We start from the raw sequence: 144,179 nt of genomic DNA, 5'->3' as shown, positions 1-144,179 counted from the left end.
CTACTCGAAGCTCTGGAATAATTCAGTTTTTAACTCCTCTAAATGGGTCGTCTCTACAGTGGTAATGAGACACCACAAAAGCTTCAGCATTTCAATTGCGAATAGGCACAATGGCAGTCTGGATTTTTATTCAAAACAATTTGAACCTCTTTGCGGATTTGCAAACCAGGCATTTTGTGGGATCCCAACAACGTGCGGCTCTCATTGGGGCTGATAATACAGCTAAAGCAGCAGCCTCTCTCATGGTTGTGTCCAGAACTAGGAGCACAAAAATTAAATACTTTTAAAACACCAGCTGGAGTTTTGGGCACTGGATTGTCTCAAGTACTGTTCTAAGGATATCTATTCATCCACCCCTACTAATCATCAATCTTTGGCAACAGTGAGGTTTATGAAGGGTGACCATGGATTCTAGGAAGATCCCATGAGCACCCTTACGTACTCAGTTGTTGTTTGATATATAGATGGAGAAGATTCCTCTATCCCTCCAAAAATAAAGGAAAGATACTTGGCATAGGATTTGTCAGACTTCCTTCCCAGCTCCATAGTCTGAGTCCAACCAACAGCCAAACAAATAACAAAACCTAAAGTACCAAGGGATACCCAAGGTTGTACCTCAGTGGCATAGTCTCCCTGACTTATCTTTGAATGAGATGAGGGTTTTTCCCCATGCCCTGGGATTGCAAATTAAATGCTCTCCTGTTTGCCCAGTTAGACTCTGATCCTTCTCCATGTGAGTGAATTTCTGTACCCATAGAGTACTCTACTGAAGTCAGTGGGGCTCTACACAGGGGCAAGGTCCTCCTGCGTGGAGCTACTTGCAAGACTGACTTCATAATGGACACAAACCGCCCCTATTCATAATGCCCTAGTTGTGTCTTGATTGCTGTCTCTCCAAGAGACGTTCTGAAAGATTACATCCTTATGTTGGGCACCACCAAAGACGACAAGAGAATTACAGCAGTGACACTATTATGCAAGGTCAGAATCATACAGCAGTGGCAACAGAAAACAGAGTATTTACAACTAAGGTGCCTTAGACCTAATCCCAGCCTAAAAAACACAAACTGTCATTCCCAGACTCCAGTTAAATGCACACTCTCTTACGGGGAAGTTAGTTTGACTCAGTCAAGTTGTCAAATACTAATGCAAAAACAAAGAAACAGGACAGCAGTCTCCCTCCCCCATTGTTCTGAGACCCTCCCACCTACAATGCCCTTACGCTCAGAAACACCCCTCCAGCCAACCACCTCCACCAAATTCCCCACCAACTCAGAAACCCGCCCTATCTGTTGCTGGGTCTAGAGAAGCAGGAAAGGTCTGCAGCTGCAGGCAGCTTGTGCTAGAGGCCTCGTATCTTGCCTCTGGGGGTGGGTTGATTGGAACCGGCCACACAGTAGTCCATATTCCAGCACCTGTGCCTTCTCCCTGTGACACAGGGAGCCCAGATGGGATTTCAACACCAGGTGTCACTGGCAGCCAGATGGACCGCACCCACCCACAAAGCTCCAACCCCACCGTGTGGCAGCAGGTGGTATTGCAGCCTGCACCACATAATAATGTGGCCACTACCTACATTATTTGTGGGGCTGAGCAACACCAGCCCTGCCATGACCAGCTGCCTCTGCTGTCTCTTTTCTCTCTCCCTCTTCTCCTCACTGGCCCAGTCTCTCTTTCCTCTTTTCACCCACCTGCTCCTCCAGACTTGACACCTTCTCTGCCCCCCACCCTCCATCCTAACATCTCCCTTCCCCTTTCGCCTCAGGGTGAGGGAGCCAGTGGGTTTTAGAGGGAGCCAGGGCCACCCACATAGGGGAGGGCAAGCCTGATGCAGCCAGGGTTAGGGATGGCTGGGGGCAGAACCTGCAGCCTTGAGAGGGCTGATGGGGGTTGGGCTCCTCACCCATTCTGCCCCTACTTCCCTTTTCTCCCCTTGAGCCTGCACATCACATCCTGTTCCCCACTGTGCCCCTGTATGGCTAGTCTGACACCTCTGCTTAAACCCTTGTCTCTCAAGTCTGCACCCCGCCCAACCGGCTGGGCCCTAAGGCGCCTGGCCACAGCTCCATCCTTGCTGGGCACCAGCATGGGCAGCACAGAGATCAGATGAGGTGAGACCATGTCCCTGCTTTCTGGGCTGGCAGCAGGGCAGCCTCCCAGTAGCTTGGAGGAGGCAGTCACCCCAGGGGGTGCCCTGCTCCATGCCAGTGGGGCTTTAGAGTGCATGACAGAGACTGCCATTGCAGCTAGGGAGGCCACGGCCACATCCCCAGAATATCCAACGTTCCTGTACTTCTGGGAATGGCCGCGCAGGGGCAAAGCGGCATGCTCTTCAAAATGGCATCCCCCATCCATGATACCTGACATAATCGTATCTGGTTTTGTCTGAGTACCGGTCAAGGGGACAAAACCACAGAAAAAGAGGACTGGCCTGCTTAAAACCAAAGGAATGGCCTGCCTCACTTGGCCACCAGAGAGAGAGTCACAGGCAGCTGTTGGCATTTTCGTATTGATAAAATTGCCATTCTAACATTAAGAGGAGGCTTGAGGCCCTAGGCAGACCCTGTGCATGCCCCACAGTCTGGGGAAGCCTAGTGGAGAGGCAGCAGTAGAAGGCAGCACCAAGCCATCAAGGTTTGGTTAGATTTCCTTGCTGCTTAGTACTGACAACCTGCTCCAGCCAGCCCAGGGAGGCTGTGTGAAGTGACTGGGAGGCAGCTCCCACTACTGCCTCTCCACAGAGAGGCCTGAGACTAGCCTTGTACTGTCAAAACATTAGGGGATTGCAACCTTGACCATACCGTGACCCCCTTGTCCATACCAGGCCTCCCCTCCCAGCTAGTCAGCACCTCCTTCCCACTTAGGTGAGGTGGTTATGATCTCTGACACCTTTCATGACTCAGAGGTGTCACAGCACAGAGGTTGAAAACCCCTGCTACACCAGATCCCCTAAACCTTGATGACCCAGGGCTCCAGGCCAGAGGTGAGCTAACCAATTTGGATTAAATAAGAACCATCCAAAGCTTTATCCAAAATCCAATCTAAAGCCAAACCTTTTATGAAGTTAAAAAAAAATGGGACCGGTTTTCCTCATTGTTTTTCAATTTCATGCCACCTCTGTACTAACTGGCTCTGCCCAGGGCTTTGAATGCCAAAATGTGACAAAGAGGAGACATGCAAAAATCTTATTGATGCTTCCCTGAATTAATCTCCAATCCTTTCGAGGTTCCCTTACTCCTGCTCCATTCTCCCTGTATGCAGGGAAAGTGATCTTGTCAAGAACTGCAGTATAGTGTAACACACCCTCACGGGCATACGAGGTTGTGTGTATAGCTATGTAAGGAGAGTTAACAGCTGCATAGTTTCTGACCATGTCAGCACAACAACTGTATATCAATATGCAAAGAGGAATTCAGAGACCTCTACGGTGCCTCTCGACACTCATCTGTTTTCTAGAGTCAATTTTCCTAAACTCTTCTGCAAACTATTAGCATGCTGTATGTCCAGTTGAGGAGTGTGTTTAAGTAATCCCAAAGTAAATGGTTTCGCCTCAAGAAACATGCAAAACAATAAACTAATCTGAGTTGAGTTTATTTTAATCTTTTTGGGCTTCTCGTTGTTTTGATCTGGTCCCAGACGTGGAAGTCTGGTTTAGGTACTATGTTTTTGTTTTGGTATTTTTGTTCTTTCTGGGATTTGCTCAGTACAAGCCAGATTCTTGGATTTGACAAGTTCTGTTTTATGCTATTTGTGTAGCCACCTGCATAGCCAGAGTGTGATTTAAAAGGCTGACTTCCAGGTTCATAAAAGCAACGTGCACGGAGAGGGGCTGCATTCAGCTTTGATTGATAGGAGATTTGTTTTCTTTGCTAGTTTCAATTTACTGCAGCAACCTGACTTACTACCCCGGGCCCTTCCCCACACTGCCGGCCAATGGGCTTCCTCTTTACAACCCATTTATATAATACCCACCTCCACCATAGGCACTCCTGTCTCATTTGTTTTGTTTAATTAAATCGGCTCCTATACCTACCCACTCAGTGAATGACGTAGTGGTGATATGTAGCATTCTTCCCTTTATCAGACGACTGAGTGATGAGGTTGTTACCCAGAGACACAACAGCTCCAGTTTCTGCCTCGTGGGATTGAAAGGGTAACTTTCAAGTGAGAGAGTTTAGCAAAGCTCTTACCAGCTCAGCGAATGGGAGGGAGGGTTTCCTGCTGGAAGCTTATGAACCACAAGGGTCCTGTTTAGAGCCATGGCTAGGTAATGTTCTTGAATCACAAACAAAGTGAATTCAGACCCTGCATGGATGGACTCCACTAACTGGCTAAGTGACTTGCTCCATGTCTCTTACAAAGTCTGTGGCAGGGCCAAAAATAGAACCCAGGAGTCCTGGCTAAGTCTCCTGCCCCAGTCATTAGACTACAACTGAAAGAGAAAGGGAGGAAAATGGAAGACAATTGTATTAAAACATAGGAGAATAAGATTTACTTTATGCCAAGACCAGCAGCATTAGTGCTTGAAGTTTAGCAGATAACTCAGAGAGATACTTTAGTTAGCAAGCGTAAGTTTGGGGAACGAAGAGATTGGAAGCTTTGCATGGTTCTTAATAAGACCTGCCAGCATTGTAACAGCACAGTTGTCTGTGGACATGAGGGGCACAGAAGAAAAAATACCCATTATCCCTTGTGGAAAAATAAGCAAATAATACACTGACTATACAAATGTTTGGAAGAGTGAGGTCTGACATTAGACCGCAAATACTCCTGTGTGGTCTAACACCCAGAAACCAGAGACTCACAAAAACTATAGTGTTTTTCTGGACTTTTTATTCCTTGACAATTTTATCACGGTTTAGTGAGCAAATAAAAGGAAGATGGTTACATGTTATTAAAGGTGAGTGGGATCTTTTTTTCTGTGTTCCTCCATGTTGACTGATAAGCAAATCAAAGGGAGTAAGTGTCCTGAGATACAATTCACAGAAAGAGAGGACTCAGACCTCTTAGTAATATAGCTGTACTGTAGCTAGACAAACCTTTTTAACATTCAAAAAAAGGCATTTGGTGACTCAGAGCTATGAAGACCTTCCCCAAACACTGGTTACAACAAAAACACCACTTAAGAATATTTTCAGATGGCCTAATTATGTTTAAATAAAGTTGTTTGTTTTCTTTGCCATGAAACAACCATACAACTCAGTTTTCCTTTGGCAAGCGAGACACTGACTAAGAATCATCCAGGATTCCCTGTCTTATGTGGAAATCCATTTGTGTCAGAATCACTGCTGTTCACGCACTGTAGGTATACAGAAAGTCCTGTGTTTCAAGGGATTGTAAAGAAGATTACTTTTAAAATAGTTTGATTTCCTCAATCAATAGTACTGCCTTTTAATTTCAAATGTGCTGAATATGTTCGGTTTATAAGTAATGAGGAATTTATATGCTACTTAGCAAGCATATGCTTATATGCTCGTATACGCTACGGCCTCCGAGTTGGCTAACACACTGAGGGCGGAACCGGGGATCCTCCAGAGCTAGACACAGGAGCTGCTACAACTTCATCTAAAGAACCAAAGCTCCCTACCTAAGGCTGTAACAGACTCACATCCTTTGTGGATCAAGCACAGAATGGGATCATGCACTCCCCAGTGGGTTACACAAGAAGCAACAAATGGTATCACATTCCCAGTCTACTGGAGTCTGATGTAAGTTCACTCCTGGTGTAACTACATTGACTTCACTCTCCCAGATATTTTCAGTTAGACCTGTCTCAGCAGACACATCTTCATGGCACAGTTGAAAGGCTAAGCACGCTCATCAACATGAGTCGGGATTGCACAGTTGGGTCCTAAAACGCCTAGAAAGTGGGTAGTTTAACCGAATATTTAGCCACGGGAGAGAACGCTCTATCAGGTTGCTTTTGGAATCCCAAGAATTTGAAGTAGTTTTCTTTAGGACTATATCTGATTAGGTACCTAGAGCAAGAATTAGGTCCTCTTATTGATATTCTAAAATAAAAAACAAACAACAACAAAAAAGAGTTGCCCAGGTAAGGGGAGAGTGAAAACTGAGCAAGGAACACAGGATTTGACTCAGTAATAATAATTTTCCTCAGAAAAAAAACGAAACAAAACACAAAAACACAACGGCTTTTTGTCTGTGAAGATTTCCTTCTGTCTTGGAGGAGGACAGCAACAACAAGTCAAAGTAAGACTATGAAATATTCAACTTGTAGCACATAAGCAGCATGTGGGATTTTTGTGCAGATTGTACAAAACATAGGGTTAGGTTGCATGTGGTTGACACCCTATTATGATGGCTTCTCCCTGTCCTTCTGTTCACTCGAGGCTAAATTGTGTGACTTACTCATGGGGGAGGAATTACGAACACAAGTCATCCCACTGGTGTCAATGGAACTACTCATGGGAGGTACTGCTCGCAATGGTGAGTAAGGGCTCATAATCTGGCCCTCTACGTTTAATGAGTCAGGCAATGGGGCTTTACCACACTCTTTTGGGAAGCTGTTTTCATACAATCAAAGCTGGAGATATAAAAGGCCTACTAGATCATCCAATCCATCTTCCTGCTCATTCAGGGTGGTCTCCTACAGGAGTTTCTTGTATTTCATCCAGCCTGATTTAAAAAACCTAAGTGGTGGTCACTCACCATTATCTGTAGGAGTCTATTCCACAGCCAGATACCTCTTACTGACAGGCATTTGCTAATTATCAGGAATTTTTCCCTGTCTTAGTTTAATCCCTGTATGCCTACTTTACTTGTATCCCAGACAGCCCTCTCCCATGGAAAAAGCTTATGGGATAAAAACCTCAGTAAGGTTCACCTTATAGGGTCTTCTCCTCTTTGTTCTGGGGTGTGGTGAGGTAGGAAGGAAGGGTTTACCCCTCCATAGAACAAGCAGCACAGGGTTTTGCTTCAAGAACCCAGAAAATCCCCTAGCACCATACAGATCTTAGGGAACATGCTGGAAGGTTGGGTCATCGGTACAGAAGGTCTGGAGAAAGAGCCTACAAACTTTCCTCTGGTTTTCATTCCTTTGTATGCTTACCCTGCAATGTGAGCTCCTCCTTGTGTTTTGCCTTCGAGCAGATGGGATTAAACTAGCTTTGTCATTATGTCTCTTAAGGCCACTGGAATTGAAGACTCAAAAATCATTCAAAATTCTGCCTTATTGTCCTGCTATCTAAGCATATTAAAACCACATTTTTACAAAGTGTAAGGAAGGAAATGCCCTGATCTTGAATGGCAAGGGTCAGAAGCGACATGAATTATTAAGTGCCTTGTTTTGTATTCTGATACCCCTTTGCTTAACATTGGGCTCCCTGGAAATTTTTGAAGAATTCTGCAGCAGGCAATGTAAGGCATGAGGTTAGTGACTCACAGGAACTTTACCTGATGGATGGCATTAAGCTTTCCATGCCCTCATGATCTCTGAAGTTATTTCTTTCTTCTCCCTGAAATCAGATACAAGGTATTTTGTAATGGACACATTTCATGTTCAGAGACATAGGAAAACCATGCCTCTCATTGGCAAAAAGGGACCGAGGGGTTGATTTATGAGAAGATTAAGAGAACTAAACATGTATATCTGGTTTAAAAATGTCATCATGGGGATTGATACCCATCTTCACAGACATAAACACTAGGAAACAAAAGAGGATGTCTAGGGCAAGCCAGTGGAGGTACGCCTAGGGGTAGTGGTAGGATAACAAGTAAAATTTAGGCTGAGTAGAAGGAAAAAAAATTCCTAGCAGTGGGACTTCCCCAAAGGTCTCATGATGTAACAAGGATTTAATGTTCATAATGATTTAACATTGTTCCAAAGTTATAAGTCTCCTAAAGAAAGCTGGGCATTTCACATTGATTAAAGCCCATGAAGGAACAAATGACCCAAGAAAAGCATGATTTGATACAATCATGCAAGGATCTGGATAGAGATTTTAGGATAGGAGCACTCAGGTGAACCTTCCAGTTCCAGGTGTCAACAAAGAAAGAAGACAACTAATAGGCATGAGCAAATAAAAGATGAATGTGTACAGCTTCTCTTTGGGCAAAACCGTTGGGTTTGAACCATGAACTTATGGTATCAAAAATAGGAGCCTCTACTGCATCTGCTAAATAAGTAACTCCATTTGCTAGAGAAGGCTCTTATTTTCTTATGGAGATCAGTCACTAGAAGGAGACAAGGACCCACATTTTGCTAGTGTGCATTACGTACAGGGGGAGGGTTTGGGATTTACAGAGCACTATGACAAAAGCCACTCTGTCGGGGACCAGGTCATAGGCACCCATGCCTAGTGGTTGGAGCAGGAGTCAGGCTTAGAGCTCAGAGTCCCAATAGCAGAACCAAGGGTTGGGACAGGGTCAGAACCAGGGCCAAAGGTCAGAACCAAAGTCAGGGTCCAAATGCCAGTGGCATAAGTCAAGGCAGAATCAGAGTCAAGGGTTGAAGCCAAATTACCAGGAGTTAGGGAAGGCAGGAGCTGGGGTGGTTCTGAGGTGGGAGCAAGGCTGAAACAAGACTGGGCACAGGGCAGGATCTGGCCAAGAGCCATGGAGGAGCAAAGGAGGAAAAGGGCTCAGAGAGAGACAAACTCAGAGGCAGAATGTCCACAGGCATGTGCATTAAGCAGCCAGCAATGTTACTGCCACTGGGCTTAAGAACCAGCCTGCTAGCTTCCTCAGCTAATCGGGCAGGACGGTCCATCAGGGAGCCTGGCTGACTTGTTAGGGTGTCAGGAGTACTGAGCAGGTGCAGCTGCAGGGCCTCACTCCTGACAGCTTGCTCAAATTAGGTAGTTCCATTATGCAGAAGATCTGATTTCCCAGGTTTAAAACTAGCATGTCTTGTTAGGCAAGCTGCAAACTAGGTAGGAACTGGGGAGAAGGGGAGTGTGACAGGGCACACTCACCTCTTGTGAGCACCTCCTGTTGGCTGGGTGCAAACCTGCCCCTCCCCCCTCCCCCCATTCCTGGGGCCCTCTGTCAGCTTGCCCTCATCAGATGGGTTTTCAGTGGTTCAACCCTCTGGTTAAGTCATGTAGTCTAAAACAGATGAACCACTTCCATGGTAAACAGTCCAATAAGGATTATCACTGTGCCCTGGTTGGTATCTGCAGCCCTGCCTGGGCTCAGTTCTCAGCCCCTTGTAGGCCAGCTTAAATCTGTCCCTGCCCTGTTATACAGTAGCACCCCCAGGGCTTTCTCCTTGGAGATGCTTTACCTTTAGTGGTCCTGAGGTAGCCCAACTCTCCAGCCAGGTCACTTAACTTCAGTCCCCTTCCAGGGTAAGGAAGTCCAACTAAGTCCAGCTGGCCCTCTCCCAGGGTCTTCAGCCCCAGCTCTCCAGGCCTCTTTAAATTCCAGCCCTTTGCTTGGGCTCCAAAACAAAGCTTGTCCTCTTCTCAGGGCTTTGGACACTTTGCCAGTCGGGGCACCCAGGACCACCCACTATTCTGGGTCCCAACCCAGGGACCCTACAAATAGCAGGCACGTGCTGTTCCCTTTAATAGCTGCTAGTGCACCATTCTCTGCTATGCTTTCCATTCTGTCCCATCACCTTTATCCATTAGCTTAGGGTTCTGGTCCTTAGACTCCCTGCATCTGTTCCCCACTTGCACAGGTTTTGCCCCTAGACTGACTGCCTGCCTGCCTGCCTGCCTGCCTGCCTGCCTGCCTGCCTGCCTGCCTGCCTGCCTGCCTGCCTGCCTGGACAATCCCTGTGTCTTACCCCCTTCTGGTCCCAGCCAGGAACTCACCTGTTCTGGACCTGCTGTTCCTTTTAACTGAGCCTGCTGTGTTCTGATTGGCTGCTTCCCTGCAGCCTTTCTAGGCAGGCCTGGAAGACCCACCTTCACTACTCCTTTCATGGGGTATGGTGTGGTAGGACCACCAGGCAGTACACCCCATGGCAGGGAGCTTTCACTTCAATGGTCCAGTGTGTACTTCCCGCAGACAAAGTAAGGTTGGAGACAGAAAGGTTCTGAAACCCAAGATAAAGGATAAGGATAGTAACGTGCATATGCAACTGAAGGATCAAGGGGAACAAGCAAGAAGAACGGGAACTCATCTTAAATTAAGGAGGTTATGATTTAGAGGACCCAGTGGAAATTTGGTGAGATGGTTCTTACAACTGGAATGTCAATGCAGATGGGTAAAATCTGTAAATAAGAGAATGGCAGGGAAGAAGATGAGGTACTATCTGTTTGTCAGAAGTATTTCCAAATCTAGCGAGCAAGGTGGTGGTGGAGAAATTACTGGGTTGAGTGCTGTGTGAAGGCTCAGTGTTTATTTTACTTGCTAGCTTATCGGTCCCTAGTAATAATAACCATGCTTCCATTATTTACATGTTATAAGGTTATTCACTGGGAGAGGTACAGAGCTGCACAAAGCCAGTGTGCAGGGGGAACATACCCATTGATACACCCCTTCAACGGGCTACAGTATTTTCCCCCAGATACATGGGGCTTGCTCCAGAGGACAGGGCACAGGGGTGGTGGGCTCATGGCCCTTCCTGCCACCTTTGGGGCTATGTGCACCCCCTGGAAGCAGGCAGTAAGACCAGTCCCTTTGCAGGGTCAGGGGAGCACACACACACACACCTCTTCCACCTCCCAGCCATGAGCAGAGCTAAACTGATCAAGAGGTCTGACTATCAGATCTGATCAGGCCCATCTCCTGGTGGTCCTGGAACTAGTCAGAATTAAAGAACCTTTATAGCTTCACAGGTGTGGACCACAAATCTAAAGACACAGCGCTACCCCTCAGATAAGTGCAAAAAGTTAATCTACCGTATATTTCACTAAGGACCAGAAAAAAAGCTACTGTTTCTTAGACTTCAGTATATAATTGGCCAAATATTGCACTGGAACCCTTGGAAGAGAAGTTCTTTTTAAAATTCTATTTTTTTCACGATCCGTTTGTTTATACCATTCAGTCACTCCCATCAAGCCAAACCTGGCATGACTGACTCTATGCTGCTATGTTTATATATCCAGGGGGACTTTTCAGAAGGGGGGGAAAACACCTCCAGTGCATGAATGCCAAAGGACTCAACAATTAACGAACTAATCTTATTCCACGTGCTAAGGGCCAAATCCTGGTAGATGAAACCTGAGCTAATGAATTAAAAACCCAGAGACTACTTTGGCTGCATAAGCATGCTTTTTATTTCAGCTAACCTTTCAATAATAATTCGGCAGGATTTTTTTTTTCCATGATGCTTACGCTTTCTGAGATATGTGACTCCTTTTGGACACAAGCTCCTTTGATATTTTATTTCTTGGAAATATTTAGCTATGTCCCAATAACTTACTTGTTAAAAGTATATTTGCTTTTCCTGTCCTGAAGGTTGTAGTTGAGTTTTCCCCTCTGTGAAAAGGCCCTGGCTTTTTACTGCATTTTTACTGCTGGGAGAAAACAAGGCTAAGGGAAATGTTTGCCATATGTTGACATAATGCTTATGTCATGGGGTGGGGGGTGGGGGGGTTGCCCCTCTGACATCATGACAGGAGTGTCTGCATGCTACAGCTAGAGATGGGTAAATTGATCACAAGAAAATAACAATAATTCGGAATTTCATCAGAAACTCCGAAGGAACCAAAATGGCAGGTTTATTACAGAGGTTCAAAAAAGGTCAATTAATGTTCTAAAAATATATATATTTAGAGGTCATTGGGGGATGGGGGGAACATATAAAAGAAAAGCCCCCTATAGCATGGAAAGGAGAAGATTCTACTACAGGGCTTCTTCATAAAAATTGAATTAACCTGGGAAGAGCTTAGATATTATGGTGGTGGGTGCTGTAGAAAACTCGGGTGGGGGGGATCCTCTTTCTCTAATTTATTCTCAAACCTGGACCTTGAGTTGGATTCACTACTTTTAGTGGTCTCTTTCACTGTTTGTATATGTATTTTGGACAGCTGTCATGCTAGCTGTGAAAATATTTGCAAACCCCAAACATTTTGTGACTTTTAGCATAAATGATTAAACTTACGAAAATCTGTTTGATCTACTGGAATTTTGTCGTTTCTTATTTGCTATTCTCCTGTCTGAAAAGTTCCAGTAACTCAGTCCAGGCGCAAGACACAATATCAATGAGATTTAGGTGACCGACCAACAAAACAAAAAGTGAATGACTAGTCAAAGTGAACAGCTCATGAACCACTCATAGTCTCAAAATTATTCACCCTTAGGATTGGTAAAGGGTGTGTTTGACTTCACTACAATAAAAGGAGTGGTTTTACATCAGCAACATAAATCATACTGATCAGTATTGTTTCACTGTTTCCTTGGATTCCCTGGTTGGTCTGTCTGTATCCGTCTGTCGTCTCTTCTCTTATACTTAGATTGTAAATTCTTTGGGGTGGGGACTGTCTTTTTGTTTTGTGTTTGTATGGCTCCTAGCACCTAGAACATGACTGGGGCTCTTACATGTGACAATAATGTAAATAATCAATAATAATAATTAATGAAGTCCTAGTGGAGACAAGGCACTGTAGTTTTTACATTCATGTAGCTAGCTAAGTATAGAGTTAATCTGAACTAGCTACATCAAGGTAAAAACTTACCTTTGCCTTCTCTCTACTAGGATTTTACTTTGAGATGGCTTTTTTTTAACATTGAGATAGCTTTTTTATTTTTATTTTTTGCAGTGAAGACAAAGCCGACAAGGAATTCAGAATACATTCACAGCTAATTGAACTGGTTTGCAAAGGATGCACAAATCCTCTCCCCAAAATCTAAGTCTTCATTACATTTTTGGGGTCTGATGAATACTTTTGGACCACTTTTAATGAACTTTTCATTTCCAGGCACCTCTAACTTTCTTCGACTCAGCTTTTCAAGCCCCCCCTTCAGTTATGTATCCCTCTGTTTCAACTGAGGCCAACAATTGTCAAAGGGGAATCAAACCAAACCAAAGGCTAAACATTGAAGTCGAGACAGTCATGGAAGCAAAGTGGGGAGAAACAGAGATGTGGATGATTAAAAAAAGGGGGCAGTTCATTTGCAAAATCCAGGTCCAGAGGCAGCGTGTTTGAGTTGTAGGGCACTGGATTGAGAATCAGGAGATGAGGGCTCTATTCCTGCTCTCCTGACCTGCTGTGTGACTTTGGCAAGTCACTTCACCTCCCTGTGCCTCTATTTGTCCTCGTATTCTTTGTCTTCCTTGTCTATTTAGATTTTAATATCTTCAGGTCAGCTACTATCCCTTACTTTCTGTTTGTACAGCACCTAGCACGATGGGTCCTTGATCTCCATCGGACCCTCTAGGTGCTACTAGAATAGCTATATTAATAATAATAAGGAATAAATATCTTGCTTTGGATTTCAAATACCAACCGCCCTGACAAGTTTGAGATCAGGGAGAAGGGAGGGGTGTTTATGTAGGGCCTCTTTCTCTCTCTCTCTCTCCCTAAAATGAAAGTCTTAAGCGAAGTATTAGAACCACGTTAAAAGTTTTAGAGAGAGAGGGAATGAAAGGGGGGCAGGAATGTATATGGTAAGGGATTCCTCTGACACATAACGAGAAACCAAAAGATAAAACCGCAGGCGAGAGAGCAAACTGACACGCTGCACGCGCTGGCAGGGGGCGGGGAGGAAGATGTTAAAAGGGCTGTGTGACCACTGTAAACTGAAGAAACACCTTGCTTCATTTGATATTTTCCCCACAACCTCTTTTTCCAGGCCTGCAGTAAGAAAACCTTGCATCTAATAATATTTCTCAGCCGGCACAGTTTACAAATAATCCTTTCAGGCCATATAGGTGGACAAGCGCTCCTGTTATGAACTGTTCCTATAGGCTTTCCATGGAGAAACAGTAGTTATTGTTGGCAAACCTTAGGTTTGAGCCCCCTGTGTCAGGGAATCTATGGAGGGAGGGCTATGGAGCAATGTAATAGAAAGTATAAGCCTTGGCAGGCTTGGAATAGGCAATCTTTCACTTGAGACACACATACAGAAAGAGAGAGGTTTATTTCACACACTGCTGTTGGCTATTTAGACTTTTTTTTCCCCAGACTGCCCCACTGTCAGCTCCATAAAATAATCCATAACGATGTTGTACTTCAGAAATTGGATAGCGTGGTCCAGAGCGAAAACCACTGTTTTAAATTCCTTGGAAAAATGGGTTATAGATTCTATATTTAAATAAAGGTTAGAACAATAAAGCGGCCGGATTTTTCCACAGTGACTCTCACCTTCTCAGACAGTAAATGCTGAGTAACTCCTCATCTCTCCTCGCCCTCTGTCCCCCACCCCACTTCCCACACCTCAGCGAAAGGCCTCCGTGTTTCCTCTTGTTTACTGAACGTCTGGAATGATGTCAAAGAAGCCACAAGGCCGCTCTTTTAGAGAGACCATTTCACTTGTCATGGAGGGAAAAAACGGGGACAGACACAGCAACAGTCACCCAGAATGGTCAGCGTGGGCCGGATTATGGGGACTGGCAGAAGTTCCACTGAATTTAGGCCAGCCGGGGGCTATGGAGTTGCTGACAGCCAGAAGCAACACAGTGTGTGTGGTGCATGGTGGTGGGTGGGGGAGGGGGATGCTGACATTTTTAGGCAGCTGGAGTCACCGCAAGGGTTCCCAAATCTCTCGTTTCATTAGGGGCGTTTGTGCTTTTTTAAAAAAAACAGGTCATTTGAAAATGTGGTCGTGCCACTAGGTCTTTGCTTCTTTTTCCCCTCCAGCATGAGAGGTGTGATATAAATAACAAACCTGTTACAGAACTGTGCAAACCTGTCAAATAACCCAACGATGCACCGTCCGAAAGATTGGAGCCCTGGCGATATGCTGAGCGAAACGAAGGAAACAGTGGCTGTATAACCTACTGAGAGGGCAAAACAGAGAGGTACCAGTAATGATTGGCAGGTGGCATGCCAGCACCCTCTCCTGACAGTGGCTGACTGGCAAAGTGATGGATCTCTACCCATTTCGTGTTGGTTTTCTGAGGTACACTGACATTGGACCAACTGGACACTGACCAATTAAAACTGTTCATGATCCAAACCTGTCTGTTTTTCCACACGCATACAAATTCCATACACTTTGGAATAAGCAACATATATTACAGTCAATTTCATGCTCCAAGTATGGTGACATCCTTGTTGGGATCTTCCAGCTTTAAGCCTTGCATGGAACTTACAACTGTCCAGTGATTTGGCTGGTCAGAACACTGGCATCCAGTCATTTGCACACATCAACCTCCTGACCTCCAAATGGCAATCCACACCCCTCCCAAGGAATGACATTTTTGTTTTTTGTTTTGTTTTTTTGCCTGACAAGGCAAAACTGTCTACTTACCGTTCTACATACCACTGCAGCAGCTGGAAGCATCTGGCATTGGACATATGGAATTTAATTTCCCAATATTTACATAGATTGAAACAATTCTGATTCCAGACTTCAGAAGGCCTATTCCACCAGACCTCAAGGCAAAAGCTTTCAGTTCATTTCATTTTTCTCCTTTTCTCTTCTTTCGGCAAATGAGCTGGGAATTACAGTTTAAAGTCTGCACAGGTTTTACGATGTTGAAAGACTCTCCAGTCCTTGATCTAAAAGGCTTACTGCATAAATGCTGCATTTCACTTCTGGGAAATCCAAAAGGACTTTTAAGAGCCCTAACCATTTTAAAAATCTCTCTTCTCAATGACCTTGACTAGATTTGAAACAGGCCATCTGAGAGTTCTGCACGTCAGCTGTGGATAAAGTCTCTTTGTAAAAATAGAATAGTTAAAAAAAAATCACTCATACAGAGGAGAATGAAGACAGGCATGTCTAATGCTGACTGTGGGCCATCATTGCTAGACTACTTGCTAGTGTAGATTTAAACCATTTAAACACTCTTTTTCCTGAACCTAAGTAAGGTGGGATGTCATAAGACAACACATAAGTCAACGGAGCCGAAGTTATGTGCTCTGCAGCTTGATCGCTCTAAATTTCCCAATCAGTGGCTATCCATGGAAAAGACACTTCTCATTATTATAGAAACACAGGGATCAAGAGATGGTGTAGACCTTGAACGCCATTGTTTACAAAGAATTCCCAGTGATGACTGGAGTTCATTCTAATACTGCAAAATCCCTTTTGCAGCAATGATTTCACAAAGAGGGAAAAGACTGTAGGACCATGGGCTGAAAATCAATGAGGTTCAGAAGAGCTTAATATTATAAAGTTTTCTGCAAAAGACTCATTGACTGAAGATGGGGGCATGTGCTTGTCTTTGTTATGTCTCAGGAGGCTTCTCCTCATGGTTCTTCTATAAAAACATTCCATGAGATCTTCAGCTGGTGTAAATTGACATGGTACTACTGCCCCTAAAGAGACTACACTAATTTATGCCCGCTGAGGATCTCACCTATCAATGTGCAATTCACCAGTAATGTTTGTACTAGTGGGGTGGTTGCCTATTAACATGCTAAAAGAAACAAAAATGTAAAGTCCATCATCCTGATAGTACAGTAAAAATCTCTCCTGTAACTACAGTTATTACTGTTCATGATTTATAGTATGGTAATCTAAGATCAGGGCCCCTTTGTGCCAGGTGCTGTACCCACATAGGGTGACCAGATGTCCCGATTTTATAGGGACAGTCCCGATTTTTGGGTCTTTTTCTTTTATAGGCTCCTATTACCCCCCGCCCCCGTCCCGATTTTCACACTTGCTGTCTGGTCACCCTATATGCACACCTAGTAACAGACAGACCCTGTCCTGAAGAATCTGCAATTCAAATAAACAAGACAAAGGACAAGATGATAAACAGAGGCACAGATAAGTGAAGTGATTTGCCCAAAGTTGAAGAGCAGGTCAGTGGCTGAGCTGGAAATAAACCCGTTATCCTACATGCCAACCCAGTGCTCTATCCACTAGACAATGCTGCCTCTCACATTTTCTTCATGAGAAGAAGGGTAATATTTTCAAAAATGCCTAAGTGACTTAGGAGTCTAATTCCAATTTTCAATTGGAATGTACTCCTAAGTACATAAGTCACTTTTGAAAATTGGACTTAGGGCTTGTGAACATGGCAATTTACTGAGCAGGAAGTCCAAGTCTGAATCTGGATTTGGGTCCAAATCAGCTTTTCACACAGTAATGTCCTGTGTGGACGCTGCTTAAGCTGCACTCCGGGACTTTCAGTGCAATATAGCAGAATCTGTGTGTGATGTTACTGCATGGCAAGCTGGTGCACTGTAGAGTCACACCTTGACTTGCCAAACAGTAACTCACCATGTAGACAAGCATTTAGACTCTGAGTCACTTAGGAGCTTTTGAAAATTTTACCCCAAGTGTAGTATGAGTTTGATACCATTTTCTATTGCAGGGATTGGCAACCTTTGGCATGCAGCCCGCCAGGGAAAGCCTCTGGCAGGCTGGGCTGGTTTGTTTAACTGCAGCCTCGGCAGGTTCAGCTGATCGCAGCTCCCACTGCCCACTGTTCGCCGTCCCAGGCCAATGCGGGCAGTGGAAAGGACAGCCAGCACATCCCTTGGCCCATGCTGCTTCCCGCATTGGCCTGGAATGGCGAACCACGGCCAGTGGGAGCTGCGATCAGCCGAACATGCGGATGCTGCAGGTAAACAAAAACCAGCCCAGCCTGCCAGTGGCTTTCCCTGGCGGGCCGCAGGCCAAACATTGCCAATCCCTGCTCTATTGAGAAGTGATGGGAGACTATATGCTGACTTTGCAAAGGGAAATGAATCCAGTAGTCTATGGTGTCTTTTCCATTTCTAGCAACTACGCTCTTCTGATATCACTGTGACACAGAGGCCTGTTGATGGTTTAGTACTCTGTGTCAGCAACTCCTATCAGGCCTGACAAACTCATTGCTCCTAACACATTACTGTCATAGTATTTATCTATAACGAGTGTCTTGTATCAGATGAAAGCAGGTAACACACTGGTCGTTAATATCAATGTGAAACGTGTACTAGCACTATGTGAGAATTATGGATACTTACTGATATTATGCTCTAAAATCTGTAACCAAACAAAGGGAGAAATAGGTTTGCTCCCAGACAAGAGGGAAGGTAATTATTTCCCTGCCACTAATGTAAATTAAGGATTGTGAAATCAACACAAAGGAAGCCCCACTGGCATGTAAGTCAACAGGAAAACCCAGGTTGACAGAGTGATGTGAAATCAGCATGAGAGGCCAAGGCTACTGGGAATTATTTTGTCTCTGGGGGTCAAATCAATGAGTTTGGGGGAAATATAAGGGGAAGCAAAAAGAAATTTTGTTATCCATTTCACTGAGGAACATTCCTGGTAGAGGGGAATGATTCATGAAAAATCTGGATCATGGTTTAACTGAAAACTCCAAAAGGACTCTGTGGGTGAGAAACAGTTTTAGTCAAAGGATTGTAGCTTGTTAAGTTAAGCTTTAGTCACTAGCACGCATGTTATCCTTTTGTTTTATTTATAAGCATTTTCTGTTTCTATTATCTTTCCTTAGTATCACTTAAATCTCTGGTCTTTGTTAATAAACTTATTCTTGATGTTACTGTGAATTCTTCTCAGTGCTGTAATATTAAAGTGTGACTCCTCAGCAGAGCTGGTGTGTATGCTGCCTCATTAGGGAAAGCAGACTTGGTAATTTCTGTTACTGTCCAGTGCCAGGGGCTGGACACTGCAGTGGAAATCCCTATCAGTGGGTTTGGGGGTCTACGGTGCATCAAATGTTAACTGCAAGGCAAAGTAAAGACTGACAGAGCTTTGGATGAGATTGTTTGGATGGCTAACAGACCCAGGCTGACAAAGAGCTGACACCTAGTAAGCTACAGCAAGTCTCTTTTTTGCTAAGACAGAGGGGGTAACAAGGTCACCCACAGTCCTGTGTGACCCAAGAAAGCATCACGGTCACTTCATAGACAGCTAGAGAAACACTGGATACGAATTTCCAAAGTGTTTAAGGCTCTTAAAAGCCTAAGTCCCATTTTCAAAAGTGCATGAGTCAGTTAAGCCATGATTACACTAGGAAAAAGGAGTGTTTTTAGCCTCAGGACCCCAAGTTCTACTGATTTTCTGTGGGACTTTGGCTCCTAATCAGTCAGGTGCTTTTGAAAATTTTACCCGCTCTCAAGGATAAGGTCCTAGCTGAGGATCTGGTCTTAAGTTTTACTCTGCAGGATGAATGTCTCTGCGGTAATCTCAGAATTCAGAAGCAGGCAATGTCAAAACTGGGATTTAGGGAGGATTTATAGTACAGAAAGTAGATCTGGACTTGTGCTACATTAGAGCAAGTGTGATTGTTATAGAGTTACTTAAAGTCTCTGTTCTTAACTCCTTATTTAATTCAGCTGTTAAACCTGATGCTACACTAGTGTGCGAAAGGATCTCCTTTTATGGCTTTTTTTCCTTAAACATAGATAGTGTTTTAATATTGGGTTCATTTCATTTTTGTTATTGTATTTAGAGAAGCTTATTGCAATGTTATTGCTATTATATAACCTTATTCTCCTTGTGATTATTTTACAGGGCACTAGAGAGTTGGTCGTAGATGCTATGTTATTATAGGTACCAGGTGGTAGAATTAGGTTGGACAGAAATGGCGCTCTCTTGTCAATTATCCTCTGAAATATCTGTGAGTTAGCCTGTATGGTGGGGCTGACCTCAGGATCTCTGCTGCCCAGGGAGAGATTGCATTATACCACTACGTAAGGGGACAGAGATTAAAAAGCTTTCAGTAGTGCATTTTCACTGGCTAGATGAGCTACATCCCCAAATAAGACCCCCAATATCACTAGACACTTTCTTAAAATCTTGGCCTAACTAACTTGCCCAAACTCACCCAGGCAATCTGTGATGGAGCAAGGCATTGAAACCCCTCTCCCAAATGGTAGGCCCCCGCAACTGCATCTTCCCTGTCGTGGCTCCCAATAAGATTCTACAGCAGCCCCGGGGTTTACAGTCAGTGGAATTACACCAGTATAAAAAACAGTAATTAAGAGCAGAATCAGATAAGAACATAAGAACGGCCATCTAGCCCAGTGTCCTGTCTTCCGACAGTGGCCAATGCCAGGTGCCCCAGAGGGAATGAACAGAACAGGGAATCATCAAGTGATCCAGCCCCTGTCGCCTATTCCCAGCTTCTGGCAAACAGAGGCTAGGGACACCATCCCTGCCCATCCTGGCGAATAGCCATTGTTGGACCTATCCTCCATGAATTTATCTAGTTCTTTTTTGAATCCATAGTGTCCCCTGAAAGTTTACTGTTTGCTCAAGTACAGGAACAGATGTGACAGCAGATTTCTGAAAGAGCTCAGCTACTCTTTGGACATCTAAATATGGACTGGATTTTCAGAAGTGTTCAGGACCTAATGTGTTGAGCTCTTTTGAAAATCTTTCCTTTTACAAAAATGTTCACCCCAGTCCCTTCTTTGGCACCTAAATAAGTGGCATTGACTTCATTGGGAGTGAAGGGGCTCTGAAAGCAAGCAGTTTATGATTCCAGCCTGCATATTGATTTGAAGCAAATTGAACTTTTTATTTGAACAAAGGTTCATGGAAAAGGTTTGCCTAATTCTAGTGTGGACTAGTTAAAAGTTAAATCTGAGTATTGGTCTTTTGGCAGGAAAAATCCATATAAACAAAATCCCAATTGCATTAGTTCACTTCAGAAGTGTGTTAGCTAACTCATTCCTGTGTCAGTGGGAAATTTGGAAGTTACCTTGGATTTCTACCTCCCTTTTAATAAATATATTAAAATACCAATATAATAGCTTTTTATATCATAATAAAAATATATGGAGGATTAAATCCTGCTTAACACTTACTGATTTGGAAGCTGGTTTGCATGGTTTTCTCACATCCAGATTGGCTCACGCTCAGTGTGCCACTTGGCCGGAAATTTTTATTACAAGGAATTGAACTTGGTCCAGAATGTGGCAGGAGGAAAGACCTTTGGCATCAATTGTCACAAACCTTTTTGACCAATCCTGAAATATCTATAGGGTCTCTCTCCACTTTCAGTCAGAATTGGTTTGGAAATTGGCTTTTGGACCAACAAGAACTAGGACATGGTATTAGTTAATGCTGAACTGGAAGTCTTGTACACAAACTTTTGGCCAACAGGTTTTTGCAGTTATACTCCTCAGCCATGAATTGCTCTGCCTCTTCTTATTATCAGCATTATGAGGTACTTTTCCCATAAATCCCCCAAAATAATTTAAAAAAAAACCTTTTCTTTCCCAAAAGTGTTTGACTGTGTTTGGAACTGTATTGTCTAGGCCAAATTGTTTTCAAGACTTCGAATATTGACTGTTGTAAAGGGCTTTGAAATCACAGCTGTGAAAGTTACTGTATGGATACAGTAATTGATTGATTGACTCACAGTGTCATTTCTTTAGTTGGCTTATAGTTCTACTTTATCCCTTCAACCAATCAAATGTATATTTCCAAAGTGCTTTTACATTCAAGCACCCGAGGCATTCTTCAAAACTAATATAACATCCAGTGCAAGAACCAATAATGTTCTTGAAAGGTAAATCCCATGATTATTACACTCATTGTTCCTTCAAGGCATATGTTCTAAACAACAAAGAGCTAAAATAATTCCCATTGCTTTGGTGGGAGCCAGTGAAACTCAGCAGGGACTGTATTTTCATACATCTTTGCACAATGAAGATTGGAGCCTCTGGGTGGGACCATAATACTAAACAATAATAACGGGACTACAGAGCTGGGAGATGGAGTTAATACAATGCAAGATTCAGACCTGAGTAAATCCTGTAGTTGTTGACTTGCTGAATTCTGTACCAACTGCAGACACTGAAGAGGACAAGCTGCAAAATCTGCAAGTAACTACAGTAGTCAGGTTAGGAATTGAGATTAATATGAGGGACAGACTGAGATTTCTGAAACCAGCTTAGAAAAGAGAGATCTCTCTCTGGCTAGATTCCTGAGGTGTTTGGAAGATACCTTAATTACATGATAATACGGGTGCAAAGAAAGCTTAGAAGCCACAATGATTCTGAGGTCACAAACATTATTTGAAGGATAAAAAGAAATCCCACTGCCGGAAAACCTGAGACCTCCGCAACAGGGGAGCCAATCCATAGCAGCTCAGTTTTTGTCTCTGTTAAGTTTAAGAGCATTTGAAGATATCTGAAACTGAGGAATATAAAGACAATTATGCAAAACACTCAGCTTCTTCCTAGAACCTTCAGAGACCGCTGGGTAAAGCAGAGTATCACATGCAATGAATACATATAGCCCAGGCAAAAGAGGAGACTGAACAGTGTTACGCACTGCAAAATGATGAGATGCCCGTATTGCAGAACAAGGCTCAGAAATGGCCTTATAATTCTCTCTTCCTTCCCAGGTTTCTTGTACCTGGGAATGTCATCCTTAAAAAGAAACTCTTCAACTCAAGAGTCAGACAACAACCCTGAAGCAAATATTCCAAGAGAGAGACTATGCTCAGACACTACAGTGATGAGCACAGGATAAACTGATGAAAAGAAACATTCCATAATCATTGCATATACCGGTGAGGGAATCATACATCAAAGACAGTAAACAATTGAAGGACATATGGGAAAAGTCCAGATTGCCCCATTAAACAATGTCAAAGTTATTTAAGTAGTTTGAAGGGGTGGAATCAAAGAAGTGGCAGCTCTGCACAGTAAGAGCAAGCATAAGCCTTGCTTTGAGAGAGAATAATAATTCCTAGCTCTTTTCCTCAGTAGATCTCAAAGCACTTTCCAAAGAAGGTCAGCATCATTATCCCTGTTTTTAATAGAGGATGTCATTGAGGCACAGGAAGGTGAACTGACTTCCCCAAGGTTTTCAGCCAAGCTAAGAATAGAACCCAGGTCTCCTGACTCCCACTTGACTGGTTTACCCACTAGGTTACACAGCTAGTCTGGTGTAGCAGATAGTGCGCTAGGCTGCGGATCAGCAGAGCTGGATTTTAGTCCCAGCTTTTCCACTGACCTGCTGTGTGACCTGGGGCAAAGCACGTCACTTCTCTGGGCCTGGATTTCTCTCCCCAGCCTTTTGCTGTCTTGCTCCCTTGAATAGTAAATTCTTTATGGCAGGGATGGTCTCATGCTGTGTGTCTTTACAGTGACTAGCACAATAAGGCCTCCAATACCGGTTAATGCCACGAGGCACCAGTGTAATACAGGACATGGCAAAGGATAATTTTTGTAACAACTTTACAATGACATCCTGACACAAACTGCAACATAACACTCAAAAAGACTGTGGGTGGGATTCTGAAAAGAGCAGAACTTCCATTGAAATTCAAGTGGATTTGGGTGCCTAACTCCCTTAGGCTCCCTTGATAATCCCCAGGTGTACAATACAGAACTGAGTAGCCTAGAAAGGTTTCAGAGCATTTTCTCTCCCCGATTAATTTTTTTAACCCACAGCTACCCAAAGGGAAATGTAAGGACAAGATATAAACAAGAGAATCATAAAATGTGTCCATTCCAAGATGCCCCTCTCCCCTGTAACTACAGGGTGAAGACACTGCAGGTTTTTATTTGCTAGTGAACTCCAACAACAAGCAATTTTCTCCCTTCTTATAAGAAAGGTGGAGATGCACACAGCGAGTATGAATGTGTGTCTCGGGCATTTAAAATGATGTATATGCAAACTAGGAACAACCTTTGGGCTCCTGTCAGGTTTCCAGCGCATCCCACAGTGGCATAAAGTTTGGACACAGTCACTGTTTTAACTTGAGGCCCTACATGCAGGACATAGATCCTGCAAGATGCTGACTGCAGTGCTGAGCAACCTGAGATCTCTTTGACTTCAATAGGCAATGAGGGCTCTCAGCAGCTCACAGAAGGCGTTCAGCGCCTCGCTGGATCAGGCTAGCCATACATCAAAGTTCACCGGGCACGTAGGAGCTTCTGAGGCAAATTGCAGGATATGTGTGTAAAGAGAGAGAGAGAGAGAGAAAGCAGCGCCCTCCCTCACGGGGTCTGCAATCATTTAGTGGATTATTTAACGTTGTGGAATGCAGTGAGGCTAGAGAGCATGGCTTACACCTTTCTGTGCAATTAAAGCACAGGACAGAAATCTCTGACAGGCCTCAAAGCCATTCACACCAGTGAACACAGCAAATTTTGGGGTTCACTTCAGAAGCTTGAAGAACAGACCTGTTGAGGGAATGAATGTGATGTGCTTAGGTGGAGCTCATCCGAATGCGCCGCATAGCGAGCTGTGATGAACTTAAAGGAGAAAGCCCCCCGCCTCCCCCACCAACCGCTGAAATAGGATTAGCTGGCCTCCTAAAGGAATAAATCTGTTGCTTTCATTCCTCTCCAGCAGTGCACACAATGAAAGTCTTGATAAATGAATGTGTTATAAACTTCCTACAAGAACCGCTGACTATACATCAAAGTTATGCACTTCAACCACCCCAGTCTCCGTGGGGGAAATGTCTTTGGGACGGAACATGATCCTTTGCTGCCTGGAGCCAGCAGGGGCTGGGAGCGCTTCCGATGCAGAGTTCTCAGCCCTGGGGGGTGACGGTGGTGGGGCGAGAACACCTGACTTGGGCTGACTCTAGAGTAGCACTGAGGCAAGAAGCTGGGTCCAGCCCTCCTTGCTCACATGCCTTCCACCAGAGGTAGGGATAGACCCAATGTAGAGATCCTATAGGTTGGTTCTGAGGGTGGGGCAACTGGAAAATCCAATTGCTGCAAAGGCTGCGAGTTTACAGAATCGAGCGCCATAAACTCAGAAGTGAGATTCTGCCGAGGCTCACACATGGCAACGTGCCCATGAAGTCACCAGCAACAGTCCCATGAGTGAGGCTGGCAGGATGGGGCCCTGTCATGATTCCCAGAGATCTGTATGACTGGGTTGGGGAAGGACACACCAGTTTGTTTACTATGGAACAGGAGCTTTTGCCCACCTCTCTCTCCTGGAGAGAGGCTGAAATCCAAACACCGTACTACGACCAGCAAAAGTCTCTAAAAAATCCTCAATGCACAGAAATGAATGGGGAGGAGCTGTTGGTGAGAGCACTCACTAAGTCTCTCCTCCTTGGCAACCCCTGAATGAGGTCTTCTGAACAGCAGGCGCCGATGGACCATCCCCAGAATGAAGACTCTGCTAAGGGTCACGAACAAGGTCAGCTCCCAGACTACTGCATTGGGCAACACAGCATGGGGAGGAGGTGACCAGCCCTCTGTGGAGAAAGAAGTGGTTCGGGACTATTTAAAAAAGCTGGGCGAGCACAAGTCCATGGGGCCAGATGCGCTGCATCCGAGAGTGCTAAAGGAGTTGGAAAATGTGATTGCAGAGCCATTAGCCATTATCTTTGAAAACTCATGGCGGAAGTCCCGGACGACTGGAAAAAGGCTAATGTAGTGCCCATCTTTAAAAAAGGGAAGGAGGAGGATCCGGGGAACTACAGGCCAGTCAGCCTCACCTCAGTCCCTGGAAAAATCATGGAGCAGGTCCTCAAGGAATCAATTCTGAAGCACCTAGAGAAGAGGAAAGTGATCAGGAACAGTCAGCATGGATTCACCAAGGGCAAGTCATGCCTGACTAACCTAATTGCCTTCTATGACGAGATAACTGGCTCTGTGGATGAGGGGAAAGCGGTGGACGTGTTGTTCCTTGACTTTAGCAAAGCTTTTGACGCGGTCTCCCACAGTATTCTTGCCAGCAAGTTAAAGAAGTATGGGCTGGATGAATGGACTATAAGATGGATAGAAAGCTGGCTAGATTGTCGGGCTCAACGGGTAGTGATCAATAGCTCCATGTCTAGTTGGCAACCGGTATCAAGTGGAGTGCCCCAAGGGTCGGTCCTGGGGCCGGTTTTGTTCAATATCTCCATAAATGATCTGGAGGATGGTGTGGATTGCACCCTCAGCAAGTTTGCAGATGAGACTAAACTGGGAGGAGAGGTAGATATGCTGGAGGGTAGGGATAAGATACAGAGGGCCCTAGACAAATTAGAGGATGGGCCAAAAGAAGTCTGATGAGGTTCAACAAGGACAAGTGCAGAGTCCTGCACGTAGAATGAAAGAATCCCATGCACCGCTATAGACAAGGGACCCAATGGCTCGGCAGCAGTTCTGCAGAAAAGGACCTAAGGGTTACAGTGGACAAGAAGCTTGATATGAGTCAACAGTGTGCCCTTGTTGCCAAGAAGGCCAATGGCATTTTGGGATGTATACGTAGGGGCATTGGCAGCAGATCGAGGGACGTGATTGTTCCCCTCTATTCAACACTGGTGAGGCCTCATCTGGAGTACTGTGTCCAGTTTTGGGCCCCACACTACAAGAAGGATGTGGAAAAATTGGAAAGAGTCCAGCGGAGGGCAACAAAAATGATTAGGGGACTGGAATACATGACTTATGAGGAGAGGCTGAGGGAACTGGGATTGTTCAGTCTGCGGAAGAGAAGAATGAGGGGGGATTTGATAGCTGCTTTCAACTACCTGAAAGGGGGTTCCAAAGAGGATGGATCTAGACTGTTCTCAGTGGTAGCTGATGACAGAACAAGGAGTAATGGTCTCAAGTTGCAGTGGGGGCGGTTTAGGTTGGATATGAGGAAAAACTTTTTCACTAGGAGAGTGGTGAAACACTGGAATGCGTTACCTAAGGAGGTGGTGGAATCTCCTTCCTTAGATATTTTTAAGGTCAGGCTTGACAAAGCCCTGGCTGGGATGATTTAGTTGGGGATTGGTCCTGCTTTGAGCCGGGGGTTGGACTAGATGACCTCCTGAAGTCCCTTCCAACCCTGATATTCTATGATTCTATGAAGGGGATGCAGGGAGGGGAAATCAAGACTCAAAACAAGGGTAAGGGTTAAAAAATAGGCTTTAAAAATGAACCGAGCAAACATTTGGCAGGATATTTTGCCTTTCTTTGGTGACTCTGGGACTGCAAGTGTGGGTGGAGGGGGAGTTCAAGGCTTGAGAGATCTTTTCCCAGCCAAGTGTCTGAGAGGCAGCGTCAGTGAATGCAGTTTTCTTTGGTGCTCGTGACAGCGAGGGATTTACAATGCTGGCTAGGACCAGCAAGTGTTGTGCAAGCATCTTCCGGTCAGCTCTGCCAATGCACCTCAAGCCGGACAAGTGATGGACTGGCTCCCAAATACTCTGGGGTTGGTGGCACATCCAAATATATTTTTAATAGGATCTGAATCCTTGAGGCCCCTGAGTCCACATCATCCTCTTTCCCACAAATACCCTTGGCTGCCCAGTTTTTGTGTTTCCCTCATGGATGGAAAGACAGCCTGGCTTTCTGCCACCCCTCCCTTCTTATTTCTGAATTCTCTTTGGAAGCCTCCTCTTCCCCTTCTGGCACCAGGAATCTGAACCAAGAGGCTATCTCCTCCTGTCAGCTCACTGATCATATCCTAGTGGGATCAGACATCCCCACTCTCTTGAGCTGGTGCAATAGGGTCGGGTAGCCCCTTTTCTGAATCATACTGATGATTCTCTTTCTGAAACTCTCTGTGGCCAGGGCTGTGAAATTCCCAACACTCCTCTAATCCTCTCTTCTCCTTTCCTTTAGAAGCATCATCATCATCATTTCTATTGTGGTACCATCCAGAGGCCTCCTTCAAGATCAGGACCTTGTTGTGCTAGACACTGTCCAAAACCACAAATTCACTGCCCCAGCCCCACAGAGCTTACTGTCTAAAACCCCCTGCGAGGGAGTTGTGCTCCTTTTAGTCAAACCTCAAAATATGTATTCTGCGCATTTGTTGTTATTTTAGGTGCCCATGGATCCAGTTCAACTACCCTTCACCTGGTTCATCCCCCGCAATTTTCCTACTGTGATCTCTGTAGCTAGCGTAGAATTTTCCTATTTAACTAGAAGACAGGACAGGCTGCATCTCAGGCCTCCTGCCTTTGGTCAAGTGGGAGATAATCAAGAGGGAAGATTATCAAAGGCACACAAAGTGGTTAGGCACCCAGCTCCCATGTAAAGTCTCCCAATAGCCCCACACCTGCCTTTTATGTGGCTGTTTCATTACATTTTTCTTTCTCAGAAAGTTCTTCTTGGGTTCTTTCACTGCTCTCTCTCCTTTTTTCTTCAATTTATGTTCACACCCTTGATACCACTCAGCTCAGACTTGTTACTTGGCTTCCTATTCATACGCTTTCCCTATTTCTCATCTCCCCGCCCCGTGCTTCTCAAATGTCCTTCAGTTCAAGGAACGGCTCTATTTTAGAGCCAAATTCACCTACCTTCCACACAAGTCGGGTGTCAGATCAATTTTACTGAAGAAAATTATGTTCCTCAGAAACAGAAGAATCATGGGTCCCAGGACAGAGAGACATTTACACTAAAGGAAGGTCTGCCACCCAATGGGAAATCTTCTGCATAGATAACCTTTCATATATTCCTCGTTTTGGCTTTAGAAAATTTAGGAGCATGCTGCCTGCAGAAAAGCTCCAAGATGATAAATTCATGTAATCTAGGCAATTTATAATGCACTGGATCAAATGTCTTGCACTGAACTGGCGGAGTGCAGATACTTTACATTGGGGGTAGAGAAAGAGGGAAAGGGAAAAGGGCAAATGAATAAGCCCTCGCCTTCCCAAAGGGGTAACATAAAGGGTACGTCTACACTGCAGTCAACCTGCGCTAGCTTTAACCTAGCTAGCACAGCTAAAAATGGCAGTGAAGATGAAGGAACACAGGTTTCAGCAGAGGCTGTACAAGTCCGCCTGGAACCCCGACTACATGACTTACATTGCTAGCCTGTGTCAGGCTCCAGGCCATCATGGCTTCACTGCTACATTCAGCCATGCTAGCTAGGTTAAACTTTGCCTACCCGAGCAGCAATCACACCTCCAACTGCAGTGCAGTCATACCCAAATGCTGTAGTGACTCACTGGATTAGTCAAGGTGATATCACATCCAGATTAATTTGCAGAAAGAGCTTTAAAGGTACATCATGTGCCTGCCAAGATTTTCCTTATAGCAAAATGTCGTTACCAGAGCTGGAGACATTGTGAATGTGCTGAAGCATGCCAGAAACTGAACCCTGAATCAGTGATGCACGTGAACACACTTCAAAAGTAAGCCCCTTCGATCACTGACGATCAACGTGTGTCATAGCCTGCAATTCAGGAGGAGCTAGTTTTGACTGCTGATATACTGTGTTGAGTCTAAGCTTCAAAAATGCAATAGCACCATTCAAGGCATGAATAGAATTATTCATTGTCAGAAAAATATGGCACGCTCACCGTGTACTCAGAAGCCCCATGTCTATCCAACTTCTTATTTAGCCCTTCTCCTGTTGAAAACTGACTTAAGAGCCAGACCAACTTTCCAAGTGCTCAACAAACTACAATCAGAGCCAGATTTTCAAAAGAACTCAGCACTAGAGTGGTTCAGAAAATAGGATTTCTGTCCCGTGGGAAATCCTGATATTTCAACATTGGGTTTTGCCCCATAATGGGATGAAACACAAATACTGAAAATTTCAGAAAAGTTCCCCAAAATGTTGATCGGGAAATGCCTATATGAAAAAACAAAGCCAAACAAGACATTTCTGATCAAAACAAATGTTTTATTTATAATTGTCCTATTTAAAAAAATCAGAGCATTTTGTAAAAAATGATCATTTTTTTCCCCCTTCCAAAAATTTTGATTTCAATTAAATCTCATATTTTGGCAGGAAACATTTTGTGCTCAATCAGCTCTGCTCATCTCCATCTAAATAATGGCCACATTTTCAAAAGTGTTCAGGTCCTACCAGTTCCTAGGATTGCATTTTCAAAAGAGCTCTAGAAAATCTGATTCAAGATACCAATATTTGGTGACAATCTGTTCCTCCATGTTTTCCAGCTCTTTCACAACTTGCTTTCAAGAATGGAAAAGAATGTATCCAGGAGGTTGAGCGACTGCAGGTACCGGTTCCTCCATATGCACGTACAACCCAGTAATCTTCTATTCAGCCCAGACCTTGAAATAAGAAAGCAGAGTTCTGGACAAGCATATTGATCAGGATTCCTGTAACTATCCCTTTGAAACACAAATCAACTTTTTATTTTTTTTTATTTTTTAAGATCTCAGTATGTGCTGTGGTTCCTTTGCAATGTGTACTATCTAAATCCAATCCAACATCTTGGCAGTAGAACAGCTAAGCAGACATCTTCCTGAGCCAGCTATAATGTAAAGGATCACCAAGTATGTTTCCCCTTTGAATTTACAGTAATAATTGTTTTCAGCTTTCCCCACTGTTGGGAGAGCTGTTCTGGATCCATGGGCAGAGATATTCCTACCCACAGGTACTGTGACAACTCCACTTTGGGCGCGAGTGTTTTGTAAAGGGTGTTGTCCAGGACATTCGCAAATATGTCTGATTCCACAGTGAATGATGCTGTGACACTCTTGCTGGCATATAGCTAAGGTTAAGGCCTGTCTTCATCCCTGCTGCTGCTATGGTTGGACTCCCAGCCTTTAGACCCCAAGCCTGATTCTCACTGACACTGGTTTGCGTTACCAACAAGATGCTCTGGTCTGTCCATGCTCAGATCAAGATTAGGAGGGGTGGAGACAAAGGTGGCTTTATGCCACCTCTGAAGTGCCTGTGGGTCCTGAGGCCTGTCACTGGATTGCTCCCTGGCATAGATTATTAGTGCTCTGATCTTTCCCAGCTTCTAACAGTCCCTGCCCAGGTTTTTTCTAGCAACCAGGAATCAATGGTGGGGCAGAGGGAGCGTATCCTGACCATGCCTCCATCACTGGGGAACAGGGGAAGGAAGCTACAGTAGCTCTCCACCATCTAAGGGTCCCCCTTCCAAGAGGGGGATACAGTGGGAGCTGGATTCAGTGGAGGTACTTGTGCAAAGTGACCCTAACTGACCTGGGAATCAGGGTTGAGGGGTAACTCCAAGGAAGTCAAGGTATGATTGGTAGAGAGCAGAATCAGGCCAATGACTGTTATTGGATGTTTGTGACCTTTGGTCAACGGAAATTTTTCCTGTGAACAAGTACTTGTGAATTTAACTACACTAATAATAGCCGCTGGAGAGTGTATCTCCATTGCCTTGCACCTGGGGCTGGAACCAAAACAGCTCCACCAAGACTGCTGAGCAATGCACCAATGGTGTTAAGCAGTTTAAAGGGCCAGAAGAGATTTTCTTGGGCATGGCAGAATCTGCAGATGGCACAGGGCTAGAGTAGTAGGGGCTCCCAGGCCATTCTGTCATCCCCCAGGTGCAGGGTTTCTGGCTGGGGGAAAAGGGAACGGCCAGGGCATCTATGTCCTAGTGCTGCTTGGCTGCCACATTGCAGTTTAGGGAGATGTCACAACATAGATCAGCCTTCTGCTCTGGACCTACTTGGTTCTGTGGCAAAAAGCCACCTTTGCACACATCCCTCACGAGCTGTGAAGGGTGGAAGAAAGGCTGGACTCCAGGATCTGGCCTCGTGTCATTTACACCTGTGTGAATGGAATGTAATGCACTATCACCAGCATCAAGTGAAAAAACTCTGATGTAGCATTTTTACACTTGCTTTGAGCAGGGCTAGGTGACAATTTGAGGCAGTAGAGAACCAGGCCTTGTAGGTTTTCTTTTTCCTTCTTTCTACCTGTGCAATATAGTAACTCTCATCCCGGCTAGCAGGCGAGTCCCATGAGGTACCTCGGGGGGGAGGAGGGGACACAGGGGAAGAATACAATGCACAAACAATACAGACTGGACCCATTCCATTTTCCTTTTGCTTCCTCGAAAGCCTCAGTTCCTTCTTCTGTCCACACTCATTTCACATCCTCTCATAACAATGCAGACACTGAATAAAGTCAGAAAGATTCTCCCATAATAGTGTCATGTTGCCAAAAATGATCTCAGCTTTGAAACAGTTTGGGGTACATCCACTTTCTAAGTGGTCTTCTCAGTTAAAATGGGACTATCCTCTCCTACATCCGTCCTATGCTCTGATTGTGGAAGAAAGCATAAGTTTCCTTATTAAGCCTAAATCCATATTTTTGGCATTTTTCCTCCAGGATTCCCAGAGTTTCTTCAGTGTTCCTCCTCATCTCTCTCACTACGTCTGCCAAATAACAAACACCACCATTTAACTCTGTTGCACTTGGAATATTATACCATGCCTATTGTTTATATTACAGTAAGACCTACTGGCCTCAACTGAGATTAGGACCCCATTGCGCTTGGTGCTGTACAACCATCTAGTAAGAGACAGGCCCTGCCCCAAACAGCTTCGGCCCAGATCCTCAAAGATAGTTAGGAACCTAAATATCTTTGAGGATCTGGCCCTTACACCACACGAAAGGTAGGAGAAATGAAATATTATCTTCCAGGCCCTGTGGAATTTGCCACTGAGTTCGAACTGTGCTTCCAGACTCTCAGCTTTCATTGAAAAAAAAAAAAAAAGAAAGAAAGAAAAAATTTGCTAGCACCTGTGGTTGCAAAGACACCCTTGAAAATGTAGTAAATTGATGCAGTCCCATCCGCCTGAACCTGCAGACAGCTTAAAACAACAGCCGTGAGCTGTCCCATTCATCTCACCCAGGCCTCAGGTCACGCGTGGTTCTGCAGCGGCTGAGCTCTCCATTTTGCTGCAGCCAGGTGGATCCATATTTGGTTTTTTGTCTCCCTGCCCTGCTGAGACCTACCTGCAGCTGCTTCTTTCTCTCCTGATGTCCCCGCACCATAGAGGAATTAACTGTGCACCATGCACGGTTCTATGAGCCAGGCAGCAGAGGGAACCAGAAGCACAGGGAGTTTAGGAGATGAACAGCTGAAGCTGTCTACAAACTCCCTCCTTCCCAGATGCACATGGGGAAAAGAGACCCTGACCAACATCAATTGGACAACATTGTGGGAACCCAGGCCTGGGGAGTGTGAGGGAGCTGAGTCAGCTGGAGAGCCCGGAGGAAAACTCCTCCATAGATAATGACATTGCTGAAGTGTAGGTCAACGCGCACCTTCATCTACGAGCTAAAGCAACGTGTTTGTGGGGAAGATGGGAATGTAGGACATTTTCTGGAGAGAGACTGAAGTAATCTTGCTATAGAGTTTAGGGTTTGTGCCACAGAATATATGGAACGCTGATGAATATCTCCACGCTACAAAAGGGAAACTGAGGCACAGAGCAATCATGTGACTTGCCCAAGGTCACACAGGAAGTCAGTGACAGAGCCAAATACAGAATCCCCCTTTTTCCTGTCCCAGACCTAGTGCCTTAACCACAAGATCATCCTTCCTCTCCAACATGTACTGTGTTGTGGGTTTAACCTTTCACTCCCCGAATGGTCTTTCATGTATGTTCAAAGCCGAGACAGGCTCATAACTCAGACTTGTGTTCAGTTCTGGATTTGAAACACCCTTAGAGGTCAAGGTTGTTTGGAGCTGGGGTTCCAGTTCAGGCTCAAATCTATTTCTCAGTGATGAAGGCCCAGATCCTCAAAAGGTATGTAGGCACCTAACTACCTTTGAAGTCAGTGGGAGTTAGTCACCAAAATACTTGGAGGCTGTGAGCTGCAGTATTTCAAACTCTGACGCTAACGCCACCTGCTGGCATGCTTGAGACAGATCTAGTTTGGGGAACTTCACCTCTTCTGGGAGCAGCACAATAAAGCTTGTGGCTTTGGAATTGGATAGTGATCCATATTCAGCTGGGAATTTATGGTAACTTTATGGTTCCCACAAGCGCTTCACTGCCATCGTATTTTGGAAGGCATACAATTACTGCAGCTCATTTGCTGAGTTCAGTTGACTCTATTTTTTGCAGTTCTTCTAAATGCTTTTTTATAGATTTCTGGGTCTCTGCAGAATATAACATGGCTCAGACCTTAGGACATGTTGCTCTTGCATTTTCGGCCACATGCAACTTTTCTACATTTCACTTTTCATTTTCCTAATAGAGCCATCCCAAAGGGTCAGACCCATCCATGGTGTAACCCTAATGGCATCACACCAAGGGGGAATATGACCTGATATTCACAGTGCTCCAGTGCAAACAGTTTCTTTAGCCAATATCTGCCAACTAATGAAGGCCCCTTTCCCTTCAGTGGCAATGAACTGTACGGTACAAAGCAAAAACCTTTGCAATTTACAAGTGACTCACAAGTACATTAATTCTGTTAACTCCCCAACTCTCTCTGTCTTTATTTTTTACATTATATCAGATTCTCTCACTTTACACTGGAAAAAGGTCTACATTTCTGCAGAAATCACAAGCTCTACACTTCCTGTATCATGTCCCTTCCTTTGCATTGGCCTATGGGATATCTTTACATGAGCCCAGAGGTCCTCAAACGTTAGTAACCCGAGGACCCCTATTTTGATTTAAAATTTTGCCACGGACCCTCAAGGCCCCCGCTCAGCCCTGGGCCCCGCCCCCACTCCACCCCTTCCTCCGAGACCCCACCTCCGCACCAATGTTGAATAGAGGGGAATGATCACGTCCCTCGATCTGCTGGCAATGCCCCTATGTATACATCCCAAAATGCCACTGGCCTTCTTGGCAACAAGGGCACACTGTTGACTCATATCCAGCTTCTCGTCCACTGTAACCCCTAGGTCCTTTTCTGCAGAACTGCTGCCGAGCCATTCGGTCCCTAGTCTGTAGCAGTGCATGGGATTCTTCCGTCCTAAGTGCAGGACTCTGCACTTGTCCTTGTTGAACCTCATCAGATTTCTTTTGGCCCAATCCTCTAATTTGTCTAGGGCCCTCTGTATCTTATCCCTACCCTCCAGCATATCTACCTCTCCTCCCAGTTTAGTCTCATGGGCAAACTTGCTGAGGGTGCAATCCACACCATCCTCCAGATCATTAGTGAAGATATTGAACAAAACCGGCCCCAGGACCGACCCTTGGGGCACTCCACTTGATACCGGCTGCCAACTAGACATGGAGCCATTGATCACTACGCGTTGAGCCCGACAATCTAGCCAACTTTCTATCCACCTTATAGTCCATTCATCCAGCCCAGACTTCTTTAACTTGCTGGCAAGAATACTGTGGGAGACCGTGTCAAAAGCTTTGCTAAAGTCAAGGAACAACACGTCCACCGCTTTCCCCTCATCCACAGAGCCAGTTATCTCATCATAGAAGGCAATTAGATTAGTCAGGCATGACTTGCCCTTGGTGAATCCATGCTGACTGTTCCTGATCACTTTCCTCTCCTCTAGGTGCTTCAGAATTGATTCCTTGAGGACCTGCTCCATGATTTTTCCAGGGACTGAGGTGAGGCTGACTGGCCTGTAGTTCCCAGGATCCTCCTTCTTCCCTTTTTTAAAGATGGGCACTACATTAGCTTTTTTCCAGTCGTCGGGGACTTCCCCCGATCGCCATGAGTTTTCAAAGAGAAATTGAGGGGTAACACGTTACAAGGACGTATGCACAAAACAGACTTTGAATGTTACCAACGGGAGCCAGAAAATCTTTCTGGAGGTGCCTTTCCTCTCAAAGGAAGGAGCTGCAGCTGTGTGGAGGCAGGAGACAGAGCAGATTGTGATGCAGAGGGAGTGGCCAGCGATTGAGAGACCCAGGAAACTGGGAATGGGAGAGTGTCAAGGCTGCTCATGTGTGTGTGTGAGAGAGAGACAGGAAGAGGGAGATGTTTGGGGGCCAGTGGAACCAGTGAAAAGAAATCACAGACATTTAAAGGCAACAGAGGGACATAATGGGGGGAAAGGGATAGACATCATCTTCTGGTTAGAGGCCCTCATTTCAGCAGTCTGATGCCACATCAGTCTGTCTAAGGTAGTGGTTCTCAGCCAGCGGTCCAAGGCGCCCGGGGGGTGGGGCCTGCGAACAAGTTTCAAGGGCTCCTCCAAGCGTGGCTGGCATTAGACTCACTAGGGCCCAGGGCAGAAAGCTGAAGCCCCGCCGTGCAGGACTGCACCCCGGGGCCCTGAGTTCCAGCACCCAGGACTGAAGCTGAAGCCTGAGTAACTTAGCTTCACAGCGCCCCTTGTGGCATGGGGCCCTGGGCAATGGCCCTGCTTCCCACCCCTTAACACTGACCTTAGCTTTTATATGGAGAAAAGCAGTTGTGGTAGCACAGGTGGGCCGTGGAGTTTTTATAGCCTGTTGTGGGGTGCGGGGGCCTCAGAAAGAAAAAGGTTGAGAGCCCCTGGTCTCCGGTACTTTATATGTTCCCCATCAATACAGAATCTGAGTGCCTCAGAGAGATGAATGCATTAATTCTAACAGCACCCCTGTGAGATAGGCTATTCCTCTGATCCCCATTGTATTGATGGGAATCTGAGTCACAGAGAGACTATGGCCCAGATCCTCAGAGGTATTTGACTTCCTATTGATGTCAATGGAAGTTAGGAGCCTAAATATCTTTGAGACTCTCAGCCTAAGTGACTTATCTAGGGTCACACAGGATATCTGTGGCAGAGAAGAGACTTTAATGAAGGTCTCCAGCATCCCAGTCCACAACCTTAAACACAAAACCAATCCTTCCTCTCATTAGGGCACTGACAGGTTGAGAGGTATTGTACTCTACATTAACCCTGGTTCACTGTCAAGTGTATCAGGATCAATCCACTACAGGATACAACCTAGATCTGGACCTCATCATTTGCGAGACAGGTACAGAATTTGGTCCTAGACCCATGGAAATCTCCTATTACAAAACCCAAAACCTCATGAAACACAACTGGGTTTAGGGTTTGGTTAAAACTTGAACTTCAGTCCAGATCCACTGAAAAGGTAGCTGATGGTCACAAAGCTTTTGGGTGGCGATAGGATGGTCTTGTGGGTAAAGCACCGAACTGCTACGCAGGAAACTTAGGTTGTTTCCAGCTCTGCCATCAATGTCCTGCTTGACCTTGGGTAAAACCTGTAATTACTCTGTGTCTCTGTGCCCTGTCTGCAAGATGAGAGTAATGATAGTCTTGTCTATTCAGTTCATAAACTCTCCGGGAGAAAAGTTTTCTCTTATGTGCATATACAATGCCTAGAACAATGAGGCTCCAATCTCTGGTAAGGTTTCAAGATACTACACCACTAACAATGATGCATGTGATCCTAGACCCACTCTGGGGCCATTTTGAAACCAGGTGACACTCTGTGGTATCCAGTCAACATCACTTTGGGTTTTCTGTGCTGATTCTAACCTGAAATCCAGAGCAAAACCCAAGGCCTGGGAATACATGGACTACAACCAAAATGGGCAGTTGGGGTGAATCAAAACCAATCAGACAATGTTGCATGCACAAATCCTCACGAACCAAACCTGCTGAGTCTTGCCCAGCTCCATCTGGCTTTACCCGATTCACCCTGTTATGTATTTGTAGTAAGGGATAGCACGTTCACGGAGGACAAAAACGAAATAGGAAGACTGAATCTAAAAGAGGCTGCTCACGACCCACCCTGCATTAAAACAGCCAGTGTGAATATGCTAACGATAATATACAGTCTGCCAAAATCAATTATTTTAAATATATTTCTTGTGCACTGTTATTTATGAGAAGGAAAAATTGCCCCTCGTCTTTAGGCTACAGAGAGTCCATACCTTCCTCTCCAGCCTCCACGGCTTATTATTGGCAGGCAGGGGTTTGGAAAGCCACACTTCCCTATGTATTCTGAGCCCCTCCACCCCCATTTTCCACTCTGGATGGGTGTGTGGCATGGGGAGACGCACAGCAGTCAAATGCTGGCAGCTCCCTGTGGCTTTTGCAGTACACTCCTACACTTGGGATAATCTAATTACACAGAGCAAAAAAACTCACCCAACCATACATTTTTCCTCAGGATTCTGCTGCCACCAGCTACTTTTACTCCTCATTGAAATAGAGTCCCCCTCTTTTTTTTTTTTCCACGTCGTTAAAAATTTATTATTTAGACTGATGATGACATCATCTGGAGAGGGACCAGGGCTGTGGTCATTGGGGCCTCTTTCTGCATTACAGAGAGACAGTTTCTTCTCTCTCCCTTTGCAGTTCATTAATTTTTAAACGGGGCTTTGCTTTAAATATATACATCTCAATGCTTTCAGCTGATGAGTCAGAGGAGGTGTCTTTCTGCCAGGCCTCATGCCAGCATTCCAGGCTTCTTGACAAAATGGGCATGCACCGTCTGCTCTGCAGTCCTTTCTGAAAACCTCCTTCAGCAATGGAGGGTGATTTGTTAGGATAATCTCGGTACATCTCACTAAATCAACTCCCTGCCATTGCAGGGGCCTCAGTCATTGGTGCACCTTAGTTCCTTCTGTTCTCTGCCTGCAGCATACAATAATGTAGTTTCCTGAAGTCTGGAATACTTTGGTCTAATTCTGGTTATTGGGCCCAGCCTGGGGGTAGCTGGGTGGTGTTTAGTGGCCTTTGGTCGGACTAGAGGATGTGGTGATCGCTTCCGGCCTTAAACTCTATGACTCTGTGAACAGCATCAAGTGGAAAAAAAACAAACAAAAAAACCCAACAACTTCCGCAGCATATACAGCTTTGCACACTGAAGGGTCCCAAAACACTTTGGAAACCAACGGCCAAATCCTGCTTAGAGCTGAGAGCTCATTGATTTCAAGGGATGATTTGCCTAAGTAAAGTGACCAGGATTTGGTCCATACCTGAGGAAGGTGAGTCGAATTAGACCCTATAGACGTATGATTAAGGTTGGGAGCCTAAGGGAGTTAGGCACCCACTGTCCAATAAATTCCACTGGGATTTGGGGGCCTCCCTCCCTTAGTCCCCTTTGACAGTCCAAACCTTAAACTTCAGTTGCTAAGAATGAAGGGAGGTCACTGGTAAAATGCAGATCATAGGGCTTGGAAATTAATTGTACTCTCTCTCCCTGACGGCTGCCAGAGAAAAACGGACCATGCCATAGAGGAAATCATAAACCACATTGTGTTTTTAAGGTTATCGCCCCTTGAAGTCTGCGTGTACCCTCGTGAGGGCTGCCATTTCCCCACTAAGTATCCACCGGCACCAGGCCTCTGCCTTCTCTGTACAGATCCTAGGTAGTAATAAAACAAATGTTGATCACTATTATTTACTAGTGGTATTACAGAGTACCCAATGTGGACCAGGCTCCCATTGTTCTGGGCACCAAGTCCAAGGGCAGGGGGAATAAAATGTATCTTCCCAGGAGGAGAAAAACAAATAACTTCCTCAGTTGTGTTTATTTCTTCATCCTTTAGCATTGGACAATACACAGCATCTCAGGAACGGTTTCTTTTATTTAAGTCAATATCTGACTGTCTGCTATTGCCCTCTGATGCAATCAATATTTGCTGTTCTTTAGTACACCTACACATGTGCCTGCATGCACACACATGAGCTGGCAGATACAGCACAGAAATGCAGCCACCTCTGGAGTGAAACACAGCAGCTGTTTAACTCTCTACACCAGAGTTAATTAGGCTTTGAAATTAGGCTTTGGCCAGAGCTTGCTCGCATCATCTGGGCTTATCTCACAAAGCAATTCCAGCCACTGCAGCGACCTTGGTCACTGCTGCACCTTGGTCCTTCCTATTCTGTGCCTGTAGCACAGAACAATTTAGTCTCCTGAGGGTTGTGATACAGTCTAATCCAGGTTATTGGGCTCAATACAGGAGTAACTGGGTAGGGTTTAGTAGCCTGTGATGTGCAGGTCAGTCTTGATGATCTGGTGGTCTCTTCTGGCCAGTGGTCCCTTCTGGCTTTAATCTCTATGACTCTAAAAGGCATTCTTCACCTACTCTTGTGAGAAGTGCCATGGATTCTTTAACGATCAGAAGCAGCCATGGCCTCAGTTTTAGATTTCATCCCAGCACCACATCTGCCCTCAGGACCTTGCTGGGCCGCTGGTTCAGTCCTGACAGAGCACGAAGAGTGCTGCCTATTACATCATCTCCATCGACTTCTTCCTGAAGTGCCTGGGTTGTCACTGAATCCTCTACGTCCAAATACCCATGAGACCAAAATCTTCCTACCTTAGGAGACCTCACAGGATCACAGCTCCCAGGAGTCCACAGCAGGGGTGGCCAAACCACGGCTCGTGAGCCACATGTGGCTCTTTCACAGTTAAAGTGCAGCTTGTGGAGCACCTCATGTCCCCCCCTCCCATCCTCTGCTTGCCAGACTGGGTGGGGGGAGCTCAGGACTTCTGCCCTGTGGTGGGGCTAAGGGATTCTGCCCAGCAGGGACGGGGGGTCTAGCAGTTTCAGCCCGGTGGGACATATATGCCGGTGCTGGGGGCTTCAGCAGTAAGTTTGGCCACCTTGATATATAGATTCAGACTTAGGAACAGGAATGCAATAGTGTCTTTTTTTTTCTTTGTCAGAACGCTAGTGGAAAACAAAGGCTGTTGGAGTTTATACACATAAACCACAGTCTAGCTTATAGATAACATAAGAGAAGACTCTGAAGGGGTCAGATGTATAAACTGATTAAAACACTGGTTCATGCTGTCTTTCTGTTGTTGTTGTACTCAGTGGTCCAGTAATATATTTCAACAAAATCCCATATCAGATGATGCAATGCCCTGCTCACTATCAAAACCACTATTTTCGTATCCAGCTTCTTAACCTGTTGCTTACAGGTGGCAACCTCCCATCCCTAACCTTTAAGGCAGAGGTTCCCCAGGGGTGACCTATAGAGAGCTGGACCGTCACATGGTGCTAGTTCTTCTTCCTTTCTAGCTGAAAGAGGCAGAACAGACGGGAGAGGGACATGAAACAAAGAGCAAAAGCAGACAGTGTGATTAACTATTTGATTGCTCTTAAGGAGACTTAAAAATACGTTAAATGCTTTCCTATCATGGTTTCTCCATGTAGTTGCCAAGGGGATGTTATGCAATCCTAAGTGGGAAGAGAAATGGCCCACATGATCCCAAGTGGTGGGGAAGGTGTCCATAAGTCAATCTTTCTCTTAAGGTGGGTTCCATGTTATGAAAAGTATTGAGAACTCCTGCTCTATTGCAAACTACACATGCTTACTGCGAGAGCCAGTCAAACTCACTCTCCAGTCACCTCCCAACCTACTTCTTCCACTCCCCCTTCCAAACTCCAATGGCTCTCTTGTGGAGTTCCCATAAGACTGGTGCCATCCCTGCCCTTGCAAAGACAGCCTTCCTCTGCCCTGAGATATGGGCTTCCTATCTAAGAGCCTGATCCAAAGCCCATGGAAGTCAATGAGAAACTTTCCATTTCTTCCATGGGCCGTGACTCAGGCCCTAAATGAATTGCAGGAGGAAAAGCTGGAGCAAAGAGGAGCGTAAATCACCTGAATTAAAATGAATTGGGACACAGACATATTAACTTAGGGCACTCAGTCAACCCTTGCATTAGCTTGATTCTTCAGCTACTGTAGTAATTTAGATCAATCGTACAAGTTTTGTGCTATGCTTAGTAGAAGGCATATAGTATTAGCAGCCATGCATGTTTTGTAGTATGTATGTACCTACCTTGCAAGACCTTTATGTCCCAGGGTACCCAGGCCTGTTCTATATGGGCTAGATTTTCACAAGAGTGCAGGGGCAGATATTGGAGTGCTCTGCACCCATCAGCTCCTGTTGTGACACCTAGAGCCAGATTTCCTAAAGAGCTCAGCCAATGTGCAAAGCCAACATGCAGCCAGTGTGCAAAGCTCTTTGGGAAACTGGACCCACTTGTGGGGTGCTGAGCCCTCTTGAAAATTCCAGGCTGTGTAGAGCCAGCACTTGTTATGGTCATGACATGGATGATGATGAGGTCCCGGTCTCTGCATTGAGCAGTGATTGCCTCATCCTTACCCGTGCCCCAGGATCCAGACAACCATGTGTGTGGCTAACCAAACATTTATATAAACTCCTGAACTTTTCATTTCTTTTGGACAGGGAATAAGATGGGCTGAGTCATATGGTGCTTTTGTAAGGGGTCTTTGAAGATGAGGCATTACACAGGTCAGCACAGATGATGCTTTACGTGGGTGGGTGGATTCTTTTTCTCTTAGTCCAGAATTCCACACTCAAGTTTAAAATATATATGAATGAGGGCAGCAGCCCTCGTGTGGCTATGAAATCACTTCTCCCAAACCACTGTTGATGAGACTCAGCAGCAGGAGACTGTGGCAGGTCTTGACCTAATACATTTTCCAGTAATAATTTTTTCAGATATCTCCAGGAATGGATCTGAGCTCAGTTTACTGGAGCTGTTTGTTTTGCTTTGTTTTGGTATTTGTTTTTTCCAGCACAGCTTTATAGAAGAACAGCTCCTTTATAGGCAGTAGTCTGAATTTATACAGCTGCCTCTCAACCAGTCACTGACCATTAAATTCCATATTTACAGTGTCAGCCAAACGGGTAAACAAGTACATAGTGCAATCTTAACCCAAATCTCCATTAACGTTAATGTGCCTTAAGAGACGAGGAAAGAACACAGTTACCAATGCATGGCTATACATTGGCTCAGCAGCTTTGTTAGCTTCTGCCTTGTGCACAGGGAAAGGACAGATGCACATGAATATTGATCACTCTCAGTCCCTCTCTGTCTTTAAACAAAGGGGTATATTTTTAATTTGGTTGCTCTCTCTCGCTCTCCATCTGTGGTAGCTGAATGTGACCATTTGTCCAGACAACTGTAAGTTTTCAAAAACAGTTTTGGAATAGGATACATTTTGTTACCAAAACACACAACAGCATTTTGGAGGGAAAAAAAAACAGAAGTACTTGCTCACAGTAATAGCTATTTTCCTTTCCTCTTAAAGCCACACAATGAAGCAATTACTGTACACTATACTTCCATGGGGTATTTCGGCTCAGGAGATTGGTTGGGAGGTTTAGAGGGCGTTGGAGGTGTGGCAAAAGGAAAAGCAATAACTCCTACCATATATGATTCACTAACAACAAAAACATCCCACCTGGTACCTCTTACTTTTCATAGGCTTAGGAAAGGTTTTCCACCAGCAGGGTTTTATGATTAGAGGAATCTTTCTATAATGGGATTGAGGACATAGGTGTTGGCAGGAAAATAGGAAGGACCTGAAAGGTTAGTGCTAAGCTGAGAATCTCACCGTATCTGAATCTTTAGAGATTCTGAGAAAACTCCTTGCAGTTTCGGGAGGATGTGCTGTTTGGGAAACCCTCTAATTTAGCTGAGAAAGGAGGACTCGTGCATGGATAATTATCTCTATGGAATTAAACTGAATGGAGAAATACATGAATAAACATAGAACACTCGTCGTTTGATGAGCCACTGGATGTCTCCTACCTCTCTCTCTCTCTCCCTCATGCACAATGCATAATCCATTACTGGAGTTACTGAATGCAGAACAAATGTATTAGATTGAGGAACTGCATATAAATTAGAACTAGATTAAGGAACAGGATACAAATTAGGACTAGGTTAAGGACCATAATGTAAAGGAGTGCTGCACCAGGTATCAAATGCTATGAATGAATCATTGGATCTTATATATAATTTTAAAGACATTTTATTTCTGAAAGACTTTGGCAGGCAGTGTTGGTTTAAATTCATCTGTAAATTTTGATCTGGTTTTAAGGGATTACAGGGAGTCAGCAGCTACCCCTATATTTAGGTTACCTAAAAAAAGAAACATAATATGAGATTATTGCAATTATTTTTTTTAGCAGCTTTAAGGCACCTGCTGTTGAATGGCTTTGATGGACAGGCATCAGGATATTAAAAGGATCATGTCTTATTTTCTTGTGTGAGCAATAGTTAATCATCTTAATATAATTCACTGTAAGACATGAGATACTGTAGCAGGCTTATCAAAATGGAAGTCTGATGAGATGTAAATCTGAGGTCATGAGCATTTGTTGTTTTTAACGACTCCGGGGCACTTTTCATAATAAGTGAGTTGTTATGCCTCAGTATAGGGCCTGATTCTATGACACCACTGAATTCAGTGAGAACTTCGGTGTGGACTTCAACTGGAACAGGATCAAGTCCATGGTAATTACCTTCCCCACGTAATTCTGACACGGGATCACAGCTTGCGGCAGGTTTGCCTTAGAGGTGCTGCCTTTAGCTCCCATTGCTTTCTGTAATGGTTGCAGATGCTCGGCACCCCTTCTTACTGCTAACTATCGTACAGCATCGCTGTCTGCTGTTAAGCAGATGATGTGTTCCACCCCAGCACTGAACTTCAGGGGCAGACGAAATGATCACTTTATATCCAAAATGCACTTTGTGAGCCCATGAAATGAAAAAAAGACAAATGAACATAAAATGCTACACGTTATTCTTTATCATTGTTGGTTGCTTTTGGGGGGGGGAGGGGTAAAGAAAGCAACATCAGAAAAGTATACAACAAACATCTGTTATGTGCTCTTCCAAATGTAAATAACTTTATGAATTAATCTGGCATGAGATATGGTGAATACTAAACTCCGTACTAGGATGAGAATGGTGTGGAGGAAAATATTACATAAAACAGGGAACCTGAAGTAAAGAACAATGTACAGAAGGTGGGCAAGAGCCAGAAATGCGGTGGAAGGTTTTATATATGTATATAAAATAATATAAGTGGGAATTAAGTGATTTATCAACCTTGACTGTCCTAAACTCTTTTTGCTATGTACTGGTATGACATACTGGGGCTCCTCCGTGCTACCACACTACAAATCAATAATAATTTCATCCTTAGATTTCCCCCCGCCCCCTTACAATACCATGCACTGATACAGTCATTGTGCAATGGCATGTACTGACACAATAGCTGTACAAAAGCATGTACTCTATGAGAGCGTGCACCGACAATAGTTGTGCAGTAGAGGTTAAGTTGCTGTGAGGTTCTTGTTTCCCTGGAATTTTTGACTCCTTGATCCAAATTCAGAAGTAACGCTGATGTCACTGTAAATTACATGTCAGTAAATCTGTGTAAATTAGTGTAAACTGGTGTATTTTAAAGGCCAAGGGACCAAAAAGAGCTGATTTGTAGTGGGAGAAAACCAACTGACAAGGGGATATAAAAGATGTAGATAAAATAGGGAGAGTCATATTTATTTTACCTCCTTGTATACTCTGGAGATTGCTTTGACTGCTAAAACCCCATTCCTTTCTCAGCTTCTTTAGGGCCTTCTTTTTTGGACTTGTGTTCATTACATTCCTCCTTTGCCCTTTTCCTTTTTTTGTGCCTCATTTGTTTTTATGTGCTTTGGATTTGTACAGGGACATTTTTATTATGTTTCTACTGCATATCACTTTGTTGTCATTAATAATAATACCCAGCTCTATATAATGTTTTTATCCATATCCCTCAAAGCACATTACAAAGGAAGCCAGTATGATTATCCCCCTTTACAAATGGGAAAGCTAAGGCACAAAGAAATATGTGACTTACCCAACAGGGACTAGAGCCTACATCTCCCAAAGTCCCAGTCCAGTATTTTAGCCACTAAGCCACATAGGAACCTGAATTCTTCTTATGGCATTAAAGATAGCTGATAAAGAAGATTTTTTTTTTAAACTCATCATTCTTTGGTAGTAGAGTTTGTAAAAAAAAAAAAAAAAAGGGGGAAAGTTCACAAAATAAACTCCCATCCCCTTTCAATTTTGAAATTCCAAAATTCAAAATTTCATTGCAATCTCTAAATTAAATTTTATCAGCTCTCTTATTGTTTGATAAGTGTGGGGATGGGGAGAGGGAGGGTGGAAACATGAAAAAAATAGCAACATGCTTCCTGGGTGTGGTTCTTCTTTGTTTTAATTCCAGCTTTTTGAAATTTCAGTCAAACTTTGAACTTGAAAGCATTTCCACCAGCTATAGTTAATACTAGCACTAGCCAACTTCAGCCGTAAGCCCCATACCTACGTTTTGCGGATCTTCCATACCAGCACCAGACCTAGAACATTTGAAAGATTCCCACTCAAATGTACCTCGTTGTTGCTACAAATAGTGCCACAGGATTGTTAGTGACCACAGTGAGCAAGAACCTCAGCTTGATTCTCATGAACCTAACACCATCTGTAACCGTACTCACTCGAAAGATTTTCTTACTCACCCAATGCCTCTTCCTTAATTTCCATAGCAAATATTTGGGTCTACTTTGTTTTGTCTACTTCTTTTTTCCACCAAAGAGAAAGGCATTTTAGGAAAAGTTGTTATAGGAGGGTCAAGGAGAATCACAATTAATCTGCTTAAAAAAAAGTCAATGATAAATCGTATCATTGTCATGAATGATTGTAAAGCACTGTAAATCTCCATGACAGTAATAATGATGCTCTGTATATACAATTTTGGCATTCTGCATATACAAGCACTTGGACTTGAACTCTTCCTAGATCATTAGGAAATTAGAGGTCATCACATCAATCACCTGAAAAGTAATTTCCACTAGATTTTCAGTAAGGCCTTACCAACCTAGGAACACCCAGGAAAGTTAATCCTGGTTAACTAAAGGTGTTAATTTGAAGTGGGTTAGTTAAACTTGCTTTAAACAACTGGGTGAACACCATAATTCAGAATTAAAATGGCCTTAATTTGATTTAGTTTAATTCACTTCCAAACTGAATTAAATGAAACCAAATTAAAGCCACTTGTGGCACCTTAGAGACTAACAAATTTATTTGAGCATAAGCTTTCGTGAGCTACAGCTCACTTCTAAATTGGTTAGTCTCTAAGGTGCCACAAGTCCTCCTTTTCTTTTTGCGAATACAGACTAACACGGCTGCTACTCTGAAACCTGTCTTATGAAAGGAGACTCAAGGAGCTTGGCTTGTTCAGCCTAATTAAAAGAAGGTTGAGGGGCGATATGATTGCTCTCTATAAATACATCAGAGGGATAAATACCGGCGAGGGAGAGGAATTATTTAAGCTCAGTAACAATGTGACACAAGAACAAATGGATATAAACTGGTCATTGGGAAGTTTAGACTCAAAATTAGATGAAGGTTTCTAACCATCACAGGAGTGAAGTTTTGGAATAGCCTTCCAAGGGAAGCAGTGGGGGCAAAAGACCTATCTGGCTTTAAGATTAAACTCAATACGTTTGTGGAGGAGATGGTATGATGGGATAACACGATTTTGGTAATTAATTGATCTTTAAATATTCATGGTAAATAGGCCCAATGGCCTGTGATGGGGTAGGATCTGAGTTACTACAGAAAATTCTTTCTTGGGTACCTGGCTGGTGAATCTTGCCCATATGCTCAGGGTTTAGCTGATCGCCATATTTGGGGTTGGGAAGGAATTTTCCTCCAGGGCAGATTGGAAGAGGCCCTGGAGGTTTTTCGCCTTCCTCTGTAGCATGGGGCATGGGTCACTTGCTGCAGGATTCTCTGCTCCTTGAAGTCTTTAAACCACGATTTGAGGACTTCAATAGCTCAGACACAGGTGAGAGGTTTTTCGCAGGAGCGGGTGGGTGAGATTCTGTGGCCTGCGTTGTGCAGGAGGTCGGACTAGATGATCATAATGGTCCCTTCTGACCTTACTATCTATGAATCTCTGCTTAGTTCCCCCATCCCTAATTTGGAAACTCAATGTGTCAGTGCCCAATATGTAATTACAGGTAAAAGACACCCACAGAACATAACTTGCTAATAAAACAAAGATGGGCAGCTGCCTGTCTACCCTTGTATAGAAATGACAGCCTAGTTACTGGCATTAGTTCAGATGTCTCTGGTGTTCTGCCTTCCCTGTCAATAGATTCCTTTTCTGGTGACAAGCAAAAAAGACACCAAGCTGCAAGTCACTTGTATTCAAGATTGAGCTCAATTTTCCTCTATTTCGTCAAATGAGGGGTTTCTGTGTTAAACTGCAGGTTCCTGATGGAAGGCACTAGCCAGAATACATAAAGCAACTGACTTCAGTTGAAACAAGGCTAATCTACCTCTGCTACTGCCTCTGACTTGCCTCTCGGCTGAGTGAATTGCTCCTTGCATGGGTACACAAACTGCTTCTGATTTGAACTGCGCTCATGGTTCTATGCAGGATACAAATATGCAGCAAAATCCAGCTACCATGTGGGAGCCTCTGCTCCTTGTTAAGTTGGCCGTAGTGTCTGTGGTGCAAGATGCAACATCATTATGTCAGGTATCAGGGGGTAGCCCTGTTAATCTGTATCCACAAAAACAACAAGGAGTCTGGTGGCACCTTAAAGACTAACAGATTTATTTGGGTGAAGAAGTGGTATTTTACCCACGAAAGCTGATGCCCAAATAGATCTGTTAGTCTTTAAGGTGCCACCAGACTCCTTGTAACATCATTATGGGCATACTGTTGGACTGGTCTATGCTGGTTAAGCAGGGAGGATGCAGGGGGAGCAGGGCTATGCCCTGAAATTATTCTGTTACTAAAAAAAAAAAGGTTTGATTTCTTTTATTTACTGTATAACAACCGACTCCAATAGTCCTGGAATTCCTTACACTAGAGTGATGGCTTTATGAGAACATCAAAGGCAGTGAGCCTGTCTGAACCCTCATAGTCACTAGCACGCTTCTCCTAAGAGTGGCGAAGCGGCTGCAGCCAGTGTCCACTGGGAGCTTCCAAAAGGAGAACCCTTCCTGAATTATGAGCAGGCCCACACACACACACTCAACTTCACAGTCCATTGCTTTATAGGAGCAGAGTCTTTGCTGTCTGCACCAAGGCAATATATCTCTTTAAGGCCTGCCAGTGACTCCACCGAGAGATAAACAAAGCCTTTAAATCAAAAGGAGATGGAGCAGAGGGAAATATTTGGCACCCCCAGTACACAGAGCTATTTATTTTTTAAACCCATTGTGACAGAGGATGGCACAGAGCTTCTCTGAACATAAAATGTGTCATCCTGCTACCAAGGAAGAAACTGGCAACATGACAAAAGGAATCAAATGGAGTCCTCCGAACTGGACCACACATGGGAAACAACAAGCAATATGTCTGTGGAAGGGATTGCATTAATCTGAGGCAGTTTGGTGTAGCGGCTAGCGCACTGGACTGGGTGTTAGGACACCTGGTTTCTAATCGTGGCTTTGCCAGTAACCTGGTGCGTGACCTTGGGCAATTCACTTTGCCTCTGTTCCTTCTCCCACCCTTTGTCTTGTTTATATATAGCGTGTAAGGCCTAGATCCTCAAAGGTACTTTGGCTCCTAACGCCCATTAAAATCAGTAGAAGTTAAGAGCCTTAATACCTTTAAGGATCTGTGCCCAAGCTCTTTGGGGAAAGGATTATTTTTTACAATTTGTGTATGACACCTAAGACAATGAGACCCTGATATTTGCTGGGGTTTCAAGGAGTCACTGATATACAGTGAATAACGAATAAAGAACAATATACCACCTAGTGCTTCTTTCAGAGCATGGCATCTTTCACACAGGTGAGGGCAAGTAACAACTCAGCTCCATGTACAACTAGACTGAATTGCTTTAAAAGGGAGTTGAGTCAGGAAGGTGGATCGCTCAATGGAATATCATCATCCTGACTGGAGGAATGCCAGCGTACTTCAGAGCCATCTTTCTCAAAGTGCCCAAAGCCCTTCATCTATAAAGAGGTCACATCTCTCCCCATTGCACAGCTGAGCCACATTTTATATATTTGGTGCTGGGAAAAGGCCAGATCCATCACATGACACCCATTTCTTCCAACCATTTTGAGAACTCTTGTACCTTTCCAATGCCCACCGATAAGTGTCTCTCTTCTCACTCCTTGAAATCTACTCCCAGTTACAAGGAGAGCACATCTGGCCAGGTCATTCCAGAAGTACCAGGCGAAAGTGCTACTAGAGAGAATTAAAAACAAAATCTAGTTTGGTCTGATAAGTTTCATAGGACGGTCATCAAATTTCTAGCTAAAAAGTGTTTAAGAGGAGTTTGAAGCCTATTGGGGCATCATCACAAACATAAAGCTACTCCAATTTGGTTTTATGCAGGGAAATCATTTCAGAAACAGACACCTAAGTTTTGCCTACAAAAGTATTCCTGCACCAATAGCTAACTGTGTGTGCAAAACCACACATTAGCACATGCAAAATGGGAAATGGTGCAAACGTGTGCATATCGGTATTTTGTGTGTGCAGTTTCCTGTTTGTGCCTGAGAGGGCATATTTTGCTCTGTTTTGAAAAGTTGGCTCTTAAAATCCAATGCAATAACCAAAAAAAGACTGTAATAAAAGTAAATAAATTCCACTGAAAATCTGCCACTGTTCTGGCTTTTTTTTTTTTTTAAACATCATAGATGGTCCCCAACAAATAGTTTAGACCCATATCTCCTCAAACAATCCAATGTTTAGGCTAATTTGGATACAGCATTTGAGTCCGGGCCATCGCTCAGACAGATTTGCAGAATTCAGGGTAAGATTTCAAATCCCTCCCAAACTCCCTGGGTGTTCAGAGCTAGGATTCAGAGCTACCTATATTTTATACCGTGGGCCTGATCCTTCCCTCACATCACTTTTACCGCAGCTGAACTTTTCACTGACTTCCATGGAATTACTCCTGATTTACAGTGGAGTAAGTGAGAGGGAAGTTTGACCCCTGAATGCCAAGCGGTGTACAGTAACATAAACCCTCCCTCCTGGCTGCAATTTTGATTCTACCCTGAGCAGTTCCAGAATCCCATCACAAAAAGCTGCTTCTCACTCTCTGTTCACCTTCAGAATGCTATTCACCCATGAGTCAGAGTGCACGAGAGAAAGACAGGGAACTGCATACTCTGCCTATTTTTAAATTATTATTTTTAGCTCTTTTTTTTCCCTGTGATCACAGCTGAACTTTCTACTGGCCTCCAGGGGACAGAGAGCAATAACTTTAAATGGCCTAGTAGATACATCAGTGGCCTCTAGCCAGCTGCAATTTCCAACCTTGCTATGCTATAAGAAAGGTGGGGGGGGGCAATGGAGGGGGGAGAATGGAAACCAGAAAAAGCAGAAATATCCCTTAATGTTAGAGAGAATTGGAAAGTCCTGTTCATGGTTTCAGTGACAGGTTTAAGTTTACTTTTTTTTTTTTTAAAAGGAATTTGGAATATCTGTTTCAAATGAGAGTAAATATTTTCCCTCAGACACTGAATATTCTTATGATATTCAGGCCTCTGCCATATTGCAGGCAGGGGGTAATTGCACAGACCAAATAAATCAGCGTGCTCTCTCCACTGGAGTACAACAAACATTTGTAAAGACATTCTTTAAAATGGCATAAATTGACCTAATTTGGGACCCCATAAACACACATGCGAACGTGTTTTTCTCATGTTTCCCTGGCAAACAGGGGCCCAAAGTCCATCTCTGAACCTTCTAAGATATTTCAAATGACATCAATCAAATGAGAGCACTTTGAAAAGGAATATTTTTTATGGCACCTGTCTTCCCAAAGCTCTTTAAAGTCCCCAAAGCACCGCACTCACCAAGCAGGGGGTAGAAATTCAGCTGCCTCTGAGGCACAGTGCGGTATGTGATGTAGAGTGCACAACAATGCTACTCTATACAACAGTCCAAGTCCAGAAGTGGCAGAAGAATGCCCAGATGGAAATGAAACTTCGGGAGGAAGGAATTCAGGGAGGAAGAATGTCATTACCCATACTGAGATATGGCCAGGAAACTGGGGATATGCTTGTAAAGAGGGTTATGTGATCTTTAAAGATCACAAACGATCAGGGCCTAAGCCATGTTCCTGCCCATTTGTGATTAGCTTTAAAATGACTAGTCTCATTGAAGTCAATATGTTTCTGGGGGAGTGGTGTAGTAGGGACCCAGCCCTGTAAAAGCACACCTAACCTCCCTGAGAATGGCAGGTGGTCAGGCTTTGGCCCAAGGGACTTACTGTGCAAAAGGGGCTACCATCCCAAAATATTTGTGGAAATGCAAAGCATGAAGAATGAGGGCACATTGTATGATGTCAAATGGACATGGAAAGCGGATTTCGGGTCCAAGCACTTTGCATTTGGCTTCATAGAATATCAGGGTTGGAAAGGACTTCAGGAGGTCATCTAGTCCAACCCCCTGCTCAAAGCAGGACCAATCACCAACTGGTGATTCACTTTCTTCTGCCATGGCACTCTGGCTTTTCAAACCCATACAAAGATACATTCCTAAGAATTAGGATTGTTTATTTTCAGGTTACATGACTTCCTTCTATTGCAAAAGGCTTCAGGCTGCACAGAGGCTCTTCTTTCTAATGGTATCAACAATGTATCCTCAATGCGACTTGGTGTTTTAATTCCTGAGGATTCTAGGAGCTGAATAGAGTTTCCTTAATCTGGGACACAGGATCAAAATGTAGTTTTAAATCAAACGACATAAATGGACCAAAATTTCAAAGCTAGGACCCTGACAATATGACCACTGAAGTCAATGGGACAGATGCCATTGATCTCAATGTAGACTCTTTCCATTGACTTCAGGGAGCACTGGATGAGCTCCCTAAGGCCCAAATCCTGCAGAGCACTTAAGTACATGCTTAGCATGAAGTATATGAGTAGTTCCCTTTAAAGTCAACTTCTGGGACTAATAGGACAGCTGATAGGACTACTCATGCTTAAAAGCTAAACACATGTTTAAGTGCCTTCTGGGTTAGGGCCGAAGTGCCTAAACGTGCTCCCATAAAATTTAGCACAAGCGTGTTTTCACACATGGTTACCCAATTTCCACCAGCGAAATGATCATTTTCATGGAAAACAGCAGTATTTATATTTTGTGGAGGCAGTTTAAAGACCAAAGTTTGAAAATCTGACCCTAGCATCCTCAGTTGTGCATATGCTCCCACACACTTCAAAAGGCAGGTGCACCTGTCTCTGAGGCCAGAGAACTGCCCCCTGGACTAAACTTAGCTTCCATTTGCACTGTTGTCAATAAGGAATAGCTCCAATTATATTCTTATGGACCTGGATGTAACTGTAAGCAGAATCTGGCCTAGTGTGTCTAAATAACCAAACCCTTTGTTTTAAACTAAGTTGTCATTTCCCAGCATTCTTATACCCTATAAAAATGAAGGCAATTTGGTTAATAAACAGGATGTTAAGTGAGGAGGCATGGGACTGAGGCTCTTTGGAAGGAGGTAATGAACTAGTTTACTAGGCTTTGGTAAAAATAGGATCCATCTAATGTGCCTTTTGAAACAGAAAGGGGACACGGCCAGGCTCATCTTGCCATTCAGTGTTTGTACAATGCCTACCGCTATGGGGTCTGGGTTCTTGACGGGGGACCCTAGGCACTAGCCCAGTACAAATAATGAAGAAAGAAGGATGGCCTTGTGGTTAAAGCTCATGCCTGGGTATCTAGCCATCAGGGTCTAATCCCAGTTCTGCCATGGGCCATTGGGCAAATCACTTAGCTTCTTTGTGACTCAGCTTCCCCAATTGTGAAATGGGAGCTAATATTACTGCTCTGCCTCACAGAAGGGCTTGCAAGGGTACCATTGCTAAAGTGTCTTGGGATCTTTGAATGAAAAGATCCTATAAGGGAAGTATCATTATTAACCAATTGCTTTGCTAACGACAAACTTGTTTGTCCCACAGTGTCTTCAGCAGAAAGCTATTTCATAAAAATGGCAACTAAGGGTGAGGTTCATTTAGAAAGAAGCAGAATAGAGTGAGGATCTCCTGGATTTTAGTTTTTTTTTTAAATCTCCAAAATGGATGAGAGATGCTGGCCTTTCATAAGTGCAAAGAAAGGAGCCGACTAACAAGAATAATATTTGCGAGGGGAATGTACCTATTTGTAAGTCTTGTTCAATGGAGCACTTCCTACTCGCTGATTGCTCCTGTTGGGGACTTTTAGGAAAATCAGGTAGGCTGCTCCCCTATGTGGGCTTGTGTTCTGCCATGCTGCCTGGAATTTTGGGGGCAAAACAGTAATTGTTTCTTTTACTTTTTGTCTCTTTCCCTACCATCCCCTTCCTAACAAGTTGAGCTGCAGCCACATTCCATTTTTCCCCCCCCACTACAATTGTTTCATTAGATTCTGTGTGTGTGTATGTGTGTTGGTTTTTTCCCCCGCTGAAGCCTGAAATATGCTCTGAATTAAGACAAAAGCTCCATGTCACTTGGGATTGGACTGCTGTTGAACTGTTCCTTTTGTGTGCTTGTGTAACTTTCTGGCCAAAAATGCCTCCAGGGACGCTTCTTAATTGTGGGGGTCCCAAAAAGGGTCTGTTCTGCCTGACTGACTGCCCTCTGCAGAGTTCTGGGGAGAGGAGGGGAGCACTTCCCTCCACCCTCACTAACACCACCCTCCCTCTAAAGCACATCTGTCCAAGCTTGCTCACTGCTGGCCCTTTCCTTCTCCATATGCTACAGGCATTTTTGGCCTGACTGAATCCTTAGTGCATTAAGCAGGAGGCCCCTGGTTCTAAAGTTCTTCCCCATTTACAATATGTAGCCCAGAAGAAAGGAGGGGGAAGTCCCACAGATGAGCAAAAAATAAAGGCCAGCTTGTTTACTCTTATCTCAAGACGACGAACATTAACAGAGCAAAAACAACACACAGCTTTGGCTTTTAACTTTTGCTGTTCCGTGGATAATCCATGAAGATGGGATTTTTCAAAGACTCACTGATATAAACAGAGATTCAGCAATGCTGAGACCTCTTCTATCTATAGTGTTCCTGTCCCTACTTAGAGTAGTTTGTTTTGGGCTGAAGGCAGCTGTGTTAATAAAACAACAACAATGACAAAACCTTCTGCATATTGCTTTGTTTGGTCCCAGGTTTAAGGCTGGAATTTGGGAAAGAGTCAGTGCAGCTGGAAATCGTCCGGTCTGGATCATGCTGGTTTAGCTCTAGTGAGGGTCGAGGTGCTGAGGCAGCCAGCCCCAATCTAGGGAGATTTTATACACTTTGAGACCGAAGTTAGGCTACCTGATTCCACATTTGGCTACTCCTGGGACATGCCAAATGGGAATCTGAGTGTTGAAATGGGGCAAGCAGCATCCTTTTGCAAGTGCCCCCCTTTGAAAACTGGGCCTTTGGTTATTGCTTATCATTGAGCAGAGTACAAAACCACAGAGCAGTTTAGAGAAAGGTAGTGTATGAAGTGGTTAGAGCAGGAGACCCAGGAGTCTTGGGCTCTATTCTGATCTGCCCATTAGCTCACTGTGTGGCCTCTGGCCAGTTAATTAGGGTATGTCCACACTTCAAGATGGAAATATACTTTGCGGCTCAAGGAGACATACCCGCACTAGCTTTTATCAAGTTAGCACACTAAAAATAGAACAGAACCATAGGAACACAAGTGGTGGCAGGGACTAGCCTCTCCACATCTGTACCTACCGTCCTGGACCCTCGGATCTTTCAAGTGTCCACTGCTTTCTGGTGTCTCAAGTTGGACACCCAAAAACTGCAGTACCAGAACTGAGTGGACATTTTTGAATATTTAGACGTTAACCTTGCTGTTGCCTCACCTGTAACACAGATAATATTTACCTTTGCAAAGTGTTTTGAGGTTCTCAGATGAAAGGTATTTTTTCAGGGCCATATCCAAGTATAACAACATGGGGCCAGATTGTGAACCTCCTATTCACACTTAAAAGGACCCTTACTCCAAGAATAGTCCCACTGCAGTCTGTGGGGTCCCACAGTGTTGGAACATTACCTAGTCTAAGTAGGGGGTCAGTGTGGCCTGGCAGTTTAGGTTCAGCTTAGGTAGGGATCCCAGAATGCCAGTCATCCTCCCAAGCTATACAAACCTTCTGGAAAAAGATGGGGGAGGGTGGTGTAGCAAGGCAAGACTCACTGGTGCAGCACCTCCTGCTGGTCATCTTGGGAATTAGGTCTTTCCAGCCTTGGAGCACCCTCTGCAGACCAGTATCTCACCTGCTGCTGGCTCCGTGTCCCTCCAGGACCCCAGTGCTCCTTACCCTTGGGTTTCTGCCCCCTGCAGTACCCCACAATCTGGGTCTCCCCTCCCAGGGGAACCCCCAACCCTCTAAACCCACCTTGCCTCAGTGGCTACTGCCAGTCATCATCTAGTCCCCATTTACTGGGGGGCAGACTGCAGTCTGTAATGGCCACTCATCACTGGCAAGGGGGTAGGACCTGCTGCCTTTGCCTATCCTCAGGCTGTCCCTGTACAGCACCAGTACCTTCTGTAGGCCTTTAACAAGGCCTGCAGTCTGGAGGCCTACCAAGTTGGAGCTCCCCAGCTCCCTTTGCCCTTCCCCAGCTCTGCTCCACTTCAGGTACCTTCTCTCAGACAGTGAGCCCTTCTCCCTCCAGGGCTAGAGCAAGACTCCTCTCAGCTCCTGGTCCCCAGCCCTTTTATAGGGCCAGCTGTGGTCTGATTGGGGCATGGCCCCAGCTGTGGCTGCTTCCCCAATCAGCCTAACCTTTCACAGCTGCAGCCTTCTCAGGGCTGCTTTTAACCCTTGTTTTCCAGGAGTGGGGCAGCTGCCTCACTACAGGTGGTGTTTCAGAACAGCAAACTCCTGAGATTTCAAGATCTTCTCCTTTCAGGGCTTTAGCTACTTCGGGTATGTTTGTGCTGCAATTAGACATGCATGGCAATGCATTAATGGTCTTCATCATGCCAAGTTCATAGCAGCCTGATTTAACTTTGCCGAGATATAGCACAGTTGTGACTTTTCCCTACTATGTGTCAAAGTATCAGAGAAACAGGAGATGGAAACACCTGTTATCAGTGAGGAAGGATGCTTTATTGGCTAAGGTACTGCCTGGGACTCCGAATCTCAGGCTTCCTGTGTAACCTTGTCCAAATCACTTTATCTACCCTGTGCCTCAGTACCCCATCTGTAAAAAGGGGATCATACTTCCCTATCTTTCAGGAGCGTAATGAGGATAAAACCTACAAGTGATTATGAGGGACTCAGATACCGATATAGCCCTCATCCCCGCAGTATCTAGACAGTGCCCTCAGCCCACTTACCTGCCAGTTCTTGATTGTTTTCTATTACATATATCATTTCTAATACTTCGTTCTGTCTAGTTTTAAATGCAATGGCCTAAAATTAGGGCCGTGTATCAGGTACTGCAGAAATACAAACATCCCCAAATATCTCAGCATTTATTGTTTGCATTCATGTTTTTCAGGGTATTGACTCAGGGACTGATTTATGAGCATAAAATAATGCAAAAGCCAGTCTTTTCACAGGATCTCCGCCACCTAGAAACTCAAATACCACGGGAAAATGAGTTGCATAATTGTTGGCTCCAGACACAGCTCAGAGGCCATTAAAAAACTGAGAAAACCAATTGTCCACTTACAAATGAGCAGAAGCGTAAATACAAATGCAAGAACCCGTATGCACACGTGCGCACACACACACACATGCACACACACTTACAAATGATCAACAAGGCAATGCCATTAATGGGTGCACGCATGCAAAAACCCATTGAGACAAGCAACTTCAGACCTTAACATGCTCAGTATATATTTTTCACATGTAGCTATCCAAGCAGTCTCCAAGTATTTTATTCCCTAGAGGTACCAAAGAAGTGCACAGTACACTCTGAAAGCAAAATGGCTGCAATTAGTCAAAGTTAAATAGTTTTATGTTGTTGTTGGTTTTTTTCAGCATAGCCCTTGGCAAGAAACCACTGGACACCCTGGGAGTTTTATGGGTTTTGATGAGCTTTAAATCTGAAATGACTTGAAACAATGATTTCAAAAAGCTGCATCTCAGCTGACATGGGAGGCAAGTTTCTGCCTGATTTGCAATGTGAAATAGAGATGCCATCCAATTTAGGCAAAACTGATTTAGAACGGGAATGTCAAAGTGGACTGGAAAGAAAATAAAGCATTAACTAAGTAGACTTTCTCCCCAAACTCGGACCTAAATATATTTTGAGCATAGTTAGTGGTACGTGGATAAGAGGCAGGTAGAAGGAGTAAGGGAGTATGAGAAGGATGAGACTGGGCTGAGGAGAGGCAAGGAAAAGAATAAAATCTGAGACAGGGAAGGAGGGAGGAGACATAAACATCAGGACTAAGTTCTCTGCTGGTTTAATGAATGCAACTCAACTGATGGCAATGGAGACTCTGCTGATGTAAATGGTTATAAATGGATGAGCTGCGTCCATTCGTACCAGCAGTTTTCAACCCCTTAGTTGCCTATAAGGAACATCCTCTGCTCTTTATCAACTCTTAGGCCCCAGAAATGCAAAGTAAACCACATGGGTGGACCTCCAGCACTCCAGTGAAATCCATGTAACTCCGAGTGGGTGCCTAGGATCTGCCAACACTGTTGCCTTTGCAGAATAGGGCAAATGAGAAACACTTTCATCCCTCTTAATTCCTCATTCAAGTTTTAGGTTTTTTTGATTGCATATGTTTAGCCCTGTGAAGTATTTTGGGATGCAGTGAGTGTGGAAGAAAATATGCAGAGTTGAACTGACTACAATGTGGTGAATGAACCAGAGAACTAGGGTTGTGTGAATTACATCTGAAAACCAAAACAACTGGTGTATCTTGCCTTTCATTCTGATTTAATTTCACTAAAAAGCAAAGTATGATTTTTTTTTAAAAGTGAAAAATTAGCCCAAGGGCAATATAGTTAGTTAAAGATGGTCCCCTTTCAGAGCAAAACCCTCACCATTTTTGGTCAAAAACGTAACATTTTTGAAAAGTTGACCTTCAAAATGTTTTTGATTAAAGTCATTTTTTCCCCTTGCTGAACAAGCAAAATGGAGAAATGTTACATATTTCAAGGTTTAAAAATAATCATTGGGTGAAAATGTTACAAAAAGCAACATTCTGGATCCCAGAACAAACTTATGAATATTTCTGTTTCAAATATCATGAACATATTTTTGCTAAGTTCACATTACTTAAAATCTTTTGAAGTCACCCAGCCCTAGTATCTTCAAGTTCTCTCTGTGTTTTATGAACTCCTTTATTGCTCCTACGAATCATCTATACCTCCCTGTTGAGTACGGATGACAATATCTTCCCCCTCCATAGAAAGTGAGATGCTAAGGAAAAAGACTTCAGATCTGTATACAAAAGCTTGTGTGCATCAAAAATATTCCAGAAGGAGGGTTTAGTCTGTTCACACATGGACAGCAAGCACACCTTTCTGGAATGCTTTGCTTCTTTATGATACTATCACTGCAGGATGAGTGAACTGCAGGATGAGGTTCTGGAAGATCCCATGATTGTGAACACCCTAATGTGAAGCAAGCTGGGAAGATCGCATGACAAAAGCAGAACCACTCAGAAACATCTTTATTTGTTCATCTCTGTGTCCCGAAGCTTTTGATTGTAACCTCTTACTTTAGAAATCTGAAGATAAGTATCAGCAGCTGGTCACTGAGTAAATCTTAATCACAGAACTCTGTGTAAATACTGAGGTTTCAAAAGAATGAACTTATGTCAAACAGCTTTGTACACAGGATGGGAGTGGGGGGAGTGGTGTATTTGCTTGAGAAATTCAAACCTCTTGAAATGTTCGTGGACATGTCTGAACATGCCTGAAGTTAAAGCCAAACAGAAATTTCTGCTGCTTTTTACTCAAGGCAAGAAACGGCCCCTCTGTTTAAATTGAGTGATGATATCAGAGGAAATGAAGGATTAGGGAGTAAAAGAGAGAGAGTCTTAAGAGGCTGAAACCTGCGAACTCCAGAGTGCTATGGCTCAGCCGGCTTTCAAAGATCAAATAACTTGCCTTTAACTTATGCATGAGCTGGATCCTTCTGCAAAGGTGAATGAGGAATTGAGTCCCCATGTTCAATTCATGGAATGAACAGGAGAACGATTTGATTAATGCATGTGGATGTGGATGTGAGGGGAGCGGAGGGAAACAGATGAGAAAGGGCACTCTGGAGGATCTGTATTAATTAAAGAAAGCTCTCTAATGAAATCACAATCTACAAAACCATATTCCAGTTACAAGGCTCCCCTAACAATTTTAGCATCTACTGCATACGCTCCTGGAGTTTTTCACATTAACTCAGCCAAGCTTTTCACTTCTTCTGGCATTATTCATTCAGGCTCCTGGCTCTCCCATACTGCCTTTCAAAGATCACTTTGTACCAGGTTCGTATAACATGGGAAGTCTTACATTCATTTAGGGGGAGGTTTTCAAGGACATAAATGGGGGTTAGTCTCTTATTGAAAGTCAGTGGGAGTTGGATGCCTATCATAACTGCCATTTGTAAATCTCTCCCTTAGTTCTTAGGGAATTTTTCCAGAAAAGGCTCATGCATTACAGGTAATCTCAGATTTTAGGAACTATAATTTTATTAATCTCTCTTTATTCTGAAAAGCCTCAGGGCCTGATCCTGTAACTTGATGCATATGAGTAAACCTTACATCTGCACAGAGCCCACACTGAAATCACCGTAGGGGACTGCCCAAATGGATCCAATTGCAGAGTGGGAGCTTTAGTGTTCCCGTCCTAACAGTGAAGAAGACTATTACATTGCTCCAGTTTTAAGAAATCCTGGTTTTACTAGAGTTCCTACGGTCCCCTGAGACATTGGTAGCATTGAGCTATACCTAGGTTCTGAAACTTATGTCGAAGACGGTGTGCTGAGTATTTTAACAGGATAGAACTAAGCCAGTTCTATTTTGCTTGTCGATCAGAAGAGGACAGATTCAAACCAGAGGAGGGGTCAAAAGGAAAAAAACCCACGGTCATGTATTTTATAAACAAACTGTAGAAAGGGTGGAAATTGCATTAATTTGAGAAAACTCAAGACATCATGAACTTTGATCTAGTTAAAAAGGTTGCCTGTTTTATAACGTGATTCCACACAGGAGCTTTGTACCAATGGCTCCGCCCAGCTGAAATGATTTCTGCCTTTTTCCCATTCTATGGGTACTGTGCAAAGTAAACGGCATAAAATGGATTTTGACAAATCCACCAAACCATTGCAACAGAAAACTTGTTGCGTGACTGACTAACTTACTTGTTAAATGTAATTTTTTGATGTTTGTCCATCTGATGTCTGAAACCTAAAACACTGATTTTCAAAAGGATCCCAAAGGGATTTAGGGTCCCAATTCAATAGGATTTGGGTGTTTAACAACCTTAGGGACCTTTGAAAATAACACTCTAAAAGACAACGCAGCCTACTGAGCTGTGACCACCTCCAGCTTAGGATGCCTAAAAAAGAAAAAAAGAAAAAAGGATAATACAGTGGCCTCTTCATGAGCCAGACAGGTCTCATTGAAGTCAAGTAGAATTGTGGGTGCTAAACATCCCTGAAATTTAGGCCCTAGGTTCTTAGAAGAACTTTTGTATGAGAGAGGATGAGTTGACATATGGTGGCAATTTGGTCTCATTGTAGACTCTCAAAACACTGAAGATGGGAGACAGACTAACAGGAGATTTTAAAGCAAATGATGATCAGTTGAGTTGAGAAGTTTTGAGATTATGTTCTTTTAGCATGGGGAGTGAAAAATAAGACTGCCAGGGGCAGACTGAAAAAATTACAAATACAGGAACTCTCAAAACAGAAGTAACTTTGAAGCATTCATGGGGCAAAGAACAATCTACAGCGTGGCCAATTCTGTTATGGTACTACTCAACATGAGTAAGGTAAGTAGAACTAGGCAAATTTTCGGACACTTTTTTTGGGTGAAAAAATGCAGATTCAGTGACACTAAAACATTTCCTAAATACATGTCAATTTTGCTGAATTTTTTGTTTAAAAAAACTTCTAAAAATCAGAATGACTAGTTTTGACATTTTCAAAATGAAACACTGACATTTGGTTTCAAATAAAATAAAAAACAAGTTATTTTTTAGTTTCAATTTTTTCTTTAAATTCATGAAATTGAAAAAAGTTTCAATTTAAAAAACCCATCATTTTGTTCTATTCAAAACATTTTTTTTAAAAAAATTTAAATTGCCAACAAATTGCAAAATCAATTTTTTGTCCAGATCTAACCATAATCCATAAATAGTCTCAGTGAAACCAATTTGCCTCCTTGTTCAGGAAGATACCATTCAATATGAATAAAATGGAGGGACAGAATCAGCCTCATAAAAATTACTACCAAATGTGTACCCCAGTCCCATCATGTTATGTGAGAAAAGCGTGGCATGAGATGGCCGGAAGTTTCCATAACGCTAAGACTTTTTCTCTCAACTATGGGAGTGGAAAATATTTAGTCAAATATACCTGCACAAGCAAATTCGTTCCAACTTCTGCAAACTGTAATCCTCAAACTCAGCTCTGCAGTGACCAGAAGTTTTGCACTTGCTCATTAAACCACATAGCCTCTTATTAATCAACTACCCCCCGTCTAGTTACTCATTAGCTGCAGTAGGTGATACATTTGTTGGGTTTTTTTGCAGAAGACCTCAGGAAAAGCAATATTATTGGCAATGGACAAACGTCAAGAGGTTGGTTTCTCACAGACTGCCAAAAGTTCAAATAGTTATCCAAAATGTATCCACACCAGGAGCCCGAGCCAAGGGCTGTTGGAGTCCACAGAATCTTTCCATAGACTTCAATGGGTTTTGGATCATCATCTCTATTATTAGTAGCAATACTATAATAGTGCCTTTTAAATATACAATTTATATGTAAGATGAACTCTGTTTTTGACAGGGACCAAAGAAAACCAACATCCCAGTTGCTCTATTTTTATCACTTTAAATCTGCTGAGACCGTGGTTCCATTGTTCTCGTCACTGTACTAGCACAAAGTAAGAAACAGACCCGGCTGCAAAGAGCTTACAATCAAAACAGAAGAGACAGACGAAGGACAGGAGAAAAGAGGTATCAGTATCTTCATTTTATGAATGGGGAATTGAAGCACAGAGAGATTAAGGCCCTGATTCAAGAAAACATCCTTGTTCAGGAAAGAACTTATGAACTATCCTGAATACAGATGGATTTAAGCACATGGTGAAGTGTTTACCTGAAGTGGGGTCTACATGATAGGGGCTCAAGGTAACAAAAAGTCCATGACAGAGCTTGGAATAGAACAGAGATCTTCTGAGTAGCACCCCAATACCTTCTTAACCACAAGGCCATCCAACCTTGGTGCAAGGACATCTCTAGTCACGTCATCATTTATTTATGCCAACAGAATGTTTGTCTTCTAGTTCTTCCATCAGAGGAAAATAAGAAGGTACCATTCTCTGTGTTCCTTCAGCATATCTCCTCTGAATGCAGCCTCTTTTGTTTGTTTGAAGTTCTTTACTCAGAAGAGCACAGTCTTCAGCCTCACACTTTCACAAGAGATAAGGGCAATACCAGAAGTGTCTCCATACTCTCTTGGACAAGTAGAGAGCTCTTGAAACCTGAGCCAATGCATCCAGTGCCACTTCTGTTCTACTCAGAACCTTCAAGAAGTCAAGATGAGAAATGAATGCTATTCTATCTTTTAGCTGGTGTGACGGGGCAAGACCAGATGGCTATAGAAAAGTAGTGGGAGATAGATCTATTAGCTCCAGGCTAAACAAATCCCTGGTACCAGGTTAAGTGAAATGGAAGCTGCTCCAGGACAGTTAAGACACCTGGGGCCAATTAAGAACTTTCCAGAAGGCAGGGAGAAGGCTAGGTTGATTGGGACACCTGAAGCCAATCAGGGGCTGGCTGAAACTAGTTAAAAGCCTCCCAGCCAGTTAGGTGGGGGTGCATGTCAGGAGCTGTGGAAGGAAGTTGTGCTGTTGGAGAGGCTGAATAGTACACACCATATCAGGCACAAGGAAGGAGGCCCTGAAGTAAGGGTGAAGTGGAGCTTGAGGAAGTGAGGGCTGCTGTGGGGGAAGTAGCCCAGGGAATTGTATATGTCATGTTTCTAAAAGGTCAGCTTCCATAGCTGATACCATTAGGGTCCCTGGGCTGGAGCCCGGAGTAGAGGGTGGGCCTGGGTTCCCCCCCCATCTTTGCCCCCTGATTAATCACTGAGACGGGGAGACAACAGAGACTGTGCAAGGAAGGATAACTTCTCCTCACCTCCCTTGCTGGCTTATGATGAAAATGGCTCAGTAGACTGTGATCCTTGTCTCTAGAGAGAGAAGGGTTACGTGCAGGGTCACAGTGAGCCTCTGAGGCTAGTGAAATCTGCCAGGAAATGTGGGACCCATGGAGGCAAGGACAGAGCTTTGTCACACTGGTTATATCAGACCTTGTCTGTGTCTAATTATGGAAAACAATATGTCTACACTGAGTTAATGGAAGAGCTCTAAACACATGTTGATTAAAGTGTCTCTCAACAAAATGACCTCTCAAAAGGTACATTATTGAGTTTAGATTGAGATTGATGAGCGGGAGGCATTTGGCATTCAACTGCATCTTTGAAGTGAGTGACTGGATCAAATTTGTGTACGGGGAGCAGGGGGAGGGATAGAGTGATATTTGGGGAGGAAAGGGAGAGTTCTCAAACGAATCATCCTGCAAACCCATATTCCCATGAGTAAGTAGTTATACTCAAGTGAGTAGTCTCATTTACATCAAAGGCATTCGGGTGAGTAAAGGTTGTGTGACTGAGCCCTAGAACATAATGTTAGCAATAGCTCTCGGCTGGAGATGGGGAATGAAACAGCTTCAGCGGGAAATGTTTAAAAGTATGAGCCTTCCTTTGACTTAGATTCATAAAGTTTATGACCAAAAGGGATGATTAGATCATCTCCTGTATATCACAGGCCCTTATACTTCACGCAGTTGCCCCAGTATCAAGCCCACTAACTTATGTTTTAAAGTCTCAAAAACGTAATTTCTCCTTTATTTTTTGCGCAATGATTGTACTTGATGCCTTACACCTTAATCATACATTGAATATGCTCCATAAAAATAACCAAACATCCCTTCCCAGAAGATACTATGAAATGTCAACTGGTTTGGTACGGTGACCAAAGAGCAACTTTTTACCTATGCGAAAGTAATCAAAAACTGAAAACCATGCATGGTCTTCACCCCAAACAATTTCAGATGATGGGTCAGATCCTCAGCTGGTGCAAATGAGTACAGCTCTGCTGAACTGAATGCTGATTTCTACCAGCTGAGGTTTGGCCTCATCTATTTGGAAGCTGTGCATGAAACAGAACAAAGCAAATGGCTCCAGCTCCGTTTTTCTCAAATGATGTGACTTTTTTGGCACTCTTCTAACAAACTCACTGGATTTATTATGTCTGAAGATATCCTGTGCCCCATACCTCCGTCTGGAATACCCACCGTTTACTGGTAGCCAGACATCATTAGGTGGATATGGTCCTTTCCCTTCATCCCGTTCTGACAAATAAAAATCCAATGTACCACGTCTGCAGGAAAGAACAGCTGCCGATAGGAACTCAACTGAGTGTCTGACTGTAAATGAAGCCTTCAGTAGCTTATTGCTTGGAAGTGAGGAAAGAGGTTGGAAAGTAAATGCACTTTGTCCAGGGCAGAGCATTGCTAAAATGATTTCCGAAGGCCTGTGCCAAAGTACTGCAGCAAACGGACTTGGCTTATCCGCACCCTGATAAACGCAACGGTTCTAATAATTTTTTTTTCCCAAAAGCAGTTGGGAGCTGGCCAATTTGAGCAACCACAAGAAAACCGTACTCTGCTCCCCCAGCCCCCCAAAATAGTTACCAAGAAAAATTACCTTTCCAGTGACATTTCTAACTGCCATGGATGACCCCTCCTTGTCCTTCATCGTGTCACTTCACTTCTGGCTAGCCTATTTCCTGCTTGAAATGACTGGATGTGGGTACCAGTTGTACGACTGTGGCTTGTCTCCATGGTATTCTTTATCCAAACAACCAGCCACCCCCCCGCAAAAAAGCCCTGGCATTAAAACCCCTATCTGGAACTTCTGCTCTCTCCTTTTGGATTTTTCCATTCCTGAATGGGACAGGACAAGGACTATGCTAAACCCACTGCATCAATATGGGGAGTAATTAACAGTTTCTAAGAATTTACTGTTGCTGTTTTGCTATTCACTATTCCTTCTCTGCTGGTAGACTACACTGAGCCCTATAATCCGCACACGTTAAAACAATTTAAATTTGTGTTGAAAGCTTACTGCAGTCAGTATAGAGTGAGGATAGAAGCTAGGATAGTAAAAGGACTATTCCATAGTTCAAGAGTAAGGAAGTAATTTGAGAAAGTAAGCATAGGGTTGGCAGTCATGAAATCTGGGTTCTCCTCTTCTCTCTTTTACAGACTTCGTAGGGTACGTCACTTATCCTCGCTGGACTTCGTTTTCCCTATCAGCAAAATGGGGATGATCATACTTTATACTTCACAGGGGCTACTTGAGGCTTAGTTCAAAAAATGTTTGTCAATTGTTTTGCAATCATCAGCTAGAAGGCATTACAGAAATACAGGGTAATAGCTCCAAACATAGGGCATTTCTCTGCTGGCTATGTGCATTATGCCTATTTCAAGCACCACCCTTTTCTGAAGCAGTCGGTTCTGGCTCTCACGGTGACATGATACTGGAGTAATGATCTGATCTAGTAAGACAGATTCTATGTAACTATACCTTAGGTTCCAAGCACGATGAAGCCAATAGCCTGCACAACTGTCACGATTTTTAAAAAGTGTTCTTCCCTGTATATTGATGGGAATAACAGAATTAACACTCAGTGTGAGCAAATAGTAGACCTTGCGTCTGTATTGGCTTTAAAGTTGTGCTGCAGTGGTATTTATAAAGAGGAGTGACAATGCGTATGCCGTATCTACATTGAGAATGGCCCTTTCCTCTCGATCCAAAACTCATTTTGGAAGGAACATTCTGTTCCATTTAGTATTTTTATGTATTTGGTGTTGGTCGCCTCGCAGAAACCAGGAGGGCATTCCTAGAAACCTCTTAAAGAAGCTATGCAATAGCGATGCAAAGAAATAACGGAGTTTTCCATATCGTTCCATCCAATGGCTTCTGGGCTATGATCTATCCTGGAGTATGTCTATATGGCATACTCCTTTCATCAGCAGGTACAGCACATAGACTACATACCTCCTAGCGTGGGTATAAATAGCAGTGTAGATGGTGAGGCACTGCTTAAGCAAGTAGAGTAAAGACACTCCTGAACCTTGTGGGTATGTGCCCTACATGGCGCTCTCCACGCCCAAGCCATGCCGCCCCCATCAGTTCTGCTATTTTTAGCAGTGTAGTGTCATACTGCCTCCCTGCTGCTGGAGTCTTTCCCCATTGCAGGGAAAAGCTCCTGAAACAGGAAGGCCACAAGGGAAGGACTCTGATAGCAGACAAGCAGCGGGGAAAGACTCCATGTTAGTGTCTTTCCCCCGCACAGGGAGTTGCCGGAGCCTCTCCCCACAGCAGAGAAAGACTCCAGCAGTGGGGAAAGGCTCTGGTAGGAGGAAGGAAGTGAGGAAAAGAATGAATAAATGAGGCAAGTAAGTATTGTCATTCTTGTTTTACAGCCGAGCAAACTGCAGCACAAACTCAGGTACAAACTGCATGATAAGTCAAGGTCCATAGAGACCTGCGGGTCCTGACTCCCATTCTGCTGCCCTAACCATGACACAAAATTCCTTCCCAATCACCTCTGGACTTTGGCAGACAAAACAACTCTGCCAAGAGGGCTCTTGCTACATCAGCATAACAGGGATAACTCTGGCCATGCTGAAAAATAATTGAAGCAAGAGGGATTGAATATACACTTCAAAGCAATGGTCCCAAAACAGCCCAGCAGGACCAAAAGACAAATCTGCACCGAGGAGTGGAATACATAACAAAGGAATTGGCAGTGTTCTGTAAGATATGATCTGAACCAAGACAGAACAGTTCCAGACAGATTCTCCATCTGCTTCAAGCACTCCAAAAGGATACTGTCGTCCACTGTGCTGAAAGCAGTAGTGGTGAAGAGATTAAGGAGCACTAATACAGAACATATCCTTAAACGAGCTTCCCACAAAAGATGAGTTGCACAAACTGTCCAAAGGGCAGTCTCAGGGCTGCTATGTCCCTTGCCTGAAGCCAGCCTAGAATTTATGGATGAGATCATGTGTAGGGAGGTGCTGCTGATGCTGTAATGCAGTGACCTTCTCCAGAACCTTGGGAATAAAATGGAAAACACAATAGGAGACCAGATCAAAATGTGACACATTAGCTGGTGAAAGAACAGGCTGTTGCAGAGCTTGAGAAGGCACACTGTATGGCAGTGAGTAATAGGTGCCATCCATTAAGAACCGTCTCTTTTGGACGCAGACAGGGGATAAGCTTTCAGCATGACATTGAGTTCCTGAGACATTGTACTTGGTTTAGCTTCTCTACAGGAAATTTGCCCAGATTAATAGAGTCCCATTTCCACCCACAAACAAAGTACAGCATAACACCGATGCTGGTCTTGATTCAGGAAAGCACTTAAGCACGTGCTTAAATTCATCCCTGTTTGGGAAAGCACATAAGCACCACTCTTGAAAAGGGATGCTTTCCTGTTTTGGGGGCTTGGAGAGAAAAAGTTAACTGTGATCTGGTTGATTAAATTGCCTGAATCAGGCTTAAACCAACCCCTAACCAACAGTGTTAGGAGTAAACATTTCTGGTGGGTTGATTATTCCATAATTGCCTGTTGCAGGGTTTCTTCCATTTTCCCCTGAAGCATCTGCTACTGGCCACAGAGAATCATAGAATATCAGGGTTGGGAAAGACCTCAGGAGGTCATCTAGTCCAACCCACTGCTCAAAGCAGGACCAATCCCCAATTTTTGCCCCAGATCCCTAAATGGCCCCCTCAAGGATTGAACTCCCAACCCTGGGTTTAGCAGGCCATTGCTCAAACCACTGAGCTATCCCTCCCACTTAAAACTTTAGAGCCTACAAGTCATAGAATCATAGAATAAGGTTACTGGGCTAGAACGGGAAAGGTAATTGCTGTCTGACAATATTCAACAAGATTGCTGCCACTTTGTACCCTGAACGTGGAGTTCATGCTGCTGCTTTTCATCTGTGACAATTTTGCACAGGGTCCAGAAACTGGCACATGGATCATAGGCTCTGAGTCATCAAGAGAATGTTGCTTACATGGACAAGTACAGGAGAACCTTGCTAATTGCACTAACAGCTGAGAGATCCACTTGGGATTATTGAAGTGTGCCCAGTTCAGACACTGCTCCCTCATCACCTGTCACCAAGGGCTGATCTTCCTCTGACCCACCTCAAAGCCATGTCTTCAGTCCTGCAAGGGCTGCTTTCAGCCCTGACCGAAGCATAAGGGTGGTATGGTGAGACTTGCCTATTCCCTATTTTTAAATGAATAGGGAAAGCTATAGCCACACAGTTCAAGATGATGCACTGCACTGTTAAGAGGGAGACGCATTTACATGAGACAAAAACACTCCTGCTGAGGATTTACCTGCCGACAAGGAGTGTAATCTTATCAATTGTTTCAAAGTCATAAACTTTGACTTTATCACAAAAGTCCTAAACAGAGAGACAATCTGCTCTACTTGTGTTGATCTTAGGCTTTCCAACTGCACTGAGGCCTAGTCTCCATTTAAAATTTAGGCTGACCTAGCTACGTTGCTTAGGGCTGTGAAAAATATTGCATCCTGAGTGCAGGAGTTAGATTGACCTACTTCTCCCCACCACCAGTGTAGATGCAGCTAGGTTGACAGAAGAATTTTTCTATCAATCTAGGCACCACTGTTCGGAGTGGTGGATTAACTACATCAATGGAAAACCCCCTTCCGTTGAGGCAGGTAGCATCTACACCAGGGGTGGGCAAACTTTTTGGCCCGAGGGCCACATCTGCATATGGAAATTGTATGGTGGGCCATGAATGCTCACAAAATTGGGGGTTGGGATATGGATGGGGTGAGGGCTCTGGCTGGGGATTCTGGGGTGGGGTCAGAAATGAGGAGTTCAGGGTGTGGAAGGGGGCTCCAGGCTGGGGCAGGGGTGCGGGTCGGGGGGAGAGGGCTCCAGCTGGGGGCACGGGCTCTGGGGTGCAGGAGGGTGGGACGAGGGATTTGGGGGGTGGGAGGAGGATCAGGGCTGGGGAAGGGCTTGGGGTCCGGGAGGGGGTCGGGGTGCAGGCTCTGGGCCACACTTACCTCAAGCAGCTCTTGGAAGTAGCAGCATGTCTCCCCTCTGGCTCCTACAAAGAGGTGCGGCCAGGCGGCTCTGCACACTGCCCCGTCTGCAGGCACTGTCCCTGCAGCTCCATTGGCCCTGTTTGCTGGCCAATGCGAGCTGTGGGTGGCGGTACTTGGGGCAGGGGCAGGTGCGGAGCCCCCTGGCTGCCCCTACGCGTAGGAGACAGAGGGGGGATGTGCCACTGCTTCTGGGAGCCACGCGGAGCGGGGCAAGCCCCTGACCCTGCTCCCCATCAGGAGCTTGAGGGCTGGATTAAAACGTCTGAAGGGAGGGATGTGGCCCCCGGGCCGTAGTTTGCCCACCCCTGATCTACACTATTGTACTAAAGCCAGAAAGCTGCAGTGCTGTGGCTGTGCTGCTATACTGTAGAGATTAATGAAAACGTTCGCAGCTACCAACGTTGCAAGGCCCAGTTCTGTCAAACCTTTTCTTGCACATGTAGCCTCATACAGTTGAAGGCCAGAAGGGGCCACTAGATCATCTCGTCCGACACTCCGTGTATCACAGGCCACCAACATCACCCAGCACCCACACACTAAATCCAACAACCAAAATTAAACCAGAGTTTTCCAACCCTCAGGAGAGTAAGCCATTAGTGGCTTGTGCCACAGGCCTCATTAGATAGCCTTATGGACTTCAGTGGAGTATTCCTTCTTGAGATCACTGGACACAGACAAAGCCTTGGTCTATACTACGACTTTAGGTTGAATTTAGCAGCGTTAGGTCGATTTAACCCTGCACCCGTCCACATGACGAAGCTATTTTTGTTGACTTAAAGGGCTCTTAAAATCGATTTTGGTACTCCTCCCTAACAAGGGGATTAGCGCAAAAATCGACATCACTGGGTCGAATTTGGGGTAGTGTGGATACAGTTCAATGGTATTGGCCTCCGGGAGCTATCCCAGAGTGCTCCATTGTGACCACTCTGGACAGCACTTTCAACTCAGATGCACTAGTCAGATACACAGGAAAAGCCCCGGGAGCTTTTGAAGTTCATTTCCTGTTTGGTCAGCATGGCGAGCTCATCAGCACAGGTGACCATGCAGTCCCCCGAAAGCAGGGGGAACTGGATCTGATTGCTGTATGGGGAGACGAATCTGTGCTATCAGAACTCCGTTCCAAAAGACGTAATGCCAATATATATGCCAAAATCTCCAAGGGCAAATGTGAGGTGTTTACAATGCTCACAACTGCAGCGATGAGCGGACCGGGCTCCCGCTTGCAGTGCTATGGTGTATGTGCGGGCAATCCAGGAAAAAGGGTGAGAAATGATTGTCTGCCATTGCTTTCATGGAGGGAGGGAGCGAGGGAATGGTCACTGACGACACGTACCCAAAACCACTGGCGGTTTCCTTGTCCGTTATCTCAATTTTTTTTAATTAATAAAGAATGCATAGTTTCAAAACAATAGTTACTTGATTTTTAAGAGGGGAGGGTGGTTGGCTTACAGGGAATTAAAATCAACAAAGGGGGCGGGTTTGCATCAATGAGAAACATGCACAACGGTCACACCGTAGCCTGGCCAGTCATGAAACTAGTTTTCGAAGTCTCTTGTGATACGCAGTGTGCCTTGCTGTGCTCTTCTAATCAGCGTCTGGCTGCTCAAAATCGGATGCCAGGCAATTTGCCTCAACCTCCCACCCTGCCATGAACGTCCCCCCCTTACTCTCACAGATGTTATGGAGCACACAGCAAGCAGCAATAACAATGGGAATGTTGGTTGCGCTGGGGTCTGACCAACAACGCCAGCGAGCTTTTAAACATCCAAAGGCACATTCTACCACCATTCTGCACTTGCTCAGCCTATAGTTGAACTTCTCCTTACTACTGTCCAGGCTTCATGAGCCATGGTAGTAAGGAGTAGACTGGGGTAGGTGAAACTGCACGGTGCTGCCGGCTGGGAGAGCAGCCTGAGGCAGAAGCCTCCAGCTTGCAGGAGATCAGGATAGCAGAGTTGCAGCGGAAGCGGTGGAGCGAGCAAAACACCATTGAGGAGGACAGCTCGCAGCCCTACTGCACCGTCTGCTGCAGAGTTGCAGCGGAAGCAGTGGAGCCGTTCACCATTGATGCGAAGGCACTCCGGAGCTGCTGCTGCTGCTGCATGGCCAAGGCAAAAGAGCAGGAGCCCTGGAGCTGTTTCATGTGGAATGTGCGCCTGCAAGACTTCTTCACCAGTGACAAAGGACAGGAATATGATGCACCTAAAATCTAAAAAGGCCTGCACATTTCCCAGAGTCACTACCCTTGATAACAGAATGTCAGTGATTGCATTGGCTACGTGGATCACAGCAGCCCTCACAGCAGACTTGCCCACAACAGCAGTGGTGACGGTGAGCTGAGTGGGCTCCCGCTTGCAGTGCTATGGTGTCTGTGCGGTTAACCCAGGAAAAAAGCCGCGAAACGATTGCCTGCCGTTGCTTTCATGGAGGGAGGGAGAGAGGGAGGGGCGACTGACAACATGTACCCAAAACCACCCGCGGCAATGTTTTTGCCCCATCAGGCATTGGGAGCTCAATCCAGAATTCCAATGGGCAATGGAGACTGAGGGAACTGTAGGATAGCTATCCACAGTGCACCGCTCCAAAAGTCTACGCTAGCCACGGTACTGTGGACACACTCCGCCGACTTAATGCACTTAGTGGGGACGCACGCAATTGACTGTATAAAACTGCTTCCGAAAAATCGACTTCTATAAAATCGATCTAATTTCATAGTGTAGACATACCCAAACTCTCTGCTTCTTTCTGGCTCTCTAGGTCCCAGGCTAACTGAATACAGTTTGTTCTGCCTAGTGTTAGTATCCAGGGTCTCACTGAATCTTAACCTGGATTGGGGAGATGAAAGGGTAAATTTAGAAAAGATACCTTTCTGAAGCTCCTGAGAACAGGGTCATGGTGCCAGGCGTGACCTGCCAATGCTTATGTGTGGATGTTTTGTGGGAGAAGGGTATTGCCACTTGATTTTCTGCCAAGAGTTGTCATGCTCGGGTCCAGGTGGTCAGGCCTGGTGGTTGGAGCAGTGGTTGAGAACAGGCACCAGCAGTTGAAGCCAGATGGAGAGTTGGGACAAACGATAAAACGAGGGCAGGAGTGAGGTCATAGGGTCAAAATCAGGGAACCAGAGGAGGATGCTGGGCAGAGAACCCCGGACAGCGCCCACTGCTCCTTGACGGTGTCCAGGAAGCCAGTGGATGCGGCTAGAGGAACTCTGCCTGGAGTCGTGACTTAAGGGAAGATTGGAAATAGGCCCCACAGTCGCAGAGTCCCCTCATCCCCCGTCCAACAACTTTCTCCTGGTATAATGGACAGCCACGTTGGCCAGCACAAGGATGGGGTTGACGAAGAGGTCTCATGACTTTGTGGGGCCATGGACGGGGTGTTTGGGTGTGGGCTCTGGGCTGGGGCAGGGGTGCGGGAGGGGGTGAGGCACTTATCTCAGGCGGCTCCTGAAAACGACCCACACACCCCTCTGGCAGTGGCTTCTAGGCGGGGTGTCGGGGGTCTCCACACACTGCTGCCCGCAGGCCTCACCCCCCGCAGCTCCCACTGGCTGCAGTTCCAATGGCAGAGTCGGTGCTCGGGGTGGAGGCAGCATGCAGAGACACCCCCCACCCCAGGGGCCGCAGGGGTGTGGTCTCCGCTTCTGGGAGTGGTGCGCCACGCTGAGTGAGGGCAAGCAGGAAGCCGCTTTAGCCCCGCTGCGCTGCCGGTGGTGGCAGCAGGGGTCCCCGGGCCCTTTTAAGTCGCCCAGGGGCAGCAGGCGGGGCTGGAAGACACTTCAGGGGCGGTGCACGGCGGTGGCAGGCGGGGCCGGGAGAGAGACCCAGCCCCAAGGATTGGTGGAGCTGGGCTTCCATGCTCTGAATATTCCTGGAGCACGGGCACCACAGGCCCATACAACTCGCCGCCCCTGCCACTGGGGGGTCATGATCTGTGGCTTGGGAAATGCTGGCTCAGAGTCTAAATATCCTAGAAAACAGAGTGGGAGGAGGAATTATCTTCATCCACATTTTACAGATGAGGGGAGTGAGTCTCAGAAAGATTGAGGGTGACGATATTCAAAGGAGCCTGGATGCAGTCGAGCACATCCATTCTAATGTGTGAGGCACCTAACCCCCTTAGTTTCCTATGAAGATCCCAGCCTAAGTGACTTGCTTTCAGAGGGACAGGATGCCTGTAGCAGAGCTGAGAATTGAACCTTGGTCTGCTAAGTCCCAGGCCACTGGCTTAACCACACAGCTAGACTCTCCCACAGTATTTAATGTTTCAATGGAAAGTTTCACTTTCATCCTTTCAGAAACCGGAGGGAGCCCCTCCAGGCTACATGTGGTAAGGAACAGCAGCACTTCATCTGAGGTGGTCCTGGGTACTTGGCTTTACCTCATATGGCCTGGATGGGTACACCCAAGCCGGGACACTGCTCATAATGCCGTGCTCTATTTGCTAATTCTGACACCCTGTTTTTACTTCATTTTCTAGAGCTTTGGAGAATAAAAAGATTTTTTTTTCATGTGATGTGTCAAAGTCACACATCAAGAAACTGACATCCACAATTTTCACATATCAGGGCGACTGGAACTGAAACTGACAAAATAAATTTCTCTGGTTCCTGGTCACGTAGCATAGTGGCTCCATACTATCACTTCTCTTTCAGCTCTCAGAGTAGAGGCTGTGGCCAAGTGAAAGGGGGCATGGCCAGAATCTCTCTAAACTATGACCATATACAGCTGCTGAAATGGTTCCTTAAGGCTGTGGAAAATGGGGTGGAAGTCAGAGCAAGAACGAGACACATGGGTCTAACACCCTTGGTGCTATGCCAAGTGCACCTTGGCTGGACCCAGGAATTGGGCCCTAAATCTTATTCTTTGTTCTATAAAGTACCTGGTCCATTTGTTTTGCAGGGAGGCAAACCGTACCCCTCTGGTGGAAGGATCTGGGGGGAACTCCACAAAGGGAGCCCTCAGGCCCTTTTCCTATGGAAAAAGAGATGCTTCCCTGTGTTGTTCCTGAAGGATGGGGTGATTCGATTAATTGACTTTAACATTTTTCAGATGGTTAAACTCCAGTGCAATTCTCTGAAAACTTCCTCCCTGAGGGTCTATAGCTAGATCAGGTCATTGACATGTGTTAGCAGGATCCAGTTTTGATATGAAGGTAAAACAAAGTCTAAAATCAAACTGCAGCCAGCTGGAAATTGACTCCTCTGTATTCAGGAACAAGTGAGGGAAGGAATATGCTTTCCACAAGCGTGGAATTCAATAGAAATTTATTAAGACTCCAGGTGCACCAGAATGCTTGTCAGTTTGCATCAGTTTGTGTAAGAGACCCAGCCACTAACAGAGGTGTAGGAGTCATATTTACTCAGCCGGGTCTTGTGCGTCTGTACTGTTCTCCAGGATAAAGAAGCTGCAGGTTTCACTTCAAAGCTTCCTTATTTAAGTTACATAAATACAATGGATGAAACCATATTCAGCATTTTACCCAGAGAACCCCTAGGCTCTATCCAAATCTCTCTCTAGCCTACTTCCTATTGGACACTAGCAGAATCCATCACTACACTATATGTCATCAGTTCTGGATCTTTGTAGTTGCTTCCTACTGGAAGATGCTTTTCTCTCCGATGATGTTTCTGACTCAGTCGTCATCCATCCAAAACTGAACTGGCTGGTGAATATGTTTGTGTGAATAAAAGCATCACGTTCAGCTGGTGGTGAGCCGTGAGGGTCGTGTTCTTAACTAGTATGGACACACTCGTGGAAGTGTCTGTGAATTCCCAAAGTTTCACCTATTTTAGCGCAAATGTTGATTTGGCCAAATGTTCACTCTGAAATGTGCATTATGCAGGATACTTGATTTGTTACTTTTCTCTTAGAGAGAATGGCACAGTGCTCCCGTTGAGAAGAACATAAGAATGGCCATACTGGGTCAGACCAAAGGTCCATCCAGCCCAGTATCCTGTCTACCAACAGTGGCCAATGCCAGGTGCCCCAGAGGGAGTGAACCTAACAGGTAATGATCTAGTGATCTCTCTCCTGCCATCCATCTCCACCCTCTGACAAACAGAGGCTAGGGACACCATTCCTTACCCATCCTGGCTAATAGCCAATAATGGACTTAACCTCCATGAATTTACCCAGTTCTCTTTTAAACCCTGTTATAGTCCTAGCCTTCACAACTTCCTCAGGCAAGGAGTTCCACAGGTTGACTGTGCGCTGAGTGAAGAAGAACTTCCTTTTATTTGTTTTAAAACTGCTACCCATTAATTTCATTTGGTGGCCCCTAGTTCTTATATTATGGGAACAAGTAAATAACTTTTCCTAATTCACTTTCTCCACACCACTCATGATTTTATCTACCTCTATCATATCACCCCATAGTCTCCTCTTTTCCAAGCTGAAAAGTCTTAGCCTCTTTAATCTCTCCTCATATGGGACCCATTCCAAAACCCTAAAAATTTTAGTTGCCCTTTTCTGAACCTTTTCTAATGCCAGTATATCTTTTTTGAGATGAGGTGACCACATGTGTATGCAGTATTCAAGATGTGGGCGTATCATGGATTTATATAAGGGCAATAAGATATTCTCTGTCTTATTCTTTAATGATTCCTAACATCCCGTTTGTTTTTTTGACTGCCACTGCACTCTGTGTGGACGTCTTCAGAGGACTATCCACTATGAAGCCAAGATCTTTCTCCTGATTAGTTGTAGTTGGGGTTATTTTTTCCAACGTGCATTACTTAAATTTATCCACATTAAATTTCATTTGCCATTTTGTTGCCCAATCACTTAGTTTTGTGAGATCTTTTTGAAGTTCTTCACAGTCTGCTTTGGTCTTAACTATCTTGAGCAGTTTAATATCGTCTGCAAGCTTTGCCACCTCACTGTTCACCCCTTTCTCCAGATCGTTTATGAATAAGTTGAATAGGATTGGTCCTAGGACTGACCCTTGGGGAACACCACTAGTTACCCCTCTCCATTCTGAAAATTTACCATTTATTCCTACCCTTTGTTCCCTGTCTTTTGACCAGTTCTCAATCCATGAAAGGATCTTCCCTCTTATCCCATGACAACTTAATTTATGTAAGAGCCTTTGGTGAAGGACCTTGTCAAAGGCTTTTTGGAAATCTAAGTACACTATGTCCACTGGATCCCCCTTGTCCACATGTTTGTTGACCTCCTCAAAGAACTCTAATAGATTAGTAAGACATGATCTCCCTTTACAGAAACCATGTTGACTTTTGCTCAACAATTTATGTTCTTCTATGTGTCTGACAACGTTATTCTTTCCTATTGTTTCAACTAATTTGCCCGGTACAGACGTTAGACTTACCGGTCTGTAATTGCCAGGATCCCCTCTAGAGCCCTTTTAAAATATTGGCGTTACATGAGCCATCTTCCAGTCATTGGGTACAGTAGTTGATTTAGAGGACAGGTTACAAACAAGAGTTAATAGTTCCACAATTTCATATTTGAGTTCTTTCAGGACTCTTGGGTGAATGCCGTCTGGTCCCGGTGCTTTGTTACTGTTAAGTTTCTCAATTAATTCCAAAACCTCCTCTAGTGACACTTCAATCTGTGACAATTCCTCAGATTTGTCACCTGCAAAAGACGGCTCAGGTTTGGGAATCTCCCTAACATCCTCAGCTGTGAAGACTGATGAAAAGAATTCATTTAGTTTCTACGCAATGGCCTTATCATCCTTGAGTGCTCCTTTAGCATCTCAATCATCCAGTGGCCCCACTGGTTGTTTAGCAGGCTTCCTGCTTCTGACGTACTTAAAAAACATTTTGTTATTACCTTTTGAGTTTTTGGCTAGCTGTTGTTCAAACTCCTTTTTGGCTTTTCTTATTACATTTTTACATTTAATTTGGTAGTGTTTATGCTCCTTTCTATTCACCTCACTAGGATCTGACTTCCACTTTTTAAAAGATGCCTTTTTATCTCTCACTGCTTCTTTTACATGGTTGTTAAGCCATGGTGGCTCTTTTTTTTAGTTCTTTTACTGTGTTTTTTAATTTGGGGTATACATTTGAGTTGAGCCTCTATTATGGTGTCTTTGAAAAATGTCCATGCAGCTTGCAGGGATTTCACTCTAGTCACTGTACCTTCTAATTTCTGTTTAACTAACCTCCTCATTTTTGCATAGTTTCCCTTTCTGAAATTAAATGCCACAGTATTGGGCTGTTGAGGTGTTCTTCCCACCACAGGAATGTTAAATATTATATTATGGTCACTATTTCCAAGCGGTCCTGTTATAGTTACCTCTTGGACCAGATCCTGCGCTCCACTCAGTACTAGATCGAGTGTTGCCTCTCCCGTTGTGGGTTCCTGTACCAGCTGCTCCAAGAAGTAGTCATTTAAAGTATCGAGAAATTTAGTCTCTGCATTTCGTCCTGAGGTGACATGTACCCAGTCAATATGGCGATAATTGAAATCCCCCACTATTATTGAGTTCTTTATTTTGATAGCCTCTCTAATCTCCCTTAGCATTTCATTGTCACTATCACTGTCCTGGTCAGGTGGTCGATAATAGATCCCTACTGTTATATTCTTATTAGAGCATGGAATTACTATCCATAGAGATTCTATGGAACATTTGGATTCATTTAAGATTTTTATTTCATTTGATTCTACATTTTCTTTCTCATATAGTGCCACCTCCCCACCCCTCACCCCCCGCATGACCTGTTCTGTCCTTCCGATATATTTTGTACCCCAGAATGATTGTGTCCCATTGATTGTCCTCACTCCCCCAGGTTTCTGTGATGCCTATTATATCAATATCCTCCTTTAACATGAGGCACACTAGTTCACCCATCTTATTATTTAGACTTCTGGCATTTGTGTACAAGCACTTTAAAAACTTGTCACTGTTTATTTGTCTGCCATTTTCTGATGTGTCAGATTCTTTATGTGAATGTTTCTTGTCTGATCTGGCCCATACTTTATCCTCTTCCATCCCCTCCTCCTGACTAAAACCTATAGAATCTCTATCAATAGACTCTCCTCTAAGAGAAGTCTCCGTCTGATCCACATGCTCCTCTGCAGCAATCGGCTTCCCCCACCGCCCCCCACATCTCTTAGTCTAAAAACTGCTCTGCAACCTTTTTAATGTTAAGTGCCGGCAGTCTGGATCCACTTTGATTTAGGTGGAGCCCATCCTTCCTGTATAGGCTCCCCCTATCCCAAAAGTTTCCCCAGTTCCTAATAAATTGAAACCCCTCCTCTCTACACCATCGTCTCATCCACGCACTGAGACTCTGAAGCTCTGCCTGCCTACCTGGCCCTGCACGTGGGACTGGAAGCATTTCTGAGAATGCCACCATAGAGGTCCTGGATTTCCGTCTCTTTCCTAGAAGCCTAAATTTGGCCTCCAGGACATCTCTCCTACCCTTCCCTACGTCATTGATACCTACATGTACCACGACCACCGGCTCCTCCCCAGCACTACACATGAGTCTATCTAGATGCCTCGAGAGATCTGAAACCTTCGCACCAGGCAGGCAAGTTACCATACTGTTCTCCAGGGCATCACAAACCCAGCTATCTATGTTTCTAATGATCGAATCTCCCATTACTAACACCTGCCTTTTCCTAATGACTGGAGTTCCCTCCCCCGGAGAGGTAACCTCAGTGTGAGATGATATCCCAACATCATCTGGAAGGAGAATCCCAACTATGGGAAGGTTTCCCTCTGTTCCCATAGACTGCTCTCCTTCTCGGGCCTTTCATCCTCCTTAACAGTGCAGGGGCTGTCTGACCAGAGGTGGGACAAATCTACAGTGTCCCAGAAAGCCTCATCAACATACCTCTCTGCCTCCCTTAGCTCCTCCAGTTCCGCCACCCTGGCCTCCAAAACCCATACACGGTCTCTGAGGGCCAGGAGCTCCTTGCACAGAATGCACACATACGCCACCCGCCCACAGGGCAGGTAATCATACATGCTACACCAAGTGCAATAAACAGGATAGCCGTCACTCTGCTGCTGGGCTTCTGCCTGCATTTTCTCCTACAGCTACCTAGGTTAATGATAGGATTTTTGTTTAAATCAATAAGTTTTTATTATAGTTTAATTTAAAGATTTTTAAGAATGGCAAGTGTACCTCGCTCCCTTCCCACTCCCCTTCCAAACTCCCTTGTCGCAAAGCTCCCTGGTCGCTTGCTCACTGCTTTATAAAGCCCTGGCCTTCTTGATAGCCCTGCCCCCTGACTAAGGCTCAGCCAATGAACAGAGGCTTCTAGATTTCAAACCTTGTTTAGAAGCTCACAGCTTCCAACTGCCGGCCACAGTACACGGTCCTTCAAACAAACAAACCAAACAAACAAACACAAGCTCAGCACACAGCAAGTAACCCCCAAATGCAAACACACACTACAGACAGCCACTTACCCCAAGGGTCCCATATTTGCTCCTCCTTCACCTGGAGAACTCCCTCTCGAAACTCCCTGTTAGCGGTTCCTGGTTGCTTGCTCACATACCACAAAGCAAAAACATACCACAGCAATCTCGGCATTATGATACCAGCTCAGTCCAGTGGTCCATCTATTTCATTATCCACTCTGACAGAAGTGCATAGCCAGCCCCAGCTGCTTCAGAGGAAGGTGCAAGAAACCCAGCAGTAGCTAGTTATGGAATAATCTTCCTCGTGGGGAATGGTCTTCCTGACCCCCTAAAAGTTAGTGGTTGGCTTATTCCCAGAAGCATGAAGGTTGATATCCTCCCCTTTTAAATGATCTGCATGTAATGGATTTTACATAGCCATATATGTTTATGCCATGGCTAAGGTGACCAATCACATACCATGAATAGTGAGAGCCAACAGCTCATTTACAACCTATAGGATGAATGTTATTTGTTGCATTTGACAAATACTTGATATTCCAGCCTCAAGGTCCCAGCATGATAGCCCTTTAAATACACATAGTATGAGGCAGTCCCTGCCACCGAGTGCTTACAAGAGGAATGGGCAAGATAGGCATATCATCATCTCTGTTTGTTAAATGGGGAACTGAGGCACAGACAGGCTAAGTGACTTGTCCAAGGTCACAGAGGAAGCTTGTAGCAGAATTGATTTAAGTCATGAGGGTCTTAGTCCAATGCCTCACTCAGAGGGTCTCCCACGCTGAGGAACAGCAGACATGTTGGGTAGGATCAGCATCAGTTTGTGAAAAATTTGCTCACCAAATACACGGCTAAGTGCACAATGAATATCTTCAACGAATCCATCCTGTGCTATTCCAGAGAGGGAATCAAATGCCTTCAGTATAAGACACAGATTTCTGCTAAATGCTAGATTTCTGTTAAATGGCCTGTACAAAAGTAGGCTCAACAGAAACCATAAGAAGTTATTCACTACTACCTTGCACGTGTGTAAGATTTTTCATTAGTGTTTGTGCACGTGCACCAGTCCTTCTCCCCTAGCACATAGATACGGGGGAAATTGTCAATTCCCCTGCATTTGACTTAGGCAGAAGTTCGATAATTCCATAGAGAAAAATCTCAGCAATCTTTGGAACAGAAACTATCCTTCTGCAGTTTGCCCCAAACTGTAGGTGAACATAAAAAAACTATTTCACTTTCTCACCCCGCACCCAAACAAAACAAACATGCAACCCCAAGACACCCTGATTCTCCAGCTTTGCTGATACTTGGGCTTCCTCCCCACATACACACACACAGGGTTCTATATAGCAGTCATTTTCATCCATAAGAGACTCATTTTCACACAGCTACTTTTGCATGATGCACGTGCAAACAGGTTATCAGCTTTGTGGTTGTGAGTCACCAACGAATGCCAGTGAAAAAGACAGAACTAGAAGCTGAGAAAGGAGCCATTAGTAACTGCAGAAATTGTATTACAGAGACACTAGGGGTCTGTCAGTGATCCATGCCCTATTGTGCTAGATGCTGTACACACACACACACACACACACACACACACACACACACACAGTGTATCAAGAAACTCCCTGCCCCAAAGAGCTTATAATGCAGGTAACTGTGGAAATAAAATTGTGAAATGAACCATGAGATTCAGCAATCTGTATTTCCTGAATAGGGATTTGCTGTCAGTGTTTAGCCAGATATTCCAAAGTGCACAGCACCCAATATGCACCCATCATGCCAGAATCGTCTGCCCACTTAATTTGGGATTCAGACAGGAGCTGAGCACCTTTGAATATTCCGAACAAAGCCTTCACACCCTTTAACGCAAAGGACTGAACAAGACAGTAGCCTAAAAATTGAAAGAACCAGGGGAAACTTTTGTAGTGAAACCCCAGGTGCTGCTTGCAAAGTTTAGATGTCTATTTTATTTATTTACTTTTAACTAATCCAAAGCCTGTGCCCCCTTTTCCAAAATTCACCAACTTTACAGTAAGCCTGAATTTTGGTCAAGTTTGGGCCAATTCATGGCTTTGGGTGGAAGTCAGGGAAAGTATAGTGGCGTAGGCCAAGTTTTTCTTCGGGTGTGAACACACGTGACCTGAAAGTAGAGAGCCTGTGATCCGAAGCCACCACCTTTCACACAGTTCTAAAAATAGATAACACACCAAAGCTGGATGTGTAGCAGGTCAGTAGATCTGAATGGCCAAATGTTTCCAGATCCTGAAGCAATCAGAATTCTTCACAGCGATGATATAACAAGGCTTTCCTGCACACTCTTTCAAACCAGGTTCCCATGAGTGAAAACCAGAGGTCTCTTTTATCTCAAGGGACTCAGAAGATTTTCAAGGTGGTCCTGTTGCTTATTTATTTAGTCCCCAGACCTCTGTTAGTCTACAGAATACCAGAGGAGATGTTTTCCCTTTAATCTGCAATGCCACCTTGTGGCAACCAAGAATGAAAACATTCAAAGATCAGACAAGTGTTAGGTCTGCTTGACTGGGGATAAAAATGTCCAATAATGTATGCAAGATATGCTTTGCTCATTCTGGATAAACCATCTTAAGGTGGTTTTCATGCTTTGAGACTGCTGTCTGATTGATATGGATAGGTAGTTCCAGGATGAAGACACTGCTGCATCTTTGTGGGACACTTGTTATAAACTCCTGGGCTAACTGACCTCTTGTCCTGTATGCTCCCTGTCACCACACTTATGCTCTACACCTCCTCGGGAAGGAGATGGTCCTATTAATGGAGAGAACAAGAATAAGCCTAGCCCAAAGCCAGACTGGGATGCATGAGGAATATTTCATTCCTATGAATTCACCTCATTCAGTCGGTGAAGTTCACAGTTTTCTTTTCAAGCCAGAAGGAGAGGCTGCAGTGATTCACTGGACCTGCCGGCCACATGCGGTTATATTCTTCCAAATTGTGTGTGTGCGCGTGTGTTACTCCTTTGAGTAGCAGCTCCCGGATTGGCTCCTCACTACAGATGTAACAAATCCATGTGAGAAATCCTTCGGATTCTCAGAGGAAAGGTGAGACATGCCCATGGAGAAGCCACTCCCCTGCCAAAGGGCGGGGCTCAGAGTGGAATGAAGCACAGCCACTGAGCACCTTTTTAGATTCTCTTTTAAAAAGCAATAATTGCAGATTTCTTCTCTACCCCCTCAGTCCTACTTGCCCACTTCCATGGGAACACCACCACTAGCCTCTTTATTCCCCTCCCACACACCCTCCTCCTACACACACATTGCACCCTTCAGGCCAGATAGAGGGACGTGCAACACGGTTCACCATTAGTTCCTTCAGCGGAAAGGGGAGCAAAGCTGCTGGCATCTTCCCTCTGTACTGAGACCAGGCATGGGCCCATGTTTCTGGGATGTTCATTAGAAGCCCTCCGGCTTGGGGGACTCTCATGAAGGATGTCTGCTACTCACCTGTCGCAAGGCTCAGGTTTTACTAGTTATTTTCATCCAAAGACCTCAAAGCACTGAAAAACTATTTACGAAGACTCAGCCCCTCATCCCACAAAGTTGGCAAACATCCCCATTTTGCAGATAGGGAGACTGAAGCACAGAAAGCTTAAGAGTATGCGGAGTAATCGTTACTGTTCTATACAGAACACATGTTGTTTTATTTGAACAAGTGCTTATGTTTTTAATTGTAGAAATAGGACTCTTTCAGGAAAACTATGAGCAACTGGCCCTTTATGCAACAGCAGAGAACATGCTGGGGACAGATCTGGTTGTCACAGCCTCATGGCATTTTCAGTGCACCACCCTTGCACTGCTCTTGGGTCTCCAACATCTTGCACCCTGAGTTACCATTTCCACTTGTGAGAAGCAGGCACAAAGTGGCTCCACACTCTTTCTCCATCCCTCACTTGGGACCTGCCCTCTCCTCACCCATTCCCACGGGGACTGCAAACTGGGGTCTGAACACCCTCTCCACACGGATCAGGTAGTGGAATTCACCACAGGGATCTTTTCTGCTCCTGCCGGCCCAGGAGGAAAGATGCTGGGATTGTAGCTAAAATGGGATTACATTTTCCAGATAGTTTGTTCCAAATAATTTGCAGTTTGGGGTCTGCTGAAACGATTTGTGAATTTGACCCCATTTGCTGAATAGTGCGTTGGCCACCAAACTATGGAATATTATGGGATGGGTCTCTGAGTCTCTCCTGTTGAAGCTCTTCCATGTTGTAGCAGATACTTGCATAGTCATTGGGCCAAAGAGACAAAATGACCCTGTAGTAGGTTGCTTGCGTAGGAGACCCAACCTCAGTGCCCTGCGCAATCTGAATTATTTTGGTTAGAGGAGTTCTCCAATCAGGGAAGGGAAATGACATTGCACGACAAATAGCCAATGCAGTACAAAGTTGACCCTCAATATTCACAACAAACTTCAAACTCAAAGGGAAAAAGTAAATGAGAAACCATTGAAATAAGGCATAGATTTATGAATATCACAGTCAGCTCTCAGACAACTCACAAACAGAAATAAAGAGGAATGTTGATAAACTATTTGCTCAGCTCCAATGTACATAAAGGCATAGATGTCACAGTGGTGAGAGAAACACACAGAGAACCAGTGGTTACACTGTGGTAATCGAGACACTGCTGTGTATCCTTATACTTGGAATAGGGAATAATTGCGGTATTTCTCAAGCACTGCAATTTGCTAAGTTGGCTAATGTTGGCTTTTTCATGGCAATTAAAAAATGAAACAAAAATGAACGTTATGAGAGCAGTCTTCGCGTTTGGAATGTACTGACTCTTGCATTCACAGTCTCCTGACTTTAAAATTGCATATTTTTATTTAATTGAATTAATTTATTTGAGGGGTTTTTTTTCTTTTTAAAAGGAAACAAAAAATAAGGGCCTGACTCCCCATTTCCCTTCACCGTCTACACTGGTGTAAAGTGAGTGTGAAGTCAGTGTAAGACACTGCCATTCTGATCTGATGGTATTTTGTACCCCCCCTTTCACTGGTGTAAATGTAAATGACTCCACAAGGTGCAAGGCAATGGAGAACCAGACCTGAAATCATTAGGTAGCCTACTGGTGCCATAAGGTTGTGGGGAAGCATTTAGGAAAACCATAGCAAACAATTTAGGGACCTGTAGAAGGTACTCACCTCAAGTGGAATTGGGTCTGTCTGCTGCCTCAATTTCTCTGAGGATGGAACCTGAGTTATCCCTCTTAGCTTTCATCCAAAGGTTGGTAGGATGCTATGGTGAATGAGCGTCAGTTCACTGTGGCATGGAAGTGACTCAGCCATCCAGTGAAACCATAGAGTTCAACCCCCCTGGAGTTAAACCAAAGGAAACACAAAAACAGTTTCCTGCCAGGCATGGCCCTTCTCCTCAGGGTCTTGCCCCTACCACTACAGTCTTTAGCCCATCTCTTGGGCCCAGTTTCCAACCCTACCAGGTTCCACTCAGTCCTCCTCGCCTTGTACACAGCAATGGCTCCATCTTTTAGAAAACCTTCCAATCTTGATTTAAAAATGGTCAGTGATGGAGAATTCACCACAACCCTGGGTAAATTGTTCCAATGGAACCTCATAGCATGGCACCTGCTGCCACCGTTTTCTGGCCCTGGGACTTTAGACAACTATGCTGACTACCAGCGGTGCTGGAACCGTTTTTATAGTGGGGGTGCTGAGAGCCACTGAACCAAACTGTAAACCCTGTATGTAATAGAAACCACTTCAAGCCAGGGGCTGCTGCTGCACCCCCAGTTCCAGCATCCCTGTTGACTACCCCATAACCCTCCTACCAAGGGCTTCTCCCTATGCACTCAGCATAGGCCCGTTCGTGATGGATCTCCTGCTCTTAAATGGAGCATTCCCACACCTGGTCCCCCTGTAGCATGACCACTGGACTCATGTCTTTCACCTGGGGAGTTGGGCTACCAGGTATCTGGCACAGGTGAGGCTGAGTTCCAATCCACTTAAAGAGCCAGCTCACCCTGTGACAGGACCTAACACCCACAACTCAGGTTTTGTTCTAGTCTCTGGGCCTGCTTAAAGATGAAGATTTCGCCTCTTCCTGAAATATGGCTCAAAGGCTTAAGAGTTAAAAAACAAAATAAAACCCACACAGAAGCAGCAGGAACCAACTGCCTCTTTTCGCTTATTCTGTGATTAACTGAGGGTGCCAAATCCTGGACAAATTAATCCTTTGGATACAAAATCCAGGGCCATGCTCCTTGGCAGAAAAGTGGTTGCTGTCAATGAAGCATCAGAAAAGTTCAGCTGGGGATACACAACTGTCTCTGAATTGAGCTGCTGCTGAATGTCTTTTAGCCCCCTCACAAGAGGTCAAGAGAGAGCAACAAATGAAATGTAATCCTAGCAGATGAGTGTTTGTGTTTTTCCCCCATTGTGCTTTAAAAGTGTTGGATCAAACTCAGAAACTCTCGAGTGCCAAATGCTCTTATTTATGTAAAGTTTGATTGGCCTCAGCCTCCCAGAGACACCTGAAGGATGCTGAGATAAGACAGCCCTGCCTGCCCCTATATCCCTTCCCGGAAATGAGGAGCAGAATGAAACATTAATTTTGAGCCTCCAAGAGAAATAGATTTGCTTGCCAGTAATTTCTGTACTGATTAATATAAATGTACGTGGTAGCTGATATCAGAGAGCATGGTGAGGATTTATTTACATAATTATTTGAGGATTCACTCTCCTCCTTGACTTTGCTGCTTGGTACATGCTTATTTACACAATACTGTTGTGAGCCAAGCTGAATGTTTTCCAGACATGGACACAGACAAGAGTGATTGTGGGGGTGACATTTTCCCATTTTGTACAAGATGCAGAGACACCACAGCCCAGGTGGTTCCATCAAGCATACCTTTACTGCAGCCTGCTCAGAGGTCATGCTGCACGCTACCACCCTGGATCCAGCCACTGGCACTTAAAGGCACCATCCACTGTAAGAGGCCTGGCTCTCAGGAGGTGCAGAGCGGGCACAGCTTGACTTGAAGTCAATGTTTATTGCAGGTTCTCATAAGCCCTGGACATCAGGCCCCAAAGCATTATCTGTTGAGAAGAGGATGTGCTTGTAAAGGTGAGCACATCTCCGGAGGTTTCCAGGTCAGTTTAAGCTCAGATATGCACCCACAGGTTAGGATGTTTGCTCAAACTGGAGACAAGCCTCAGACACAGAAATGCAGATCTGGAGTGACACCGTTTCAAAGTTTGAGGGGTGCTGAGGTTCAGAGACTTGTTGCAGCAACTCCCTGAACCTTAGCACCTCTCAGACTTACCTGAGTCTCCTCTTGGACCTGCCAAATTGGGTTGTCAGTTGCCTAGTAGGCTTTCTAGTAAGATGTCTGACACTTCCTCCTTTCAGGCAGGCTGGAAATGCCATGAATACAGAATTTACTTACAAGCCTGGCCTCAATATGGATGTAGAGAGGGCCCTGCAGAAATTAGAGTGGATTGGTGACAGTATAGTCAAGTGGAGAGGGCACTGACTTGGGAATTAGGAGACTAGGGTTCTGTTCCTGCTGATTTCATGACTCATTTTACTCCCGGGTGTCTGTCTTAGACTGTAAGCTCTTTGGAGCAGGAACTGTCTCTCATGATCCATTTGTACAGCACGTGGCCCAATGGAGCCCTAGTCTGAGCTGGAAACTTCAAGTACCCATAATAATTATAAAATAAATGAGGCAGAAATGAAAGGGATGCTTATGTTACCTGACCCGGTTTATCCAAGACTGAACTCTTGGGCCAACAAAACGGGATTGGAAATCTGGAGGAAAAAAGTCCCTTATTTGGTTTCCAGTTTTTAGACAGCTACCAGAACAGCTCTCTCCTGGCATTTCTGCCCTTTTATAGCACTTCTCATTTCAGCCAGGCTGCAGAAGCATAGCATGCCTACAGAAATGAAAAATAATGAAGAAAAAAAAAAGCTGATGCAACTTTTAAGGAACCTCAAAACAGGCTCAGTTGGAGTTTTGGCAGGGAAGGGTTTGGTTTCATTTTAATCTGGACACTACATGTTTGCTCCCTGCATCCTAATTGCTTGCTGGAGTGACTGAACAAAGAATGCGGATTTCCCAACCTGCACTACATGGCTGTACAACCAGTCGCTGCAATATACAGACACCTAAGTTAACAAAGGCAATTCTTTGCACTTTTAGAGAGCTATGCAAGGATCTCAAAGCACTATGCAAAAATCAAACCTCACAAGCCTCCTGAGAGATTGAGAAGCATTATCATTCCTATGTTATGGATGGATAAACTGAGGCCCAGTGAGATGACAGGGCCCAGAGAGGTGACAGGGCTTGCCCATGCTTGCACTGTATGTGTGTGGTAGAAGCCATTTCTCCTGATTACCAGTAAAGAGCTCTATCCACCAGACTGGGAAGCACTTAAGGGTTTGTGTAGCACAAGACTTTTGACCACTGTTACAGCACAGGCCTGCTTGCTGATAACTGCCAAAGGCTGACCCTCCATTCAACTTCCCTACCTGTCTGGTTGGTGGCAGCCATATTCACAGAATAATGTAAGGGGCAAACACCATCTGCCAACAAGCTCCTCATTATGCTTCCCCATGTCCATGAGCATCATCCATGTCTGGGCTGACTTTCAAAAAGCTTTCAAAAACAAATGCTGGCTAGACAGTCATACAGGGGAGAGACCATCCATAATGAGACAGGTGAAATGGAGACAGAATTGAGCATCCTCTGCATAGTGCATCATCTCCCAGTTGCCTCACATACCTGCTGAAGTGCAAGGGCAACACAATGAAACTCTGAGACATGGGGCTGGCCTTATGGGTGGGCGATGTAGGCAACCCCCCAGGGCACCGTGGTTGGTGGGGGATGCTGTCTGAGTGTCGCAAGCTGGCAGGCCTAGGCTGCTGGACCAGAGGGGAGTGTGGGCAAGCCCGGGGCTAGAGGCCCTGGCCAGCCGGGTCGGGGGCAGGCGATGCTGCCTGGGGCTACCAGCCTGGTGGGGAGGTGCAGGCAGCAGGGTTTGCCCCTGAAGAGCCAGAAGGCCAGCCCCTGGGTCCCCCATTCCTGCGGGCATGGGTGGTGGCCATATACCTGCTCTCCTCCTGCTAGGTGGTCAAGGGGAGTATGGCCAGGGAAGCCCCCAGGCTCAGAAACTCCTCCCTGTGCAGCCTGGCTGGGCTCTGGGGCCAGGAGCTGGTCCTTGCACCCTGTGCCCCTTGCTGCTGTTCTCAAACGAAAAGAGAGGGCGCCAAAATACAAGTTCGCCCAGGGTGCTCGGCCCTGGTGGGGAGACTCCCCCTGTAGATGAAACACGTAGCCATAACATGGAGTCTCCTGGCATACCATTTGAATTGCTTACTCCTGGTGATCTGTGGTGGATATTTACTCCCAGGCAGGCAGCATTCATTGTCACGGAAGATGTCGTCACCATGACTATTCATACCCCATTGCAACACACTAGTTATCAGAAGGAAATGTATAGTGCCTCAGGAATGTGCTTTCCAAACTGGGTCCCTGTAGAAGAGACAGCAGCTATCTGTACTCATCAGAGAAATATGTCATTTACGTGAGAGGCAGAGTGGTGAACGGGGCACTGGAGGGGGCATTTTGCAGCTGAATTGCTGTGTGACTTTAGGCAAATCGCTTCACCTCCTCTTCCATCCATCTTTTGTCGGTTTCAAATGTGAAGACGTGGAGATTGTCTCTGACTATGTGCATGTACAGCATGTACCACAATGGGACCCGGATCTTGATTGAAGCATCAAGGTGCTCCAATTATAATTTATAATAAATGAGTGATGTTCTAACACAGAAGCTCAGGGCTGTCGATGTTTCTTTTCCCTGTCTTCTGAAGGACTAAGGCTTACAGGTAAGAGAAACATTGAAACTCCACCCTCTGAACGTCATGCTGCCACATTAAATAAGAATGCACAGTCTCATTAGAGAAAAGTAATGTATTTTAAATCTGTGTGCACAGGGGGAAAAAGCTCAAATCTGCAAAATCCACTGGGAAGGGAAATATGTTCCACTCCCCCACACGCCATCTCATAGTGGGAATAAATTGCCTTGATACAAAGTCAAATTAAATTTTGAAACAATACATCACATTTCTTCGGGCAGTATTGAGCTGAAGAAAATAATTATAATAAGCAAGGAGGGGATGGAAAAAAATGCTTCCATCAGATAAGACTTGTCTCCACTTCAGTTGAATGACCTCATCATTAGTCAAAAAAGTGAGTCATCCCTCCATTTAATGAGCTTCTGCCGCATTTCAATCTCCAGATGCAGCTACAGATGAGTTCATCAGACTCTCTTCTTGGGGAGATCCCAGGGTTTGAATTTGGGCCTGCACATGCAGGGAGGTTGCAGGTGCAGACTGCTCCACCACCGGGCAAAGCAATCCCCAACGAAAGTCCGCACAGATTTTTCCCCTATGGCAGCAACTTGACACAACCAGTTTAACATGTGACCAGTAATTTCCAACTCTACAAATACATATTAACAGAGCAGGTAAACCATCTGTTTACTTTTAAGGGAGGAAATACAAATACTACTTAAAGTTTGGAAATAACATGGCTATTCTGTCTCCAATTTCAAAACTTGTACCTAAGGACTACAATCAACAGGCAACTTCTGTCTAAAGTGACCTCTTTGAAGTATCTTCCTTGTAGTTTCTGGTATCATTTTGTTCAACTTTAATTTAAGGACCATACTAGGTGATCAGTTTGGGATGGGTCCTTGGTGGTTCACTTATGGACCAGATTCATCCCTGTGCAGAGGGCTAACAGTAAGATGTATGCTCCACTTAAGTCCAATTTAAGACACTTTAGTGCTACTGAAGTGGTGCATATGTGGCCCACTAGTCAATGTGTGTTACACATCCCCATTTGTGTCTGTTTCACAGAGGATGTGACTCTGCTACAGCTCTCTCTTTGTGTTTGGAGACTCATGCCGTTAGCTCTGGAGGTTGTAGGTTCAATTCCTAGTGTTGACTGAGATGGCAGCCATTACATGGGCGGGGGGGACGGGCTTGTCCAGAAATAGAACTACTGGGGACCTTCATAACCTGGGATGAGCTTCTTCTGTCCAGGGGAAGTATGCAATTCACTGCTCAGTATGTTATGTGGACCCCATCTACAGAAGATGTGAGATACAACCATGTAGCTACATAGGTTGCCTCTTTAGCTCAAGCTATAGCGGCTCACTCTTTCAGTTCTGGAGATTTTCAGTGTCATCATATAAGTGACAGCTCTACTGTTTGGGCTCAAAGATTGTGAGCAGGGGTGCTGGTTCAATTTTATAGGGGGGTGCTGAGAGCTATTGAACCAAACTGTAAACCCTGTATGTAATGAAAACCACTTCAAGTCAGGGGGTGCTTCCGCACCTCTAGCACCCCCAGTTCCAGCACCTATGATCCTGAGTCTCAAGTTGTGAGTTCCAGTGGTCTCACATCGCCTGTCGAATAGGCACAGAGGTGGATGTTTAAAGCACACTCACCACTAGGTTACAGAGAGATACTGTCCTAGCCCTTCACAGCTGGGTGAATTTCACCCTTTAGACTAACAGTATTTTAAGAGAATACTGAACGACTGTGCTTAGACCCTGATAGCATGAACCTGTGTTGCAAGTAACTATGGAAAATAGCAGACTCAACACCACAGCTAGCCAACAATATTTTTCAAAAGGAAAATTTTCTAGTGGGAAAAATGGCCTTTTTTCCAAACAATTTTTTTTTTCAAAATATTTTCAACACTGTAGAAATTTTTCATGGGAGGAAAACCCAAAGCAACTAGCCCCCCAAAACAACCAACTAATCCAGCCAAACCAAACCAAACAAAAACAAACCAAGTTCCATACTGAACACTTTGAAATGACAGAAGTTCAACATTTTGAAACATTTTCACTGAACTAATTTGGGATTTTTTTAAACCAGGTCTATGCAACTCTTAAAATATTTCTGATCGCATTTGTCAAAGTGCCACACACACACACACAGAGCCTGATTCTGATCTCACTTTAATCAGTGTAAACTACACGTAACTCTGCTGAAGTCACTGGATCTATCAAGAGAAAAACTAGTATAAGAAAAAAATCTGACCTATAGGAAAAGTAATATAGGAGTGGGTATTTACATAATTCCGCTCCTTATTTGCAGGGGTGTGTGTAAGAGGAAATAAGGGATGTTTCCCCAGCTTGAGCAGATATATCTGTACACAGTGAAGCAATTTAATGGTCATAGGACATAGGGAAATGTGGCTGTTGTGCACACCTGCAGTTATCACGGACGAAATGGAGTCCCATACATAACCAATGCATTTATTAATAAGTGGCAGACTAGGAACTGGATGGCTCAGTCAATTTGTAATGGAATAGTGCTGTGGTTCTCAACCTTTCCATCCCCTCCATCACCCTGTTCCCCGCTACTGAGGGTCTAGCTTTGACTCCTACCCTTTAAGCAATATGGAAATGGCAAGGTAGTCATGACTAGATCTGGATAAAAAAATTTGGACAAACAGTTTATTCAATGAAAAATGTTGTTTTGGTCAATTTATAGCTTTTAGCAAATTTGACACCAGTAGTTTCGTCCATTCTCCCAAATGGCCCGAAGAAGCAACAAGAGCCCCCCACCGCAGCCCTCATTATAACCTTTATCCTAATGATAAAGGTACTCGCCAGAGATGTGGGAGAACCAAAGTTTGAATCAAATCCCCACTCTGGGACAGACCCAAAGCTGACAGTTTTGATTCACTGAAAACTGCGAAAAATTTCAGATTCAGTTTGATCTGAGCAGATTCTTTTTATTCTGGGAGGAGAGAGGGGTTGGAACTGCCACTGAACCAACAAAAGTCAGTTATTTATCCAGCTCTCATCATGACCGCTGAGCTAAGAACTCCCATGAACTTAAAGAATGGCCACAGAGGATCAGACCAATGGTCTATCTAGCCCAGTATCCTGTCTTCCGACAGTGGCTGATACCAGATGCTTCCGAGGGAATGAATAGATCAGGGCAATTTCAAGTGATTCATCCCCTGTCATCCAGTCACAGCTTCTAGCAATCAGAGGCTCAAGGATACCCAGGGATAGAGTTGTGTTCCTGACCATCTTGCCTATTAGCCAGTGGTGGACCTATCCTCCATGAACTTATTAATTCTTTTTTGAACCCATATACCCTTTGGTCTTCACAGCATCCCCAGGCAACAAGTTCCACAGGTTGACTGTGTGTAGTGTGAAGCACTTCCTTATATTTGTTTTAAACCTGCTGCCTATTAATTTCCTTGGGTAACCCCTGGCTCTTGTATTATGTGAAGGGGTAAATACCACTTCCTTATTCACTTTGTCCACACCAGTCATGATTTTATAGACTTCTATCGTATCCCTCCCCCTTGCTCATCTATTCTAACCTGAACAATCCCAGTCTTTTGAATCTCTCCTCAGATGGAAGTTGTTCCTTACTCCCTAATCATTTTTATTTCCCTTCTCTGTATCTTTTCCAATTCTAATATATATATTTTTGAGACGGGGTGACCAGAACTGCACACAGTACTCAAGGTGTGGACATACCACGGATTTATATAGTGACATTATGATATCCAGGACAGGGGGCTGGTTTTGATGACCTCTCGAATCCCTTCCAGCCCCACATTTCTATGATTCTATGAAACAAAACACACCAGCCCCTTGGGTACTCAGTCTGGTACCTTCCGCCAGCACTAAATTCACTTTCCAAAAACCATAATTCATCAAAATCAAACAGATCAGCACATTTTAAAAGCAAAGAGAAAATGTACAACTAGCAAGGGAAATATGAACATTCAACTGATAACACCATCCAGGGCCAACGCGGTAAAATGACCTGTGCTTAACCAAACAATTTGATGCTGTATTGCAACAAAACAATGCTCCGAGTCTGCCGCACATTTCCCTAGGATCCACTTCACAGCACCAACAGTTATTCATGTCAGAGCAAGATGCAGCAGTTCAGACAACAGCAAAAACACCCAACAACATACATTTGACAACATGTGAAATGTGTCTCTGCCTCTTTCCAGGAAAGAAGGAAACTGCTCATTAAATCCTTACCCTCCCCCAAACAATATATAGCTTTTGGCATTAACAGTAATACTCAATATGGAGGGATAGAGGATAGCAATATTCAGATAGCAATGCATACTTCACTCAACTCTTTCCTTTTGGCTAGAGTCTGGTGGAGAAGGTCCAGAATAAACAAACCTTTCAGAAGTTCAGAGTCAGGTGGCTTTTCTCACCCTTGCTTCTTTTCCTCCTTCCTTGCCTCCTTGTAAAAAGTGAGGATTATTTTCTTTAATAATAGCCTAGAGCCACATTTTCAAAAGACCTCAGTACTCAACTGCTCCTATTGTTCTCAGTGGGTAGAGCTACAGCTTATTTAGGAATGATAATAAATAAATAAATAAATAATAATAGAGGAAGCCAAGTTCTTTTGAAAAATGTGACACCCTAGGTAATGACACCAAAGGAGTCAAACAAATTTTACACAGACTATAAAGAGCCAGATTATGTTTTGGGATGAACACTGGTCTACACTCTACACCTAGTGAGGGAGAACTGCTGTGTGCAAATGACCCACCTCTGGTTCTGACGAGCCTCTAAACATTTTAATTCAACTCTTTGCTGGCCCAACAGGACAAGAGCAATGGCAAGGGCTCTGTGGGATTATTTAAGCATTGAGGCTGAGCTCTTTGAATTTACATGGGCATGCGTTGTCGTAAACCCTATTGGATCCTCTCCTGCTGAGAGGACACCTGCTTCTAGCAGAAGTAATTTTCCTGGAGGGATGTGCAGGAAGCCATAGCTGATGAAAACATGGGGCAAACATATGTTGTTTTCATGTATTGCTCTAGGGAGGAGATTATATCGATGTCTGACCTGAACCTGAATCTGGCCCAGGGTCCGTACATATACACAATTAGCCACACAAAAGAAAATGAAAGCAGTATTTTATTTGTTGGCATTTCTATAACACCCTGCCACATAGTACGGAAACTCTTCACAAACACAGGGCCTGATTCCAAAAGTCCAAAGAGGACAATGGGAATCTTTCCATTGACTTCAGTGGACTTTGGACCAGTTCCCTAATGAATGAATCTCACCTTATCATTGTTGCAATTTATCCTTGCCACTGCAGCTTCATTTCATTAAGCTCTGCTTGTTAGCACCCTGATAAGCTTCCACCACCATTGGTGGTGCTTTCTCTCACGTACGCTTGCATATAAATGCGTGCTCAGTTTGGGAAAAAAAAGATGTCTTTTGTCTTTTGCCTGGAACAAGTGTAAAATTAAAATAAAAGCAGAGTTGTGACCGGCTAAGCTTACAGTGGCCAGCCAATCACAAAAGGTCGCGCATACAATAGGCCCCCAGCCAGGAACCTGCTTGAAGATGTCTACAAGCCTTTTACTGGTTGCTAACATATTTAGGGCCTGATGCGGAATCCGGCACTCAGGTTGCAGAAATGTAAGAAGTGACATTAGATGCTGCCTTCTAACCTTGCCTTGCCTGAATACAATGAAAGTCAATGCTTATTGCCCATAAACCCTATATAATAGTGCATCTTTAATAAAAATCCTCAGGAAAGGGCTTTGTTTTGTTTTTTTTCCATAGAAAAATTCAACGAAAACCAAAATATTGTTGTCCCAATTTTTCTTCAACATTTTCTGGGTTTCCAATCAAATAAACCACTCCCCCAATTTTTGACAACTGGAAATTTTGGCAGCATACTGATTTTTCAATTTTCATTGAAAAAAAAAATCAATATGCAGTGCCCAAAACAAAATTTTTTCAGGTTTTTGACATTTTTTTCCTGAGGAAAACTGATGTTTCCCATGAAAAATGCAGTTTTAGCAAAAACAGCTTTCGACAGAAAACTTTCAATCAGCTAAATAGGTAGTAACTAAGTAGTTAAATAGGTTTGGTTGAAGATTTCTCTTAAAGCTTCTTCGCATTCTGCAATGTGTCTCAAATTATGGACAATTGCCTGCTGTTTGTATAGCCAGAGAGCACCAGAGAGCCAGATTAAAGCATCTGCTTAATATACCATTAATTTTGAACAGAATGAGAGAAATAAATCAATCAATTAGTCAAATTGCTAGGGATGATTCTTTTAAACAAGTTGAAAACTCATTGTTTGTTTCTCTGAACCACAATCTACTTGACTGCTAAAGCAAAATCAACAACATTTGTTTCCATCTTTGTTAAAATAAAAATTCTTTTTTCTTTAAGGGGAAAAAACAGATGAGGACCATGAAAAATGAAACCCTAAAACCTGGCAAGGCAGGAGGTTGGGGGTGGGGGGAATGGGAGGCAAGAACTCATTTAATTCTATGCAGACAAAAAAGATGTCTCAAGTAACCTGACCACTGGAACATTTTCTGCTTAGATCCTCAGCTGATGTAAACCAGCACAGTTTCATTGAAATAAAGGGAGCTCTGGCAATTAACACCAGCTGAGGATCCTACCTACTGACAAGACTCTCAAACAAGCTGTATTCTGGGTCTTATAAAAGTTCCCAATGACCAAGGAAAGTATGCACAGCTGTGACATAAGTAACCGCTACTCTGTTTTTAAGTGTATACATATACAGAATGAAGAAGACGAAAAACAACATTAAAGTAATGTTAAGGATTTAGCTTGGGACCAACAAAGCTAAACTGATATCCTTAACCTTAACTCACCCCATTCTGCTCGGGTAGTGCAGCTGCTGAAAAGGGTAATTCAGAGCATTTACGGTCTGGTGTGTGAATGGGTGTTGAGGGACTATTAATTCTGTGAGTATTTGGCTGCCACATACTGAATCCATGTGCTAGAAGTACTTATGCAATTTTTTGGGGGGCGGGGGGGGGCAGAAATCCCTCAGGCTGCACATTCGCAGTGGGGGGGCTTCTGGAGAAGATAAAAGAGATGCTTTTGTTTTATTAATTCAACATCTAACATGTTCTTTCAGAGACATGGGGGGAGAATCTGAAGCCTCAGGAATTAATTCTCACCTCAGGTGACCCAGGAAGAGGCAGAACCAGGAAAAGAACACAGGTGTCAGTCTCGTGAATCCTAGTCTAGTGCTCTAATGACTCGGCAACACTGCCTCATTGCTCACTCATCTGTGGCTAGAACCATCACAGAAAATAGTCGCTAACCCAGACAGAAGTCCCATAAAATGTGGAACATCGAAAATTTAGGATGTATTGCTGTTTTTTCCCCAGCAGTGGTCCTTTTCAATAAGAATGGAATCAAATGTCACATCCCATCTTAGAGTCTTTTTAAAATGCTTTAGAACAGCGCTTCTTTGACATTTTCATAGTGCAGACTGCATCTAAGCAGCAAGATTGTTATATGGACACCACCCTGGACAGTCCTCTTTATAACAGCCCTTACCATATTTGGTAACAGTCTTCAAATTAGGAAAAACTTTAAGGGGAGTTAAGCTCTGGAATAGGTTTCCATGGGATGTTGTGGAATCACCGTCACTGGAGGTTTTTAAGAACAAGTTGGACAAACACCTGTAACAAATGGTCTAGGTTTACTTGGTCCTCCCTCAGTACAGAGGAGGTGGACTAGATGGCTTCTCAGGGTCCCTTCCAGCCCTACATTTCTATGATTTGCAACTCCACAGAATAATTCCCCTCCTGTTCACAGTCATGTAACTTCCTTATTGCAATTGCATAGGAAAAAATGAGAGTAGGGGTAAAAATTAATACATTTTTAGCTTCTTTTTCCAGGAAATTTATCAGTTGGAAACAAAGACGAGGAGCCAGGAGTAGCCAGATTCCCACAAACCACCAGTAGTCCACGGATAGTGGTTATTATTATTTCTATTACAGTACAACAGTGCAAGGTCTTGAACAAACACAAAGAGAAAGACAGTTCCTGCTCCAAAGCTTACAACCTAAATAGACCAGAGAGACAGAGGATGGGATGGAAGACAAAGACACAGAGAGGAAAAGTGACTTGCCTCATGTTGTATAGGAAGTCGAGGTCACAGCTGAAAATAGACACCAGTTCTCTTGGTGCCTAATCCAGTGCTCCATCCACTGGTTCACACTGTACTCCAGACCACACATATCAGCTATTTTCAACTCCCTTGCAGGGCAATGACCTTGCCAACCCATCTTTCCGTCCCCACATACCTGCCATTCTTAACCTGCTGTTGGGTTAAGAGCTTTCCAGGATGGATCTTTCCATACACAATGTTGTGCACTGCAATCACAACAAAGCAATCCATACCACTTCACATTTTCTTTGGGCTAGGAAATTCTAACCAAACAAGGACTGTAGTCCAAACAGTCACAACGAACAGTAATACTGTTTCCGACTAGTAAGAAGGTGCAAATGTTTAACGGAATGAGTAAAACAACGTACTAAAGGTTGTGGTGGATTCTCCATCACTGCCACCTGTAAATCAAGATGGGACGCTTTTCTAAAACATCTACTTCGAAGAGGAATTAAAACCAGTGATAATCAAGGTGGGCCATTTCCAAAATCTCCCCACTGTATTTTCCACTGCATGCATCCGATGAAGTGAGCTGTAGCTCACGAAAGCTTATGCTCAAATAAATTTGTTAGTCTCTAAGGTGCCACAAGGACTCCTTTTCTCGTTACAGCTCACTGATTCCTGTGGCAAATTTGTGCCATCCCTATCCTTTGGGCTCCTCTGACTTACCCTGGCAGGCAGCATTCCCCCAAGGGACTGTACTCCAGCAAGACGTAGTTGGAGAGCAAAGCAAAGCAAAGGAAGTCCTGTGGCCTGTGTTAAACAGGAGCTGAGACTAGATGATCACAGTGCTCCCTTCTGGCTTTATAACCTATGAACACATTGTTATGAATGTTCACACTGGACACAACCGGTCCAACTTTTAGATACACACACACACACACACAGAGACACACACACAGACACACACGCCCTGTGGACCCTGCACTGATATAATATTTAAAGGCACTTGAGGTATTGATTGAGATCATGAGCTGAAAGTTGCTATATAAGTGCAAAGTATTACGGTGACAACCTACAGGGTTTTGTCTGTCTTTGCTGAGGTTTACCAGTGTTTTGAAGTGATGGAGGAAGCTCTTGTCCCTGAGTGTCATGGCGCCTCTTTAGGCTGGACTAACAGTTGGCCCCTGTTATAGCACCTCGTTCAAAGAGATACAAGAGAGACTGACCCCTTGGGGCCATATTTTCAAACTCAGCCTCTGTTTTATTGGCTCCTGCAAAATTAATGTCTGAGCTGGATTCTCTGTGTTCTGGCCCCTTTGCTCCACTCAGGGATGAAATGAAAGCAGCCAGATTTGAGCAGCTGAGAATCTCCCGGGTGTGAGGGAGCTCTCAGTTTGCACAGAGCTAGCGCACCACTCCCCACATCAACTGAGCTCTAATCTAAGAGGCAAGAGGAGATGAGGTGGAGTGGGAAACAGCCATGAGGCTGAACACTTTGCTCTCCAACCACCTCTTGCTGGAATACAGTCCCTTGGGGGAATGCTGCCTGCCAGGGTAAGTCAGAGGAGCCCATAGGATAGGGATGGCACAAATTTGCCACAGGAATCAGTGAGCTGTAACGAGAAAAGGAGTCCTTGTGGCACCTTAGAGACTAACAAATTTATTTGAGCATAAGCTTTCGTGAGCTACAGCTCACTTCATCGGATGCATGTAGTGGAAAATACAGCGGGGATATTTTGGAAATGGCCTACCTTGATTATCACTACAAAAGGTTCCCCCCGCCCCCTCCCCCTGCTGGTAATCGCTCACCTTATCTGATCACTCTCCTTACAGTGTGTATGGTAACACCCACTGTTTCATGTTCTCTGTGTATACAAAATCTCCCCACTGTATTTTCCACTGAATGCATCCGACGAAGTGAGCTGTAGAGCACGAAAGCTTATGCTCAAATAAATTTGTTAGTCTCTAAGGTGCCACAAGTCCTCCTTTTCTTTTTGCGGATACAGACTAACACGGCCGCTACTCTGAGCTGTAACAGACTCCCTGGATATCTCCAACCACCCCTTCTGCACTGAGAGGATCTGGACCTTCATGCTAAAATACCCACACAAGTGACAGTGGGCAAACAGTTAGAGGCCAGTTCTGATAAGAAGAAACCTGCTGGGAAACAGAAACGTGACGGTCCCAGTCAAGAAGGGACATGTTCAGATTGCTTGATTGAGCTAGGCATTGTAGTCAGGGCTAGTTAATTCACTGGAAATAGCTTAATTAGAAGAAATCTTTTGTGAGGGGACAACTTCCACTCCCACTTTCCTCACCTTATATACAGTGTTCCTCATTTTAGTGTCTTTCCACAGCTGCTGCTTATAGTCCTAGACTCAGATTTTAAGACCAGAAGGGACCATCACGATCCTCTAGTCCAGTGGTTCTCAATCTATTTACCATTGGGACCACATATGCAGCCCTGTATGTGTTATGTGGGCTGCATCCACACAATAGAGATACACTGGCTGTACAGCTACAAAAAACGTAAGGTTTAGTATTTGCTATATGACGGCAATAGGATTCAAATCGGTATAGCACCTTGCATTTCAACACTGGCAAACGTCTACCGAGAGCATTTTAAATCAGTAAAATAAGTCAAAACATTTACTGTTCAAATTAATTAATTTACTGTGAGGGTGGCATGGTGTATTGAGCATGGCTGTGGAGCTTGCCTAAAAAGATAGGGAACCCTGCCCGGTACGAGGGCCCCCCCCCCCGACCCCAGCCAGGGACTGCCCCCCATGAACCCAGCTCCTCAACTAGGGACTGTCCACCATGCACCCGCCCCCCACCCCCATGGACTACCCCTCTCAGCCCTTCCCCAGACTGTCCCCCTAGCCAGGGAAGGCCCTTCCTCACACACACATCCCGCCCCCGGTACTGTCCTCTCAGCATCCAGGTGCCCCCCAACACTGAGCTGGCACACATGCCTTCCCTGAAGAGACAGGGTGCCCTGCCCAGAGCAGAACAGCTCCCCCAGAGACTGCCCCCTCCAGCATCCAGCCCCTGCCCCCAGGGCTGCCCCTAGTCCTCCACCTAGATTCTGTCTCCCATCCACTGGCTGCACCTCCATCCCTGCACCCACTGGTCTCCTACCTCAGCTGCTGGTAGCTCAGCCATTCAGCCTGCTCTGCCTGCCTGCCTGCCTGCCACTGCAGCCCTAGTGCCAGGGAGCCTGCTCAAGCCGGGGTCACTGGACCCGCAATCCTGTGGGATGGGGTGGGGTGCCGAGAACCCTGGCCTCCTGCCGATATTGCTGGGCCAGTTCTTACTCTAGTTCAAACCAGCAAGTGACCCGTACCCCACACTACAAAGGAAGGTTAAAAAAACCAAACAAACCCCAGGTCTCTGGCAATCTACCTCAGTGCAAGTGGGGGCAGTGGTGGGGAAGAGACAGGAGGGAATGCAAAATGGCAATAGTAATGTAATCACAAAAAACAAGCCTTGTCAGAAAGGACTGATGGGTGGTCATATTGTTCTGTCTGGCTATTATGTCTGAATAGAACACAGTGCAAAGTATTAATTCATTGGGGTGGTTACTTGGACATTTTTATGTCCTGCAGCAATTCATGTAACAACAAATTGATTTTTAGCTAAGTGGGACGTTGCAAATTGAAAAAATGAGGAACAATTGGAAATATGGGCTGAATGCTGAATGCATTCTTAGTCTAGAGAGAAGTTATGATGTGTGTGTCTGGCATAAAGATTCCAGAGATGAACAAAGTTAATTCTTTCAGTCAGAGTTTGGGACCTAATTACCCGCAGCCCCTTTGAACATCGAAACTCTGAGTTCACATTCACGGCCTGCCATTCTAAAACTTTATGTTCTAGCGAATCCAGCATAACAATTTGTTAAAATACCATTTGTATGGAAGTGAAAAGGGCTGATGGTTGCATTGCAGATCCCAATAGGCAAGTGTCCTTCTTAGACGGCAAGCTCTTTGGGTCCAGAGCTGTCTTCTTGTTTTATTTTTGTACTGCACCTAGTGCAACAGGCTCCAGGTCCGTAACTAGGGCTATCAGGCACTACAATAATAAATAATGCGTTAACACCACAAGTCACTCCCAGCAACAACCAAATGGCAACCAAATGGCAACCTTAACCAGCAAAGCTTCAGCGAGGTTTTTTTGTTGTTTTTTTAAAAATCAATCTGCCTTTCGAAAGGCCTGATCCACAGCCTTTTGAACTCAATGGGAATTCTTCTGTTGTCTTTGGTGGACTTTGGGTCAGGCCTTAGGTGAAGTTTGAGTCACATTGGTCAGGCAGAAAGGCTGGCCACCACTGAGAGTTGGTCTAATGGGATTACAATGCGTTAGGAGGACTTTGTGATGTATATGCCCTGATTCAGTGCAGATTAAACTGAAGTTAACTCCAAGCACGTGAGCAGTCCCATTTAAGCCAGTGAGACGGCTCACATATTTAAAGTTAATCACATGCTTCGGTACTTGGCTGGACTGGGGCCTTCTATCACCATGGCAAGACTTTGCGTTGGCACGTCCCAGCCGAACAATGGACTAGATGACCTCCTGAGGTCCCTTCCAACCCTGATATTCTATGATTCTATAATGCAAGACAGTATCCAGCACACAGCTGTGACCTCCTCCCATTGCAACACGACATTGCATGCAAAGTCAGAGAGCAATGAAGCTTCATAGTTCCCAAACTTGGGCTTGCAAACTGTGGGAAATAAGAAAAATCAGCAGCCACAAAACCGGACACCATCAGATTAGGCCTGAATAAAGACTGGGAGTGGTGGGGTCATTACAAAACCTAAACCTAATTTTCCCCCATACTAATTCCCCCCTACAGTTATTCACACCTTCTTGTCAACTGTCTGAAATGGGCCACTCTCATTACCACTTCAGAAGTTATTTTTCCTCCCTTGGTATCCTCCTGTTATTTGATTTACCTCATTAGACTGATCTCACACTTGGTAAGGCAACTCCCATCTTTTCATGTATTTATACCTGCTCCTGTATTTTCCACTCCGTGCATCCGATGAAGTGGGTTCTAGCCCACAAAAGCTTATGCCCAAATAAATTTGTTCATCTCTAAGTTGCCACAAGGACTCCTCATTGTTTTTAGTGTAGGGGAAGTTTCCTCAACCTCTACTCAAACTGCTCCCGTTATGTGGATTGCAATTCTGAGGACTTCAATCTTGCAATGTCAATCTGCTGTCCTTCATCAACCTTGAATACACCTTAAATAAAAGAGAGCATCACTGATTTATGCCATGACTAGAATGAAACTGACAGCTCCATCTTCTCTGCTCCCACTGGAGTAGCTTTATTACAAGTGCAACCACACACGAATGTCAAGAAGTGGGAAGGGATCTAGGAAGACATAGGAGTCCTGCGATCATATTAGGGATATTTAATAAATGTGTGCATATGTTTGGTGACCAAGATATGATCCTGCCCTTACCCTTTTCCCCACTTAATTGCATCAATGAACATTGATGAAAAGAGATTTGAGCTGATGTGGTGAACAGATAGATCCTTGATTTTGGGGTAAAAAGGTATATTGGCCCAAAGGGAGACATAAGGGGTTCAAAGGAAAGAAACAGTCCACGTTACAGATGAATAGAACTGGTCAGAAAATGGAAAACAACATTTTTCATGAACATTAGCATGAGTTTTTGTCTTTAAGCTTTTTCAGCCAGCTCCGACGACGACGACGATGATGATGATGATGATACGTGTCTTGTAAAATCATTCAGTCCATGAGAAATAGGAAGATCTTCTGTATACTATACAATAGATTAACTCTGGTCAAGTTATATGATATATTTGTGGCACTGCTATATATGGGAATCCAAGAAGCAAAGTGGGATATTATATATGTTCAGCTGCATGCTAGCACCCAGAATATTTTTGAAAGCTCAGGCCTATTTCATAATGGTACTCGTATTGAGCTCTGGGAACAAACCACAGGGTTGCAGCATGCTTATCTGCATACCAAATTCTTTCTCTATTTTAACTCCCACCCATGCTCTTATCATTGACTGCTGAACTGCAGACCTCTCCAGAAGAAGATGAGAGAGTTGACAGCAATGTGAATAGTACGGAGAACAAAAACTAATTAAATCATGTCCCCTGGTTCCCTCAATGCCCACGTGGAGGTTGAAGGTCCTAGGTCTACCTCTCTCTCTTTATAAATCACATGCTAATGTCCAAAGACTGGATTGGGTGCTGGCTTGTGTCAAATGAAGCTGGAGTAACCCAAAGTGCCGGTCCCAGCTCTGGCAACGCCAGCCTCCATGGGCTTGTGGTAGATCAGCAACCCTCGGGGTCCATTTAAATGGGTGGTGCTGAATGTGAATGGAACAAGCAATAACCAAAAAGCATTTGGTGCTGACTGGGAAGTTCTTTCATTAGCAATAAAGGAGGCAGCAAGCTGACTGAGTTGTGAGAAAGGGAACTTTACTAAACATACTCCGCTGTCTAACCCCTTTCAGGAGCAACCGCTACGTTTTCGTCTCTATGGTTCTAGTCTCACCCCAATACAAGCCTCTCCAGAAAACTGACCTGCTTTCTCCAGATCTATTCATTGTTCTACAGAATGGGATGCTGCCAGCATGACTAGTCAATATATTAATTCATTGCAGTCCCTGCCAATGGGGCCCCACAGCCTAAAGCTCGTCTCCTTTGGTAGAACTCAGAAAGGATAACAGCTCTGAAAACACTGCCTGCCTTCCAGTGGACGGGCAGTGGTCCTCTCTCACTCGAATGTGGTGTGTAGTTTGTACTCCCTGTGTTAGCAGGAGTGACTTGGAGCCCCAAGATTGTTGGGGACAGATTTCTGTGTGCATTGTACTGCTCTGCCCCCAGTCCACTGCATCCTTAGGTAGCTCATAATATTAAAAGTGCTTGCGGGAGAGTTTGGGCACAAAGAGCCCAATATAAAATAAAGCTGTATTCCTGCTGAACTGAAGAATTTTCATAGCAAATTCAGATCACTTCTATCATGTATCCGGATCTAAAAAAAAACCCTCCACCAGCCCGCTTCACTTGGAAAATATCACATCACATTACAGTCTGCTATCCCCAGCTATAAATCATCTTTTGAGACTACCTGACTGAAATTTGGATAACATCCATCTGTCAAACTCCATGTCTCCGGCCAAACACCCTCAAGTGTCCTTCTCCAATACTCACATTAACAGCTCAATTAATTATGAGTTAGCCAGATCAAACAGTTCAGTCTCAACCTTGGCAGCTGTCTGATTTTAGATATCCTACCCATGTAAACTTTACAAAGTCAAGCAAGTTCAAATCCCAGAGGGCTCAGATCAATACCACATTAAGATGCTGAGCCTATCTAGGCTCGAGAGAAGAAACAGAGAGCCTGCTATTTGTCAAGCCATTGACAGTAAAATAAAAATAAAATAAATAATGGTTCCCCAGATATTATCTGCTTCAGCCAATACTAGAGGACTGCAAGCAGTGAGTTTGTCAGTACTGTGAAATGGTATGATTGCAAAATTATTGGGAGACAAGAGAAGATAGCTGATGATGCATGATGGATGTGTGAATTTTGAATGGCTACTCTCCGGGCCCTTACTGATTTCATTACAATGGTCACACTGGGTCAGACCAAAGGTCCATCCAGCCCGGTGTCCTGTCTTCCAACAGCGACCAATGCCAGGTGCCCCAGAGGGAATGAACAGAACAGGTAATTATCAAGTGATCCATCCCGTCGCCCATTCCCAGCTTCTGGAAGCTGAGGGCATGAAGCACATTGCTGAGGTGCTCAGCACCTCATAATATAGGGCCTTTTATAATAGGCATGAGATTTGCAAAGGAGCCTAGAGGAGTTAGGCACCCAACTCTGTTCAGCTCCTTTTAAATCCCAGCCTCGCTGTAGAGAGGTTCCACCAGGATGTAATGGGGTCTTCAAACCCTATATTGAGCAGACGCAGAAGGGGAAGGGGAGCCTCTCCTGCCTGCAGGCAATCAGTCTGACCATACCCCCATGCAGCTGCCACCACTGCTAGTCCTGGAGGCAGACACCTTCCGCTGCAACCAATAAGGGAAACAAGGCCTGCTATAAGAGGAGAGAGCTCCGAGAAAGAGGGGAGGTAGAAAGGCTGAGACAGTGAAGGGGCAACACCATTGCACCAGGCTGCCTCCAGAAACAAGGTCCAAAAGGATCAAAGCAGACCCCTGGGCCAAATTAGAGGCCAGGGGCCAAGAATTGCCTTGATTTGGGACTAACCAAAGGAAACCAGACAGGGAGCAGTAGAGAACCCCTGCAAGACCACATCAGGGACTGCTGACCCAGGAGTTACCTGATATGGTGATTTCTACAGCCTATACCCCCTAAGCAACATTTTCAGTGCCATTAATCTTTGACAGCTGGTACTCACAAAAGCTTCACTGAGCAAACAAACATACCATCTAGCTCCTCACCGCCTTCCCATATCCTTCCCAGGCTGAAGGTGGCGGACAGAGGCACAAGGTTCTGTTGTTCCAAGTACATATTCAATAGCGAAGATCACATGGCAGAGAACTTCAGTAACTTATCTTATCACAGGCCTACCCAGATTCTTATTTCTCCTTCTGGCTCTAGACAGTGCCTTCAGAATCATGATAATCCTCGCACTGTTGGCATGTGGAAAATCTGCATGCTAGAGAATGAAGCCTTTGCGGCCTGCCCTTTATCATGCGTAGAGATAGGCCCAATTAGACTTGGGGGTGGGGTGGGAGGTGGTTGACAGAATGTGCAGGGCCAGCCTTAGTGAAAATGTCGCCCTTTAAGGACTGCCCCTCGAGCAGCGGGCAGCCACTTGGCAGTCAGAAAGCAGCAGGTGGAGTGATAGCAGTGCTGTAGGTGTCATGGTGCTGGGAGGGCAGAGAGGGGACACTTGTGAGCTCCTGACTCCCTCCCCGCAGCCCGTTTTATCCTCCCTCCCTGCCTCCTGGGTGGGCACAGCCCTTCCACAACCTCTTGACCATGGCACTGCCCTCACATCTGACCACGGCGCCCATGTCATGGCACTCACCCTAAGGCCAGCCCTGCACAGGAGAATGCTAAGCCAGATCAGGAGCAGAGGAGTGGAGCCTGTGATGGACCCAGCCAAACCAGGGCTTCCCAACAGCCCTCAAATTCACAGTGTGCAAAATCTAAGTTTGAAACTTGGGCTTTCCTTCCTGTTCATGATTTTTAAGTGATTTTCATCAATGCAAATGGTAAGCACCAGTGCCGGGGGTATTTTTCAGTTTTTGTGACAAGGACTTTTATATAAAAAATGTGTGCAGGACTGGTTAACAGATGCCTTAGTAAGAACAGTACTTACCATTTATGGCAAATAACACTTCCCATCACTTTACAGACAAAATCATCTATCTTCCCGACACTCTTATGAGATGAGGAAGTATTAGCTCCATTACACATTACTGGCCAGATTTTACAGCCTTATGAATACTGCCTAATACTCATTCGTGCTCATAGTTCTATTAAATATCATGGAATAACTCTCAGGCAAAAGCACAACTCAGTGTTTATAAGCCTGCAAGATCTGACCCTATATTATCATCATTTTACATGTGAGCAAACTAAAGCTGGGACTGTCATAGGACCCTAAGGGAGACAGGCACTCAGTTCCCATTGAATTTGGGCATCAGACTCAGCCTAAAACAGTCAAAATTTCCAAACATGTGCCAAAAGACAGGTGCCTACGTCCATATTCAGCAGAGCTGGTTAGAAAATTGGAGCGGTGGGAGGAGTCTGCAGACATTTTCCAACTTTTTTATTTCATTTTCTATTGGAATTAAAAAATGAAGAAATAAGTATCTGTTTTTATAGATTTCAGAGTAACAGCCGTGTTAGTCTGTATTCACAAAAAGAAAAAAGAAAAGGAGTACTTGTGGCACCTTAGAGACTAACCAGTTTATTTGAGCATGAGCTTTCGTGAGCTACAGCTCACTTCATCGGATGCATAGCATATTGTGGAAACTGCAGAAGACATTATATACACACAGAGACCATGAAACAAAACTTCCTCCCACCCCACTGTCCTGCTCCAGTGAGATAAGCTGTTACGAGCAGGACAGTGGGGTGGGAGGAAGTTTTGTTTCATGGTCTCTGTGTGTATATAATGTCTTCTGCAGTTTCCACAATATGCTATGCATCCGATGAAGTGAGCTGTAGCTCACGAAAGCTCATGCTCAAATAAACTGGTTAGTCTCTAAGGTGCCACAAGTACTCCTTTTCTTTTTTCTTTTTGTTTTTATAGAGTGTTTTTCCTCTATAAATGTCAAAGGCCCAGATATTCCAATTGTTCTTTGCAGCATTGTAGTGGTGTTGGTCCTGGGAGATGAAAGAGACAAAGTGGGTGAGGTAATATATTTTATTGGACCAGCTTCTGTTGGTGAAATAGACAAGTGTTTGAGCTTCTCTCTTTCTAATCTCTCACCCATCTCATCTCTCGCAGATCCTCAAAAGGTATTTAAGCTCTTGACTTCCACTGAAATGAAATCAATGGCAGTTCAGATCCTAAAGACTTTTGAGGATCTGGTCCATAATGCTTTACAAAGGAGGTCAGCATACTTATCCCCATTTTACAGATGGGAAACTGAGGCACAGAGACTGGAAAGGATTTGTTCTAGGTTGCCCAGCAAGCCAGTGACAGGGCTGAAACAGAATCCAGGTCTCGAGTCACAGTCCAGTGATCTATCCATTAAGTCACAATGCCTCCAAATATTTCTGGTAAAAAACAAAACAAAACCCAACATGTTGTAATATCTAAGCACTTAAATACTTGATTAGGGTTAGATATCCCAGCAAATAGGAAAACATTACTAACCCAATGTTACAGAGATGCTCAAAGAAGTTAAGTGATTTTTCTAAGGTTACATAGGGAGTCTGTCAGAATTATGAACTGAAGCCAGACTATCTGAATTCCAATCCAGTGCTTTAACCACAAGGCCTGCCTTCCTTACAGTTCCATTGACTTTAATGGGGCTGCTTAACTTTAAGCATGTACATAGGTGCTTTGCTGAATAAGAGGCTGAAAATTTACCACCACTGTCATTGGTTGTAAATTGTTGTTGTTTTTTTTTAAATCAGAAGTTAAACAGAGCAGGGGGAGCAAGGACACACACAATGAGGATGAGATTTTCAAAAAAAAGTCTAAGGGAATTTGATGTTCACATCCCATTGAAATTCAGAGAGAAATTGGCTGCCCAATTCCCTTAGGCTCATCTGAAAATCCCAGATCATTTGATTTCTCTGTATGTGAAATAAATTATCTGACAGATCACTTTTTCCCCTATTTGTCCAGCTATAGAATGGTGCAAAAATGTTTGATAACTAATTTGCCAAAATACAAATACAATAATACAATATTTGGGGCAAATTATGAACTGTGTTCACAAAAATACATGGCTAATTTTTATGTATTTGCATGCTTAATTTGTATGCACAATTGACATGATTGCATGCACAATTATGGTAATTGTGTATACCTGAGCTGTTCTGGCACAGCTGTTCAGCTCCTTATTTTATTGCAAATGTGTACCAGGAGTGAAAATGTGAGTTGATTCTTATTTACTCTAACAGGTTTACCTGTCCCTAAATTTCAGTCTGCTCTTATATCTGTTAGTAAATCTACATTTCTGATACAAACGCAGTAATCCCATTGGGAAAGTCAATTTCCGCTCCCATTTGAAATTAAGTCAAGCAAAATGCAAACAAAAGAAAATAAATTTTCTATTGAAATTCGTTTTCCCTGCTTTACTTGTTTGCTTCATAATGTATTATCTGGTATGTTCTTTCACTAAAAACCTCTGTCTCATGCACAAGGGCTTTCCGTATGGCTGAAAGCACTATGGTAATTGTTTTCCTCTTCCATTATTATTTATCTTTTATAAACAGGTGTTAAGTCTGATACCTTTGAAGGGCAGTTTTTTCTTATTGAGGGCTCAGTTTCAGAACAAGGGAAAGTTTAAGAGGCCTTTAATTTATATAATTTCTTTAAAACACATGATAGTTAAATATATTTCACATAGAATGAGTGGGTTGACTAAGTATTTAAACCAAGTACAACACATATGTTACCTACTGGATGCTTCAGAGTTCCCTGAATGTAGTTTGCGCAGAAGATCCTAACTCTTTATCTCTCTATTCCAAAGCACATAACTCTGGAGGCCATGTAGGGCTTTCTATAAGGTTTTGGAGCACAGAAGTCAAATTATATAGGGATGAAGATGAATTACTAATAATTCAGACAAATCAAAGGACGCTTGGCACTTTTTGAACAAGTAAGTGTAGAGCCAGTCAGGAAATGAGTCCCCATGAAATTGTCAAAATTTTATTCCTTTTTGGGGGTGATTTAGACAAAATAGTCTCAAAATCTGAAAAACAAATTTAAATTTTTTTTTTCCATTTTGAAGGGTTTTTTTTAATATAAATCTGAAAATTTTGGTAGCAAATGGATTTTTTCCCCTTTCACTAACTCTCACTTTCTGTTAAAAGAGATGCTTAAATGGTGTGTGGTTTCTCCACGCGCTCCTGGCTGATGTAGCTATGTCAACCTAACTTTTAAGTGTAGACCAATCCATAGTCTCGGTCTTCATGATTAATGTCTTACTAAAGAAAAAAAAATGCTTGGTCTACACTTAAAATATATTCCATATAGCTCGGGCCCTCCCAAATTCACGGCCATGAAAAACGCGTCAGACCGTAAAATCTGGTCTCCACCCATGAAATCTGGTCTTTTTTGTGCTTTTACCCTATATTATATAGATTTCAAGGGGGACACCAGTCTTTTTCAAACTGGGGGTCCTGACCCAACAGGGAGTTGCAAGGGGGTTGGAAGGTTATTTTAGGGGGGTCCCAGTATTACCACCCTTACTTCTGTGCTGCCTTCAGAGCCGGGCGGCTTCAGAGCAGCGGCTGTTGGACGGAGGCCCGGCTCTGAAGGCAGCGCCCTGCCAGCAGCACTGCAGAAGTCAAGATGGCAATACCAGACCACGCCACCCTTAGTTCTGCGCTGCTACCTTCAGAGCTGGGTGGCCGGCGAGTGGGGGCTGCTGACTAAGGGCCCAGCTCTGCAGGCAACAGCCCAGAAGTAAGGGTGGCAATACCACCCCAGGCCATCCTTACTTCTGTGCTGCTGCTGGCATTGGCTCTGCCTTCAGAACAGAGATCCCAGCCAGCAGCTGCCACTCCCCAACTGCCCAGCTCTGAAGGCAGCGTCATCACCAACAGCAGTGCAGAGGTAAGGGTAGCAGTACTGCAACCCCCCCTACTATAATCTTGTGACACCCCCCCCCCCAACTCCTTTTTGGGTAAGGACCCCTATAATTACAACATTGTGAAATTTTAGATTTAAATAGCTGAAATCATGAAATTTATTATTTTTTAAAACCCTATGACTGTGAAATTGACCAAAATGGACCGTGAATTTGGTAGGGCCCTGCGTATAGATATGGCAGTCAGAGGTCTGAAACAAACAACACAGACCCCCTAGCGACATAGCTATTCCAGCAACACCCCCCCGCCCCCATGTAGACTCAGCTATCTCAATAGAAGAGTGAGTCTGTCAGCCCAGCTAACGTTGTTTGGGGAGGTGGTATTCCAATACCAGCAGAAAACCTAATTCTGTCAGTGTAAACTGTGTCTAGACGAGGGAACAATACCGATGCCGACGCTGGCTACATCTACACTACAGAGCCGAAGAAAGAAATAAAATCTTCATGAGAGACTGTGGAGGCAGAGAGTGAGATGATCTGTTTTGAAAATACATAAAAACTCTGCCACCCCCAGCTGACCGTCAGGGTTCCTACCTTTAAGGGCACAGTACACACAGAGCAGAATCACAGCTGGACAAGGCCATGCCAAAAAAGGTGTTTACTGGACTAAAATGCTTTTCCAGGAGTCTTCTTCAACTGACCCCAAGAGGTGATAAGCCAAGAATTTGGAAGTGAAACTGACTGTACACACAGTGCTGTCAAATGCACAAAGCAATCAAATTGGGGCGGGGGGTGGGAAATAGAGAAGGATGTTTTTCCCCACTTCAAATCTGTTTCTGTGATGGTAAACGTCAAGGTCATCTGTAAACAAAGTAGGTCACTTGAAAAAGACACTTCCGTCTGAAATGTTTGGACATTGTGTTCTCTTTACACATTTTCTTTCTGCTTCATGCACGTTTTGTTACACAGTTCTAATCCTTGATGCATTGGAATTTTCAGCAATCAGATTTATAGTTACTCGTTGGAACAGGTATCTTCTTTTTGTTCTCTGTTCATCAAGCATCTAGCCAAAGGGTTCTGGTCCAGGAGTGGGGTGCCTGGCTGCGACTACAATACAAATAAATAAATAATCTGATGCACTACTGAATTCTGAAAAGAGAAGATTAGAATTTTCAGAAATGTTGAGCATCTGGAACTTCCAATGCTCTCAGTGGGAATTATGGGTGCTTATTCCTTTTCGGGGGTGGGAGTGGAAAATCACTGTGTTTTGTAACCAATTCACAATATAAATTGACTACTGCTAGAAGGAATCCAGTGGAAACAGTGTGGAGAACATGCTCTGAGTAACAGAAAATATTTGGTAATTTAAAAAAAATGTATATTTTATTTTTCTTACCAAATGAAGACATCTGTTCATTAGCACTCACGCCAAAAACTAATTGTGCTCTTCTGAAATTAATCAACTTTACGGATACTATTTTATATGACAGTAAGGTACAAATATATGTTAAAGTCCTCCAAGGAACAAAAGTACTCTAATGAATGACAAGGAATTTAAAAGGATCAGAATGTAAAAGACTGTCCTGATCTTGAAATATAAAGTGCCCCCAAAACAAACATACATCATAGAAGTTTGGCTATAGAAATATGAGAATTAGTCAAAAGAATGATTTGTGTTGTTACAAGCTATGCTAGAATTACTGTGCATCTGCCACACTGGAGAACAACATATTCTTTTTTCTTAGAATCATAGAATCATAGAATATCAGGGTAGGGACCTCAGGAGGTCATCTAGTCCAACCCTGGGCTCAAAGCAGGACCAATCCCCAATTAAATCATCCCAGCCAGGGCTTTGTCAAGCCTGACCTTAAAAACTTCTATGGAAGGAGATTCCACCACCTCCCTAGGTAACGCATTCCAGTGTTTCACCACCCTCCTAGTGAAAAAGTTTTTCCTCATATCCAACCTAAACTTCCCCCACTGCAACTTGAGACCATTATTCCTCGTTCTGTCTTCTGCCACCACTGAGAACAGTCTAGATCCATCCTCTTTGGAACCCCCTTTCAGGTAGTTGAAAGCAGCTATCAAATCCCCCCTCATTCTTCTCTTCCGCAGACTAAACAATCCCAGTTCCCTCAGCCTCTCCTCATAAGTCATGTGTTCCAGTCCCCTAATCATTTTTCTTGCCCTCCGCTGGACTCTTTCCAATTTTCCCACATCCTTCTTGTAGTGTGGGGCCCAAAACTGGACACAGTACTCCAGATGAGGCCTCACCAATGTCAAATAGAGGGGAACGATCACATCCCTCGATCTGCTGGCAATGCCCCTACTTATACATCCCAAAATGCCATTGGCCTTCTTGGCAACAAGGGCACACTGTTGACTCATATCCAGCTTCTCGTCCACTGTAACCCTTAGGTCCTTTTCTGCAGAACTGCTGCCGAGCCATTGGGTCCCTAATCTGAAGCGGTGCATGGGATTCTTCCGTCCTAAGTGCAGGACTCTGCACTTGTCCTTGTTGAACCTCATCAGATTTCTTTTGGCCCAATCCTCTAATTTGTCTAGGGCCCTCTGTATCCTATCCCTACCCTCCAGCGTATCTACCTCTCCTCCCAGTTTAGTCTCATCTGCAAACTTGCTGAGGGTGCAATCCACACCATCCTCCAGATCATTTATGAAGATACTGAACAAAACCGGCCCGAGGACCGACCCTTGGGGTACTCCGCTTGATACCGGCTGCCAACTAGACATGGAGCCATTGATCACTACGCGTTGAGCCCAACAATCTAGCCAACTTTCTATCCACCTTACAGTCCATTCATCCAGCCCAGACTTCTTTAACTTGCTGGCAAGAATACTGTGGGAGACCGTGTCAAAAGCTTTGCTAAAGTTAAGGAACAACACATCCACTGCTTTCCCCTCATCCACAGAGCCAGTTATCTCATCACAGAAGGCAATTAGATTAGTCAGGCATGACTTGCCCTTGGTGAATCCATGCTGACTGTTCCTGATCACTTTCCTCTCCTCTAGGTGCTTCAGAATTGATTCCTTGACGACCTGCTCCATGATTTTTCCAGGGACTGAGGTGAGGCTGACTGGCCTGTAATTCCCAGGATCCTCCTTCTTCCCTTTTTTAAAGATGGGCACTACATTAGCCTTTTTCCAGTCGTCCAGGACTTCCCCCGATTGCCATGAGTTTTCAAAGATAATGGCCAATGGCTCTGCAATCACATCCGCCAACTCCTTTAGCACTCTCGGATGCAGCGCATCCGGCCCCATGGACTTGTGCTCGTCCAGCTTTTCTAAATAGTCCCGAACCATTTCTTTCTCCACAGAGGGCTGGTCACTTCCTCCTCATGCTGTGCTGCCCAGTGCAGCAGTCTGGGAGCTGACCTTGTTCGTGAAGACAGAGGCAAAAAAAGCATTGAGTACATTAGCTTTTTCCACATCCTCTGTCATGAGGTTGCCTCTTTCATTCAGTAAGGGGCCCACACTTTCCTTGACTTTCTTCTTGTTGCTAACATAGCTGAAGAAACCCTTCTTGTTACTCTTAACATCTCTTGCTAGCTGCAACTCCAGGTGTGATTTAGCCTTCCTGATTTCACTCCTGCATGCCCAAGCAATATTTTTATACTCTTCTCTGGTCATTTGTCCAATTTATAAGCTTCTTTTTTGTGTTTAAGATCAGCAAGGATTTCACTGTTCAGCCAAGCTGGTCGCCTGCATATTTACTATTCTTTCTACATATCGGGATGGTTTGTCCCTGTAACCTCAATAAGGATTCTTTAAAATACAGCCAACTCTCCTGGACTCCTTTCCCCCTCATGTTATTCTCCCAGGGGATCCTGCCCATCAGTTCCCTGAAGGAGTCAAAGTCTGTTTTTCTGAATCCGGGGTCCGTATTCTGCTGCTCTCCTTTCTTCCCTGTGTCAAGATCCTGAACTCGACCATCTCATGGTCACTGCCTCCCAGGTTCCCATCCACTTTTGCTTCCCCTACTAATTCTTCCCAGTTTGTGAGCAGCAGGTCAAGAAGAGCTCTGCCCCTAGTTGGTTCCTCCAGCACTTGCACCAGGAAATTGTCCCCTACACTTTCCAAAAGCTTCCTGGATTGTCTGTGCACCGCTGTATTGCTCTCCCAGCAGATATCAGGGTGATTGAAGTCTCCCATGAGAACCAGGGCCTGCCATCTAGTAACTTCCGTGAGTTGCCGGAAGAAAGCCTCGTCCACCTCATCCCCCTGGTCTGGTGGTCTATAGCAGACTCCCACCACGACATCACCCTTGTTGCTCACACTTCTAAACTTAATCCAGAGACTCTCAGGTTTTTCTGCAGTTTCATACTTGAGCTCTGAGCATACTGCTCCCTTATATACAATGCAACTCCCCCACCTTTTCTGCCCTGCCTGTCCTTCCTGAACAGTTTATATCCATCCATGACAGTACTCCAGTCATGTGAGTTATCCCACCAAGTCTCTGTTATTCCAATCACATCATAATTCCTTGACTGTACCAGGACTTCCAGTTCTCCCTGCTTGTTTCCCAGGCTTCCTGCATTTGTGTATAGGCACTTGAGACAACTCGCTGATCGTCCCTCTTTCTCAGTATGAGGCAGGAGCCCTGCCCTCTCAAGCGCTCCTGCTCATGCTTCCTCCCCGTATCTCACTTCCCCACTTACTCAGGGCTTTGGTCTCCTTCCCCCGTGAACCTAGTTTAAAGCCCTCCTCACTAGGTTAGCCAGCCTGCTTGCGAAGATGCTCTTCCCTCTCTTCGTTAGGTGGAGCCCGTCTCTGCCTAGCACTCCTCCTTCTTGGAACACCATCCCATGGTCAAAGAATCCAAAGCCTTCTCTCTGACACCACCTGCGCAGCCATTCGTTGACTTCCACGATTTGACGGTCTCTACCCAGGCCTTTTCCTTCCATGGGGAGGATGGACGAGAAGACCACTTGCACTTCCATGAAGAAGATTGATGCCTTCTTGACCAAAGTCATTACCCTCTGATAAAAGGTCGCTTATACCTAATCAGTCATTGTAAATAATATAATTGTTCTGGTTCCTAGTGGACAGTTGTCTGCATCATAACCATCTGATGGTCTCATCAAAGAGGTCAAGGAATGGATGAATCCAGAGACTAAGGCTACGTCTACACTACAGCTCTGGCGATTGATGCACTAGTGGTCGATTTAGCGGGTCTAGTGAAGACCTGCCAAATCGACCACAGATCGCATGCCAGTCAACGCCAGTACTCCATCCCAAACAAGAAGAGTATGGTAAATCTACGGGAGAGCATCTCCCGTCGACCCAGCATGATGGAGGCACCGTTGTAAGTTGACCTAAGTTATGTCGACTCCAGCTACGTTATTCACGTAACTGGAGTAGCATAACTTAGGGCGACTTACTGCACTAGTGCAGTCATAGCCTCAGATGTCTTGTCCAAAAAATCACAATGCAAAATATGTTATTTATTATTCTCCTGTTTAAAAATCTTTAGTCATCCAATCAGGAAGCAGAAACAATATCATGTCACCACTCATCAGGAATTGGGGATGGAAAACAGATGAGGTAAACAGTTCCTGTACAACATATGGTCTGAAAATGAGTCCTCCAAACTATTCAAAAATAATTACAAATAACAAAACACATTCAAAGCAAAGGGGGTTGATTTGTGACCAGTTAACTAAAAAAGGCACTAAATTGCTCATATTATTTCTAATGAGTAGTTTGGCTGGCTCTAATTCTGAACACTTGTGGTTATCGTAGACTTCATAGCACATTTTGCAAGAACAGAAGAGCCAGCCAACGTATGCATCATAGCCAAATTACAATTTGGGTAGCTTCATCCTTATATCTGCTCCATGCAGTTTAATTGCTTACAGTGGGCCAGATCCTCAGTTGGTATAAATTAGCTTATCTCCATTAGAGACAATGGACCTACCCCAATTTACACCGAGGATCTAACCCACTTTTGTTTGCTTTCTTTGATGAATATAAACCACACAGTTGCAACTGGCTTTGCCTCTACATTACCCCATCGTGGCCTGTCAGGGCATGACTCACCCAGTCACAGGTCTCCGCTGGTAGGTAACATCTCTTGCAAAGTCAGAGGTAGTGCTTCTTTAGTCCTCTAGCCAAGGCAGACTGCAGTCCTACCCTTCCCAGGTTGTTAAGGCCCAAAAGTAATCAGGAACAAAAAACCCCAGAACTCAAAACAGGGTCATCCAATGACTCTGTGGTGGGACCCCACCCTTCTATTCAGGGCTTGTCTTCAAACTGATCCCTGCGGGTCAGGTCATCCCTTCTTGCAGGAGGCTCATTTAACCAACAAGCTAGCTCAGTCTCTAGGCTGCAACCAGGTTTCTCTCACATCAAGAGAAGAGCCCTGCTCTCCTTCCTGGGTAGCCCCAAACTGGTCTAGGTCTCATCCTTTTAACTCCTCTCCCTGCATCTGACATTTGCTGCTGGTGTAACTGGGTGGTATCCCTCACTGGCAATTATACATTACATTATTTAGGAGGGGCAGTTCCGATTTATTTAAAGTAAAATATCATTTCTTCCATTCTGTACTTCCAGAAAGGTCAATGTATTTGAAGTGGGTTGAATGGTGTCCCCCATTTTTGTCCTTATATATCTCTATTAGGAGCCTTGTAATGTTGGTTAAAGAGCGTCTAGATGTTACCACAGAGGTGGGCTGTGTTCACACGAGATGGAAGAAACTATGATACCACTTCTTCTTCGCTAAGAACAATATTCCTGTTCCAAATCAGGTGTGGAAATGGCAGACCCCTTAGTTCCTGTGGCTCATCGTTGTTAAGCAATTCACAATTCCAAGTAGATTCATAGATTCCAAGGCCAGAAGGAACCACTGTGATCATCTAGTCTGATTTCTTGTATAACACAAGCCATGGAAACTTCCACAACATAATTCTTAGAGCATAACTTTTAGGAAAAAACATCCAATATTTTGATTTAAAAATGGTCAGTGATTGAGAATCCACCACACCCTTGGTAAGTCGTTCCAATGGTTAATTACTCTCACTGTTAAAAATGTGTGCCTTATTTCCAGTCTGAATTTTTCTAGCTTCAACTTCCAGCCATTGAATAGTGTTATACCTTTCTCCGCTAGATTGAAGTGCCTATTATTAAATATTGTTCCCCATGTAAGTACTTAAAGACTATAGTCAAGTGACCCTTAGCCTTCTCTTTGTTAAGCTAAATATATCAAGCTCCTTAAGTCTATTGCTAGAAGACAAATATTCTAATGCTTTGCTAATTCTCATGGCTCTTCTCTGTATCGTCTCTAATTTTTCAATGTCCTTTTTGAATTGTGGACACAAGAACTGGACATCATATTCCAGCAGTGACAAATACAGAAGTAAAATAGCCTCTCTAGTCTTACCTGAGATTTCCCTTTTTATAAAAAGAAAAGGAGTACTTGTGGCACCTTAGAGACTAACCAATTTATTTGAGCATGAGCTTTCGTGAGCTACAGCTCACTTCGTCGGATGCATACTGTGGAAACTGCAGAAGACATTATATACACAGAGACCATGAAACAATACCTCCTCCCACCCCACTCTCCTGCTGGTAACAGCTTATCTAAAGTGATCATCAAGTTGGGCCATTTCCAGCACAAATCCAGGTTTTCTCACCCTCCGCCCCCCCCCTCCCAACTCACTCTCCTGCTGGTAATAGCCCATCCAAAGTCCCCTTTTTATGCATCCAAGGATTGCATTAGCCTTTTTGGCCACAGCATCATACTGGAAGTTTGTGTTTAGCTGATTATCCACCATGACTCCCTCATATTTTTAGTTGCTACTTCTGAGGATAGAGTCCCCTCTCCTATAAGGATGGCCTAACTAGTTTCATTTAAAAATATTAAAAGAGCATGGGTAAGTGAGAACAACAGGATGTAAGAACAGAATGGGCTTTTCTGTTGGACATCAGGGGATTTAATGGCTATTTCTGACTTGGCTTCCTCAGAACTCTAAATTACTATTCATTGAAACTAAGGGCTTGTCTACACTTACATTTTATAGCGCTTTAACTTGCTGGCTCAGGGGTGTGAAAAATCACTCCCATGAGCACAGCAAGTCTGCGCGCTTTAAAGCGCTAGTATAGACAGGCTCTGAGAGCTGGGAGCAGCGCTTGGAGCTAATCCCCTCGTGGAGGTGGATTACCAGGGAGCGCTGGGAGACTTCTCTCCCAGCACTTGCATGCGACCACACTCGCACTTCAAAGCGCAGCTGTGGGAGCATTCCCATGGCAGTGCTTTGAAGTTTCCAGTGTAGCCATGCCCTAAAAGGATGTCTGCATTGCAATTGGTGGTGTTCTGTGTTGGTGAAATGGGTGGACACTAGGCAGGCCGGAGGTGTATGTCATCCCTCTTTCATCTTTATGGAAATTTCCCCCAGGAGCTTATGGAGAAAAGGTCACACAAACCAAGAACTTCTCTGTCACCAACAGATCCTGGATATTCTTCTCAACCCCTCTGTGGTAGCCCTGTTAACACCGAGTTTCAAATATGTTCTTTGTCAGAAATGTTTCCGATGGTTCATGCCATGTTATACATGGCAAATAGTTAGGGTTAGGTAGATCATATGCCATGATCCCTGCTTCAACAGTTTAATAAATGAATCCCATACAACTTATGTTATTCACTTTTATCAAGACCCACCACATTATCATCTATTAACAATACAATTCTCTATTCATTTTTGTAGTGCTGGTGAAAGGGGTTGGATTGACGGCCCTGGAGACTGGACTCTTGTGTTTATCCACATAGCAGGTACAACACAGTTAACCACACCAGCACACACTTCCCACCAACCCACACCTTCCAGTGGATCTTTGCACCTCTGCTGCTGCCTCCAGCTACCCACCTGCCACCCATAACAACATCTGAATGCTCCATAAAACTGAACTAAATGAAGAAAGAGCCTAACAAGTCGGAGAGATTTTTCCCTCCTCCCTAGAGTTCTAGGATTCAGTTGCTAAACATGTGCGCGCGCTTATCCTCTTCTTATAATCTTTTTTCTAGCAGTGTCATTGCAGCTGTTGTGTGACTATCCTGCTCAGAATGTGGCAAGGTCTGGGGTTATTCTCTCCACCTCTGGGAGTTCCACAATCTTTTGGGCAGTTGTCAAGAAGACTGTTCTCCTCCTGTTCTCATGACCTTGACCCCTGAGGGTGACATTTTCATTGTTCCTGTGGAATGTCACTGTTGCAACCATTCAAAAAAAAAACTATATAAAAAGTCTCCAGACACGGCAGTTTTTATGCATGGTTTTCTTTTAATCTAGAGAAAGACTGAGGTTCCCATTTAAATGCTGGTGCCTCACACTTACCATGTAAAGGTCCCACCTGAATCCATGGTTTAGAATGGCAGGGTTTAAAACTTGCAGACAGTATGGAGGGAGGGAGAGAGAGGGAAAATAAATAACAGAGTCAGCAACACACAGATACATCTATATTCTGCCACAGGGGCATGAATGTGGGACATGGCCTGGAGCTAAAAACATATCAAGTTATGCTGAAATATATTTCTACTACCTAAGCTGTCCTCCATCATCACACAGTGTGTTGGCTGAGATTGTTTGCCTACCAGAACCCAACAAACATAGCCACATCTAAGACATAAAAGATGAATCTCAGACTTTCAGAAAGCGCTGTGCAGGGTGACTTTGTGGCCTTCTCAAAATATTCTTGGCAAAGAAGGGAAGGGAGTAATAAGAAAATTGGTAAAATGTCCCCCAAAGCTACCAGAAATAAGTTATTATTATTCTCAAATATGTGCTATGTATTTTAGAGAATAAGTGAAAAGACAAAGTCCATGTCCGCGTGGAGGTTTCATATTGGTTGCGATTTGCCCTCCAAACATCCATTGGTTCAATTTTGTATAAGAAGCTTATCTGAACCACCTCCGTCTGCAAAGGTGCCAACTCTAAAGCCTTTCTTGATGCTTTTCAGTGCCTGCCCCTCCCACTGCGTGGGTAATGCTGTGAGAATAGAGGTGGTGGGCAAAGCAACAGGCAAAACAAGCAGACCGCAATTTTTCTGAATCTCAAGAAAAAAATCAGTTCTAATTCAACTTTGGGCTGAGTATATATATATAGTGACAAAGTTCCTCCTCTGCTTTGGTGGGTCCTGTGCTTATTGGCGGATTTTTTTTGGCCTCAGAGGTTCACGACAGCCCGCAGTTTGGCCACTTTCATGGCTCAAATCTGCCGTCGACTCAGTTAGCCTCATCACGGGCCAGCGTGGGGAAAGGAAGAACGACAATCCCCGCAGTCTCTGCTGATCCACCTAGTGGATTGGGGAACAGGCCAGAGACCATCCCCTCTGGTGGAACCCACAGTCCAGTTCAACTCCTCCGGTATCAAGTAGGGAGTTTGGGGGATGGAGGGAACCCGGGCCCACCCTCTACTCCGGGTTCCAGCCCAGGGCCCTGTGGCTCACAGCTGTCTACAGTGGCTCCTATAACACCTGCGTGACAGCTACAACTCCCTGAGCTACTTCCCCATGGCCTCCTCCCAACACCTTCTTTATTCTCAGCAGAGGACCTTCCTCCCGATGTCTGATAATGCTTGTACTTCTCAGTCTTCCAGCAGTACGCCTTCTCACTCTCAGCTTCTTGCACCTCTTGCTCCCAACTCCTCGCATGCACCACAAACTAAAGTAAGCTCCTTTTTAAATCCAGGTGCCCTGATTAGCCTGCCTTAATTGATTCTAGCAGCTTCTTAATTGGCTGCAGGTGTTCTAATCAGCCTGTCTGCCTTAATTGTTTCCAGAAAGTTCCTGATTGTTCTGGAACCTTCCCTGTTACCTTACCCAGGGAAAAGGGACCTACTTAACCTGGGGCTAATATATCTGCCTTCTATCACCCTCCTGTAGCCATCTGGCCTGACCCTGTCACAATATATATATAATCTCCAAGCTGGTTCTTTGACTCTCTCTCTCTCTCTCTCTCTCTCTATATATATATATATATAAAATTTCTAAGTTGGTTCTTCCATTCCATATGGATAGCATTAGGCCTGGCATAAAGTCAAGCAATACCACAGCATAATAAGGACTTGAAGAGTACAGAACAAGTATTAGGAGCCTTAAACATGATAAAACTGGAGAGAGGTGTCTAGCCCCGTTCAACAGTTGCGTGAAAAAAACCAGGATAATTCCTAAATTCCGCAAGGAAACAGTAAACATTCATCCACCCAAAGGAACACCCTAACATAAAACCTGTCGGGACAGCCTCCTCCATCCTCTACCCTGGAGACTTGCAGTAGGCTCCAAAGTCATGTTTGCTACAGCCTTTGCATAGTCCACATGGAAAATCATAAATGGAAATCAACAAAGGCTAAAAACAACCCACCGCTGTGTCAATCCCCAGTTTTTGAAAAGATGCAGGAAATAGCCCCAGAAGGATGGGAAAACAAAAAAGCTGTGGGGAAAGATTCAAATAGGTTTCTTAATCATGTCCTCTTAATCCTACTTGGCAGCTGCCCATTTTCCAGAAACAAAAGTCATAGGAGAGCATGCATGCCACTCATTCCAGTGGCAACTACCCCCATTAAAAGAAGTAAAATTCCTGAGAGTCCCAAAAGGAAACGGAGAGAAAAATAAACATGAACAAGACATCAGTACTTGTGAGGCAGAGGGAATGCAACTAGAGTGGGATATTTGTAAAAAAAAAAATTATAGGGGACTTAGCCTCCGAACTTTAGCATCCTGTTGAGAACCAGGATAGAAGGGAATGGTCCTGTGTTTTTGGTTTCCTCCCCCTCCCACTCCCCACTTCCCTAATGGAGTCAAAAGCATAATATCAGACACAGAGGAAAGAACAGATGGTGAAAGAAATACAGGAGAAGAGAGAGATGCAGAAGGATCCGCCACTTCAAAAAAATATAGATAAGAATAATGGACCACATTATGAACACTCCTGAGTTCAGGTACAAGGAAAAGCATGGGTGTAAAGCACCAGTGCTCAGTGGTGTAGCTATGCTGGTGAATCACAGAACATACAGGTATGGACCCAGCCCCATTTACACCCCAAGGCCGTGACTCATCCCTTTCCTAGGCACAATCCCTTTCCTAGGCTAGCCCTCCCTTTGGTTAGATCACAAACTATTATCTAGCCCAACGAGGAACTGATGGACACCCACATTAAAGTACTAACACCCATTTACTTCAAGCATCAATGTGGTGGTTACTGATGTGTTACGCCTGACAGGCATTGGCACATTTGGTTTTAGAACTCGAATGTGTTCTGCACTCACACACTTTTTAATCAGAGGCAGGGATTCTACTCAGTGTTCATAGGGTGACCAGATGTCCCAATTTTATAGGGACAGTACTGATTTTTGGAGTCTTTTTCTTATATAGGCTCCTATTACCCCCCCCCACCCCCGTCCCAATTTTTCACATTTCCTATCTGGTCACCCTACAGTTCTACATGCTGCACATCCACCCAACTGCCGTGTCTCTTAAGAAACGCTACTTCCTGTGGTCTATCTTTTCTTGTTAGGTACTTGACACAAGGAGATGACAGCAGGGTGTGTGGGAGAGGCAGTCAGAGAGAGACTCTAGAACAATAGGGTAAGTCTTTGTTTTTAAGGTTCTCTCTTTTGGTTTGTAAATTCCATTTCAAGAGGATTTAGCCCTTGTTCAGAGCTGCTGTAACAGGAATTTTAAAGACATATTCCAGTTCATATGTGCCAAATATCTGACCCCCCCCAAACTTTTTTGGTAATTTAAACAAATGACCTCCCTGGCTGCTAGGTATTATCCAAATGTGCATTGGTTATTCCTCTTCGATGCATGATACTGAGCTTATCTATTTTATAAGCCTAAATAGCTGAGTCAACCCTTCTGGGATTCAAACCTGTTGGTCTAAGGATTCTTGGTGTTTTAACCACTCCCCCTCCCCAGCTTTGTATCACAATCATAGTGCAGTATTGGCAGTAGGAAAATGAAGGATTACAGTTTGTAATTGTCTATCTCAACCCTTCCATCTGATTTCATGGCTATCAGAAAAGCTAGTTTCCTGGGGAAGTGGGCTCACGTCACAGATATTGAAATCTGAACTGTCCCAAAGCTTTGGTTTGTTCAGATTAGGTTTCACAATTCAGGCCTATTGTAGTAATGGGTCTAAACTACAATGTTTGGTGGTAGATCTGGATGTAAGCATCCCCAAGATTTGGTATGGGAATGTTGTCCAGTATTCAACAAAGAAACTTTAGCTCCTAGAGGACATTGGTTAACACTAGGGTGTATACTGGAAATTCTTCTTGAATAATCCAGGCAGAAAGCATGTCCTAGCTCCTGATTACCTTTTAAGAAAGATTTATGAACTGCAACTGATGCTATTTTGCTTTGTAGCACTACAGACAGATAAACAGATTATTGGAGCAGGTAAACATCAGACGACAAATAAGACTACTACCCCACACTTTTCAGGCATTTCTCATACATCTTATCACATGCTAATTTCCTAAATGATTTCTGTTTAAAATGCGCAGTCCTTCCTGTTTGATGACACATGATTGAGGTTATCATAGTGCTGTGACATCATGACTTTTCTGCATCAGCAGATGATGTCACAGAGAGACACGATTATGAATTCACCATGGGATCAAACCACAACAAGCTGAACTGCAAAGCAGAAAGCCCTTGTTCCAATACAAATGTGTGAAACATGATGCTAGCAAAGGACACAAGGTAACAAACATGTCAGACACATTTATTTCCAGACACTTGTTCAAGTATGCAGCAGCATGAAGGTTTCCTTTAAAAAAAAATCTATCCTGAAGTCACGAATGGAACAGTTCAGACAGGATGCACAGTCTAGTGTTACTGATTAGCTGTATATTATGGGATCTTGCTACTCGGATAAAAAGTTAGTGAATTTTAATCCCCTTTACAACGATAAACTGCCTAAGTGGTATCTTCCTTGGAAGTCTGAATTATTGCTTGTAGGGAGCCTGATAAGTGTATCTTCTAAAATTGCTTCTTTCAGAGGCAAGTACAACTTAGTAAGTGCAAAATAGCGGCTTTATTTCCCAGAAAAGGATTTATATCCAGGGATGATTTACTACCTCAGAAATTACTCCCGTGAGAGCATCAAAGGGACTGTGTGAAGGTTCTCAAGAAAGGCTGTCAATCTTGAGGATATGTCTCACTGACCTCTCTGTTAGGCATAGAACAGCAGGGTTGCCTTTCAATTTATTATGGGGCTCCAAATCAGACAGGGACCTTGAGCTGCCATGGGCAGGTGAAGCAAATCAGACCTTTGGTTGTATCTCTTTTGGCTTCTCCTGCTGGAATGGGGAGGTTGGGTCCTCCACTCTTATTTCTGGAAGGGGGTGATCAGGCAATGAGGGGGAGCTGGAGCTGGAGCTGGCCTGTGATTTGCTAAGTTTCGGCAGAGCTCCCAGACAATCCCTTGTGTTGCCTGGCCTTTAAGATGTGCGACGCAAGAGACAAAACAGTTTTGCAACCTGTACTCATGCCAGAAATCCAGCGGACATTGTGGGGGCTATTTAAGTGGGTTAGGACTGCAGAATTGGGGTTAAGAAGGGGAAGACATAACAGGATATGACGTACTTGGAAGTGAATTGTTGGGATAAAGAGCACGAAGGAGAAGACTAATGTCTCTCTCAGACGTCAAATTCATACAGGAATAGCCATTAAATTATTTATCATTTCATCCTCCCTAATCTACCATCACAGGATGTTCTGCTAATGTTGGTGGAGTGCTTTCTCACAAGGCCACCCATCTTTACCCGGAGCACAATGTTTTTACATTTCCTGATGCACCACTTAAAGATGGAGATGTCTGAACTGCAATACAGAATTTATTAGTAAATGCGATCGTTTGGCACCTTCATTCCAACCTGCCTTGCAAAAAATTTCCACACCCACTCATCTTGAATGAGTAATTTTTTTTGGATGGGGGAGCAAAGTATCATTAGTTTTGTCCATTAATCCACTATCATTGCGAAAGGAAATTGAGTAGATTTTGTGCCTGGGCTGTTAAGTTTTCAACAGTTTTTCAAGGCTGAATGAACCACAAGGCGAGCTCCTTTAACTCTTAACCCATGTTTAGCAGTACAATGGGGACCACTAGAGAAAGAAAGTGCTGTAAAGCAGATTCAGGGTGATCAGAATCTGGTCTAGAGTTTCTCAGCTAGAAGAAATTAAAAGTGATATGTTAATATATAGATTGAACCAGTTCAGATAACATAGCAATCTTAGCATTTACCCAAAACACAGTCTCAGCTGGAAACTGTTTTAGGGGTTTCTTTTTTTGGGGGGGGGGCGGGTGTTAAACTTCCAACTTTCATCCTGAGGTATAAGTATCAAAATTAGAACAATCCAATGTTTATTATTCTGTATTAATAGGAGCATTCATTATGCGCCAGGCACGTTCCAAACATTCCAGGTGATCAGTCTGTATTCTAAGGAGGTCACAGACAAGTAGACAGAGGTTAGGGGATGGGGAACAACCATGGGCAATTTTACAACTCAGCTCGATTCACTAGGAACAGCTCTTGGAAGTGGGTCTTTAGAGAATGATCGTACCATGCCTACAGCGATAGGAGAGTTTTGCCTCTGATGATAGGGGAAGTTACAAAAGACTGTGACAGTTTGTTTGGTTTCAATAAGTACCAACAAGCTTCGATGCTGATCTGAATCTTGCTCAGGTTTATCCAAACCCCTTTGGTCTAGAAAATGGGCTGGAAATCTTATCAGTGCTGTCTAGGATTATTATGTAGGGTGGGATCCTCAAATGTATTCAAGTCCCCAAACCCCAGATTTAGTCCCATTTTTGGTTCCACTATGGTCCATAGAACTCCTGCCAAACCCTGTAGGTACCTGAACTAATGTGGTACCCAAGCTTTCAGGGTAAAAGTCCCCTTGCTACCTGTGTTCCTGCCTCTAGGTATGGGCACTGCTGCCTCATCTTAGGTGTCCGGACACCTACCTCCTGCCTAAACCCCAGAGTGATTCATGAACTGGGGAAGACAGAAGGATGATTGCCTGAGTTGCGTGTGGGGCCCAATCTGGTAGGCAGCCCCTCAGCATGTTGATTAGATTGGATCCATTTCAATATCCAGCTGGAGGTGGTAGAGTTACCCACCTTGTAATTTTTTAAGCCGGCAGTTAGAGCCTGGGGCGTGGGAGAGCCAGGTTCATTTCCCCCCTTTCTGCCAGAAGTGGCACAATCAATGGAACCGGGGTCTACCACCTCTCAGGGTAGTGTACTAACCTCTGATCTCTGGGACATTCTGTGCTGGGGCTCCCTCAATCCCTTGTCATTCAGCCATAGAGCGAGCATGAGAGAGCATGTGAGAATGACTCTGTAGCCCAGTAGTGGGGTGGGAGACCCTGGGTCCAGTCCCCCATCTCCTGTCACGCTTGTTATTTATCCACAGTGGAACAGCTTCAGCAGGAGAGACTATGGGTGCTTCACATGAGAATATCCCTGATGTCAGGGGTGAGTGTGCTCTCCTGAGAGGGGGGAGACCCCGGTTCAAATCCTTGTTTCCCCTCTGGCAGAGAGGGGGGAAATGAACTTGGATCTACATCTTTTAGGATGCATTCCTGTTAAATTTGACATTGTTGCATGGCTGTTCCTGCCAAACTTAACAATAGTATAAATAAATCTTAATTTAAAAACTAGACAGAAAGAAACTCTCAAGCGAATGTGACATCAGATTGTAGAATATATTTTGTAAGAAATCTGTAAGAAAAAGGAGCCTCTCAGACAAGAATTTAGACCCTATTTTTGGCCAGAAAAGAGAGGATTATGGTCACATAATCAAGTTTTCTGAGGTAATCCCTACATTGCTTTATACTGCTGATGTTGTCGATGTCGTCAAGTATTGCGCATAAGTGAAAAAATAAACTGATCTCCCACACCCCAGGCAAGTGATCTAACCACTAGGCTAAAAGTTAGAAAGTGGGTACCATCTCCTCCTCTTCCAGTCAGTGTGTGTGGAGCAAGGCAGGCAGCTAACTCCTTCCTGCAAGAAACAGCTTAGGTGCCAAAGCCACCATACTCCAGGTGCCAAGGTCCCATTTGTGGCTCGCTAAGCAAAGCTAGGTGCCTCTCTGTGCCCTGACTTAGGCACCTATCTCTGTGAAAGGGCTGGGCTTTAGCACACCTACTGGTTGGCCTACATGGCTCCCCGCCTAGCATGCTGGCTTTTATGGATCACACTGTAAGGGGACTACCTCTCCCCATCCATTGGATAGGGAGCCTGTACCTAACTCAGGCTTTGTGGATCATCATGTTATTTAGGTGTTTTAAGTGTGTCTCCAGTATTCCCTGCCTAGACTACAGTTCAGTGGAATTGTGCCTGTCTCAAGGTCTGGATTAGAACTGGTAGAAAAACTCAAAGAATGTCACTGAAAAAATTCCAGATTGTGAGAGTTTTATTATTTTGGAGGGAGAAGGGGCAGGGGGAATTGAACATTTTTGAGGGTGGATCACCGTGTTATTTAGGTGTTTTAAGTGTGTCTCCAGTATTCCCCGGAGATGCTGAGTGGGGAATACCACCCTTATGCTTGCTACCAGACATATAGTGCTTATACCATTAGGAGTTTCATTGACTTCAATGAATTACTAATGATGATAACCACAACATTCAATGGGGAGGTATCTGTAGGATCAGGCCCAGACATTGGAAGGTCCTTGGAGGAGGGACAATGCCCTACCCTTGCTCTGTATGGCAGTTCGCACACCCTCGGCTCCCTACAAATAATAAGCAAAGACTGTTCCCAGGAGATTCCCAGCCCATTTTCTAGACCAAATAGGTTCATATAAACTTGAGCTAGCTTCAAAACTACCTGAGGACATGTCACTGCTTGGTGGAACAAAAACAAATCCTCAACATCTTTTTAAGTTCTATTACTATGGGCAAAATTCCCTCCTACCTACAGTGTGCATTGTACTACCTCCCTGAGTTGTTCCACAAGACACCTCTTCAAGACCCACGGCTCTATGCCACCTGCTGCCTCTTGCTGCATAGGTGGTATGGAGACAGGGAAGTGGCATCTGAAGGTAGGAAGGAGCAGGGGCTGAGCACATGGAAGCTGATCCTCAGCTGGCAGAGTGGCCTCTATGGGAATGATGCTGCCCGAGTAATTTAGAGCAGCCCTTAGGGCGCTTTAAGTTAAACCACAGCCCCAAATGGCCTTTGATAGCCACATGATCAGAGGAGAAGAAAAGTGACTTAGAGACACCTTTCCTCTCTCCCACCCTTACTTCTAGTGAAGTATCTAAATAAATTAATTTGCAAAGTATGTGTGTGGGGCGGGACCCTTTACTCCCATTGACTTCAGTAAGAGCATAGACTGCGGCGTTAGGCTCAGAAAAGTGGACTCCTATAGACTAAGAAGTTCTTAAGTGCTCCTATTACCTCAGGCATCACCAAAAACCTGCCCAGCAGGCGGATTGGATGTTCACGCTCAGGCCACTTTTGTCTCTTCTTCCTCCAGAAACGCTTGGTGGGTTTTCATCATCCTGCCAAGTGTTAGGAGCAGATGCAGCTTTATTCCCTGGATGCTGAAACCATCATCTTTGCCAAGAGGAGAAAGTCTGCTGAGGTCTGGGAATTGCATTGGCCCATTTCAATAATTGATGCTGATGTACAAAAAGTCTGGCCTGGCTCCTGTCAGAAAGACAGCAAGGAGGCATGCTTAATTTCATTGCTCCTGGAATAGAGTGGAGCATCACTAACCACTTTTGCTGATCGTGTCCATCTTCAAGTTGTTTTACAAAGATTGCAAGTATGTGGTTATGTTCTTCAAAAAGGATTTGATGTCTTTTTGAAATTTTTCTCCCTTTCACCCTGCCCAAAGGGTACACTTGGCTTTCTAGGAGCCATAGAGTGGTATAAACTTGGACTGCATAGGCAGACATGCTACCCATGTTGCAGTGCTTACTCAGCACAAACTACCTCCTCAGACCTCTAGGACTTGGTCCTTTTGGGACAAACAATGGTTCCTTCCCCCTCAGGATGAGAGAGTTTAGTGGGCTACATTCTCCTCTTGCTTACACAGACGTTACCAGGAGTAAATCCGTGGAAGTCAGGACACTTTTACAGGTGTACATGAGAAGAAAACAAGGTCTTCTGCACCATGCAGGCTGCAAGCATCAGCGCCCTGGTTGCCATTATGGCTCTAGGAAGTTGCTTCCCTCACTTGTGGTTAACTCAGACAGGGTGAAATTGAGCCCTGTGGAGAGCATCCTTCCAACACCTGTGCCTCACTTAAACTCTGAGGGCATGAAAAAATTATTCCTCCCTGCCTCCCTCCCAGCACCCATTCCCTGGTGATTCAGCAGGCAGTGAGAATTTTATCACACTGACTTAATTGCACAATCAGGTTTGATAGGGATCTGCAAGCCTACAAATGCATGAAGAATCCAGGGTGGAGGGAAAAATGAATGAATCTCTGAGAAAGCCATTAAAAGAGAATGTGAAAGTGTCTAATTGAACTGAGTACTCTCAATTCATGTGAAAGAGCAGAGGGTAAAAGGTCCTGTTAGTTTTATTTTGTAACAGTCTGATTTGGCCTTTATATATAAGAATGCCATCGGGTTTCAAAGGGATAATGCCATTTACATCTCCCGGAATACTGACGCCTAGTATTTATTATGGATGAGAGGCTGTTCCACTAGGATAGGTTTCTTGAAAGGTGAGCGATCCTTTTGCTCTCACAAGAGGCTCAATTCATCCCAATGCCTGGAGGGTTGGAAAAGAGGAGGGGGTTACAAGGCAGTGCTAGGTTCAGTGATTAAACCCTCCAACACACATCTTCTGCATTTAAGTATACATTAAGTCCAAATGTATGGAAGGTGAGTTGGGCTCTGCTCACCAATATTTTGAGAACATGGTCATATCCTGGTAGGTACCCACGTCATTACAGAATGGTCACTAGGCCCTAGGGGTGGAGTTTGCTCCTGTGTCATGGTTTTCCATTAGAACTAGGCCATGGCAGCCTTCAGTCCCACTTCAGCTGTCAGAATAGGGTTTAAGTCGGACAGAAGTGGACCACAGACCTTGTCCACAACTGAGCAGGGTGGTGATTCTGCAAATATAAATCCTGCTTCATTAAGTGAAAGGAAACCATCTCATCTCATTTGAATCCTGGCTACCTGAGAGACTAGCTTTGTCTCCATATACTATCATGAGGATTAAAGTAATCTGAGGTGTTCAAGTTGGCTACCACTTCCTAGTATAAACAGGAGTGTGTTGATGGCAATGTGTTCTTGGCAAGGAATCATTCGCTCCAGAATAAGTTTCCATCCCTGGCTTGTCAGGGTGCAGATTTGGAAAACTTCAAGACATGCTGCAAGATGCAACCTGTTTGCCCTAGATTTTCCTGAGAGAGCTGATTTTGAAGGGGTAGATGCAGAGCTAGAATATGGCTGTTGATGTCTGGGGCTGGAAAGACACTGTAGCAGGCCTGTGTGGTTTTCTTTCAGATTTATGAAAAAAGAAAAGGAGTACTTGTGGCACCTTAGAGACTAATCAGTCTCTAAGTCCTCCTTTTCTTTTTGCGAATACAGACTAACACGGCTGTTACTCTGAAACCTTTCAGATTTATGGGTGTGGTCCGGGGCCATAAGTGGTTTTATATAAAAATTGTGCAATATACTAAGATGACAACTGGCTGAAAAACATTCTGAAGTTCAAATATTAGATTTTCATCCAAAACGACCACCCTCAAAAATGTTCAATTCCCCCTGCCCCTCCAAAATAATAAAACTCACAATCTGAATTTTTTTCAGTGTCATTCTTTGGGTTTTTTTACCAGTTCTAATCCAGACCTTGAGCCGGGCACAATTCCACTGAACCGTAGTCTAGGCAGGGAATACTGGAGACACACTTAAAATATAAGGAGTGAGAAGAGTACACTCTGCAAAGTGCATGACATGTCCTTAACACTTAATTCACTTAATAGGTGAATAAAATTCAATGCAGCCTTATACTACAGCTGCAGTATGCCTCTTTTCCAAAGTACCTTATTTGCATCTATTACAGCACTATTCAGACATACAAAAGGACCAGAGTGATGGAGTCCCAGGATACCCAAAATCAAATCCATTTTTTATGGCTGAATTTAGCAAGCTATTAAAAGACTGTCTTAGCTGGCTGCTACATTGCTAGGAAAGTTTTTTTAAAAGGACAGGTTCTAGGCAAGGTCTTATCAAACCCCTACATATTAAAGCATTACCTGATCCTCACTCTTTCTTCCAAAACACTGTAGCATAAATTACATAGGAATGCCCAGTTCACTATGTTATAGTAAGCAAGAAATCCAAGCAATTTGTTCCGGATTTTAATCTAACCTTAGTAATTCCACTGGCCCAAATACTTAGCAACTGCAAATGGGTGCCTCTCCATTGACTTCAATGGAGATTTCCCCCTTTAGACCCAAAGAGAATTTGGTCCACAGACTTTAATGTCGTTACTCCTGATTTGCACTTATGTCAATGAGATCAGACCCACTTAATATGTCCAAGTAGGAAAGTAAGATGGTTATAAAAAGCTGTGATGAGCAATATCGGAACAAAGGGATGAATCTGAAATCAATAATGAAAATTTATCCCAACTGCAATGAAGCGGTGCCAATTACAGCTAGCTAAAGAGTCTTTCAATACATAAATTATCTTCAATACTAATATTTTTGGTTCTTGATATTTTTATGGAGGATTCGTTGTAAGGTACGAACCTGCCAAATAAGCAGCACTTTTAACAATATATATTACAACAGTTTTATAAAGTCTGCTCACTAATGTGAGATTCTGCCCAGATGAATTATGCTCCCTAACAAATTTACCTTTTAAAATGTTGGCATATTACATAAATGATTGAAAATGGTTAAAAGGTATCCCTTTTCTTAATGCAACGTCTATTAGCCCGTGGAACTCACTACAACAGGATGTAATTTAAGCAAATGCCTCAGAAAGATTTTTTTTTTTTTAAAAAGGGAAGGATTAGACGTGAGGAATAAGAATTGAAAATTAAGTGCAACCCGAAATGAAATACAATCACAAAGCAATTAATCCTCATCTGTCAGTATATAAACTAGCCACAAGTAGGGGGTCAAGAAGGATTTCCTCCCCACGGAATAAATAGCCACGTGCAAGATGTAGGTTGTGTCACTTCTCTCTCATGCATGCAGCGTTGGCCACCCTCAGAGACAGGATCAGATGAACTGTTGGTCTGTTCTTTTGTGGCAATTCCTATTTTATTGTGGAACATGAGAAGAATGTGATAATGGCTAATTGACTCTGGGTGACTCCACCATCATAAAAGCTCTCTGTGCGAGCTGATGAATTAGGGTTTGGTATGAGTAATATCTTGGTATGACTAAGCACTGAAGACAACTCAACAGTTTATCCTTCTGCAGAAGCAAGCTTAAACCACCATGTACTAGGCTTCTGATAGTCTTTTTCTGGAGAGAAGCCCCTATCTGATACTGCTGTGTGTATCAGGAGTAATAGGCCTATCCCTCAGGAGTCTGACCTCCCACCGTGAAAGCTGGAGAGAGATCAGTGTTTGTGGGAGATAGATGATGAAATCCTGGCTCCACTGAAGTCAATGGGAGTTTTGCCATGGGCTTCAGTAACATAGGCGCCAACTCTATGGGTGCTCCACCCATGGAAAAAAGATTTGCGGGTGCTTAGCACCCACAGGCAGCCAGCTACCCCCTCCCCCCCACCAGCTAGGGTGACCAGATGCTAAATACAAAATATTGGGACCGCCACATGGGGAGCGCCTTTTCAATTGTTACACTCACCCAGCACGTTCAGTGGTGGGAAATAAATCTTGCCGCCGAAAAAAGAAGTACCTGCAGCCGAAATGCTGCCGAAGTCCGTCAGCGACTGAAGGACCCGCCGCTGAAGACCTGGATGTGCCGGGTGAGTGTAACAATTAAAGGGGTGCGCCCCCTGCCTGTCACCGCCACCTAAGGGGGAAAAAAAAACGCTCCCGAAACAAAATATCAGGACAAATGGCGTCCCGACCATTGGTGGCATTGTGGCATTCTTGACAAACTGCTCAATATCGAGATGTCTGGTCACCCTACTGCCAGCAGTCCTGCTGATCAACTTCTACCCATCCCTCCCAGCGCTTCCTGCCTGTGGCAGATCAGCTGTGGGGGGAGGAGAAGGAGCGGGGATGGGGTGCGCTCCAGGGAGAGGGTGGAAAGAGGCAGGGAAGAGACAGGGTGGGAGCACGAAGAGGCATGGTGGAGGTGTGGCCTTGGGAGAAGGGGTGGAGTGGGGGTGGAGACTGTGGCAGAGATCAAGCACCCCCTGGCCAAGATTTCACAGCTGGGCTCTAATCCTACTCCCTATTCAGAGGGCTGAGGAGATAAAGGGGCATCTCTTTTCCTTCAAGCATTTACATCAAGCTGGGAAGGAACTCTGTTCTTGATGGAAGCAGCACTATGTCCTGCCTTAGTCAGGAGATGGCTATGCCTGACTCTTCGGATCCCATGATGTCAATGCACAGCTCCAGGAAACAAGGACTCAGCAGGAACAGCAGATATCACAAAGCAAGAACTCATATCTGGGTTGAAGCCTTAGAGTCAGCAGTTGTGTGGAAGCCTCCAATGGCATGGACTTTCTGAGATATGCAGCGATGTATGCTGTAAGCCATGAATCAGATATTTGTGTCTGGGCCTCCCCCAGGTCCCTAATATTTTGTTTTCTTGGAAGAGACTTACGGGTGAGCGTGTGTAACTTTTAAAAATACATTATTTCTTTCAGGATTTGCTAAGGGCTTGCGCTAAGCCAAAGAATTTGGCTCATGGATACAAAGCTTAGCAGACCCCGAACCACAGTGGAGATAACAGTGACATTACAACATTAACCTCATCATACCCCTGATGCCAACTCATTACAGACTATGCTACTGCAGAGGAATGAAAAGACTAGAGTGAAAAGTGAAAGGACTAGAGTTCACTGTCGGGGGACAGGCTACCAGGCTAGATGGCCCTTTGGTCTGACCCAGTGCGGCCGTTCTTTATGTAGAGTTAAAAAATAAAAGCTCCTGAAAATAGTTTTTAATACTATCCCCTGTTCTCTTCAGCCCAGGAGGTCTCGGCTGTCTGACATTCAGCCGGTTGGAAGTTATCTGACAAAATGATTTTCCAGTCAAAAAATGTTGATTTGCCAAACTGGAAGAGTTGGTGGGAAAGGGTCAAATTTCCCGATTTGGGGGGAAAAAAGGGTTTTTTTTGGGGGGGGGGAAGGAGGCGAAAGAGTGCTGAGATGGTTGAAACATCTTGTTTCAACCTTTTCAAAATTAAGTTATGTTCTTTGGATTAAAAATGTTAGTTGATTTATAGTTTTAAAACAGGTTTGAAAAGGGGAAAATCAAAACAAAACAGGATTTCTTTCTCAGAGTATCCATTCAGAAAATGTTTCTGAATTTCAACTTTTTGTCCTAATTCAAGGTAGAAAAAATTGCCAACATCTTGAAAATTTTTCTGGGGTAGGAAAACCATTGCACGTCCAAGTTTCAGTTGAAGTCTCTCTCGTCTCATGTGGTATCAGCTGACTCTTGGTAGCCAAGGCCAGGTGCAAGGTTCCCTCTGCAGCAGGCGCGGTCTCATTTCTTCCCTGAATGGGAAATGCTCCAGCAAGCAGTTCTCCTCTTCACATCAAGGGGAATTCTGTGAGGCTTGCTATCTGTGCTTCTCTTGCAGCCAGGCTGGCTGTTTCCCATAAGAGCAATTAATCCTCTTTTTCTCTGTTTCTGTGCCAAAGGACTTCTGATCCCACCTCTCACTCTAGGGAGACCTGGGATAAGTCCAGCCAGCTGCCCCTCCTTTGGGGTGGGCTCCAAGTGCCTCCCGATTGCATGAGGTCCATGTGCTCTTTTCACAAAGGAAGAGGAGAGGCCAGATATCATGGAGCCCATGATCCTTTGACTAATCTTTTGCAGCCTTCACCTCCAGGCCTATAAAGGCCTTCAGATGGCATCTTATTTGTTGCCTTCGCTTTACCAGAGTCTCTGGGTGAGGGGTGTGTGGATTACATCATTGCAGGCAGAATCTGAAGAAACTCTACCCTCATATCTAGTGATGCACTGGGGGCGGGGTGGGGGATTTCAGGAGCAGACTGTATTCTTTGAATTGTAACCCAGAATCAGCTCGGATTGATCCCTTTGGCAAAGCAGCTGTGTCTGCTGAACACCTAGGCAGACACACCTGCTTTGCCAAAGGGATCAATCCGAACTTGTTCTGGGTTACAATTCAAAGAATACAGAGCACGCAATCGTCACTCTGAGACCTAGAACCATGCTCGAGAGGACCCGAAAGGATGCCATCCGGTGCCAGTTTGTGGAAAACTGGAAGCTGAAGCCAGACCAAGGCAAGGCCTTCAAGGGGACAGGCAAGTGGGATGCCAGCAACCACTTCCTCCCCGGGGACAGCTTCACCCAATTTGCCAACTGGAGATTCATCCACAGGGCCCGGCTCAACTGCGTGTCGCTGAACGGAGCTGTCCATCTCAGGAATCGGGACAAGCGATGAAGGAAGTGCGGCTATGCCAACGAGACACTACCCCACCTCTGGTGTAGCTGCAAGCCCTATTCCAGAGCCTGGCAGCTGTGACACAATGCCATTCAGAATTGCCTAGTCAGAGCCATCCCTCCACACGTGTGGAAGGTTGCAGTGAACTCCGCCATCCCTGTAACTGACAGCCAATTGCAACAAGACATTGACATCACTTATGAGGACCAGAAGAAGATTGTCATGATGGAAGTCATAGTTCCCTTTGAGAACAGGACCCCGGCCTTCCATGATGCCCAATCTCGAAAGGTGAAGAAATATGCCCCTCTGGCCGACACCTTGAGAGAGCTAAGGGCTACGAGGTTCAAAGTCACACCCTGATTGTCAGAGCCCTGTGCACATGGGACCCCAGTAATGAGTGTCGAGAGAATGCTCGCTATGTTTCATGGCATGCATCAGTCAACGCTATGCTCGGCTGATGCAGCAACTCATGGTGTTGGACACCATCAGGTGATAGAGGGACATCTACATAGAACACCTCACCAGACATCAGCAATACCAGGGGAGAGGAGCTGGAGTGCCGATAAGAAACGAAGTCAGTAAAGTTTCAGAGTAGCAGCCGTGTTAGTCTATATCCGCAAAAAGAAAAGGAGGACTTGTGGCACCTTAGAGGCTAACAAATTTATTTGAGCATAAGCATGAAGTGAGCTGTAGCTCATGAAAGCTTATGCTCAAATAAATTTGTTAGTCTCTAAGGTGCCACAAGTCCTCCTTTTCTTTTTTGAAGTCAGTAAAGTAACTGAAATACTTCCCTGATGGATTGTATTTTCTAAAGGACAATCTATCCTAATTTCTCAAACACTGAGGGACAATCTTCACTCATTGCTATGTTTGCTTTCCACAACCAACTCTCTGTATAACTTTTCATGAGTGATGTACCCGGATATTTGGATACTAATATCTAGACTGCATCTTTAGATTTATTAATCTAAATTTGGGTTATTGCTGATTATGTACTGTATGTATTGTATGACTCTTAAACCAAACTTCGTACTTTTGGAGAATTTAAGCATTATACCCAGATGTACAGACACTCCTTTCTTAACCTGTGTATTATATAATTTTAACATCAGCTTTAATAGAATTTTTAAATTTGAACGTGGGTAATGGAATGTGGTTATCTTTATTGTATGTGTAAATGGCAGCAGAACTGTACTTAGCATGCCCTGATTGAGGGTGTCCCCTTCAACTGAACCTCACTTGCTAAGCAGGGTGCAGAGATGCCAGAAGATGAGAGGGGGTGGGGGCAGGCATTTTTACCTGGTGGTGTGGACTCTGCCTAAGGAGTCCTGTACACCATCACCGTTTGACCCTCCCCTCTGTAGTGTTTAAAGACATAGCTGATGGACTCCATTGAGAGAGAGTCCTTGTTTCTGTTCAGTGATTACTAGAGCTGAAATCACTGATGAGCAGGTCTAGGGGCTAAGCCATAGACTGGGTATGGGGTTCTCCACTGCTCAGAGAAATTGGTAAGAGCTGGGCCTACGTGGGGAACCTTAAAATGTGACAGTCACAGAACTGGCAGAGAGTGGCAAGAAGTAGCAGTAAAAACAGTGGCAGAGATGAGCAACAGCAGAGGTGAGGACCTTGCACTAGGTGAACCAAGGCAGCAACAGTGGTGGAGGCATTGCTCAGTGCCTGCCCTCCTCCCCCCACACTTTCAGGAGTGGAGGTGGACCCATGTGAATACATCTCTGAACTCTGGGTCTTCACTGCCTAAGGACAGCCAATGGTGAGCGGGGTGCAGCAGAGGGAAAGGGGAGGGCCGTGTTAAGGGGACATTTGATTGGACTTTCAAACCACAAGGTGGGAAACTGAGGCAGGGGACATTATCCAACATACTGTGGGGTGGGTATTTGCTTTTGAATGGAATCGTGGTGTTTTCCCAGCTACATTCCCTTTCCTTTTTTCAAAAAACATTAAAAAGGGTTTTCTTTTGTTATACGCAGGCTGTGCTTGTGAGTGGGGAAGTTTTGCCTCTTAGAGGCACGTAGGGTTGGTGTTTAGTTTTCTAAACTAACACGGTGGGGGCTTGAACTGGTTCCATTTTGTATTTTTAAGATGACCCCCTAGATATTGAACTCAGCCCTTGTTGCTACCAACTCCACCTGGCCGAAGGGTTACATAAGCAAAATGTAAAAACCAAGTATTTTTCAGCATAATCCAGAGAGCAGTTGTAGGGCGCACTCTTTCTTCATCCTGCCACATACTCGACTGTTCTACAAAGAATGCAGGGACTACATAAAACCAAGAGGCCAAATCAACATTTCAGTTTGCCACAGATTATTGTGCGTGTTTTAATTCTGTGACCCTGCAACATTTTTACTGAGTGACTGAGTGAAGACAAAGTGAATATTTTCAAAGTGCTAAAATGAAATCAGTTAAAACACAGCAGATTATAGAGGAGGAATGTACCCCTCCAACAACAAGTGGATCAACCTCCACTGGCTTTGGTACTAAGCTGTCTCTGCCCTTGCCTGTAACAGGAACCAAATGCCAGTTGCTGCTATTCTTAGCATTTCTGAGATACCTCATCAAGCACCATTTAAATCTTTCCCTGTGTGTAACTTTGGAACACAAGGCTGTTCTTTCTGCTCACCCTGGTTTGATGATTTTCAATGACTCCATTATTCATAAGCCAATGAGTACATACTTTGTTTCTTCTGTTGCAAAGCTTTTGGGTGCAAATGACTGTTGTCTAAGTACATGGAAGAGGGTTTCATTCTCTAATTGGAAGAAGTCTTGACACAGATTTGAGAGGTACCAAACTTTTCCTTGTCACCACGAAATAGCTGATATTCTTGAAAAGACCACAAAGAAAGTTGGTGACATCCTACGATTTCAGTACTCTCAGAAAAAAGAGGAAAAAAGGAAGATCCTAATGAAAATATTAAATATATGTTATTTTGCCAGACAAGGACATGCACTGTGAGGTCATTATATTTAACAAACTGAAACCATGCCCTGAAGTGGAGAGGTTGACTGGAGCTTTATTCAACTGCTTTGTTTCCAGGCAGAATATGAGCCTGATAGTTCAAAGTTGCCGGAAAAGAGTCAAGACTAACTGATAAGTCCAGTTATTCAAAATGAGATAATGGAAATTGCGGCTCTTAAAATTGTGAGGGATATTTCTGAGAGTTTCTGGAAAGTGTTATACAGCGATGGTAGATGAAACAGACCTTTCTGACAAAGAACAAGTGGTTTTATGCTTGCGATATGTGGGTGAGATGCGTGTTCATGGAGAGTTCAATGGATTGCAGAATGTAGTCTGTAAAGTGGAGTAATTGCATCAGTAATTAAAAATATATTATTGCTCTAAATTTGAGGATCAACAACTGTCACTGACAAAGCTATGCTGGTGCTGGCTTATGGCAGATTTAGTATTAGGTAAAGCAACTAGATTGCAACAGAAGAAACCACAAGCTGCATAATACACTCATTGCTATGGGCGTGCTTTGAATTTGGCATGCCAGGACACTATTAAAATACTACTATTCTAAGAAACACTCTTGAAACTATTTACAAAAGCACACATAAAAGATTCATTTAAAAAAAAATCACCCAAATGAGAGGCTATATTTCAGGACATAAAATATGAAGTGTTAAATACATTACTAGGTATCTGCAAAAAGAAAAGGAGTACTTAGAGACTCAAAGGTGCCACAAGTACTCCTTTTCTTTTTGCGAATACAGACTAACACCGCTGTTACTCTGAAACCTGTCACTAGGTATCTGTATCCTCTGTCCAGCAAGATGCGCTCTGCACATGCCACATCTTCAATTTCTGAGAGGGACCTTGCACTAGGTGCAGCTTGGGAAGTTGTGAAGGATTCAGTAAAAGATCTTGAAATGTGAGCTTGAGTTAGAGGCCTAGCAACTCAAATGGAAAAGTTTAACTTTCTGGTCTTGAACTAGGTTGAAAAGTCCTAAACACAGTAGACAGCCTGTCCAAAACTTTGAAAGGTGTTTCAGCAACAGAAAGTCAATCTCTTTTGAAAAGGACTCTTAATTCACTACGGTCCATCCGAGCCGATGAAATTTACAACTTATTCTGGGAGCAAATCCAGCAGAAAAGCTTAAAGTTGGAGACAGTCAAAAAGGCTGAACTTTCAAAGAAAAGAAAAGTTCCCAAGAAAGTGCAAATAGGGACAGGTGAACCCAGTTCCCCAAGTTCAACAAAGGAGTTTTAGAAGTACATCTACTTCCCAGTAATTGATTTTCAATGTTCATATTCTGTGAGGACTGGAACAGAAAGGCTACAACATTATTCAACATCTTGAAAAACTCTCATAACTATAAACATAAAAGAAATGCAAGTTCTAACTGTTCTTCACGTGTTCCCGTTTCAACCATAATCAACTGGTTATTCAGGTTAATCTGTTGAAAGCCAGCTGTCAGTTTACAGAAAAACCATTAAGGTCAGTTCAGAAATACCTCAGTTCTCTCAGCCAAACAGAACATCAGCTCTTTTCCGAAGTGGTGGAGTTGATCGAGAATTACTTTGATGGTATGCATGCTCAAATAAATTTGTTAGTCTCTAAGGTGCCACAAGTCCTCCTTTTCTTTTTGCGGATACAGACTAACGGCGGCTGCTACTCTGAAACCTTTGATGGTATGGCACCCTATGCTGTGAGTGTAATTCCAGTGCTCTGTGCTGTATTAAACAATGGCTTTGATCCACAGTGGGTTGTCACAGCTCAGCTGGTATGTGATATTGCAAATTTGTACGTCATTCTATACACTCATGTTTTAAAAAGGCATGCTTTAATGAGTAGTTTTCTACAATGAGTAAATTTGTCCACTTTTAATAAAGTGTTCCAAATTCAGAGGCTCCTTTATTTATAATGGAATCCCTAATTTTTTTTCTGGGGTAGGTCTAAAGCCCTCTCCCCAGCCATCTATGCCTATGTACTGTAGAAAAGAGAACCAGCTAGAGAAGGAAGCATCTGGTCTTCTCTTTGCACACCCAGGGAGTGGGCTCAGGGAACACAGAGCTCTTATCATCAGTCAATTCTCTACTTCCTCTTACCAACTTCATCCATGGGATCCCAACATTAGATCCTATGGGCTGGCATCATGACAGGATGGCATTGCCATCCTGTTATGATCAGAAATGTTCTACCCCTGGGGCACAGAGGTTGCTACCCATTCAGAAAAAAAAAACAAATGCAATGAAACTAAAGTAAAATAAATTAACCCTCATGTCAGTTTTGTCATATGTACCATTTACAACTGTTTATTTAACATCCGTCATATTTCTAATTCCATTCACTGCTGTCAGTTTAACACTCCATTCTTCTTTCTTCCAGATGAAGGATTTATGTGGGGACAGCAGCAAGTTACCATACGTTGTACCCTCTTCTATTATGATACATGTATATGTTGTCTTGGCAGAATTAGTTATTTAAAATAATTTTGACAGATAATATTGAAGTTTATTTTAAGCACTTTGTCTATTTTCAACATTTAAATTTTCACAGGTATGGAAATCATGGGGGGCTGTCACACAATGGGGGTACAGACAATTATTTAATGACAGTAGATGTTGAGGTTTAAAAAGATTAAAGCTTTATAACCATTAAAACACAAAGGAAAGGGAAGCTGAGATTTTTAGGTGACAACCTGATTCCAGCAGTTGATTCTTAGAAGAAAGTACCCAAATATCATGAGTCTTACAGTAAATGCAGTGCGTGTTGTTAATGCTGTTAATGATCAAAGATTAAAACACAGCGTCTGAATCCAGACAATGGAAGTGGGTAGGGAAAGGAGGTCGTTAGAGGATAAAACGTATGGGAATCATATTATCTAGCCATTGGATCCACATTGAAATCTATGAGACTCTTTCCATTTAGTTTAAGGGGGACTGGATGAGGCCAATGGTAAGCAATTCTTGTGAATTCCAATGTTTTAAAATAGAGACTGAGGTAGGCCAAGAAGACATCATGGGAGTAGAAGCCCATGGCAGAAGGTAAGGTCAAAAGAGTGACTTGGAAGAGGAGTTAGGCAGCGCAGAGTGAGGATCCCTGGCTCACAAGCTGCAGGATATGGCTCCAGGCAAAGGGAGCAACAGGCAATGGGCTGAAAAGGTGAGAGGGGGAAGAGACAAAGGCAGAAAAGTAGCTGGGGGAGGGACAGAGGGAGATCCCTTTAGCTGCTGAATGTTGAGTAGACTTAACTGGGAAGATGTGAAAGTCGAAGAGGAGGTTACAATATCTTGCTGGTTACTTACGTGACCTTCTCTCATCACAGGTTTCAGAGTAGCAGACATGTTAGTCTGTATCTGCAAAAAGAAAAGGAGGACTTGTGGCACCTTAGAGACTAACAAATTTATTTGAGCATCACATCTCATCACAGTATCCTAGTGTTTCACAAGCGTGAATGAATTCATTTTTCTTACATCACAAAGGTGTGGAAAAGTGCTAACATCCCCTTTGTATTGATGAGGGGCTCAGGTGCAGAGACTTGCCCAAGGCCAGAGAAGTCTTTGACAAAAAGGGCTACTTCCTGCAGGTGTACATCTTTTCTGGAGCACTTGCCATTCTCCTGCTCTAATATACAGCAAAACCTGCACCTGAGACCACCAAAATCAAGCAACTGCCAATCTGTCCCAAAGTATGACTAAACATCCCAAGGCAAGCTGGTCACGCACCCACCCACATCTTTTTTGCAAAAAAAATTCAGAGTTGAAAATTTTCTGATGTGGAACAAAACCCAAATTCTCAAACCTCGATTTTTTGTGAAATGGCATTCTCGTTTTCCAGGCAGCCCGAATACCAAATTCAAATCTTCAACATCTTTTATTTAGAAAACAACCTCTATTAAGGAACTCATTGTTGGTCCAAGAGCAGAAAATTACAACAGGTTCAATATTACTTCAGTCTTCCAGCATATAGGGTATTCATCTGAAGAGCTCGTCACTTCCCAAAGGTGGTTGGAATGATGAACCCTGTCTTATGGATTGGAGAATTGAGACACAAAAGTATTAATAACCATTTAAAAAAAAAAACCAACAACCTCCCACTGATTTCGGGTGCCTCAGTTTTTGAGAGCCCAGTAAGAGACTCCTTGGCTTAGATTAACAGAGGTGTTGAGCGCTTGCAGCTCCCATTGATTTCCAAGGGAGTTGCGTGTGGTCAGCACTTTTGAAAGATCAGGGTCTTCAAATGGACTCCCAAAAATGGAAGCACACAAACTCAGTAGCCACTTTTGACAATCCTGGCCTAAACAACCTCTCCAAGAGCACAAAGTGAGGCAACAGCAGGCATCTCTCCTAACTTCCAGTCCTCCATCTAT

This window comes from Natator depressus, chromosome 16, assembly GCF_965152275.1.
Source record: "Natator depressus isolate rNatDep1 chromosome 16, rNatDep2.hap1, whole genome shotgun sequence".
Lineage (NCBI taxonomy): Eukaryota > Metazoa > Chordata > Testudines > Cheloniidae > Natator > Natator depressus.
This window is presented reverse-complemented; position numbering follows the sequence as displayed.